Raw genomic sequence first — 139111 nt, forward strand, 5'->3', positions numbered from 1 at the left:
ACTTGCTGACTACAGAGGTGGAGTCCTCTAGGATTTTAGTACCTCAGATTAAGCCATCAATCATTCAGATTTTGAACCTCAACTTTTCTGGTTTAATAACATGGTCAAGTCAGTTACATGAATTAGTTAAACAAATCCATGAATTCTCATGCCAACCAATTTCTTGTGCAAATAATATGTAAACCAGAATGCTAATTTATTATTTTACAATGATAAATGTAACCAGAGAGCAGACTGTATATCTTATCAGCTGCTTGATATACTCTTTCTTGGTAGGAAAATATGGGAGGTCATATAGTTATAATCAGAAAGTTTTCTGGTAAACTGAAATCTGGAGCAAGAAGCGTTAGATGGGTAATCTTAAAGGCCAGGATTATCAAATTATTATAAGTGAATGTAACAATTTCAGTAGTAAGGACAGGTTTGCTAAGAGAGAGTTGCTTTTTCTCTACTGATATTTTCTTTTATGTGGATTGAGCTAGAACGGTGTAAGTCCTAGCTTCTCCCTATTCTTTTACCCATCCCAGAATAGAGAGAGTGACACCAGATTAGTAAATTCGGGAAGAACGACTTAGGCATGGTTGCCTAATTTCCTCTCTTCTCTCTTGAGAGTAAGACTGCTCAGAGAGTACATAGTTCTTCTAGGATTTAAGACTTACTTGGTCTAGTGTGTTGCCCAGGGCTAATTTCTCCATTAGGCACAGTGGGCCCAGTGTCTAGGGGTGAGGATACTTTCAGGGGCCCCGAAAATGTTTTGATTTAATTTAAAATGAGAAGGAAAAAAATTAACTTGTAGGCCAAAGAAAATGTTTTAATATATAGTATTAATATATTTTTATTTATATCAGTGTAGTCATAAAATATGTCTTTAAATTTTTTTTATGGAAGAAGGTACCCATAAAGGCAGAAGTGCCTATGGCCCTACGCAAGACCCAGTGTGGCCCTGTGCTGCCTATGGAACAGGGTGGGGAAGTGTACCTAATTGAGGGGTTCAGGTGACAGATCAGTTTGGTTTTCATAAGCTACAGCCTCCCGTTGGTCCTTATCAGTTCAAAGAGATACTTGATCCGTCATTTACCTTACACTTGCCATTCATTCTCAGTTTAGAGAGAGAAGAGCAATGCTATTTACTGGGCTCCCTGAAGACTCCAGCATAAATCACAGGAATATATATTTACTGGGAATTCCCTGGCAGTCCAATGGTTAGGACTCCACACTCTCAGTGCTTAGAGCGTGGGTTCAATCCCAGGTCGGGGAACTAAGATCCCAGAAACCCCGCTTGTGTTGCCAAAAAACCCCAATCAAACCAGACAAAAAAGGAATATATACGTACTGAATTAAACAGAAGGAGACTGGAGAACTTGTGTACGGGCAGGGCTACTCTGATCAATGCTGGTCAATCGCTGACAAATTATTGTTATTTAACTTTCCTTTCCTGTGTTCCATGCAGATCAAATTCTTCTATATTTTGGAATCAGGCAAAAGAAAATGAGAAAACTCATTGACATCATCCTACAAATCATCCTGATTTGGAACAGGTTTTTTCAGCAATCCATTAAAGCAGATAATGAGAAATTCCTATGCCCCACCATGAACAAATGTCCAATGTAGGACGTATTTTGAAATACATACATCTATATGGGACCCAAAGTGAAATCTGGAACTGTTTTACATATGAAAAAGTCACTTATGTTAGGTGATATTACATTCAGAGAGCATGTTGGAATGACAACTTTTTTCTAGGAATGATAACGTTTTTCTAGGAAAATAATGATATTTAATTTTTTTCCTTATCTAGTTTTCTTGATTAAAACTCTGGATATCCCTTTGAGTTTAAGTTGTAAAGCAATTAAAGTTTTGGTTCTCAAATTGATCGAAGTTTTTGCTAACAAATTTTTTTATTTTTAAAATTTTATTTATATTAAATTTGTTTTTCTTTTTTGTGGTTAAAATTTAAAAAAATGTTCATTGATTTATGCTAACTTCAGTTTAAAAATTACTGGTAATATAACAAGCATTATTATTATAAATGAATCAAAATGAGAAAAATATATAATCCTTTCGGTTCAGTTAAAGAATAAACTAATATTTATCAAGTACCTGATATATATTAAGCATTTACTTAGCTATTTTCATCCACATTGTCTCACTTAATTCTTACAATGTTCCTCTAAAGTTAACATTTATCCTCACTTTAACGATTGAGGAAACTGAGGCTGGGAGCAGTCAGTTACCTTTGCAGAGCTCACAAATTAATGATATAGCAGAACTAAAAATGGGAACCAACTTTAAAAGCCCATATTGCCAGTGGATGTTTACTGAGGGCCTTCCATGTGTCAGACCCTAGCGAGATGCTGGAGATGCCCTCTCTGAGTCATGCTGGGGATAAGATGGGGTGAAGAACTACAGAGGAACCAGGACGCCTGCAATCATGACCTTCCCTTCAATTCTTGTGGTTATTTCAACGGTAGATTTTCAAAGTTGGTCTTTAATAATAAAAAATAAAATAAAACCCCATATTTTCCACATTACCAGCCTATTCCTCTTAGTGAAAATAACGATGATGCTTTATATCTGTATGTCTTATCTCAGAAAAATTGCAACAAAACTCTTTAAGGACAGGGCGCATGTCTTATACTTTTACAATATCTCTAATAATAAATTCTCCAGAAATATTGGCTGAATGAAGAATAGCTCCTGGTATTTAAATTATGGTATTTAATTTTTCAATGGGATTTTAATAATAGAAATAAACTGTGCCCTTCTACACCTTATTATTTATATGCAATTATTCTGACATTTTACATCAGAGATAATTTCAACATCCTGTTTAAATTCATCTTATATAAAAGGTATATAAACATTTGTGGGGACTTCCTTGGTGGCGCAGTGGTTAAGAATCTGTCTGCCGATGCAGGGGACATGAGATTCAATTCCTGGTCTGAGAAGATCCCACATGCCACAGAGCAACTAAGCCTGGGAACCAGAACTACTGAGCCTGTGTGCCACAACTACTGAAGCGCATGTGCCTAAAGCCTGTGCTCCACAACAAGAGAAGCCACTGCAATGAGAAGCCCATGCACCACAACGAAGAGTAGCCTCCATCAACAAAGAACCAATGCAGCCAATAAATAAATAAATAAATAAATAAATAAATAAATAAATAAATAAATAAATAAATAAATTTTGTGAAGCTTCTATGTTGCAATCCTTGGAATGTGCATTATGATACCATGCTCATACAAACTATATTTAGCCTCATTTGCAAGCTGTTTAACTCTAGGACTTGCTCTACAAATGCCTTTCTGGGCCTTCCATGAATTTTCTGATGTATTTCCTCTTGTCTCAGTACTAGGAAGAATAATATAAAATATAGTAAAACGGTAATTCTATCTATAGATTTGAAAACATGAAAGGGTAAGCCTCAATGTGTTAACTAGCCCTAGGTCTTGGAAACTCATATTTGAATATGCTTAATTATCACCCACGATCTCGTTACCCTAGGATTGGTGCTCTTGCCCTGTACCCTAATGCCTTTCCTATCAAAATACAAACCAGCCTAAACCAAATCAATAAAAATGTCCCACAATCCTCAAACTCCATCCTAATTAGAAAAAGTCAAGAACTTAATTGAGAAGTCTTATTCTCAGGCAGGGAACTGGGAGGAAAGTCTAGCAGGTGGAATGTGTTACTTGGCTCCAGGCCTCGTTTATATTTTCCATCAGTAAACACCACCTTAGTTTAGGGTGAATGTCTTTCAGAATGCCCTTGAACTTGCTCACTTACCCTCTTTCAACTTGAGAGATTTTTAAAAAAGTATAACTTTTGAGAGCCTAAGTGGATTTCATTATAAAGGACTTCACATTTCATTTTAACAAGCATTTACAGAAAACCTAGTATATAATTAAACTCTTTTGGATGCCACAATCAGAAAACAACCCAAGTTAGCTTAGGCCAAAAAATGGAGAGATTTATGGGAATTCCCTGGAAGTCCAGTGGTTAGGACTCTGTGCTCTTACTGCTTAGGGCCTGGCTTTGATTCCTGGCTGGGGAACTAAAATCCCACAAGCTGCACAGTGTGGCTGGAAAAAAAAGAAAAAAAGAAAAGAAAAATAAATTTGGGCTTGTTTTTTTGTTTGTTTTTTTAAAGAGATTATTTATTATAAGAATATAGGGATATTTTTGCAAAGTTGGAGGTATTCCATTCCCTGACTTCAAACTATACAACAAAGCTACAGTAATCAAAACAGTATACAGGCACAAAAACAGACACATAGATCAATGGAACAGAAGAGAGCCCAGAAATGAGCCCACACTTAGATGATGAATTAATCTATGGCAAAGGAGGCAAGAATATATCATGGGGAAAAAGCCTCTTCAATAAATGGCATTGGGAAAACAGGACAGCTACATGCAAGAGAATCAAACTGGACTACTTTCTCACACCACATTAAAAAAAAAACTCAAAATGGATTAAATATTTAAATTTAACACCTGAAACCAGAAGAAAACATAAGCAGTATGTTCTTTGACATAGTTTTAGCAATATTTTTTTTTTGAATCTGTCTCCTCAGACAAGGGAAACAAAAGCAAAAATAAACAAACGGGATTATATCAAACTGAAAAGCCTTTGCACAGTGAAGGGAACTATTAACAAGATGAAAAGGTCGCCTACTGAATGGGAGAAGATAACGGCAAACAATATATCTCATAAAGGGTTATTATCCAAAATATTCAAAGAACTCTTACAACTTGACATCAAAAAACAAAACAACCTGATTAAAATATGGGCAGAGGACCTGAAGAGACATTTCCAAAGAATACATTCAGACAGCCAACAGGCACATGAAAAGATGTTCAACATCACTAATCATCAGGGAATTGCAATTCAAAACCACAATGAGGGACTTCTCTGGATGCAGTAGTTAAGAATCCACCTGCCAATGCAGGGGACATGGGTTCAATCTCTTATCTGGGAAGATCCCACATGCCATGGAGCAACTAAGCCAGTGTGCCACAGCTACTGAGCCTGACCTCTAGAGCCCTCAAGCCACAACTACTGAGCCCATGTGCCACTACTACTGAGGCCTGCGTGCCTAGAGCCTGTGCTCCACAACAAGAGAAGCCACCGCCATAAGAGTAGCCCCTGCTTGCCGCAACTAGAGAAAGCCCATGCACAGAAAAGAAGACCCAACACAGCCAATAAATAAATGAATAAATAAAAATTTTTAAAAACCCCACAATATCTCACCTCACATCTGTCAGAATGACTATTAGCAAAAAGAACAAATGACAATTTTTGGCAAGAATGTGAAGAAAAGGGTCAGTGGGAATGTAAATTGGTGCAGCCACTATGTAAAACAGAATGGAGGTTCCGCAAAAAATTAAACACAGAACTACCATATGACCTAGCAATTCTGCTTCTGAGTATTTTTCCAAAGAAAACAAAAACACTAATTCGAAAAGATATATGCATCCCTATGTTCATTGCAGCATTTTTATTCACAATAGCCGAGATAAGGAAGCAACCTAAGCACCCATAGATAGAAGACTGGATAAACAACATATGGTATATACATACAATGGAATATTACTCAGCCATGAAGAAAAGTGAAATCTTGTCATTTCCTACAACGTGGATGGACCTAGAGGGTATTATGCTAAGTTCAGTAAGTTGCACAGAAAAAGACAAATACCATACGACTTCACTTATATGTGGAATCTAAAAAACAAAACAAATGAACAGACACAATGCAACAGAAAAAGAGTCATAGATACAGAGAACCCCTCAGGTGGTTGCCTGAGGGGGTGAGGGTGGGGGAATGAGTGAAATAGGTGAGGGATACTAAGAGATACAAACTTCTAGGTACAAAATAAGTGTCAGGGGATAAAATGTAAGTGTGGGGAATACAGTCAATAACTGTAATATCTTTGCGTGGTGACAGGTGGTAACTAGACATTGTGGTGAGCATCTTGTAACGTAGAGAAATATCGTACCATCATGTTGTTCACCAGGAACTAACAGTGTTGTAAGTCAGTTATACTTCAACAACAAACAAACTCATAGAACAAGAGATCAGATTTGTGGCTACCAGAGGCAGAGGGTGGGGAAGGAAAGAATTGGATGAAGGTGGTCAAAAGGTACAAACCTCCAGTTGTAAGACAAATCCTAGGGATACGATGCACAACATGATTATTACAATTAACACTGGTGTATGTTACACATAAAAGTCGAGGGCAAATCCTGAATTCTCATCACAAGGAAAAAAAAATTTTTTTCCTTTCTTTTATATCTATATGAGATGATGAATGCTCATTAAACTTACTGTGGTAATCATTTCATGATGTAAGTCGTCATTATGCTGCACACCTTAAACTCACACAGTGTTATATGTCAATTATCTCTCAATAAAACTGGAAGAGAAAAAGAAAAGGATACAGGAATGTTTTAAAGAAACCAATGGGAGGGATGCAGCTGGCTCCAGGAAAGACTTAGAACCAAACTGTTGAGAGCCCAGACAATACTTTCTCTCCATCTCTCCAATCTCTCTTCTCTGCTTGTCCGCTTCAGTCTTCTCTCTAGGACAGTTTCCTTTGTTCCTCAGGCTCCCTGCAGAACGTAGTTGCCCCCAACTTGTGAGTTAATCCCACATAGGCTTAGTTGCACAAAGAAACTGAATCTCTCTAGAATTCCAAATATTTTACTCTTACTTAAATGATTTTTTTTTCTTAAATAGCAAAATGATTCTTTTGATTCAAAAGAGTTACAGTGAAAAGTTTCTCCAGCCTCTTTCCTCTGGCTTCTCAATTGCCTTTCTCAAGGGGAACCAATGGTACTAGTTTCTTCCATCTTCTTCCAGAGAAATTTTATGCATATGTCATAAAATCCATCCATCTATCTATCTATCTATCTATCTATCTATCTATCTATCTATCTATCATCTATCTACCTACCTATCTACCCATCGATTCTCCTCTTCCCATTTTTTACACTAATGGCAATATATCATATACACATTTTTTTCACTGAGCAATTTATCCTGGAGATTGGATAGTATCAGCACTCAGAGAGTGCCATCATTCTTTTAAATTATAGGATTCTGAATTTTGGAATTTAATGCTGCAATAAAAAAACCAGATGTGTGTTTATAATGTACATATAATACACAATACATATATGTGAAATAGATATATTTTTAAGTTTTCTTTATGCTCTGCCCATTTTTTTTTTTCTGTTAGACTGTTGATCTTTTTCTTATTGATTTCCAGGTATGTGTATATTAGAGGAACCAGTCCTTTGTCGCTGATATAAATTGCACTTTTTTTTTGCTTATTATTTGTCTTTTGATTTTACTAATGCTACTTTTGACCTTGTCCCAATTCTGATATTTCCCAGGAAGGGGGTAATTGTATTGAGATTGTATTGAGACACCTACCCTTGGTTAATTAACTGTGGCCAGGGAAGTGGAGTCATTTTTTAATACCCTAAAGTCTAGCTTATGGAATGGGGGTAAGTAAAACTAAAAGGGAAATTGTGAGCTAAGAGGTACCCTAAAAGGGTACCTCATACATTTCAGTGTATAGAGGATGTTTTCTAGTCACTGGGGATACATCTCCACACCTCGGGAAAAGAGTTCACAGTTTTGGTGAAGATACACACCAACAGATATCATTGTGACTGAATAAGAGAGAGACATACAAATTGTTGTGGTCACAGAGGAAGAAGCAGTTCATTATGTTTGGGGCATCTTGGAAAACTTTATAGGAGAAAGGACATTTGAACGGGTCTGTAAAGACAGATGAGTGAAAATGAATCAGTAGGTTAGCTAATGGCTCAACGTCATTGGAAGTAGGATGTATTGGGACACGTGTGATTGTCACAAATGGAAGAGTAATGTAACTGATAGAAAGATGTCAACAGGTATGATTATAAAATGTAACATTTCTTTACTGGCAAATGATATGAAATCTTACATAAAGCTGGAGCTACCACAAGAGGCTTCTGGACTGAAGTATGGCTTGCTGTAAAAATTACCCACAAAGACACAGCACTGTGGTTGCTATCACATTCACAAAAGGATAATCCCAGGCACAAGAAAGCTGTCTTTCTCATCCATTCTGTAGTTCTATAGCTCTAGTTCTCTTTGTTGTTGCTTTTTTTTTTAATACTCTATTTTGCCAATTCCATTTCTCCCTTTCCCTGTCAAGTTTGGAGACTGCCCCTCACTGGTCGTCTGGCCATTCATTTATGAAGAAACTGGGTAAAGCAAAGATAAAATTCTCAAGAGCATCTCTCAGTGGATCTAGGTTTGAGGTTTATTTGAAGTCCACTTCTGTAAGAGAGGCAGGATTTGGAAGCTACACTGAGGGATTTGGGGTTTTTTTTGGTTATTGTTGTTTTTTCAACAGTAGATTGACCTTTTTCCCCCTCATCCCCCTTCACCTTACACCTTGAGGTAATAGTATACTTGACAAAACTGTACATACTTAAAGTGCACAACATGATTTGTTACAGGTTTACATTGTGAAATGCTTATGACAATTAACACATCCCATCACGTCTCATAGTTAACGTGTGTGTGCGCGCGCGCGCGCGCGCGCGTGCGCACGCACTCAGCACACTTAAGATCTATTCTCTTAGCAAATTTCAATTCTTAAAAGTCATCTGCTCTTGGTAGATGTTCTTAGTATCCTATTCCTTTCTTCAACAGATTTGTTTCCTCCCTTTTTTTTTTTTTTTTTAAAAAGCAGCACTTTATGCCTGCCTTTTTACAAATAACTGCCCAAAGAAAATTACTTTTTCTTCATGATCGAATCCATAATATCTGCAATTAATAACTACCATCTATTGAGCCTTTGCTTTTACATGCTTTCATTATTTTAATTAATAATAAGCAGATATAATGGATGTATTTGAGAGATGAGAAAACAATAATTTTCCTAAGGCCACAGAGCTTGCACCTCCTCTTGAGTGTGGTAAAGAAATCTTTCATAAAGATAAGCCATTGATATTATTTACCTTCGATAACAGCAATGCAACTCACTATCCAGTTTCTACCAGATTTAAAGCTGAAAAACACAGGAGTTCCAGCATATGTTGATTCTTACTTCCTTTTAGTTAAGTTCTTGCAAAATGTTATTCTAACTGTAATTGGGAATGAAAACAAGTATTTATCAGCCATTATGTAAAAGAGGAAAAAAAATCCTGAGACAGATTTTCTTTTGATCTGCCAGATGCTGTGTCTTGGAGTAATGCTCATTCTTTTACTCATCCAATGTCCAAGGAGTGTTTTGTACAAGGGTCCGAGTTTGGTAATGAGGAATACAAGGCTCAATGGGAAACAGAACCTATCTTCAAGGAATTGATGATCTACTAAGGGAGATTATAAATATGTAAATAATTATAATTAAGCAGGATGCTCCAAGTCAAATTCAAGGGATTGAAATGCTAAGGTGGCAGATTATTTTTGACGGAGAGGAAATCATACTTATGTTCTGAACATAAACAAGCATGTTTAGAATTTAGCTGTTGAGACCAAAGATGCTTTAGGCAAATATCAAAGATTTGTTTGTAATAAATTACAAAATTTTATTTATTTACAAAAATTCAAGACATTTAAAAAAATGTAATTTTATTATTTCCTTAAAGGCGCATCTTTCATCTAAATAAATGGCAGGGTTCATCTTATTTAAAGTGTTAAGTGGTAGCATTTTGCCATTCTTCAGATTCATCTGGCATTTAGTGAATTAAATATTGTCACATAACCTACTGGAAGATTACAGAGACCAGAGTGTGATCAGAAGTTGCACCCTGGTATTTAAGATACATCAAGATACTCAATAATTCAAAGATTCTAAAATTTCTTCTTTAAAATTAAAAGATACACGATCTCAAACGAGAATGAGCATGATAATCAGTTTATCCAATGTTTTAACCCAATGTTTATGTCTCACCCTTTAAAAGATGTGTTGTACTTTTTCTATTGGCTTAGAATTTAAACCAATAAGGAAGGAGGAAATCATTATAAATATTCACAAAGAAGGCTGGCATTGTGAATGTTGAGTAAAGATTGCTTTGTTCTTCATTTGAGTCTGACTTTCAGAACTTTACGGTATTGGTGATTTTTCTTTTATTGATATAGTAAACACTTTCTTTTTTCTTAAATATTCAGCTTAGGTGATGTCTTGCTGGCTTGAAATATATTTTCCAATGTTAAGAATACTTTCTTTTTGTTCAGACCTAAGATGTGATGAATCCTTAACAATGTTCAAAGGGAAAATCAAGAATTTAAATGCCAGTTTTTATTACTATGCTGAACATACTCCATATGAACAAAATTAATATTAACTTGCTCGATTTGTTTGAAGTCTATAATTACTAGGATTCTTTCATTCCTAAAGTGGCAGGTATCACTGTTATTAGTCTCTTTTACTGTCTGTTCAGAGGCAGAGATAATGTTAGGGTCTCAGCAATAGTTACTTATATTTGAGATTCTGGGGCACTTTGTTAACATCTTTGCTGTTTCAAAATTAATAAAAGCATTAATAGAGGCGTTTGTATTGTAATTTCTTAACAGGGGCTCAAGGGACTTTTAAAAATACAAAAATCATACAAAAGAAAAAACCCCCCTTTTATCCCGTGTGGTTGGTTTCATTAGAAATTTTACCAACCTGAGGTCTCTGCTTACATACTTTGGGTTTCTAAAAAAACCACTAGAATGTTCTCGTGAGTTAGTGTTCCAATTAGATCTAAATGAAAATAAAAATTCACTTGAATTTTCCTCAGATTTCTACTCAGTTTAAAGCAATTACTGTAACAACACTGACAGTCTGTCTCTTCGATGCAAAGGAATACTTTGTCAGAGGGCGATTTCGTTTCTCTACGAAAAACACTGACGGTGGAACAAAAAGTAACTGCAAAGGAAGGGGAACAGCGGGAGGATAAAAACGAACAAGCATAATCAGCACCACCAGAAAGCAAGCGTGAAAAATTCGTGTACCTGAAAACACTGAACATTTCACTTCAGAACACAGGAGAAGCAAACCAAGGAAGGCGGAGTTTAGGAGCACAAAAAAATGGAGCAGGTTTGGGGGATGGTCTAATAACACAGTGATGGCGAACGTGAAGAAGACCTCGTTGCTTTTTCTTGGCTCCTGAAAACTTAAGTTCCAAGCGGGGCAAAGGCCAGCGCCTGCGCTTCTGCGTTGCAAACATGCTCTCGTTTCTGGTGCTTCCGCCAGCGTGTTCAGACCGCACGTCGGCGGCGCGGGTTGGGACCAGGCAGCCTGGGTCTCCGCCGCAACTGCGGCCGCCGCCGACCCCTTTGTCTCCCGGCTCCGAGGGGGCCGCGCCGCGTCCGACGCCCGAGCGCGCAGAGGGCCGGCGGGCCGCGCGCCCGGAAGCCTCCCGCGGGCAGCGCGGCGCGCGCGGGGGCGGGTTCGCGAGTCTGCCGCCGCCTTGGCCCGGCCTGCCCCGAGTCAACAGCCCAGTTAGGCCAGGCCGAGGCCGCCTGGCTCGGCCCCCGCGGTAGCTCCCAACTCGCCGCCGGGGCTGGCGGGCCCGCCCCGGCTCCCATGTCCAGCCCCGGCTCCCCTGTCCAGCCCCGCCTCGACCAGCGAGTACGACCTTGTGTTTCTCTTTTGCTTTTGGGGATTGGGAGAAAGTGAAGAGGCTTAGACACGGCTGTGTCTCATGTCGGCAGAAATTTCGGGCCCCTTATTGCTAAGTTCACCGGCTCAAAACGGCTCCCGCCTTCCCGGGAAACCCGACACATTAAAAAGGGTTTGCTCCTCCATGTGACCCCACTACCAGGGAAGGAGGAGACACGTCAGGCTTACGGGCGAGCTTTCTTCGGGGGTGGGGGGGAGAGGCTCCGATGCGGCAGAACCGGCCAGGCCTGGACCCTCTCTCCGGGGGGAGCGGGAGAGGCGGGAGCGCCCGCGGGCAGGGGTCGCCGGGGCCGGCCCTGCGGGGCGGGCCGACGCGCCCCAGCGGAGCTCGGGGACGGTCCCGAGGTCGTGGCCGGGAGCCAGCCGGGCTAGGGGAGGCGGAGAGCGGCGATTCACCTGGGCGACGTGGCAGCCATTCTCTCCTCCCCGAGAGACCCCTCCCCATTCGGCCGCCCACCCGCCCTCTCGCGGCTGGCTGCTGCGAGGCTGCTCTTCCCCGGCCGGTCGGAGAGCGGCAGTGTCTCTCCGCCGGGCGCCAGCCGCGCGTCTTTCCCCCCCTCTCTGCCCCCCGCGGCCGTCGCTGCTCGCCAGCCCTGCGCCGCGCCGGAGAGCGCAGTGGCGGCGGCGGGAAAGGGCTGCGGACCCGCGGCGCCGCGTCGCGTGCTCGACGACGCGGCCCCGGCCTCGACGCCTTCCGCCCGCTCCTGGAGCAGGTACAGGCGGCGGGTGGGAGGCGGGGCGGCGGGCCCTGGCCGAGGGCCCGGGAGGGAAGGGACCCGGGGTCCCCGAACCCGAGCGGAGGGCCTGAGGCAGCGGCGGGAGGCGCTGCGACCCAAATCCCAATTCCCAAACGTCGGGGTCCGGGGCGGGGGGGGGGGGGCGCCGGCGCGGGCCGCCTCCAGTCCGGCCCGCGGGCCCGGTCGCCCGGACGGAAGAGAAGTGAGGCGTCTGTGAGAGGCGGGCCCTGGCGCGCCGCCCGAGGTCGCGCGAAGGCGGGGGCCGCGGCCGCCTCGCCGGCCTCCCAGTCCCTGGCGGGCCTCCAGGCCCTTGACACACCCCTCTCGCCCCCTGTGGCTTCCCTGTAGTTCCCGCCCGGACTTGACCTCGCGGCCCTCCGAGCGCCTTCGGCGTTTCCCAGGTGGCGCCTTCTTGGAACTTCGGGCCACGCTCCCGAGCACGTAGTCCTAGCAGAGCCGTTTATTTACTCACTTCAGATCCCAACACAGCCTCTCCGCATGTTCGGATTTTTGATCCTGCGGGGAGGCGTTCCCAGTTCCTGGTATCTGTGCCCCTTTGATCGTCGTCCACGCCCCCCTCCCCCACGGCAACTTTGAGCCTCCCTGGGTCCCTCCTTGAGCCCTATGGTGATCAGGACCTTCTCTGAGAGGTACGTTTGGAAATCGGTCTTCGACAGAGTGAGTCACCCGACCCGGGGCAGTTTATTTCTTAAGCTCTTTTGGTTAAAACGTGTGTGTGTGTGTGTGTTTTCTCTCAGAAAGAGAGCTAGAGTAATTTAAAAAAAAAAAGTGCAAATGCCAGATCGCGCTCAGTGTTGGCTTTAAAGAATCTTCTTTTCAGCAACAGCCTTTAGAACTAGGATCTGATATTTGTGGCACGGACAGGTTTGTACACAATCTCGCCATGCAGTGGTTGTAATGTCTCCATAGCACAGTTCTGACTTGAAGACAGGATTGGCTGGTTTTCCTACTCGACATCTTTAAGCCAATCAAGAAGCGCCGCTTGCCTGGAGACTGGATAACTCAGAAAAGGTGGGGATTGGTTGAGCTCAGAGAAGAAAATCCTGGGGATGAACCTGGCTTCTCAGAAAACAATGACTGATTTGCAGCTGCCTCTCTTCCCCCACTTTAAAAAAAACTGTTGTCTTTTCATCTCAACAGCAGCCTTTTCATTCTGTTTTTATTATTTCCATTGTTTTTCTCTCAAACGCCCAGCTCTGTTTTGTAACTCATTTTAACCCTCATCCTTCAATTTTCGAAGAAAGAATCCTTAAACGCGTTAAGAAATGTAAACATCATGTGTTTGTGTTTTGATGATCAGCGTGATTCAGTTTTCTTACATTGTCCGTTTTTAAAAGTCAAAAAGTAAATCAACAATTTTTTGTTTCTGTGCCAGAGCCTTTATTATTCAAGTGGCTGTGTTAGGATGGGGGGGCTGTAGTGATGGAGATTGTGAAAAGGATAGGAAAGAAATGGCTGCTTTTGTACAAGGATGCTACACTTTAGTTCATGAAAAAAGACTAACATATAAAACAAACAAAACCCAGGACAAAACAGCATTTAGTACTTATGAATGTCAATTTGTGCACCTGTTGACTTTAGTTGCTTTGAAGGGGAGAGTAAAGAGGACGGAGTAGTGGACTTCGTAGGAAAAGTGGGCTTAAGTTATGGAATGTTTTTTCTTTATTAAAGTAGGCATAGTATCTGTACACAATAGAGGCTAAATAAATATCAGTGTAGGTGCATTTTTAAAATACTATCTGAGGATTTAAAGTCTCTGCTGCTTGATTATCCATGGTTATGCATGTCTTTTGATATGCACAGCAGTAACCATTAATTAGTCAATGTGAATTTTAGAAAAGAGCTACCATTTTTGCCTTCCTTCTGTTCAGCTTTTTATATGCAAATCACATTGTAAATCTTGAGAATAATCTTAGTTTGTCAGGTCAAACATTAAATCTCAGCAGATCACTTTATTAGTAGTTTTATTAGGAATTAAAGAAGAGGTTGGGTTTTTTAAAATATATTTACCATGCCAGGCAACGAGTAAGCCAGACATCATTAGGATTGTATCTGGACTCTTGACTTTATTTATTTATTTTTAAAATTTTATTTATTTTTGGCTGCGTTGGGTGCTTTCTCTTTTCGTGGCGAGCCGGGGCTACTCTTCGTTGTGGTGCTCAGGTTTCTCGTTGCGGTGGCTTCTCTTGTTGTGGAGCATGGGCTCTAGGCACGGTCTTCAGTAGTTGTGGCACACGGACTCAGTAGTTGTGGTTCGTGGGCTCAGTGTGCCACGGCACGGGTTTAGTTGCTCAGTGGCATGTGGGATCTTTCTGGACCAGGGCTTGAACCTATGTCCCCTGCATTGGCAGGTGGATTCTTAACCACTGCGCCACCAGGGAAGTCCTGGATTCTTGACTTTTAATAACAGTCCTTTCATCTTTTATTGGACCTTTGTAGCTGTACCATTTAATTTTATGTTACTTTCATAATATGATATAGTATTTAGTAGAATGAATTTCCCCCATGTGTTTTAAAATCTTTTTTTTAATACATCCTCTCTATTAAATTTAAGAATTAGTTTGGGAGACTGACATGAATAATATTTAATTTTTCTGTTCTGAAGCAGGCTATCTTTTAGAAAATTTTTTCTTTTGTCTTTGAATTTGTTTCTTCTGCCTGTAGTGTTGTTGGAGGGATTGGTAGAGGTAGGCAGGACACCGAGGCTTGTAATACAGGAAGCAATGTTTATTGTACCGGTACAGGCCCAGTGGATTCATATCCAAAGACTGAGCCCCGAACCAAAGAAAGTTTCTCCTTTTATAAACCAGTTCCTGTGCTTTTTGGGAGCCTATAGCTATGCTTATCTAGGCAGGAGCAAGGTACAGAAGCCAGAGTGCAGACGTTAGGTTTTCCCTTATCTCCTTGACTCAGATGTCTGCGCTGCCCCTGGCAGGATCTTTGTGAAAGAGGCCATAAGTTACTTATTCACTGAGGCTTGCATTCTCTATGTTTGGCTTGTCCTTTCCTGCTTTTGTTATTAACCTGCCTCAGTGTCTTCACTGTTCTCCCTGTTCTCCCCTGCTTCAAAATTTAGGTGGTATATGTTGTAAAGTCTTCTTCCCTTCCTTCTCCCAGCAGAGATAATCACGTACTCATTGTATTACCTCTGAACCTTTAATGTATTTCCATTATATACTTACTGCTATATTGAGCTACCTCCTCTCTATAGTAACTGTGAGTTTCACTGAATTTTACTCAATTTTTTTCCCCTAACACTAGTCCCAAAGCTATATCTGTGTAGGTATTAGATAAATATTGGCATGAATAAAGGAGATATTTTACTGTAAAAAATATTTCTCCCAGTTACTATCTGTATGCTGATAATTCTTATATCTCTAACCCAAAGCTCTTTCCTGATAACCGGATTCATATATCATCTACCTTCATGATATATTCATTTGTACGCTCCCACAGGTAACTCAGACTGAGCATATCCCAAACTGTAGTTATTATCAACCCAGCCTCAAACTAAAAATTTGAAACAAACTACCTCTTCTTTCTAGGGGAAGATTAAATGAGATAGTGCATGTGTGGTAAGAATTCAATAAATAGTAGGCACTGCTAATAATAACTTGGCAGAAACATGGGCTATTCCTTTTCCTTTCTTTTTCCATGTATATTCTGATTGATTACTGATCCCTGTTGGATTCTTCCTCCTTAGTATCTCTTGAATCTGTGCCTTTTCTCTGTTCCCAAGGCTATCATCCTGCTCCGTGGTTAGCATCATTGCTTACCTGGATTGCTGCAATAGTCTCCTAAGTGGTTATCCCTGCTTCTAGTCTTGCCTTCCAATCCACATTTCCCACTGTAACTGGAATAATCTAACACATTTAAATCTGTAACTCCCTTGCTAAACCTCCCCTCCCCCACCTTTGTTTTTTGGCTGTGCCATGCTGCTCAGCTCATGGGATCTTAGTTCCCCGACCAGGGATCAAACCTGTGCCCTCCTGCAGTGGAATCGCAGAGTCCTAATCACTGGACTGCCAGGGATGTGCCAAAGCCTTTTTTTTTTTTTTTTTTGGTGACTTCATTGCCTTCAGGATAAAATGTGAACTTCTTAACTTGGCTTTCAGGATCATGATCTGGCATCTGTTTACTTCTTCATCCTCTGTCACTTTTTTCCCTTTTGCCCTCAATGTGCTGCTAGTCATAAACAACTACTTGCATTTCGCCCTCAGGATGCCACATTTGTTAAATCTAGGCCTGCGTGCAGAAGCTTTCCTCTGTCTGGAAAGCCTCCCCTAGCCCCCTGCTTCCCTCCCCTTTGGTTTTGTTAGCTCCTACTTATGTCTCAGGTCTCCACAGAGGTGATACCTCTCTAGGGAAGCCGGCCCTCTACTTGTTTCCCTAGCATTCTACATTCCCATTTGTAACTGCCTATTGTCATCGCACCATGTACTAGTTAGGGTGTAACAGAATAAAGAGGTAAATTGACTTATCTTAAAAAATGATGTGAGGGACTTCCCTGGTGGTCCAGTGGTTAAAACTCCATGCTTCCACTACAGGAGGCATGGGTTCCATCCCTCATGGGGGATCTAAGATCCTGCATCCCTCTCCGTGCGACCACAAAAAAAGACGTGATTTGCATAGAATGTATTAAAAAGGGAATTACATAGTAATTTGGGGGTTTACCTAGTAGGGAAGTGGGAAGAGAAAGACGATATATCTGATAGATGAAAGTTTTCTAAGTAGGAATGGCATACTAGGTAGGTCCTTTTACACTTTCAATGAAATATATGTTTACATATAATTTCCATCTTATTCAGTTTTTCTGGTTATTAGTTAGGACTTTTTGGATTGCAAGTAACAGAGATACAGTTTGAAATCGCCTATGGATGGAAGACTTACTAGTTCAATAACCATATAACAGAAAGTGTATGGGTAGAGATGGCCAAGGAGCTAAGGTGGGAACGTGCCCATAGTTAGATCCTTCCTATACTTTTATTTTTTGGCTGCACTGAGCGGCATGTGGGATCTTAGTTCCCCAACCTGGGCCTCAGCAGTGAAAGCTCCGAGTCCTAATCACTGGATCACTAGGGAATTCCCAATCCCTCCTATACTTATAATCTATGACACTGGCATCGTCTCTCCTACTGCAAATATGCTTCTTCACAAGGTGGGACCTAGATCCTGGCGCACAGGCTTTTCTACTTAGAGACTCATGTCAGAGGCTTTATGTAGATTTGGTCACTTGCCTGTCCTTTGACCAATCCCTGCAACTGAGGGGATGAGGTACTATGCCTAGTTCAGCGTAGGTCATGTGATGTGCTTACTTATATGGCCAGCGGTCTCTTAGCAGGAATCAGGCCCCTGGTGGAGTAGGGGAGGAGAAGGAGTTTTGGGCAGACACAAAGAATGTCCATTCTGAATCTTAACCACCCTTCTGACTTTCAATTTATTTCCCTAGGTATTTTATTAATGGGAAAGAGATGCCCTGTATTATGGACCTGAGTATTCCAGGTACTGAAATGGTAAGCCCAATATTTTAAAGAACTAAATTGGTTTTTGGTTTGTGCTGGCATACAACAAATATTTATTAAGCTCTTGTTTGCTAAATAAAAACACATTGTGAGATGCTTATAGACTAGTAGTCTAAACAAATAAATATAAAGGTGCTAAGGCAGAGTTATATCTAGGGTGCAGTGGCAGCTCTGTGTAAATCAGACTTTGGGATAGTGGAAAACTTTCCTGAAAGGAAGTTAATTGAGCTAAGAAATATGGGTTGGTTGGGATGAGGGTGGAGGGACTTTTGAGTAGAACATGTGTGAGGAACAGAAATGTGAAATGATCTACTTTGGGAAACCAATAATTAGATACAGGAGGAGTAGAGAGTACCTGAGGAGGAGTAGAGGAAGAGGAGGGTGAGTATAGGTAAGGGGCCAGATCATAGAAATACTTGAATGCTTTACCAAGGAGTTGAATGCTTTACCAATGAGTTGGAACTTGATCTTGAAAGCTGTAGAGTCATTGAAGCATTTTAAGCTGGAACTCTCAGGCTTGAAGTGCCTGTGTAATATCCAAGTGGATGTCTGTTAGGCTGATCTCAGAGAGACAGCAGTGAGCAGTCCTTAGAAGAGATGTTAGTTCTCTGCACAGGAATCAAACCTGGGTAGCCTGGATGAAAACCAGGAATCCTAGCCACTAGACCACCAGGGGCTAGAGGCTAGAAGCAAAGTGGCCCTGGCTCTTGCCCCCGTTTGAAAGCAGAGATGTTTCAAGGAGGCAAAACTATAAAAACAGGTATAAATTTTATTATTAGAGACACAGCACAAGTAGGAGAGCACACAAAAACTGTTTATTTAAGACTGAAGCAAGGCAGAAATAATACACCTGGAGAGAAAGTGTATGGGCATCCTCTCTAATGAGTAAAGAGGTGATTTAAATCATGTGTATAGGAGAGTCCTTCCAGGTCTTTGTTTACTTTTGGCCAATTATCTTGTTTCTTTTTCACATCAGACCTGTCCTAGGACTGTCCCCAACATGTGTGTGCAACTTTTTGCTAAGATGGATTCCACCACAAAGGCCTGAGGGGGTATGTCCACACTTATTATGGAGTGGCTCCCATTTCCTTTTTTTAACCCCCAAGGAGCCTTCGTGAGCTTGTGCAGACAGGGAAGTTTTCCTTGACCTCAGGAGTGGTCATCTTATCTCTTTACTTCAACAAAGCTCAGCTCTTGCCAGTAACTTTGTCCTGAGTGTCTAGGGAAAACCAAGCTTCAATTTTACTCCACTTGACAAACACCAGCTGTCCAACCCAGGGGTCCATCTATCGCCTACCTTAAGGCAGTTAACTGTATTGGAGGTTGGGAGAGAATTCTTGGCTGCACTACAGGAAGGATGCTTTAACACCTCAAAAAGGAAGTTTTTGCAGTGTCAACAGTGTGGGCAGAAGTGTGCGGATGTGCATTCTCATGCAAGATCACAACGCCCTTGGATAGCAGTCCTCTGCATTTAATCTGAAGTTTAGGCTTCAGATCTTCAATAAGCATCTCACTGTACCGAGCACTGTTGATTGTTGAACGCTTTTCCTGATAATGTCCCAATACTGGACCTTGAGAATCCCAGAAAACAGTATAGCATCAATTTTCCAGCTGATGGTTGACTTTTTAAAAATTAATTAATTAACTTATTGGCTGCATTGGGTCTTTGTTGCTGCGCATGGGCTTTCTCTAGTTGTGGTGAGCAGGGGCTACTCTTTGTTGTGGTGCTTGGGCTTCTCATTGCAGTGGCTTCTCTTGTTGCGAAACATGGGCTCTAGGTGCGCGGGCTTCAGTAGTTCTGGCACGTGGGCTCAGAAGTTGTGGCTTGCGGGCTCTAGAGCACAGGCTCAGTAGTTGTGGTGCACGGGCTTAGTTGCTCTGTGGCATCTTCCCGGACCAGGGCTCGAACCTGTGTCCCCTGCATTGTCAGGTGCATTCTTAACCACTGTGCCATCAAGGAAGTCCCTATTTTTACTTTTTTGAAGAGCCTGTGTACCATTTTTCACAGTGGCTGCTCCGTTTCTACATCCCCATCAACAGTATACAATAACTAACTTTTTTTTTCCCCCTCAAGGTTATTTTGGCTATTTGGGTTCTTATCTTAATTTTTATCTTTTAAAAAATTTCCTTTCATTTTCTTCCTTCCCTTACCACATGATTGAATTTTTCTTTTTTTTAGGACACATATGTAACCAGATATAACCTTTAAAATATTGAGTGTGCCCTGCTTTATTAAAACTTGCTATATTTGAATTCAAAGTTTCAAATTAAGAGTTGGTATTTGAATTAAAAAAGGATTTTTTACTTTGTAGAGGTAAACAAACCAGTTTACTTGAAGCATGGTGCACTTTAAAAACTTTTATTAGCAAAATACATAGACATATAGAAAATAGAATAGTACATTGAACTCATGTATACCCACCTCCTAGAGTTAATGATTACTAATAATTTTGCTACATTTGCTTTGTATATATATATTTCTATGTATATATAAATTTCCTGAATGATTTAAAAGTAAATGGTGACAAATGAGTTTTTCTGGGTTTTGTTTTGTTTTTCTTCTTGTGTACCATACATTTGTGTTATAAATGTTATATATATTTTTAACTTTGATAAATTTCATTTAAGGGTTTAGCTTGAAATTCACTCTTTTAAAAGTTTATAAGATGGGACTTCCTGGGTTGCACAGTGCGCAGTGGTTGAGTCCAGTGCAGCCAATAAATAAATTAATTAATTACAAAAAAAAGTCTTCAAAAAAAACGTTTATAAGACATACTATCTTTGACATATCTTCCAGAAAAAGGATATTCTCCTGTATAACCACAAAACCATTATGATTCCTTGCAAAATTATCAATAATTCCCTAATATATAATACTCATACCATATTCAGATTTCTCTGATTGTTCCAAAAACATCTTTTATTGCCTTACAGGCATGTACTGTTTAGTTGTCCCACCATTTGGATGCTTGTTTGATCACCAGGTCAAGGTGATGACAACCAGGTCATTGTATTGTAAAATTATGTTTGTATTTTTATATCTAGCAAATAATCTGTGGCATGGTACTGTGGCACCAGGTGTATCTCTATCAACCTTTCATCTAATGATTTTAGCCTTCATTGATGATTGTGGTGATTCTTGATCAGCTGTTTAATTATGGTTTACAATATGGTAATTAGTTTTAGAGCCTATTATATAGTTGTCTTCAATAAGTAAGAGGTTTCTCATCAATTAGGGCTATTTTGTTACCTTGAAATGATGTTCTACTTAAAAGGCAGAATAAATGCTTAGGTCTTTCCCTTTATATAACCATTTCCCTTTATATAACTCCAATGGTGACAGATGAGGTTGGTCTTTTTTCTTTACTTTGTGGTTTTCTGTTTGGAATATGATATATATTTATGTGTTTATATTTTGGACTTCGATTTCATTTAGGATTATTGTTTGATATAAATTTGCTTTTGATACATATGTGTATAATATATCATCATTTACATTTTTTTTTTTTTATAGTAGTAAGAAGACATTATGTTGGATAACAGGAAGAACTATAGAGTTTGCAGGTGTCAACTGTGGCCTTAATAGACACATTGATAGCATCAATGCCAGACAGATGGTAAGTTTATTGAAGTCATAGAGTGTGTACATTTTACATATAGGTTTTCAAGCTTTTATTTACGTATTTTTGTGATTTAAAAAATCTCTCATAAGAAGGAAAATGTAATCACATATTTTGTTACTAGAATTTCTCAAAGAGCTTGTGGTTGCATAAAACATGTTGACCCAAGAAGTCTAAAGAACTGTATTATGGTTTCCCATTTAATGTGTGTTTTGGTGTCTTTGCTTCTAAAATGCCACTTCTTGCTCCTTCATATTGTATGTATTTTAGCCATCCACAAATATTTTTTGTACACCTGTTTTATGTATGGGACTATGACTAAATGCCAGATTGAAATAGTATATATCATAATCTGTGTTCTCAAGGAACATGGCTAATTGGGGAAATAAACACATACAGATGAAAATATGTCAGTAAAACCAACAATGTGAGACTCTAAAATATCTAAGCAAGATGAGTACTGGTAGTAAGTAATGAAGGAATAAAGAAAGTGGTGAAGAATTGTAGAGAAATACACTTTCCTGCCATTCTTTGGCCCAAAGCTGTATATCGTTCAGCAACTGGCTTTTTCCCTTAAGAATATATCTCAGAGATCTTTCTGGTTTTTACATTCTACCTTCAACTTTTTCATAGCTGCATTGTGTTCCAGAGCATGATTTTTGTCATAATTTATTTAACCATACTTTATCAATAGTTAGTAGGTCTTCAGTTATTACTTACAGTAGTTCTTATGACAGACAGATACATTTTAACATTATTGGTTACCTTAAGTTGGTTATATTTTCTGTAAATAATGTCTTTTTTAGTGATACACCCTTTGGTACCTTGATGAGATTTAGAATCTACCTTTAAGCAGTACACTTAAAATCATCTTGTAGGTAATTGAATCCCCAATAAAGATTGATTGTATTGGTTCTTGGTAGCAACTGTTTCCGAGAGAAATGCTTTCTGATCTTGCCTGGGATTGTACCATGTCTGTCTTCTAACTTCCATATATGTTCCTTATAGAGAGGTGGCTTTTTGTTTTTGTTCCTTTTGTGGTGGTTTTAAAGAGCTAAAATAGTATTAATATATTTGATTCTTAGTATCAGTTTTCTTAGGCCTATTCTTTCTAAATGGTTCATATTGAGTATTAAATAGAATATCTTTCTTGGTTGTTATAGAAATTTATTTCTGGATATTTTTCCATAAAGGTAAGTTCTTTAAAATTATTAGCCCTTATAATATATGCATGTAACAGATTTATTCATAAAATGATATAGAAAAATTTTTAAGTGTTAGGATTGTGCTCATGTGGTTTTTAGTAGGAAAGTTTTTTCCCCTGAAGTGGTATTTATTGGTGCATCCACTTTAATGGCAGTACTGACCATTGCCATACCACTGTTAGAGTTCATGTTCACTTTTGCTACTATTTATAGATTTCATATTCATACTGAATTTTTTTTAATGGTTAAAAGAATATATATCCTTATCTGTTAAAAAGAAAAGAAAAGAACTAGAGTTGATAAGACCTCTGCTTAACATGCTGAAATATTTTGATGATAATCTGTGAGCAAGTATGTATTGGTTAGGTTCTGTCAGTTTAAAATTTAATAATAGAAGTAGAAGAGCTTGGAAAATGTGTATATGAAATTTATATATTCATGGTATCACTATTAATAACAATTTATATTATTTGTTTTTAGGTTCTTCATTTGAGAACCAGCCCTTTCACATTTCTCCATAATATATCAAAACTTCTTACCCATCCTTATTTCCCATATCCTTTTAGAATACTTAGGTCAGGTATGTATGTGAAGAAGCTACACAAGCTTGTTAAAACTAGTGTATTAATAAGTCCTTCTTTATGGAAAAAGGAAGATATCAATATATAAGATAAGGTGATAAAAGTTAAATGTGAACATTACTTAAGTGAATAAATAGGATTGAAATAAACTGGATATCCTGAGCAATTGGGAGGAATGTCAGCTATGTATGTTTTTACATGAGAGTTTCTTCCCTATACTGAATACTGGTTGGATACTTAAACTGCCTGTATATTTAGATCCTTTTCCATATAGGTATACAGAATAAAAAAAAGGGATGGAAGGATATATAGTTTGCAAGCTGGAGGAAGTGTATAGGGAAGTCCAAGATTCAGCTTTAATTAATAATAGTGATTGTTTTTTCCCCTGATGATGAAAGAGTATATATATTATAGATTATTTGGAAACTGCAAAAGTAGTATATAAGAAGTAGATAAAAAAAGTAGTAGTGAAAAATAAAGTTACCATTACCCAGGATTTCCTTTCTAGTTAATATAGTCCAGTCCCATTTAGGTGTCTGTATAAATTATATTTTATTTTATGTCTTGCTTTCTTTTTTAACATAGTTTTTTAAAAAACTCTAGTTAATATTATCCAAAATATAGTCCTTAATGGCTGTATAAAATTCCATCTTATGAATCTACAGGGATATTATATCTAGTGGAGTCTAACAAACCTGGGTTCAGATCCCGGTTTTACTACTTAAGAGCCTTAAGCCTGATACTTACTTTTTCTAGTCCTTAGTTTTTTTATTTGTGAAATAGGCATATTATTACTTACTGTTTTAAGAATTAAGTAAAATCATGATCTTAACATTCTAGCTGACATATGTTAAGTATTTAATACATTATACTTACTATTTAGAAATTTTTTTATCATTCCTTTCTTACCAAATATTTAGTTGTTTTCCATTTTTCTTTGTTAAAAAAGTTACAGTATTTTGAACATCTCTATATAAATATTTATGTAAATCTGTGATTATTTTTTACGATGAATTTCTAGAAGTGGAATAAAAAAGTGGGTCAAAAAATATAAGTAACCTAAAATTTCTTGATATGTAGTGAATGCCATTTTGCTTTTCAGAAAGGTTATACCAGTTTATGCTTTTCACAGTGTATGAGAATTTTTATTTTACTCTAGCCTTGCCAACACTGGCTATTGTCATTTTAAAAATTATTTTCATTTGATAGGCAATATAAAAATGTTTTAAGTCAATTTTATCTCTTTTAATTTGGTTTTATTAATGGGGTTAAACTTTTTAATATTTATTGAGTATTTCTATTTCTTCTTAGAATTCTGTACCTATTGCTTTCTTGTTCTTCTTGATTCTTTTTCCCTGCCTTAATCCTTTATTCATACAGCAGAAATTTATCGAGTGCTTACTATATGCTAGACATTGTTTTAGTATTGGTATTTAATTTTGGTACTTATTGTTTAGTGATGGCAGTGCAGGAGTGAAGAGAATTGACAAAAACATTTGTTTTCAAAAAGCTTACTGTCTAGTGTCGGTATACAGGCATTAAACAAAATAAACATCTAAACTATAGAGTGATAACTGCTTTGAAGCAAAAAAATAATGAAAGGAAGATGGAGAGAACTCTGCATGTGTGCACAATTTTACACTGGGTGATTAGGGAAAGCCTCACTACAAAGGTGCCATGAATAAAGTCTTATAAAAAGTAAGTCAGATAGATATCTGGGTGGGGAAGCACATTTCAGGCTATGAATCAAGTGTAAGGGCAGAAAAGCAGGAGAATACTGGGTGAGTTTAAGAAAGAGCAAGAACACTCTATGACATAAACCATAGCAAGATCCTTTTTGACCCACCTCCCAGAATAATGGAAATAAAAACAAAAATCAACAAATGGGACCTAATGAAACTTAAAAGCTCTTGCACAGCAAAGGAAACCATAAACAAGATGAAAAGACCACCCTCAGAATGGGAGAAAATATTTGCCAACGAAGCAACTGACAAAGGATTAATCTCCAAAATTCACAAGCAGCTCATGCAGCTCAATATCAAAAAAACAAACAACCCAGTTCAAAAATGGGTGGAAGACCTAAATAGACATTTCTTCAAGGAAGACATACAGATTGCCAACAAACACATGAAAAGATGCTCAACATCACTAATCATTAGAGAAATGCAAATCAAAACCACGATGAGGTATCACCTCACACTGGTCAGAATGGCCATCACCAAAAATTTAGAAACAATAAATGCTGGAGGGGATGTGGAGAAAAGGGAACCCTCCTGCACTGTTGGTGGAAATGTAAATTGATACAGCCACTATGGAGAACTAAAAATAGAGCTACCATATAACCCAGCAATCCCACTACTGGGCATATACTCAGAGAAAACCATAATTCAAAAAGATACATGTACCACAATGTTCACTGCAGCACTATTTACAATACCCAGGACAAGGAAGCAACCTAAATGCCCATCAACAGATGAATAGATAAAAAAGATGTGGCACATATATACAATGGAATATTGCTCAGCCATGAAAAGGAATGAAATTGAGCTATTTGTAGTGAGGTGAATGGACGTAGAGTCTGTCATACAGAGTGAAGTAAATGAGAAGAGAAAAACAAATACCATATGCTAACGCATATATATGGAATCTAGAAAAATGGTACTGATGAACCTAGTGGCAGAGCAGGAAGAGATACGCAGATGTAGAGAACAGACTTGAGGACATGGCGGTGGGGAGGGGAAGCTGGGACGTAGTGAGAGAGTATCATTGACATATACACACTACCAAATGTAAAATAGATAGCTAATGGGAAGCTGCTACAGAGCACAGGGAGATCAGCTGGATGCTTTGTGAAGACCTAAGTAGGTGGGATAGGGAAGGTGGGAGGGAGGGGATATGGAGATATATGTATACATATAGCTGACTCACTTTGTTGTACAGCAGAAACTAACAATACTGTAAAGCAATTATACTCCAATAAAGATGGGGAAAAAAAAGAGCAAGAGGGAGAGTAGCAGGAAATGATTTGAGAGAATTATTAGGGAACCAGACTGTTTAGGACTGTAACTAGGTCATTTTAAGAACTTGGGCTTTTACTCTGTATGAGTTGCAGAGCTATTGGAGGTTTTGAAAGCAAAGGAGTGACCTGATTTGACTTATGATCTACTGATTCAGTGCAGTCCCTGTCAACATGCTATCTGACGTTGCAGAAATTGACAAGCTGACTCTAAATTTCACATGGAAAATGCAAGGGGCCCGGAATGTCAAAACAGTTTTGAAAAAGGAGAACAAAGTTGGAAGACTCATATTTCCTAATTTTAACACTTACTGCAAAGCACAGTAATCAAGACAATGTGATACTGGCATAAGAATAGACATATAGATGAATGAAATAGAATTGAGAGTCAAGCAGTAAACTCTTATTCTCATGGTCAGTTGATTTTCAGTAAGGGTCCCAAGACCATTCAATGGGAAAAGAATAGTCTTTTCAACCCATGGTGATGGGACAACTGGATATCCACATGAAAAAGAATGAACTTGGACCCCTATCTTACACCACATACAAAAAGTAACTCAAAATGGATTGAAGACCTAAATGTAAGAGCTAAAACTATAAAATTCTTAGGCGAAAACATGGCATATATCTTTGTGACCTTGGTTTAGGCAATGGTTTCTTTTTTTAATTTATGTTTTTTAAAGTGGGTATCATTTATTCCCTTTAGTTTTCTTAATTTAGCTAGAAAATGGCTGCACAATAAAATGGGGAATTTTTTGTTTTGTTTTTAAGAACTTTTATTTGGATATAATTGACATACAGTAAACTGCACATGGCAATGGTTTCTTAGATAGGACAGCAAAAGTGTAAATGACAAAAGAAAAAATAAATTAATCAAGATAAAAAAATATGCTTCAAAGGACACCATCCAGAAAGTGAGAAGACAACCCACAGAATGAGAGAAAATATTTTGTATTTGATAAAGGACTTGTATCCAGAAATATAAGGAACTCTTGCAGCTCAGTAACATAGACTAGTAACCCTTAAATTTAAAAATGGGCCAAGGTTCCAAATAGACATTTCTTCAGAGAAGATATATGAATGCCAGTAAGCTCATAAGTGATGGTCATTGCTAGTTATTAGGGAAATGCAAGTTAAAACTGCAATGAGATACCATTAGGATGGCCATAGTCAAAAAGAGGGACAATAACAGGTGTTGGTGAGGATGTAGAGAAATGGGAATCCCCATACAATTCTGGTAGAAACTTAAAATGGTGCAGCCACTTTGGAAAACAGTCTGGCAGTTCCTCAGAAGGTTAAACATAGAGCTACCATATGATCAGAATATACATTGAATTTAGAACTGGCAGGATTTGCTGGATGATTAGACATGAGGTGTGAGGGAAAGAGGAGGCAAAAATGACTCAGTTTTTTGGCCTCAGCAACTGGAAACTGCTGTTGCTGAGGTTGAGAGGTCTGCAGTGGAGGATCAGAAGATCACTTAGGCATGTTTGATTTGAGATGTCTATTAGATACACATAGTGGAGATGTTCAGTGGGTGGTTTGACATGGGTCTGGAGTCAGGGAAGAGGTGCAGATTCAAGGTGTAAATTAGTTAGCATTTTGTTAGTGTTTAAAGCCACGGAGAGAACACCAAAGGAGAGGGTAAGACTGGGAAGGCTCCACTGATTCCAAACTGAGTAATGAGAAAATCCTGAGTGGCACTGTCCTGAGAAGAAGATAATGTTGTTAGAATGTTCTTTGGAGGAGGGATTTATTAGCTGAGTAAATGCTCCTGACAGGTCTAGACCATTAGGTTTAATTTTATATTCTCAATGTTGGTGTTAAAGAGGAATACAATTCTGCAACCTACCTAAATTATCTGGGTAATCCAACAGGTAATCTGTAAATTCTTTTGGATTTATATGCACTCAGTTTTAGAATCTGTGAATGATGATGTTTCTGCTTTTTCCTTTCTAATCTTTAAAACTTTTATTTCCTTTTCAAGTCTTAATGCTCTGGCCATGACCTCTGGTACAATGTAGTTGACTATGTGACTTTTCTTCTTTATTTTGTTAATATCAGGAATTGCATTGGTTGACTTTCAAATATTTTGACAACCTTATATTCTTAAAATAAATTCAGATTAGCGATGCATTATTTTTATCAATCACTAATAATTTTTGTATTTTATGTAACATCACTCATAATTTATGTATTACTACTTTAATATTTTGTTTAGGAATTTTGCATCTATTTTCATAAATCAAATAGGCTTGTAATTTTTCTCTCTTTTAATATCCTCGCAAAGTTTTGTTATCAGGTTATATTGGCCTCATAAAATGAGTTGGGAAGTGCTTCTTTTTTCTCTGGTCTCTGGAAAAGTTTGTATAAGATTGATATTAGATTATTTAGTGGAATTTATTTATTTATTTATTTAAAAAAATTAAAATTTTTTTGACCTTGCCATGCGGCATGCAGGATCTTAGTTCCCCAACCAGGGATGGAACCCAAGCCCCCTGCAGTGGAAGAGTGGAGTCCTAACCACTGGACCACCAGAGAAGTCCCTTTAGTGGAATTTATTGATGAAGCTACATAGATCTAGAGTTTTCTTTGTGGGAAGGTTTTAAGTTACAGATTTCACTTCTTTAATAGGTATAGAGCTATCAGATCTTTTTTCTTATATCTGGTATGGTATGATGTTTGTTTATTAAAAAATAATATGTGCATTTCATTTAAAGTTTAAAATTTATGGGTGTTAAATTATGATATCTTCATCTCTTTTTTTAACAACAAAGAATTTATTCATTAATTTCAAACTTTAACAAGGTGAAAAGGAAGCAAATTTCTTCAATAAATTGTATATAGACATATACTGGACCCCTAGAGAGATGTATCAGAGTCTTAAGATAGTGAGAGTCTTGTAAGACAAGATTGATCTCCTTTTTTTAAATGTCAGTGGGCTTGAGAGTGATGTTTCCATTTTCATTTCTAATATTGGTTGTTTGTGCCTTTTCTCTCTTTTTTTGATCACTCTTGCCAGTGATTTATCTTGCATTTTTTTTGTTTTTTGTTTTTTAAAGAAAAACCATCTTTGACTTTTTTGATCCTCCATACAACTATAGTTTTCTATTTTCTCTTTGCTCTTTATTATTTCCTTCTTTCTAGTTTCTTTGGGTTTGATTTGCTGTTTTCTTCAACTGTTTGTTGGATGCTTAAATCATTGATTTTTTTTTAGCCCTTTTATTAAAATTAATCAATCAATTAATTAATTTTTGGCTGTGTTGGGTCTTTGTTGCTGCCAGCGGGCTTCCTCTAGTTGCAGCAAGGGGGGGCTACTCTTTGTTGTGGTGCACGGGCTTCTTATTCTCATTGTGGTGGCTTCTCTTGTTGTGGAGCACGGGGTCTGCGACGCGGGCCTCCGTAGTTGGGGCACATGGGCTCAGTATTTGTAGCTCTCAGGCTTAGTTGCTCTGCAGCATGTGGAATCTTCCTGGATCAGGGTTTGAACCTGTATCTCCTGCATTGGCAGGTGGATTCTTAACCACTGTGCCACCAGGGAAGTCTCTAGCCTTTCTTCTTTTCTAATGTATGCATTTGTATGCTCTTCTTCTGTGCATGACTTTAATTGTATCTCACAAGTATGGATTATAACATTTTTATTTGGTTAAAAATATTTTCTAATTAATATTAATACTTATTTTTAAAATTAATATTAATTTGTAATTAACATAATGATGTCTTTGATGTATAGACGTGTATTTCTTAATTTTCAAGTAATTGGGTTTTCTAATTATATTTTAGCCACTGATTTCTAGCATAATTCCTTGTGTACTTGAAAATAAAATGCATTGTGTTGTATAGATATTAAGTCAAATTATACTTACCGTGTGGCTTGAATCTTGTGTCCTTTCTGTTTTTTCCTCTTCCTTTTCCTCCTCCTCCTCTGTATGTCTGGGTGGGGGGTGGAGTGGGGACCTTCTTGTTCTAATAGTTACAGAGAGAGGGCTTTTACTAGTTGAATACAAATTTAGGATTGCTGTAACTTCCCAGTGGATTAAACCTTTTATCTTTGACTTTTATCATTGACATAGGTTACTGGTAATTTGGATATAAGCAGTTTTTAGTGTAGTGGTAGAAATGGTGGGGGCAAAATCCTGTTTAAGAAAGAATGGAAGGAGAGAAATTAGAAAGACTGCCATATGTTGTGCATATTTTCCCCTAAATGTTTTTTTGATATACAGGCATTTTACATTTAAATGTGGCTAGATGTGTTAGTACTTCTTTTTCTTTATGACCTTCAATTTGTACTTTTTGTATATAAGGCTTCTTAGCTTCCTAAAGTGGGATATTCACTTGCCCTATAGAATTTATATTCTAGAACAGTGCTGTCCAATATAACTTATGGAAAAGTTTACTGTGCAGTATGATAGTCATAAACTACATGTAGCTATTGAGCACTTGAAATGTGACTAGTATGACTGAGGAACTGATTTTTTAATTTTACATCCTTTTTTTCAAAATTAAACTTTTTGAGATTGTAGATTCATGTGCAGTTGTATAAATAATACAAAGAAATCTCCTGCGCTCATTACTTAGTTCCCCCAATGAAGAAACATGTTTACAAAGCTGTACTATGGCATCACAACCAGGATATTGACGTTAATACAGTCAAGATACAGAACATTTCCATCACCATAAAAATCCCTCAAATTACCCTTTTATAGCCACACCCACTACTCCCCTCTCCTTCCTCCTCCGTAACCTTTGGCAACCGCTAATCTGTTCTCTGTTTCTATGATTTTGTCGTTTCAAGAATGTTAAATAAGTGGGGATTATTCATTATATAGCCTTTTGGGATTGACTTTTTTCACTCAGTATAATTCTGTAATTCTCTGGAATTTCATGCAGGTCTTGTGTATCAATAGTATGTTTCTTTTTACTGCTGACTAGTACTTCATGGGATGGAAGTAACATAGTTTGTTTAACCATGTACCCATTGAAGGACATATGAATTGTTTTTTAGCTTTTGGTTATAATGAGTAAAGCTGCTACAAACATTTGTGTACAGGTTTTTGGGTGAACCTAATTTTTCATTCTTAGAGATAAATGCCCAGAAGTGCAATTGCTTAATTGTATGGTAGTTGCGGGTTTACTTTAAGAAACTGCCAAACTATTGTCTAGAGTGGCTTTACCATTTTACATTCCCATCAGCAGCATGGGAGCCATCCAGTTTCTCTGCATTCTTGCCAGGATTTGGTGTTGTCATTATTTTTTGTTAGCCAACTTAATAGATGTGTAAGTAATATCTCATTGTAGCTTTAAATTGCATTTACTTAATGGCTAAAGATGTTGAAATCTTTTATGTGCCTATTTGTCATCTGTATATCCTTTTGGTGTAATGTCCCCCCCCCCCATTTTCTAACTGAATTATTTTATTTTTTTTAATAAAGTATGAGACTTAGGTCGAAGTTTATTTTTTTTTCTGTGGATGTCTACTTGCTGCAGTTGCATTTATTGAAAAGGCTATATTTTTTCCATTGAATTGCTTTTGTACTTTTGTCAGAAGTCAGTTGAGCATATTCATGTTGGTCTGTTTTTGGGTTCTCTCTTCTGCTTCCAAGTCTATAATCTGTTGTCAGATCTGTATGTCTGTCCCTCCACTGATACCATAGAGTCTTGATAAGTGTAGCTTTATAACAGGTCTTAAAATTGAGTTTGACTGATTTCTCTCACTCTATTTCTCTTTCAAAATTGTTTTAACTATTCCAGTTCCTTTGTTTTTCCATTTAAATTTACAAATAATCTTGTCCATATCCACAAAAAGTCTTGCTGGGGGTTTGATAGGAATTGTGTTAAACTTGTATATCAATTTGGGGAGAATTGACATTTTTACTGTGTTGAGTCTAACAGCCCCATGAATCCATTCATTTACATTTTTGGTATTTTTCATCACGATTTTGTATTTTTAGCATACAAATCTTGTATATGTTTTGTTAGATTTATACCAGAGTATTTCATTTTTTTGAGCATTTGTGAGTGATTGTATTTTTAAATACAGTGTCCATGTATTCATTGGTAGAATATATAAGTATAGTTGCTTTTGTGTGTTCATCTTGTATCCTGCACTTTGCTGAACTCATATATTGGAGACTGTCGATTCCGTGGGATTTTCCACAGATAGCTATGTCATCTACAAAGAGAGACAGTTTTATTTTTTCCTTCTGAATCTGCATGTCTTTTGTTTCCTTCCCTTCCCTTACTTCACAGGCTAGAACTTCCAGCATTATTTTTAATGAGAGTGGTGAGAGTGGACAACCTTGCTTTGTTCTCAGTCTTAGGAGGAAAGCGTATAGTATTTTACTATTAAATAAAATGTTATCTGTAGGGTTTTTGTAGGTGTTCTTAATCAAGTTGAGGAAGTTTTCTTATATTCCTGTGTTTTGGGTAGTAGTTATTATGAATGGGTGTTGAATTTTGTCACTTTTTTTCTTCATTCATTGATATAATTGTGATTTTTCTTCATTAGCTTGTTTTTTTTCAATATATATTTATTTACTTATTTGTGCTGGGTCTTTTTAAAAAATTAGTTAATTTTTAGCTGTGTTGGGTCTTTGTTGCTGTGCACAGGCTTTCTCTAGGTGTGGGTAGCAGGGGCTACTCCTCTTTGCGATGTACAAGCTTCTCACATGCAGTGGCTTCTCTTGTTGCAGGTTGTGGAACATGGGCTCTAGGCATGCAGGCTTCAGTAGTTATGGCATGTGGGCTCCGTAGTTGTGGCTCATGGGCTCTAGAGCACAGGCTCAATAGTTGCGGTGCATGGGCTTAGTTGCTCCACAGCATGTGGGATCTTCCCAGGCTAGGGATCGAACCCATGTCCCCTGCATTGGCAGGTGGATTCTTTTTTTTTTTTTTAATTAATTAATTAATTAATTTATTTATTGGCTGTGTTGGGTCTTCGTTGCTGCACACGAGCTTTCTCTAGTTGTGGCGAGCAGGGGCTACTCTTCATGTGCGGCCTTCTCATTGCGGTGGCCTCTCTTGTTGCAGAGCCTTCTCATTGCGGTGGCCTCTCTTGTTGCAGAGCACGGGTCTAGGCGCGTGGGCTTCAGTAGTTGTTGCGCATGGACTTAGTTGCTCCGCGGCATGTGGTATCTTCCTGGAGCAGGGATGGAACTCGTGTCCCCTGCATTGGCAGGTGGATTCTTACCCACTGCGCCACCTAGGAAGTCTGGCAGGTGGATTCTTAACCACTGTGCCACCAGGGAATTCCTGTGCCAGGTCTTAGCTGCAGCATGTGGAATCTTTAGTTGTGGCATGCAGGCTCTTAATTGAAGCATGCGGGATCTAGTTCCCTGACCAGTGATCAAACTTGTGCCCCCTGCATTGGGAACACGGAGTCTTTACCGCTGGACCACTAGGGAAGTCCCTTCATTAGCCTGTTAATATGGTGGGTTATACTGATTTTTGAATATTGAACCAGCCTTGTGTTCCTGGAATAAACGTCACTTAATCGTGGTGTATAATTCTTCTGAAATAGTTTTATTGATCTTTGCTATTTTCTTTGTTTCTATTTCATTTATTTCTGCTCTGACCTTTATGATTTCTTTCCTTCTGCTAACTTTGGGTTTTGTTTGTTCTTCTTTCTCTAGTTTCTTTAGGTGCAAGATTAGATTGTTTATTTGGGATTTTTCTTGTTTCTTGAGGTAGGATTGTATTGCTATAGGCTTCCCTCTTAGAATTGGTTTTGCTGCATCCCACAGGTTTTGGATTGTTGTGTTTTCACTGTCATTTTTCTCTAGGTGTTTTTTGATTTCCACTTTGATTTCTTCAGTGATCTCTTAGTTCTTTAGTAGCCTCCATGTGTTCGTTTTTTACAGTCTTTTCCCCCTGTAATTGATTTCTAATCTCATAGCCTTGTGGTCAGAAAAGATGCTTGATACGATTTCAGTTTTCTTAAATTTGCCAATGCTTGATTTGTGACCCCAGATGTGATCTATCCTGGAGAATGTTCTATGTGCACTTGAGAAGAAAGTATAATCTGTTTTCAGATGGAATGCCCTATAAATATTAATTAAATCTATCGTGTCATTTAAAGCTGTGTTTCCTTATTAATTTTCTGTCTGGATGATCTGTCCATTGGTGTAAGTGGGGTGTTAAAGTCCCCCACTATTATTGTGTTACTGTTGATTTCCTCTTTTATAGTTGTTAGCATTTGCCTTATGTATTGAGGTGCTCCTATATTTGGTGCATATATATTTATAATTGTTATCTCTTCTTCTTGGATTGATCCCTTGATCTTTATGTAGTTTCCTTTCTTGTCTCATGCAACATTATTTTAAAGTCTGTTTTGTCTGATATGAATATTGCTACTCCAGCTTTCTTTTGATTTCCATTTGCATGGAATATCTTTTTCCATCCCCTCACTTTCAGTCTGTATGTGTCCCTAGGTCTGAAATGGGTCTCTTGTAGACAGCATATATATGGGTCTTGTTTTCATATCCATTCAGCCAGTCTTTTGGTTGGGGCATTTAGTCCATTTAAATTCAAGGTAATTATCGATATGTATGTTCCTATTACCATTTTCTTAATTGTTTTGGGTTTGTTTTTGTAGGTCCTTTTCTTCTCTTGTGTTTCCTACTTAAAGAAGTTCCTTTAACATTTGTTGTAGGGCTGGTTTGGTGGTGCTGAATTCTCGTAGCTTTTGCTTGTCTGTAAAGCTTTTGATTTCTCTGTCAAATCTGAGTGAGATCCTTGCTGGGTAGAGTATTCTTGGTTGTAGGTTCTTCCCTTTCATCACTTTCAATATATCATGCCACTCCCTTCTGGCTTGCAGAGTTTCTGCTGAGAAATCAGCTGTTAACCTTACGGGAATTTCCCTGTAAGTTATTTGTCGTTTTTTCCTTGTTGCTTTTAATAATTTTTCTTTGTCTTTAATTTTGTCAGTTTGATTACTATGTGTCTTGGCGTGTTTCTCCTTCGGTTTATCCTGCCTGGGACTCTCTGTGCTTTCTGGACTTGGGTAGCTATTTCCTTTCCCATGTTAGGGAAGTTTTCAACTATAATCTCTTCCAATATTTTCTTGGGTCCTTTCTTTCTCTCTTCTTCTGGGACCCCTATAATGCGAATGTTGATGTGTTTAATGTTTACCAGAGGTCTCTTAGGCTGTCTTCATTTCTTTTCCTTCTTTTGTCTTTATTCTTTCCATGCAGTGATTTCCACCATTCTGTCTTCCAGGTCACTTATCCTTTCTTCTGCCTCAGTTAATCTGCTATTGGTTCCTTCTAGTGTATTTTTCATTTCAGTTATTGTATTGCTTATCTCTGTTTGTTCTTTAATTCTTCTAGGTCTTTGTTAAGCTTTCCTTGCATCTTTTCGATCTTTGCATCTAGACTTTCAAAGTCCTGGATCATCTTCACTATCATTATTATGAATTCTTTTTCTAGAAAGTTGCCCGTTTCCACTTCATTTAGTTGTTTTTCTGGGATTTTATCTTGTTCCTTCATCTGGTACAAAGTCCTCTGCTTTTTCATTTTCTCTATCTTCCTGTGGCTGTGGTTTTCATTCGGCAGGCTGCAGGATTATAGTTCTTCTTGCTACTGCTGTCTGCCCTCTGGTGGATGAGGCTATCTGAGAGGCTTGTGCAAGCTTCCTGATGGGAGGGACTGATGGTGGGTAGAGCTGGGTGTTGCTCTGGTGGGCAGAGCTCAGTAAAACTTTAATCTGCTTGTCTGTCAAGGTGGGGCTGTGTTCCCACCCTGTTGGTTGTTTGGCCTGAGGCGACCTAGCACTGGAGCTTACAAGCTCTTTGGTGGGGCTAATGGTGGACTGCGGGAGAGCTCACACCAATGAGCGCTTCCCAGAATGCCCACCACCAGTGTCCCTGTCCCCACGGTGAGCTGCATCTGCCACCCACCTCTGCAGGCAACCCTCCAACACCAGCAGGTAGGTCTGGTTCAGTCTCCTTTGGGGTCACTGCTCCTTCTCCCTGGGTCCTGGTGTGCACACTACTTTTTGTGTGCCCTCCAAGAGTGGAGTCTTTGTTTCCCCCAGTCCTGTGGAAGTCCTGTAATCAAACCCTAGTGGCCTTCAAAGTCTGATTCTCTGGGGATTCTTCCTCCCATTGCCAGATCCCCAGGTTGGGAAACCTGATGTGGGGCTCAGAACCCTCACTCCAGTGGGTGGATTTATGTGGTATAACTGTTTTCCAGTTTGTGAGTCACCCACCCAGTGGTTATGGGATTTGATTTTATCACGATTGCGCCCCTTCTACCATCTCATTGTGGCTTCTCCTTTGTCTCTGGATGTGGGGTGTCTTTTTTGGTGAGTTCCATTGTCTTCCTGTCGATGACTGTTCAGCAGTTAGTTGTGATTCTGGTGCTCTTGCAAGAGGGAGTGAGCACATGTCCTCCTACTCTGCCATCTTGAACCAAATCCAATTCTTCTAAAATAAATTGCTGAATTCTATTTGTAATATTTTGCTAAGGATTTTTATGTCTGTGTTCAGGAAGGATATGGGTTTGTAGGGTCTTTTTCTTTTTTTTTATACTGGCTTTGTCTGATTTTGATATCAGGATAACAATACTGGCTTCATAAAATGAATTAAGAAGTGTTCCCTCTTCTATTTTTGGAAGAGATTGTATAGAGTTAGTTAATTCTTCTTAAAAATGTTTGGTAGACTTCTCCACTGAAGGTATTTGGACCTGGAATTTATTTTTTGGGAATTTGTAAATTGTGAATTAAATTTCACTAAAAATCATAGAGCTTTTATCTATTTCCTGTCAGGTGAGTTGTGATAATTTGTGGTTTTGGAGAAATAAGTCTATTTCGTAAAAGATGCCAAACTTTTGCATGTACATTTGTTCCTATATTAGTCTTTTGATGTCTGCAGGGTCTGTAGTGATTGTTTTTCTGTTTTCAGTTTTATTCATTTTTGCTCTGATTTTTATAATTACCTTTATTCTACTGGCTTGTGGTTTACTTTGCTCTTCTTTTTCTAGGGTCTTTTTCTAGAGGCTTAGATTGTTGATTTGAGACTTTTCCTTTTTTCTAATGTATGCATTTATTTATAAATTTGCTATAAATTTCTGCCATTGCTGCTTTAGCTGTGTCCTACAAATTTTGATATGGTATATTATCATTTTTATTCATTTCTGTGCATTTAAAAATTTTCCTTGAAACTTCCTCTTTGCTAAGGGATTATTTAGTATATTGCTTACGTTCCAAGTGTTTGGAGATTTTGCTGTTATATTCTTGTTATTGACTTCTAGTTTGATTCCATTGTGGTCAGAGAACATACTTTATATGATTTCATTTCTTTTAAGTTTGTTGAGGTTTGTTTTATAGCCTAGGATATGGTCTGTTTTGGTATATGTTCTTTGGACACTTGAAAAGGATATGTATTCTGCTGTTGTTGAATGGAGTCTTCTATAAATATTCAGTAGACCCTTAAATGATGGTGTTACTAAGTTCTTCTGTATCCTTGCTGATCTGTCTATTTACTCTTATTGAGAGAGGGGTATTGAACTTGTCTGTTTCACCTTTCAATTTTGTCAGTTTTTGCTTTACTTATTTAGTGGTTTTTTTGTTTGGTACATACATATTTAGGGTTGCTACGTATTCTTGGCCGACTGATACTTTATGATTATATAATGTCCTCTATTTCTGCTGATTTTTTTCCTTTGCTCTGAATTCTACTTTATCTGATATTAATATATAAAGTGTAATTTTATTTAATTTTAATTAATTTAAATAGGCACATGTGGCTGGTGGCTGTCATATTGACATTGCAGTCCTGGAAGATGGAGAGAGCTATGACACAATAAATTTAATTAAAAGGTAAATTTTATAGTATGTTAGAAGGTGTTAAGGGCAATGGGTGATTAGCAGGAAAGGGATATTGGGGCAGAGATAGTGGGGAATATGACTTTAAATTGGGTAATCAAGGAAGAAATCATTGAATGTGACACTTGAGCAAAGATTTGAAGAAGTGAGAGAATTAGCAATGCAAATATCTTGGGGAAAAGTATATTAAAGGACAAAAGGGAGGTGGGCCATAGTAAGAACTTTAGCTTTTACTCTGATAGACGTGGAGAGCCAGTTGAGAACTTAAAGCAGACGCTGATTCATCCTGACTTACGTTATATGAAGATCATTCTGGCTGGTGTGTTGAAAATGTACTGTAGGGGACAAAGAGTGGGAACAGGGAGACCTTTTAGGAGACAGGAATACAGGTGAAAGATGATAGTAGCCAGACCAAATGGTTAGAGCAGGTTTTTGAGAAAATATCAGACATTTGGTTTTAGATGTGTTACATTTGAATTGTTTATTAGGTAGATCTAAGGGGAGAAAGCAAGTGGATTGTCAGAGTTCTCCAGATCTATGAGTCCCTGCCCTTGTCGAGCTTGCACTTTACTGAATATGGGTAGTAAATACAATACATAAATAAAACAAATGGATAAACTATATACTATGTTAAAAGGTAAGTCTTACGGAGAAAATTTAGGTAAGGAAAGAGGGATAAGTGGTGTTGGGCGGCTGACTTCCTGAGAAGGTAACAGTTGAGTAATAGGAGTAATGATAGGAGAAAACACATCTTTTAGATACCTGATATAATATTAGTTTAGGTAGAAGGGACCAAATGTAAAGATTCTGAGAAGGGAGCATGGCTGGTGTTTGAAGAACAAGGAGGTGAAGTATGGCTGAAGTGACATGAGCAAGGGAAAGAGGATTAGGGATGACAGCATGGAAGTAAAAAGTGTCTGGGTTATATACCATTTTAAGGGCTCTGGCTTTTATCCTAAATGAGATGGGAAGCTAGTGGACAGTTTAGCAGAAAAGAGGCATGGTTTAACTGAGTCACTCTAGTTGTGACTGAAGGGGCAAGGGTGGAAGCAAGGAGATTAGTTAGGAGACTTTTACACTAATCTGCCTTGGTAGCCATGGAGATGGTGAGGAATGATCATATTCTGGATACATTTTGAGGGTTGCAATGACAAAATTGGCTTACTGATTGGATGTGGGACGGCAGGAGTCAAGAATTATTTCAAGATTTTTGACCTGAGCAGTTGGAAGGATAGAGTTGAGGGCATTAATTGAGATGGGAAAGACTAGGAAGAACAGGTGTGAAGTAGGCAATCAGGAGCTCAGTTTTGAACATGTTAAGTTTATGATGCCTATTGGACATCCAAATAGGTGTTCAGTAGGCATGCTTATTATGAATACTTTTTTCTTAATGAAATAATTGTCCTAAAACAATGTACTCACTAATCTGAAAATATATTGCATTTGTTAATATCTTAATTTTTAACATGTTTAATCCTGAAAAATTTTGAGTATTTTGGAGCGAGAGAGAAATTGTTTGACTGCTTTTTGGCTTTGCTGCTGCCAGAGTTGATGGTACTTTCTTAGAGTTAAATGAAGATATCATTCCAATTTTAGACATAGTCTGAGTGTTTCAACTTGCTTTCTATTTTAGGTCCTATTACTGCTGGATTGTGCAAGATATTTAACCCTATTTTCTTTGAGTTATGACTTAAATATCAAACATCTTAAATAAGAAAAGGGAAACATTTTAGTTTTGGAAGTCAGAATGCCGAGGAGAAGGAAAAATCTTGGGGGATGTCCTTTTCGGAAGATTGCAAACTCTAAGGAAGTTGTATCCAGTGTTGCTAGTCATGAGGAGCCAACCACTACTCTTCCTTCCATGTATGAGACAAAAGTTGATCAGGAAGAACTCTTCACCAGTATCTCAGAGATGTTTTCTGATCTGGATCCTGATGTAGTGTATTTGATGCTTTCTGAATGTGATTTCAAAGGTGAGAAAAAGTTTAGTTTGAACCCATTGCATCTTATAAGAAAATTTCATGTACTATGCCATGACCAGTAGTAATATAGAAAATGACCACCTTATTTCTATTTTGTTCATCATTTTTTGAATATTTGCTGTGGGCAAGGTACTAAGTTTGGTATTTCGAGGGATATGAAGAAGAATAAAGCATAGTTTCTTCTTTTAAGAAATGTACAGTTCTAGGTGTAAGATGTGTGTACAGATATCATATTCTATGTTTTATTTCCTTTTATCTTCCCTCTAGAACAGGTTGTCCCTATTGATGTTTTGGACCGGATAATTCTTTGTTGTCAGTGGCTTTTCTGTGCATTGTAGGATGTTCAGCAGCATCTCTGTCCTGTACCCACTAGATGCCAGTAGCACATTCCTCCCTACTACCTTAGTTGTGACAACTAAAAATGCCTCAGTATGTCGTCTTTTTGTCCCCTGGGGGGCAAAATCATCCCCAGTTGAGACCTACTAACCTAGAATGAAGCTCCATAAAAATAGGGATTTAAAAAACTGTTTTGTTTTACTGCTGTAACTCTGAGTCCCCAAATACCAGGTGACTCAGTAGGATATCAGTAAATATTGAGTGAAAAGGTAATTATAATTTTGGAAATGAGAGCTGATTAAGAGTTGAGGATAACAGAGTATTGTGGTTTCAAAAAATTGGCTTTGGAGTCAAGAAAACTAGGTTGGATTTCCAGCTCTGCCACTTAATAACCTTCCTGGGTCTCAGTTTTCTTATCAGTTAATAAGAAAAATAATAGGTATGTGTCTCATAGGACTTTTTCAGTGATGGCTGAGTTTTCGTTTTTTTCAGTTTGTTTTGATAACGTCTTCATTACAGTAAGTTATTAATGACTTGTAATAAATTGTTTAGATGTATGTTTGTGGACAGAGGGGAAACTATCAAATTTGACTGGATGACCAAATTAAAAATTGATGTTTAGTATTGCTGTTGGCCATGATTAAGATAAAATTATCCTAGGTTTGGGGAGGTTTGGTAATGTGATAAAGTTCCATTATTTTTACATTCCATGGTCTGTGATGTGAGCATATTTTACCTATCCTGTTATGATTTGTAGGCAGAAAACAAGTTTTCAGCAGTCCACATGATGCTCAGAAATGATTGTGTTTACAATTTAACTTGTGGCTTCAACATTTATTTCCTGATTTTGATGTGTTTAAAATTTATTTGTTGCACATACACTAACATAGCAATGAAGAATTACAAGGAAAAGATCCTTATATCCTAACAGAAAACATTTCTCTTTTCTAGGATCTTCTCTATACCTTGTTCATAAATACTGATTTTTGAGTTTTGAGTAATTTGAATAATATTGATAAAATTGTGTATTCTACTTTTTAAACTTAACCTAATGTAAGCATTTTTTTCAGTGTTGGCTGCAGTCTTTATATTTATTTTTAGTTGCTTTCTAATATTCCATTGTTGGAATGAAATGTTGCTGTGCTCTAATTTATTTAATTATAACTCAGTTTTACATGAATAATTAATATTGCAAAGAACATCTTGGTACAAATAACCTTTTCCGTCTTGTGGATTTTTTTCTCAGTCCCAAAGTTTTATTTTCTTCTATCACAGGGTAAGGACAGTTTTTGGCTCTTGGAAACATCCCGCTAAATTGCCTAATAAGGAGGTGTGCCATATGGTACCAGGATGGGGAGGGATAAAGTGGGAGATTGGGATCCACATATACACACTACTACATATAAAATAGGTAACTAATAAGGACCTACCATATAGCATAAGGAACTCTTTGCAATACTCTATAATGACTTACATGTATATGTATAACTGATTCACTTTGCTGTAAAGCAGGAACTAACACAATTGTAAATCAACTATACTTCAATAAAAATTAATTTAAAAAAGTAAATTTACCTTATTAAAAAAAAAGAGGCATGCCAATTTGTAATGACACCAGAACTGTATAAGTATATGGGTTTCATCACAGCCTTTTCAGTGTTGAGTGGTATTATTTTAGATTTTAGGAATAAGATTTTACCTTTTCTTAATGATTTATTTTTTTAGATAAAGAGAAATGTTGAACATTTTTGTATAAGATTGTTTATTAATTCTTGTATTGTGTAAATTGTGTTTTTCATTGTTTTATACCAGTTTTAATTTTTTTCAACACTCTAAGAACTTTTCTTTTGTGTTTTATATATATATAGTTTCATCTTTTACTTATTTTTACTTAACACTTTTTTTCATTATATACACATTAATTTTTTTTTGTTGATCTTTTCTGTTGTGATTTTCCTATCACATAGATATTTTTCTTAGAAATATCTCTTACATTTGTTTTTTTTTTCCCTTTTTTCTTTTTTCCATGTTTAGGGCTTCTAGCTTTTGTAGTATTGCTATAGTCTTCTAACTGGTCTCTCTGCCAGGCTTGCCCCCGCCAATCCCTCTTTGTTTTTCTTCTTAAGGGATCATAAATTGGGTGCTTACTAGGTGCCAGTCCTTGTGCACAGCCCTTTTTCATGGATTATCTCATTTAATCCTCACAACAACCCTATGAGGTAGGTACTTTTATTATCCACACATTGCAAATGAGAAAAATCAAGGCTTAGGAAAGTTAAGTGACTTGTTCAAAGTGTTACTGCCAGCAAGTAGGGATTTAAATGTCGTTCTGACGTCTGGCCAGAGCTTTTACCTACTGTGCTGTGCTGTGCTGTTTCCACATTTATCTTCCTTCAAATGAAACAAGATAAAACATGGAAATAATATAAAAAAGCCTCAAATTTCAGTTGCTTAACAATTTTAATGGCTCTGTATTTATGTTATAATGGAAAGAGCTCAGCATTGGAGTCAGACATACCGGTCCTGGCTCTGTCACTTCCTATCTGTGTAACTTGGGCTAAGTTAATGTACTTTCTGAACTTCATTTTCTTCATTTGTTTGCTAGGAATACTATATCTCATAGTATAATTTGAAGATTCAGTGAGATGACAAAGCATCTAGCCCAAATGCTGTGGCAGGTAGTTTCCCTTCAAGTTCCCTTAGAAAGTAAAATTGATACTTCTTACCGTGAAATACAGGACCCTTCCAAATTTCACTTAATTTCCCTTTCCAGTTTTATTTCCTCTGCTTACCCACCATACTATTGTGTACTCGCATTCCAACAAACTTCTCTGAATACCTTAAACATGCTTTGTGTTTTCAAGACTGGCCTTGCCTGTCCCTTCTGTGTCTGACAAGTTTCTTTTTGATCTTCAGTTCCCAGTTCACATATTACCTTATGTGAAGTCTTTCCTTACTCTCCTATAAGGCTGTAAAGGCATTTGTATATTATTAAAAGTGTGCATTATTTAATCTATATTATAGTGTAATTTCTTATAATGTAATTATCTTTAATTGCCTCCATTAGACTCCAAAAATCTTTGAGTGTAGCTAAAAACTGTCTTACTCATCTTTATACAAAGTATGTCTGCTATGTAGTACTTGCTCATACATATTTTTTGTATTAAGTGAAATTCATAGCACAGACCATACAAACAAATTAGATTTACTAGGAGAGTACTTAAAATACTTCATACTTAAAAGGACGTGCAGTAGGTAAGTAAGTATTTGTTGAGTAAATCAGCTGGTTTTAGGATCTTTGTAAACAACCCTAATGTATACAGTTAGATATTCTTATTTTTACACAGTAAATTCATCAGAGACTATCTACTTGATAGCAGTTCATTAGCCTAGTTTATTACTGTTTGTCTGAAAGTAACAACATTTCATGTCTCCATAATTGAAACCTTTCACTAATACAGTCTGATATATTAGTAAAATATTAATTTAAAAAATGACTTGAGTATTTATAAATTTCTCTATATTTCATTCAATGTGAATTCTAGTATAATTTTATGTTGGTTTTAATTAAATTATATTTTACTATTTTCAATACATATAGATATATTTTGCTGTTGTTATTGTTGTTCTTGTTGTTGTACAGTTGAAAATGCCATGGATTGTCTATTAGAATTATCAGCCACTGATGCTAAGATAGAAGAATCATCTTCAAAAAGCTTCATTGCCTCTGATACCCAAGTAAATGCAGTGGGATGTGAAATAATGGAAAAGTGTCCTCCTGAAGAAGAGAGTGAAGATTCAAAAATGGATTCATTTTTGGACATGCAGCTAACTGAAGACTTAGATTCCTTAATACAGAATGCTTTTGAGAAATTGAACTCTTCTCCTGATGACCAAGCATACTCATTTTTTCCTTTGCAAGATGTTAATAATTTTAGTGACCCGAGTGCATTTATACATTCAGAATCAAGTAGTACAACTCCCATTCTTTCTACCCAAAATATGGATTTGAGCAGTGAAAATGTGGAGAGTTCTGCCTCTACGTTAAGTTCAAATCCCTTAACTTCACGTTCAGTTTCAAATGAGTCCAAAAGTTTTACAAAGGATAACACATTGGCATTGAAAGATTCTCTTCTCAGTACTTCTTTAAATGTTACAAATGACACCATGGTGGATTGTAGCAACCAAGTTCAGAAAGAGCTTTTAGAATCTGAGGGTTTTGAGACTCAGTTCTCTCAAGCCCCTGTAGATTTGGATGCCAGTGAACTTCAGCCTCCTTTAAACCTTACTGTGCAAAATCCGGGGCTTGGTTTACTAGGTACAGGTGGTGATCAGAAGTCTGCTTCTGTCCCTGATGTTTTTGTACCTTCTGAAGAATTCAGTTTCCAGTCACACAGACATACTGAACTGCCACCAAAGGGGAAGGATATGAATTACTGCCCAGTACTTACCCCTCTCCCTCTACTGCTGCCTCCTCCTCCCCCTCCACCAATGTGGAATCCAATGATTCCTGCTTTTGACCTCTTTCAAGGAAATCATGGCTTTGTAGCTCCTGTTGTAACCACAACTGCACGCTGGAGACCTGTCAACTATACATTTCCACCCCCGGTTATTTCTCATACTTCCTCAACAAAGGCATGGAGAAATAAAGACGCAACCAGTGCTTATCAGGTACAAGAAACTCCAGTTTCTCAGGTTGTAAGAAAGAAGACATCATCTTATGTTGGACTAGTTCTTGTTCTTCTCAGAGGGCTTCCGGGATCAGGAAAATCTTTTTTAGCAAGGTATGAGGTTTAATTGAGTTTAAAGAAAGAGTGTAATGCATGAACTTAAATATTTATAACAACATGAATATGTGAAATGACTTTAGTTCATAGAGATGTTCACTAATTTTTTTTTAACTTTGTAGCTAATAGCACTGTTTTCTCCAGAAGTTTGTATTGAATTCTTTCATCTCAGAATATCATTTTGACAGACAGAATAGAGGAAAAAATTAATGATTCCAAGATTGTGAGCTTGTGAGATCAACAGAAAGAAGTTCATGTAGAAGTGAACTAATTTGAGTGGGAGAAAGATGAATTCAGCTTTGATTATAGAGATAAAGGGCCGTAATTGATTTTGAATTCAAGGAAGTCTTACACACAGGAATTCTACTGGTAGTTGGAAATTTGGCATTGTAGCATGTTGCTAAATAAGGTTTTAGAAATGTATGATTTGGAGGAAGAGAACATAGGAGGAATCACTGGTAGTAAGAGAACTTCAAACTTTCAATGATTTATTTCTTACAAAATGTACTCACCCCTCAGTTATTTTATCTCATCTGTCCATCTATATCCCTTTTGTAATCAAGGTATGTTGTAGATGCCATGGTCTGAGAGACTAGAGTCAGGGTTAGAGGCAGCTTTGTTGTGTTTTCAGTGGCACTTGTTAAAGAGTGTTATTTTCAGAGTTTTCTCCTACCCACCCCCCTCTTTAAATTCCAGAATATTTATATCTAATATATTTTATTTGCCAGTTTTTTCCTTTTCCTTCCAAATTGAAACTCTGCTCTCTTCTATTTTTAGCTGGGTCTTTTCTATTTGATCTTGGGTGTATCTAGTCTTAGTGAGTATGCATGTATACCTTGATGAACTCATTTTCAGTTGTTTTTTAATGTGCTTTCTTAGTCTGGATTTATCTTCCAATAAACTTCCACATATTCTACTCATACACTCATATAAGTATATTCTTCTGTAGACATAGGCTTTCTCATTGATTTAATGACTACAGGAATAAAAAACTTTAATTTATTATTATAGATATTACAGTCAGTTATGCATTTTGTGGAAGAGTGGAACAAAAGGTGGTACCTTAAAAAGTAATAGTGCTGTGACATAGGTTTGAAGAACTAGGTTTCAGAGGCCTTAGAGCCAGAGGCAGTTAGAGATCGGGAAGAGAAAGAAGTGCTTGTCACAAAGTTGGAGCTTACCAATAATTTTTTTTTTCTATACAAAGTGGAATTTTTTTAAATCTCTTTATTGGAATATAATTGCTTTATAGTGTTGTGCCAGTTTTTGCTGTACGACAAAGTGAATCAGCTGTATTTATACATATATCCCCATATCCCCTCCATCCTGCAACTCCCTCCCAACCTCCCTATGCCAGCCGTCTAAGTCATCATCCATCATCAAGTTGACCTCCCTGTGTTATGTGGCAGCTTCCCACTAGCTATCAGTTTTACATTTGGTGGTGTATATATATCAGTGCTGCTCTCTCACTTTGTCCCAGCTTCCCCTTCATCCACCTTCCCCCCGCACTTGCCGTGTCCTCAAGTCCATTCTCTACATCTGCATCTTTATTCTTGCCCTGTCACTGGGTTCATCAGTACCATTTTTTTTAGATTCCATATATATGAGTTAGCATACGGTATTTGGTTTTCTCTTTCTGGCCTACTTTGCTCTGTATGACAAGAGTCTAGGTCCATCCACCTCACTACAAATAACTCAATTTCATTCCTTTTTATGGCTGAGCAATATTCCATTGTATATATGTGCCACAACTTCTTTATCCATTCATCTGTTGATGGGCATTTAGGTTGCTTCCATGTCCTGGCTATTGTAAATATTGCTGCAGTGAACATTGTGGCACATGTTTCTTTTGGGATTATGGTTTTCTCAGGGTATATGCCCAGGAGTGGGATTGCTGGGTCATATGGTAGTTCTATTTTTAGTTTTTTAAGGAACCTCCATACTGTTTTCCATAGTGGCTGTACCAACTTACATTCCCACCAACAGTGCAGGAGAGTTCCCTTTTCTCCACACCCTCTCCAGCATTTATTGTTTCTGGATTTTTTTGATGATGGCCATTCTGACCGATGTGAGGTGATACCGCATTGTGGCTTTGACTTGCATTTCTCTAATGATTAGTGATGTTGAGCATCTTTTCATGCGTTTGTTAGCCACCTGCAGGTCTTCTTTGGAGAAATGTCTATTTACGTCTTCTGCCCATTTGTGGATTGGGTTATTTGGTTTTTTGGTATTACGCTGCATGAGCTGCTTGTATATTTTGGAGATTAATCCTTTGTCTGTTGCTTCGTTGGCAAGTATTTTCTCCCATTCTGAGGGTTGTCTTCTTGTCTTGTTTACGGTTTCTTTCGCTGTGCAAAAGCTTTTCAGTTTCGTTAGGTCCCATTTGTTTATTTTTGATTTTATTTCCATTATTGTAGGAGGTGGGTCAAAAAGGATCTTGCTTTGATGTATGTCATAGAGTGTTCTGCCTGTGTTTTCCTCTTAGAGTTTTATAGTGTCTGGCCTTACATTTAGGTCTTTAATCCATTTTGAGTTTATTTTTGTGTGTGGTGTTAGGAAGTGTTCTAGTTTCATTCTTTTACTTGTTGCTGTCCAGTTTTCCCAGCACCACTTATTGAAGAGGCTGTCTTTTTTCCATTGTATAATCTTGCCTCCTTTGTCAAAGATAAGGTGCCCGTATGTGTGTGGGTTTATCTCTAGGCTTTCTATGCTGTTCCATTGATCTATATTTCTGTTTTTGTGCCAGTACCATACTGTCTTGATCACTGTAGCCTTGTAGTATAGTGTGAACTCAGGGAGCCTGATTCCACCAGCTCCATCTTTCCTTCTCAAGATTACTTTGGCTCTTCAGGGTCTTTCGTATTTGCATACAAATCGTAAAATTTCTTGTTCTAGTTCTGTGAAAAATGCCATTGGTAATTTGATCGGGATTGCGTTGAATCTGTAAATTGCTTTGGGTAGTATAGTCATTTTCACTATGTTGATTCTTCCAATCCAAGAACATGGTATGTCCCTCCATCTGTTTGTATTGTCTTTGATTTCTTTCATCAGTGTCTTCTAGTTTTCTGCATACAGGTCTTTTGCCTCCGTAGGCAGGTTTATGCCTAGCTATTTTTTTCTTTTTATTGCAGTGGTAAATGGGAGTGTTTCCTTAATTTCTCTTTCTGATCTTTATTGTTAGTGTACAGGAATGCAAGAGATTTCTGTGTGTTAATTTTGTATCCTGCTACTTTACTAAATTCATTAGCTCTAGCAGTTTTCTGGTAGAATCTTTAGCGTTTTCTGTGTATAATATCATGTCATCTGCAAAGAGTGACAATTTTACTTCTTCTTTTCCGATTTGGATTCCTTTTATTTCTTTTTCTTCTCTGATTGTTATGGCTAAAACTTCCAAAACTATGTTGAATAATAGTGGTGAGAGTGGGCACCCTTGTCTTGTTCCTGTTCCTAGAGGGAATGCTTTCAGTTTTTCACCATTGAGAATGATGTTGTCTGTTGGTTTGTCATATATGGCTTTTATTATGTTGAGGTGATTTCCTTCTATGCCCATTTCCTGGAGAGTTTTTATCATAAATGGATGTTGAATTTTGTCAAAAGCTTTTTCTATATCTATTGAGATTATATTGTTTTTATCCTTCAATTTGTTAATATGATTTATCACATTGATTGATATGCATATATGGAAGAAACCAATAATTTTTGAATGAATAGAGAGAAATAACTGGAAAGTTCAGAGACATAGAAGCTGAGTTTTCTCAGAGAGAACGGTCCATAGTATTAAGCTAGTGTGCAAGCCCAAGGCAAATAAAAGATGAAAAATGGCTCTTGGATTTATTGGAAAGAAGGTCATGAATGGATATCTTGAAAAACAATTTTGTTGCACTGGGAAGGTGGAAGACCTTAAGACCTTAAAAAAGCATTTATGCTAAAGCAGTTAAGGGAAGGAGAGAAGTTGGGTAATAGTTGAAAATAGATCCTTAAAGTGTGCTTAAAATTTTAAAAGGTAGCTGGGATGTATACATGTTTAAAGAGAAAACAGGAAGTGAGGTGTCAGAGGGGAAAACTTATAGATAAAAGAGGATAAATGTAGAGTCTTAGAAAGTGGGATCAAGTGAGCATTCACTAGAATGTAAGCTCCATGAGTGTGAGAATGTTTGTTGTTTTTATTCACTGATATATGCTCAGTGCTTAAAACAGTGACTGGCACTTAGTAGATGCTAATAAAAATTAAATTCAAAAGGTATATTTTAATATGGTGAAAGAATCTGAAAAAGAGTGGATATATGTAAATGTATAACTGATTCACTTTGCTGTACAGCTGAAACTAACACAACATTGTAAATCAGCTATACTCCGATAAAAATTAATTTAAAAAAAAGGTACATTTTAGCTTTAGAAATATTTATACATGCTTCAGTAGAGAATAAATGGCGATATTTTACAAATGGTTAAGAGGGTAGAATTGTTATGTCTCTGTGAATTCTATTTGCTTAGTTTTTGCATGTATCTCAATTATACAGAAGATAAATTGCAGAGTCAAGAAAGAGAGATGGGGGACTCCCTGGTGGGCCAGTGGTTAACACTGCAGGGAATCCCTGGTTGGGGAACTAAGATTCTGTAAGCCGCGAGGCCAAAAGAGAGATGTCAGAAAAGCCCCACAAAACTACCTTAACTTTGTATAATTTAACAGATTAAATTAATAGCCTATTAAATAAACGTTATATTTTTGGATGTTTTTGCCATATTAAATTCATAGCAATATACAAAGAGTTTCATCTACATTTGAAGATCGGTTGAGTATCAGGGTACTCGCCTAATTGGAAGTGACCTTTGACTTACAGTGGGTGAGGTAGATCAGTGTGTATCAAGTGACCAGATGAGGGGATGCCTGTAGCATTTTCAGTTACCCAGTTTTCTTGATAATAAAAACATGTTAGTCTTCAAACCTTTATAGTAAGGACAAAGGACTTTATAGTATTTTTAAAAAGTTCCTGAAATAATAATTTACATAAAGCAAAGTAGACTTGCCTCAGGTCAGTTTTCCTTGGAGTCAAACTTCTGCTTAGAGGATTTCTAGTGTGATTTGTTTGAATAATAAAATATTTTCATTCTTTTAAATGATAATACTTGAATTTTTTAAGTTAATTAATTTATTTATTGGCTATGTTGGGTCTTCATTGTTGCAGCAAGTGGGGGCTACTCTTGATTGTGGTGTGTGGGCTCCTCATTGTGTTGGCTTCTCGTTGTGGAGCACGGACTCTAGAGTGCAGGCTCAATAGTTGTGGCACACAGGCTTAGTTGCTCTGCAGCATGTGGTATCTTCCTGGGGCAGGTATTGAACCCATGTCCCCTGTATTGGCAGGCGGATTCTTAACCACTGCACCACCTAGGAAGTCCCAATACTTGAATTTTTAATTTGGATTATGACCTTGTAAAAATTAGGAGAGAGAATTTAAATAGAAGAAGAATTAATGAAAATAATTACATTTATCATTCACAGGACTTTGCAAGAGGATAATCCGAGTGGAGTCATTCTTAGTACCGATGATTATTTTTACATAAATGGGCAATACCAGTTTGATGTAAAATACTTAGGAGAAGCACATGAATGGAACCAGAATCGTGGTAAGAATAGACATCAGATGATGGGTAATATTAAGAGCAGTATAAAGAAAACAATCCACTTAGTATTTATATTTTGAGTGACATATAACTTTTAAAAGTTATAATTAACTTTAATTCTAAATTATAACTATATATGAGATAAAATTATAGCTATAACAATTCTTATGTTACATAGTAAGTGAAACAGGTAGTTGCATAGAATTGTTATGAGGATTAAATGAGTTAATTTTTGTAGAATAGCTTAGAACATTGCATAACATGTTTAAGTTTATTTAGTCAGTGGGGATCTTGTCAGAAGTAAGTCAGATTTTCTACTTGGATAAGTAGCTCAAGATGGTTACAGTTGTCTGGCATGCTCTGGTTCCTGTTTCCTAAAAGAGAATTTGCATTGTTAATCACTAGTCTTCCCTAGGTTGGCTTAATTTTTATAGAGGATAGTGTGAGAGTAAAAATGACTCTCCTGGAACTGAATCTGCAGGGAGATCATAGGTAAACCTTAATTTCTTTATTAGTGCAACTGTCTATTCACTGAAGATGGTTTTTTTACAAAATGTTTAGTATGAATAGTTTGAGTTTTATGTGGGAAATTCTTATTAAGACATATAGACAGTATTTTACTTAGCCTTTCTTTTATGATAAATGCACTGTGAACGCTATTTTTGTTTGTCACCTTTTAGACATTGTTAAATTTTTTCTGTATTCTTTCTTGAACTAAATATTAAATAAATATTAAATGAAAACTCAGGAATATGAAAATACCAACACAATTAAAGGTAAAGGAAACAGTGTGATGTGAGGAAGAGCAGTCTTGGATTTGCCAGTTACTAGCTGTGCAATCTTGCACAAGTTATTTATACTCTCCAGGACCCAGTGTCTTCATCTGTAAAAAGGCTTAATAATACTAACCCCCCAGGATTCTTGTAAAGGTTAAGTGAGAATGAAAAGTGCTTAGCAGTAGTTCAACGTGCCCTTTTTATAACAACCACAGCAATAATAATAATATGAAATTAATTGGCAGAACTGTTTTTTTTTTAAAGCTTCGAGTGATGTAATCAAATAGTTTTTAGCATATTCAGTGTTGTACAACCATCATCACAATCAATTTTAGAACATTTTTATCACTCAAAGACCTCATAGCCATTAGCAGTCACTCCTCATTTCTCCCCAGCTCTTTCCCAGCCCCAAGTAACCACTACTTTACTTATTTCTATAGGTTTGTCTCTTCTGGACATTTCATACAAGTAAAATCATATAATATTGTGGTCTTTTGTGAATGGCTTTCTTTCATTTAGCATAATGTTTTCAAGGTTCATTGATGTTGTAGAAACTATCAGTACTTTATCCTTTTTTTATGGTTGAATAATATTCCATCAAATGGATAAGCCACATTTTATTTATCCATTCATTAGTTGATGAACATTTGGGTTGTTTCCATTTTTTGGCTATTATGAATAATGGTGCTATGAACATACCTGTCTATGTCTTATGTTTTTAGGGACTGCCAAGCTATTTTCCAAAGCAACAGCACCATTTTATATTCTCAGTAACAGTTTATGAGGGTTCCAACTTATCTGTATCTTTACCAACACTTGTTATTATCTATCTTTTTGATTATAGCTATCCTGGTGGGTGTGAAGTGGTATCTCGTTGTGGTTTTGATTTGCATTTGCCTGATGGCTAATGATGTTGAGCATCTTTTTGTGTGCTTGTTGGCTACTTGTTTATCTCCTTTGGAGAGCATTCTATTAAAATCTTTTGCCATTTTTAAATTGAATTACTTGTCTTTTTATTATTGAGTTATAAGAGAGTACACAGAACTTTTAAAACTTCCAGATATTTTCCTTGTAAGGCTTATTTATTGTGATTCATCATTAATTTCCCAAATGGTCTAATTCCTTGGGAAGAAAGGCAGTTTTATAAGAAAATCCCTTGCACAATGGCATATAATAATTTTTTCTTTATTTCAAATCACTACATTTTTTTTTATGTGTATGTGTGTTTGCCTATATTTTTTGTTTTTAAACTTTACTTTGGAATAATTTTAGATTTATGGAAGAGTTACAAAGGCAGTATTGAGTTTCTCTATACCCCTCACCTGTTTGGCCCTAATGTTAACATTTTATATAACTGTGGTACATTTGTCAAGACTAAGAAACTAACTTTGATACATTACTATCAACTAAACTCCAGACTTGACTTGGATTTTAGTTTTTCTACTAAAGTCCTTTTCTGTTCTAGAATCTTATCCAGGATACCATGATGCTTTATAGCATGATATTATTTTTAATGATAGCTTTTTCCCCCCATTTGTGCTGTTTATATATGTAACACACACATCAAACTAAGATCAGACAGTTTTTAATTTCTCTGACTATAATTTTAGTATTTATTTAGTATTTATTATTCAACGTTTCCCTATACTTTAATTTTTCATATACTCAAAAGTAGTATTTAGAAGTAGAGTTGTGAGTAAAATTAGCACGTAGCTATGATTTTCAAATTATGAAAATGATCAGATTTTTAAAATATAATCCTTAATATTGTTATTAAAAGTGATTTCTCATTTTCTGTTTGTTTTTCAGCAAAAGAAGCATTTGAGAAGAAGGTATCTCCTATAATAATAGATAATACAAACCTACAGGCGTGGGAAATGAAGCCATATGTTGCTTTGGTTTGTACCATGAATTGTCATAAGTCTTTAATAGTGGGTTTGAAATTATTGGGGGATATGAATTACACAAGTGAGTCTCAAACAAACAGTTCTTGGACTGTATTTGTAACTGAGCTTTCTCTAGTCTTTAGCAAAATGGGAAAAATACGAATAGTTTTTCCATAAAACTAAATTTATTCAGTTTTCAAATTTTGAGATTCAGTTTTTAAGTTCTGTGATTGTTATTGTTTTTTGATGTCTTTTATGAAAAGGTAGTTGTATTAAATTATAATTGTATGCTTCTGTGTATTTATATGTATGTATGTGTGTGTATATTCACACACAGCTTTTTTTCTTACTGCTTTTACTTGACAGAATCAAAATTTGGTGGTCCTTTCTTAGTCCCCAAATTTCTTTTGAGACTTTTTTGCTCAGCTTTGATGTCAGCTTTTTCAGGAAGTTAGCATTCATTCACTTACTAAAAAGCTGAATTGGGCACCTTTCTGCTTTCAATGGCACCCTGGCTTACTTCTGTCGTAGTGTTAAGCACACTGTTTTTATCAGTAGGCCATGGGTTGGCTACCCTTTTTCTAGAAAGCACCAGATAGTAAATATTTTAGGTTTTGTGGGCCACAGTCTCCGTAGCACATTCTTTTTCAACAGGCCTTTAAAGAGTAAAAAATGACAAACTATCCTTAGCTCCTAGGCTGTACAAATACTGGCTGATGGGCTGAATTTGGCTCTAAGCCATCTGTTTTCCTTGAGGGCCAGGACTATTATCTTATTCATTGAGTCTCCAGAGTATAGCACTGTGCTTGGCACGTAGTAAATATTCGTTGAGTAAATTGATGAGTGAAGCTTTTGTGAGTGTGGGTATTGTTTGCTTTATTCCCCCAAGGTTAGCATGTCTGGCACATTGAAGCTCAGTTTGTTTCTTTAGTTAATGAATGTTGTGCTTGCTGTTTTATGTCCTTAGCACATCCAGCTTATACCTGCATTGCTGTGCCTAGTGCACTTGTACTATTTTGAAGTACAAAGTGTGATTCTTTACTTTCTGAAGAAAATTATGTGTCCTTTGAAACCTAATGAGATTTACTTCTGTGCAGGGCAGTAGAGGGAACAAAGACTTGATTTTAGTGAATTGGGAGCTGAAATTTAGTTTGCTTTCTGGCCTTACAAGTGCCTAGTATGTAGACTAATATATTCACCATGGGCATCTGCTTCCCACTTAACCTTACTTGACTCCTTTGTAGGTTTTTCTTAGCTTTCTGCTGTCATCTTAGAAAGTTCTTTAACACTTTATTTTCCTATGTAGAAAATAAAGAACTTGTTGAATTATGTGTTTCTGATTTTCATTTAGGCTTCAGCCTTCTGTAATGTTTTCTTTTCCCTTTTTTATTATATAATAGTTGAAAATATAAAGCTATTTTTCCAGTATTGATTCCTTGCCTCTTCCCAACTCTGCTTAGAAGTATAAAGGACTCCTGCTTAACCATAGATGCCAAATGCTTTTGTCTTCATAAAGAAGTAGATGTAGGAATTACTGTAGATAGAGAAGAGGATCGCTTTTTGCTTCTTTTGATAGTAAGATAGTGAAAACTGTAGGGGAGTGGAGTAGATTGGAGAAAACAGTCTGTTAACATCTTGACTGTCATTTACAAAAGTAGCTAAAGTAGTAAGTTAGGGATAAATAGGGAGCAGTCAGGTTTGCTTGGTGGCATCTAGCAAAACGTGTGTGTGTGTGTGTGTGTATGGCAAAGTAACATCGTCCCTTGTGGGCTATGATAGAGGTTGACCTAAGTCAGAATCCTCTTAAGTAATGTAACATATTATTAAGATTTGCCTATTGATATGGGAGTTGAAAAAGTCCTTAAATTCATAGTCTCTCTTTTTCTCTTTGTGTATGTGTGCATTTAAAATTAATTTGATCCTAAGAGCAATATGATGCCCCTTTAGGCAATTGGAGACCTGAGCTACTGCCAGGCCTTGAATAAGTTGTATGAAATTTGGTGCTGAGGTGAGGAGATGGAAGTGAATAGGGTCATTACAGGGTATTATGTTACTACCTACCTTGGTGTCTGGGTTGATTTTTGAACTTTTCTGTCAGAATGACAGAAAATAGCAGTGACCACTATTGGCATCTTGTCATAAAGCTGAGGGGATCAGTAGTGGGAGGTGAAGTCAGATATGTACTGGTGGTTGGGGAGATGGTAGGGCAGATTATGTAAGGACTCACACATAGATAACCATGAGGGCTTTGGATTTTACCTTGAGATACATTAGTCTGCTCAGGTTGCCATAAAAAAATACCATAAACTGGTATTTTTAAACAAGAGGAAATTAATTTTCTCACAGTTCTGGAGGCTAGACGTCACAGATCAATGTTCAGCAGGGTCAGATTCTGTTGAGAGTTCTCTTCCTGCCTTGCAGATAACCATCGTCTTGCTGTGTTCTCATGTGGTGGAGAGGGCAAGTTGTCTGGTGTCTTTTCTTATAAGGACACTAATTTTACCAGATCAGGGCCCTAACCTTTTGACTTCATTTAACCCTAATTACTTCTGTAAAGGTCCACATGGTGGGATGGAGGTTTCCACCTATGGGATTGGAGGGGATACAATTGTTCACTTGATAGCAGGGTTTTGAGCAGAGTAGTGATATGATTTGACTATTAAAAGGATTACTGTAGTTCAGTGTTCAGAACAGACTTGGGAGTGGGGAAGAATGGAAGCAGGGAGACTAGTTAGAGGGCTATAGTGGTAATTAAAAGATCACATGACTCAGACCAACATGGTAGCAGTGAAGGTGATGGAGAGTAGAGATTAGATTCTGGATATATTTTTAAAGTAGAGCCAACTGAATTTTTTGTTGAATTGATATGGAGTGAAAGAAAGGCAGGCTTTTTGACATCAAGATTGGTTTTTGGCTGGTGTAAATGGAGGTTGTCATCAGTTGAGATGGAGAGGGTTCAGGTAGAATAGTTTTTTGTTTGTTTGTTTTTTGTTTTTTGGCTGCGCTGCGCAGTTGGGATCTTAGTTCCCTAAGGATCAAACCGTGGAGTCTTAACCACTGGACTGCCAGGGAAGTCCTCAGGTAGAATAGTTTTGTGATGGGTGTGAGGTAATAGATTGCAAAAGTTTAGGTTTGACTATGTTAAGTTTGTTTAATAGGTAGTTGGCTCTATGAGTTTGGAGTTCAGGAGCGAATTCTGGGCTAACAATATATATATATTTGAGAGTCATTACCTAATGGATGATGTTTAAAGCCAAGGAATAGGATGGTATTACCAAGGAAGTGAGTGTGGGTCAAGAGTAAAAGACCAAGGACTAAGTCTGGACCATTCCATTTTGAGAAGAGGTCTGGGTGAAAGGGAAGGACTAGCAAAAAAGACTGAGAACACCCCACCCAATGGAGGAGAAGGCAAAGCAATAGTGTGTAATGAAAAACATGTAAGAAGAGAGTGATGAACTGTGACAGATGTTGCTAAGAGGCAAGAGTGAGAGTTAACCATAGTATTTTTCAACGTGGAAGTAATTCATGGTCTCCATGCCCAGTTTCAATGGAGTAGACAATTGGAGTGGCTTCGAGAGGCTAGAAGGAGAGGAATTGGAGACAAAATATAGTTATTATTTGAGCATTTTCCTGCAAAGAGAGTAGGAAAATGAGGAGATAGCTGGCAGAGGACAAGGGGTTGCAGTAAGATGGGAGAAATAACTGAATGTGATGAGATTGATTCAGCAGGGAGGGAAAATTAATCATGCCTTAGAGGGGAAGAGTTGCTGAACCCAGTTATCCTTGAGATGGAGAAGGTGAATCTGGTGTACAAATGTAGGGCCTGGCTTTTAGATTACAGCCATATTAAAGAGTTTTGAAAAGTAGAATGAGCTGCCATTTAAAATAGTTTTAAAATTATAAAAGTCACACATATATATGATAGATATTCGAACCATAAAAAAGAATGCCTAAAGTCCTCTTCCCTTGAGGTAGATGCTTTTCATAGTATTTTTGAGGATCTTTCCAGAAGTTTTCTATACACATACAAATGTATGACTGATTCCTTTTTATTCAGGTGAAAATTCTGTATCTTACTGTATTAACAATTGATATTAAGAACATTTTCTCAACACATATAGAATTTTTAAAACCATTGTATATATTTTTGTCACATGGCTGTATCTTCATTTATTTAGCCAGTTCCATGTTAACAGATACTGAGTTGTTTGTATACTTTTGCTATTACAAATAATGGTGAACTGGATATCCTGTTGAATATGTATTTTTGCACTCTGATAAAAGTTTTTATCAGTAGCATAAATTTCTGGAAGTTCATTGCTGGATCAAAGAGAGTGTGCATTTTTCCAGGTAACACACTCATCAAGATTAGATAATCTTTTAGGTTCTTTCAGTTTTAACATGCTGTGAATTTGGAAACAATGAATTAAATTTCATGAAAGTAATTATTTTAAAATGCGTTTGTCTTTTTTATGTGTAGTCTCAAAAACATAAATATAAAGTCCTTTTCCGGGAACCGGATACATGGTGGAAATTCAAACCAAAGGAACTTGCAAGGTAAAACTTGGAGCTTATCTAACATGTTTTTATTTTATTTTATTTATTTTAAAATTTTATTTATTTATTTATTTATTTATTTGCTGTGTTGGGTCTTCCGTTGCTGCCCGCAGGCTTTCTCTAGTTGTGAGTGGGGGCTATTCTTTGTTCTTCTCATTGTGGTGGTTTCTCTTGTTGAGGATCACAGGCTCTAGGCTCACGGGCTTCAGTAGTTGTGGCATGTGGGCTCAATAGTTGTGGCTCACAGGCTCTAGAGCACAGGCTCAGTAGTTGTGGTGTACAGGCTTAGTTATTCCATGGCATGTGGGATCTTCCTGGCCCAGGGATCCAACCCATGTCCCCTGCAATGGCAGGTGGATTCTTAACCACTGCGCCACCAGGGAAGTCCCTAACATTTTTAATTTCATGAGAGTGATAAACAGTACATCTGGATTTTTTCCTTTTGTAAATAACGAACGAAACAAAATGCATTAGATTGCAGCTTTGCCACTTAAAAATTGATAACAAGTTTTGTATTGCCTATAGGCTTTCTTTTTCAGTTTGTGAATAATTTTTATCTTTTTGTTTCTAAAATTGTTAATTAACAGTCATAAAAATTCCAATTGTTTTATATAGTCAGTACTTTATTAATTATTAATAATATAATGTCAATATCTGAAACTAGAATAGACTCTAGGCTTTGGCAAACTTGAACCATGTGCTACTGGGAGAAACAAATTGTGGTAGCTGCCTAGTGACTTGTAATGCCGGAAGGAAGTGAGGAGGTATAAATGGAAAAGGTTTTTCACTACCCGATCTGCTTTTCCCCTCAAGGTTATGCTTTTTTTCTTTGATTGCTTGACTTGGATAAAAATGTTACTCAGGACATGGACATACAGTGTGTTTTGTTTTGTGCTCAGTAGTCCCTTAGAGATAGCCCTAAATTAATTTTGGTCGGGGTATTTTCTTCTTGGTAATTTAAACTAATTTCAGTACTAACTAAAGGACAACCTGACTTTAGGATATTCACAATGTTGTGCAGCCACCACCACTATCTAATTAACAAATGTTTTCATAACCTCAGAAAGAAACCCTGTACCTGCTGTTAGTCATTCCCAATTCCCCTTTCCTTTTGGCAACCACTAATCTGCTTTTCTGTCTCTATCAATTTGCCTATTCCAGACATTTCATAATAAATGGAACCATACAATATGTGAACTTTTGTGTCTGGCATCTTCACTTAGCAGAATGTTTTCAAGGTTCACCCATGTTGTAGCATGTATCAGTACTTCATTCCTTTTTATTATCCTTTTGATACATTACTTAAATACATTACTAGATTTGATTTTCTATTATTTCATTTAGGATTTTTGCATCTGTATGAGTAAGTGAGATTGCTTGCGTTTTTTTCTTCTTTGCCCTGTCTTGCCTGGTTTTGGTATCATGGTTTTAGGTTGATAAAATTATTTGGGAAATATTTCTTCTTTTTCTCTTTTCTGAGTTTATGTAAGTTGGAATGTTTGATAGAATTTACTTATGAAACTGTCTGCATCCTGTGTTTTCTTTGTGAGACGTTTCCATTGGAATTTGTCTATTATACCAAAGTTTTCAAATTTATTAAAACTTTTTATTAAAACAGTTGTAGTATTCTCTTACCATTTACATCTCTGCTGCATCTATACTTAAGTTCCCCTTTTCAATCCTAATATGTTTCTGTGTATCTTCTTTATTTTTTTCTTGATTATTCTTATCAGAGATCAGATTTTTTATTAGCCTTTTCAAATATACATCTCTCTGCTTTGATGTTTCTATTATGTTTGTTTTATGTTTCATTCATTTCTGCTTTTCTTTTATTCTACTTTCTTTGCTTAAAAAAAAAATCGATTTTGCTTTGTTTATTCTGTTGTTTTTAAAAGGCTTTACCTGAAAGTTTAGGTCATTTTCTAATACGAGCATTTAATGCTACTAAATTTCCCTAAGTACCATGTTAACCGCTCCTAGAATTTTAATATGTAATATCTTCTTTTTATAATTTGTTTTCTAGTTTGCATTACTATTACTTTTATTCTTTAACCCTTGGGTTATCTAGGACTATGTTTTAAATTTTTGAACAGATGGTTTTAAAATTTATCTTTTCAAAAAGAATTGGTTTTCAACTTTACTGCAGTAGGTAAGATTTTTGCGGTTTGTATGATACTAATTCTCTGGTATTTTTAAAGATGCGTTTTACTAGTTCATTGTCAATTTTTTATAAATGTTCATATTTGCTTGATGAGAATATATAATGGTTATAGTGTATTAATATACCATTAAATCATGCTTGTTCTTTTGCTCACATCTATAGCTTTACTTTTTAGAAAATTTTGCTTGATGGATTAATGTTTAAGAGAAGGATGAGAAAATGTACTATGAGAGACGTGTTGAAATCTCCCTCTATTATGTTGATTATATCAGTTTTTCCTTATAATTCTGCCTATTTTTTCTTTAAATATACTGGATATTTTGTGAAGTGCATATAAGCTTAAGATTTTTATATACTCTGAAACTTTTATCCTTGTCTAGTGATTTTCTTTTATTAATATTTTTGTTGTAAAATCTAATTTGTGTAATATAAATAGAACTCTACCAGCTTCTTTTAGTTAGTATTTGAGTGTTATTTCTTTTTCTGTACTTTTCTTTCAGCCTTTTAGTATCTTTGTGTTTAGGTGTATTCTTGTAACCAGTGTGGCTGGGTTTTAAAAAATTCACTCTGTTTATCTTTGGCTGTTAACTAATTATCTTAGTTCTTTTACAATTACTTTGGTTATTCATATACTTTGTCTTGTTTCTTACTGTCTCATTCTCTGTACTTTTTATTTATCTCACTTTTTCTGTGATCGTTTTTTCTCCTATCACAGAAAATTATATATTTGATTATTTTGGATTTTTTTAACTGAACGCAAATTTTCTTACTCATTTTTTCCTTCTCTACTAATTTGGAGATTATATACACTTTTTAAAGTCTTTTAGTGGTTACATTAAAAGTTTTATTATGCAGACTTTAAAATTAAACCATTTTCTTAGACTTCCTCCTCACAAATAGAAGGACTTTCAAACATGTTAACTCTGATACTTATCTCCCTTTCCAGCTTACATGCTGTGATTGTCCGGAATGTACAGATAGTGTTTGTTTTCACTCATGTAGTTATTGCTTTGTGCTTAATTTTTCTTTCATCATAGGCCTTTCGTCTGAGAATTTCCTTCTGCCTGACATTTATCTTTAGGATTTTCTTTGCAGTGTAGGCCTGCTTCATGTAAAACTCTTTTTTTTTTTAAATCAGAAAATCCTTTTATTGTCCTCATTCTTATAAGATACTTTTGCTGAGTGTATATATTCTAGATTGACAGTTTCTGTTATTGATGATAATACTTAACTGTCTTCTGACTTCCATTATTATTGTTGTTAGGTGTAATTCTAATAGTTGGTTCCTTTGTAGATGATTGGTTTTTTTAAATTTCTAGTTGCTTTTAATATCATCTCTGTCTTTGGTGAATGACAATTTCAGTATTGTGTTTCTAGTTGTGGATTTCTAATTTATCTTGCTTGGGATTTGTTGTATTTGTGAGATCAGGAGATTGATGTCTTTCATCAGTTCTAAAAAATTCTCAGCAGTTTTTCTTTAAATTGCTTCTGTCCCACGTACACTCTCTTCTCTTTCTGGGACTTGAATTAGATGTATACTAGACCTTTTTGCTCTGTCCTCTATGTCTATGTTCTCTTAACCTCTCTTTCATATTTTCTATCTCTTTGCTCCTCTGTGATCTGAAACCAGACAAGATCGAGGTATGTAAATATGAAAGCCAGATTTCCCCAGGTAGCAAATACTAATATTAGCCCCAAGATCCAGACACTAAACCTTGGATCCAGCCTGAGATAGGAGAGTTACAACTGAGGTGTTTTCATGAAGACGAGTCCCTTGAGGGACTAAAGCATACCATCTTGCCTCCTGGCAGGTGCAAATGCAGATGCTGTATGAATGAAAGCACCTCCAGTTCAAGGCCGAAAGATTCCCATATATTAGATTCAACTAAGTATTAGCTCGTAAACAAAAACAATCAGCTACCATGAGTGAAAACACAAATATAACAAACTTCATATTTGGACATCCAGAGACTTCAAATACTAGGAATTTTTTCTTTTCTTTGCTTGAACTTAAAGTGTATTAAAGTGTATGGGAGCCAGTTTCACTGTAGTGGGAGGGTCCTTTGGGACATGTGGTCTCCTGTACCGGCATAAATGGAAGCCTCTGTAGTGGAATTCTTTTTAGGTGCTAGTTAATAATTAATTAATTGAAATGATGGTATGAGATTTTTTTGCAGAGCTTGAGAATAACTTCTTTTAAAGTTATTAAGATCTGCTGGTTTTTTCCAAGTTGATAAAGGGTGTTTGGAAAAGACTGTATGGCATGATTAAGAAAATGGTAATTTAGGACATCCTGAATAAAATCAAATCGTTTATATTGCGTCATAATAAACCAGTTTTGATATTTTTATGTATTAGAAATATATCATTGTTTTTCTTAACATTATATGAGCCGACTTCTAAAAAACTTAATTACTGATGTTCCTTCTACCCTTTTTCCCCCTGGAATTTTTAGGCGTAATATTCATGGGGTAAGCAAAGAAAAAATAACAAGAATGTTGGAACACTATCAACGTTTTGTTTCAGTGCCAATAATCATGAGTTCTTCAGTTCCAGAGAAAATTGAACGTATTGAGTTATGTGCATATTCTTGTGACAGAAGTACTAGGTAAGTTGAAGTCTCTATGTACAAAAATTCAATTTAAAAACTTAATCTAAAAAAATGTGATAATTTTGAAACTTCTAAAATCACTGCCAAATAACTTTGAAAATAAGGTAGGTGTTTGTTGTACATAGGGTTTAGGTAGAGTCTTACCTGGAGCAGGATATATATGGTTAGCGAAAGAAGTAACAGTTTATATGAGTGATGACATGCATGGGAGTTTCATTGTCTTCTGGTTTACATAGGTCCATGTTTACACTATGAATACTCCTGCCATGTTTATTTAACTTGCTGCTATTCCAGTATTTATCTGTTACCTTATCTACCCTCTATTGTTATTTTGTATACAGTTGTATTACTTCTTAATTTTCTTAGGTATTAATAAAAATACTCTTTCAAGCTAGTATCGTAAAAATGTTTCATTCATGGTATACTTTTACTGAGTAATACAAGTCATAGCCTTTTGAAAGTTTGCAATTCAGGATAGTACTGATTCTGTTAAAAACATTTAGGACACATAAACAGTTGAATAAATAACTGAGTAAAGAAGAGCCTTAAATATATATAGAGGTCTGAATTGCTCACATTTTTTGATAATAAGGGATGAAAGGCTCTTTTTAAAAGAGTTAGGAAAAGAAAATTCATAAATGCTTTTATTGAGGAGCAGTGCTGCAAAGTGGTTAAGAATATGGGCTCCTTAACTGTGTTTCCTGGCTTCAAATCCCAAAGTTTTGTAATCTTTGACAAATTATAAAATCTCTCTATACTTCAGCTCTTCATTTGCAAAAGGCAGTAACACTTTGCTTATAAGGATCTAATAGGATTATGAATTAATACTTGTAGAGGACTTATAGAAAACTGAATGTTAGGTGTGATTTCACTTAGGAAGGCTTCATGGGAGAGTTGGGACTTTAAGAACTCCTGCAATAAAGAAAGAAAGGAAGATGAGTTGACAAATAAGGAAAATGCACTGAAGTTGAAAGTATAATGATTAGGCAGAAGTGCTCTGAATCTGAAATTAAAATCAAGGATGGTTTTAAAAACTTAGCAAGTGACATCTCAAATGAAAGCTGTCCTCCCTTTCTCTCATTTCACTTAATTGTGCAAATCATGTTGATGACTCTTTGTGACTTTGTAAATCAATCTTAAGCATTTTCCTCTGTAGCAAATGACAGGTGGTATAGAGGCAGACCTAGTTTCACGTATATTAAGCTTAAATAGGTTGGTAAGGAACCAGGGAGGTGTCCTCTTCTGGGAACAAATTTAGAACCTTAACTTTAATATTTAATGCATAATAAACACCTTAACTGAATATGTCATGTTAATCAATTCGAAAAAAGTTTGAGTGCTTCTTGTATGTCAAGCATTGTACTAGGTGTTGGGATTACAGTAAAGGGATGTGTTCATAGTATATTAGGGAAAGATCAAGTGTCTTGTCTTTCAGTTGAACGATTCTTTAATTTAAATCATAATATTAATGGTAACATTAAGAGATTTCCTTATAATACTTAAAAAAAATCTTACAGCCCAAGAGACAATGAAGATATTACCTCTGAAAAAGAAGAAAATGTTTTATCCTCATCTTTGAAGCATCCAGAGTTAATTGCAGAGAAGAAACATGACACGACCAAAGAAAATTTGTTACCTGAGAATGCTACATATCTCCCTAATGCAGATTTAAACAACGGAAAAAAAGAAATAAGTGGTATGAATCCTAACATTCAGAATGTGTTCGTTCAGGAAGCTGCGGACACTTACTTTTCTGATTCCGAAAGCAGAGTACAGGTAACAGACAAAAGTGAAAAAGAAGAACCAGTAGAAATGGCTCCTGAAAAAGAGTGTAGTGAAACCATTGCAGATAGTTTTGTAGAGAGAATATCACCAAATATTTGCTATGGTGAAAATAATCAAGAAGACTGTGGTATTTCAAATACTGTACCACTTCAAAATGAGAAATCTTCACCTAGTGAAATGTTGGAAGACAGAGCAGTAGTAAAGAAAAAAGCCTTTGGAAAACCAAAAAGCAAATCAACTTCGGAAAAGTTCCCAAGACAGGAGCTGTCTTTTGTTGGTGACTGGCCAGTTGATAAGACTATTGGTCAGAGGACAAAAAGGAACCGAAAAACTGAAAAAGCTTCATCTATACAAAGTGACAAAAAGTATAATTGCCCCCAGTCACATAAAGTATTAGATGATAGCTTATCTGTGAGTATAGATTGTATCCAGCCACAAAGACCTCCACTTGAAACCATAGTGGATGACAAGTTGCAGTGTGCTGATGCCTCAGAATCTTTCAGTAGCTGTGAACATGACGCTTCTAAAAGTACCGAAAAAGACTCATTCCACATCGCGGGCGACCGGCCCTCATCTGATTCTTTAGCTCAGAGAGAGCACAGATCAAGAATGCCAAAGGCTAGCTCAAATGAACCCAGCCTAGAATTTGGAACTAACAACAGTATGAATGAAATATCTTTGTACACAGCATGTGAGGCCTACTGGGGCACAAGCCCTGAAGAACTAAAAATGTTGGGTAGTTCTACTCGAGGAAGTTCTGAAATGCTGCCCAGTGAAGTGACCTGTGAGAAGACTTGTCCAAGTGAAAAGATTCATAGGCAACACACAATGTCTCTTCCTTTTACTAATAGTGTGCCAGCTGTTCCTGGAGGAGCAAGACCACAGGCTTCAGCTGAATTTCGAGAAGAAAAGACTAAAGAAGTCCCTGGAATAGAAGTAGGAGTGTGTACCCAGACTGAACCACAGGATTTTGCTCTCTTATGGAAAATAGAAAAGAACAAAATTAGTGTTTCAGATTCTCTGAGAGTATTAACAGGAAGATTAGATGGATTTAAACCAAAAGCTTTCAGTGTTAACACAAAATTAGATGTTCAGGAAACAATTCCATATAGGGTGATGTATGACAAAAGCACGTATGTTGAAGAAAGTGAGCTTACCAGTGCTGATGAATCTGAAAATCTTAATATTCTTTGTAAATTATTTGGATCTTTTTCATTAGAAGCCCTAAAAGACTTATATGAGAGGTGTAACAAAGATATTATTTGGGCCACAAGCCTTTTATTGGATTCTGAAACCAAATTATGTGAGGATACTGAATTTGAGAATATAAAAAAGTCCTATGATGAAGCACAAATTGGGCCATTTTCTCTGGGACTGAATTTGAAGGAAATTATTAGCCAAAGAGGGAGCTTAGAGGATTCTAATTCTTCTGTGCCAGAGTTTAGCCATGGAATCGGTATCAGTAACACTAATGTACAGTCTACCTGTAATTCAGAAAAGGAAAACTTAGAGCAGGCAGAAATAAGAGCTATAACTACTGAAAAACCTGGATTAATAACGAGTATATTTCCTAATGTAGATGTACAGAATAGTAATGGAGTATTTCCTAATAGTCAGGCAGAACTTTCAGGTTTATATAATGTTAAGCAGTTTTTTCCAGGTACTCTAAAAGCTACTGCCACTAAAAATGTGAGTGAAGCGGAGAAGAATCCAGAAGTCACTGAAATTGGAGACAGTATACATTCTTCTGTGAATTTGGCTGATATTTTAAACTCTGTATCGGGCACTTCAAATCTTGAATTATACGAAGAAACTTATTTTACTGACTCTTTTGAAATAAATAAAAGTGAAAATCTTCCAAAGGATTATGTGAAATTTCCAAAGACAGAAGAATTTATGAATGAAGATGAACAGGAAATGGAAAAAATTCTAATGGCAGGGAGTACTTTGTCAGCTGGAGTTACTGAAGAAGATAAAACTGAGACTTTGAATTCCACACCAGTGATGGCCAAATCTCTGACCATAGACTGTCTGGAATTGGCATTACCCCCTGAACTGGCTTTTCAGCTCAATGAATTATTTGGCCCTGTTGGTATTGATTCAGGTAAGGAAAAAGTAAATTACCTATGTGTGTATCTTTGTGTGAATAGAATATAGATAGTCTAGTTCAATTTTAAAATTATTTTATATGTTAACGGAAGTGTAAAAGTAATTTGTGTTACCTACCTTTATTATTTTTGACACAATGTGTTTGTAGAAGAGTTTTAAGTATATAATTCGAAGAAATAGTATTTATATGGAGTTTATGTTTATCCCATGTATGTATTGAAAGTTTTCTCTGGCATTTACCTCATACTTATTTGCACAGATACATCTTTTTGAACCCTTTGGTGCTACTCCAGACACACTTAAGGCAAGATAATTCCTTAGAATACACTTAACTGGAAAGTCTTGACTAATGGAAATGAATATATTAAATATATTTAGTCTAATGGACATGAATAACTTAAATATATGAAATATATAATTACACCTGCCAAGTAGTGTGAAAACAATGGCATATTATATAAAAATATTCCAAGAGATTTAGAACTAGCGACATATGTTAGTAATTAAAAATACAAATTAGTTTTATGAGATGTAAGGCAGTTGAGTATGTTTTCTGCAAATGTATAATGAGTAATGATTATGTTTTCTTTTCTTTTTTTCCCTCCCTCCCAAGGGTCCCTAACAGTTGAAGATTGTGTGGTTCATATAGATCTGAATCTGGCTAAAGTGATTCATGAAAAATGGAAAGAATCTGTAATGGTTGGTAGGCTTCTTTTTATAAAGAGCTTCTTTTGTGTCCATTTTGTCACCTTTGCTCTTCAATAAAATCTTTTATGTTATATGAAAGATTCTGTTGAATTTTGACTTTGAGAGAGAATGAATTTACCAGTTAGCAGATTACTGATATTTTATCTTCTCTTTCCAGTATTTTGGATTATTTCCAGACTGGCCAAATTATATAATTAATGATGCTCAATATGATTGTTGATTTTTGTTTTTAGGGAAAAAAATAATAAATAGTTTTTTACTCCCTAAATTAGAGTTGTGGTACTAGTTGTTTCATAAATAATTTTAAAAAAATATAGCATAAAAGCTCTAGAAGGGAAAAATATATAAATGCAATTATAATTTATAATTATATTTAGTTTTATTAGATTTAGCAAGAATGATTGATGGTTTTACAAGGAGAAATGATTACTAAAGAAAAATAATATAAGCTTGTTTTCTAATGCACCCTCCTTTGCCAATCCCCTGTTCTGCCTTTGTATCTAGGAGCGACAAAGACAGGAAGAGGTTTCCTGTGGCAAATTAATGCAAGGTAAAGCATATATTTTCACTTCTAATGTTTTTGTCTTGATGTTGAAACTTGGTGTGTGTGTGTATGAATTTTAACTCATTTTAAATATACTTCCACTAAATATGTTACCTGAGAATTTTGATTTGCAAATAAAACTTAAAATTTTTAAACTTTTAATATTGATATAAAACTTAAAGAAGAAAAAAGCCCTTATAATATTATTTAACTTTCAGGTTGCATCTGAAAACTAACACAACATTATAAATTAACTATATTTCAATTAAAAAAAACCCAAAAAACTTTTAGGAGTGCTGTGGAACACCCAAGGTGTGCTCTAATACACATGGTTAGGGTGTTTCCTGTTTATGATTTTGCTCCGAATGAAAGAAAACTCTTCTGGTTTGAGAGCAATAAAATATTCCTGTGTTTGAGAGCATCATTGAAATATTACTTGGTTATTCAAAATTTTTACTGATATTAATATGATTAGAGCCTAAAAGTCAGCCTGCTTTTTGGGTACATCTGCCAAATTGAAAATATTTGATTTTGGAAGATTTCTTAGATAGCGTTGTCCTAAGTGGTTAGTGCAGGGTGACAGACCTGTTGTAGGGTCCTCCTTTTGTGCCTGAGTTCCTCCAGATGCCTCTCTTGTCCACTTCATACTAAGACTCCAGGTTGAAGATTGTTAGAGTAAAGATTCTTAACTTTAGTTTAGACCTGTGTTGTAGCTTCAAGAGCTAAAGCTATTTGAGAGCTAGAGGCTCCCAAATAGCATCAGAGTTATTCAGATGACAGTATCTGCTATGTCTTCACTCTCCAGGAAAGCAAAGGAGTATATCAGGATGTGTTGCTCTTAGAAAAGCTGAAATATTATACATTGTCTTGTTGTTATAAACTTCTTAGAATGTTTAGTTCCTTTCTTATGTTGAATATCATTTGTTCAGTATTTATTGTAGGCCTCCAGTGGGTTACAGATTTGCAAAAATATTGATCCTTTCGTTCTTGGAGTGGCCAAGCAGAGCTGACCGGAGCTGCTCTAGCTGGTCACTTCTGGCTGGCTGCAGCTTCCTCTGTTTACCAGTATATATGTGTTACTGTTTTCTCTGTGTTGATGTGATATGGAAAAGAGAAGAGTGGGAAGCATTGAGTTGATTTATAATAATACCCAGGTCATTGCTCATTTGAAATATTCCTACCTTTATACATATTTCTTAATTGCAATTGTGAAGATATATTTTGAAACTTTGAAATATGACTTGGAATATTATATTTATAAGCAAAGAGTGAAAAATCATGTCTTCGGGGTCTCTCGGAGGTAGATGTAACAAAATGAGTAATGTCTAATTTGTACGTTTATTTTTGTTGATCTGACACTACTGATAACTGCTTTTGTAGATCCTTCCCTGGTTGGGCATGTTGGTCTTGATTGTCCAGAACAAAAATCGTCTCAGAGAACAGGCAAAAAATTACTGAAGACTTTAGCGGCACCTGAAATGCTACCCTTATTGGATCATTGGAACACTCAAACTAAAAAAGTATCACTCAGAGAAATAATGTCAGAAGAAATTGCCTTACAGGAAAAGCATGATTTGGTATGAATTAGTATAAATATTAAGCCTTTGTCTTTGACTCTAGTTTGAGCATAGGTTTACTTTTTGATTTTCATTTGATTCTACTTTTCCTAGTCTGGAATCTGTATTTTAACCTGTTTGAAGTTAATGTTAAAATTGAAAAATGTTTTAAATGTAGTTTGAAGTTGGAGGTTTTTGCTTCTGGAAAATTAGTTGATATTCTATAACAGTAAGCCCATTTATGTTAAATCTGTTGTTTTAGATTTAATTTTGCAGGTGTGTATTTCTTGTCTTTGACATCTACTTCTGTAATTTTTTAATTCTAGAAAAACATGAAATATTTCCTTTGAATATGATCTCATTTATAAGTTAGTATTAAGAAATGATTGTCTTGCTATTAAAGAAGTATCCATCTTAGAAACAAATTTTTTTTAAAGAAAAATTTTAGAAACTTATGAATCTGAAATTAAGTACTTTTCCTAACTTTTCAATTAAACAAGCTCAAACAGATACTTCACTTTGCTTTGAACTTAATTTTTGTTCTTTATTCAACATATCTAATTATATGAAGCCATAAGAGAATTTGGTTTCTTTTGCGTTTCTTTTTCGTAGCCTTTTTTGGAATTCTGAAAATTAGTGTTAGAGAATTTCAGAATCAAAAGGGAAAAGACCTTAGAGGTTATTTAGTCCAATTCTCAAGGAAAAAAAAATTCTTAGTTGGTGATCTTAAAACATTTTACCCTTTTTTAAACTCATTTGACTGCTCAAAGGAACACCTTTATATTGGCTGAAATGGGGTATAGAAAGAATGATGGGATTATTCCACCTTCACGTTTATTTCCCCCAGTTATCTTAACTAAATTGGAAATGTGCTCCCATTACCATCTTTGCATGTTTGCATAATCCAAAGAACAATCTCTTCAGTAGGATCTTATAATTCAATATTGTTTCAAATGTCCTCTTCAATTTACATATGTAATAAATTGGAGAAATAGATTTTCTTAATAAGGAAAGCCTAGAACTTATGCTCAAATGGTGTGACACTTTTTGTTGAAATGCCATTTTCTGCTACTGAAACTTATCTTTATGGTTCTAACCTGTCTTTTAATCTCTTAGTATAATAATGAACAAATAAGTTTCTTTGACTCTCCAACTTAATTTTTTTTTTCTATCAGTGATTTTTGGTAATAGAAGCTGTACTCTTTTGATCCTAAGGGTATTCCCCTTAGGTAGAGCCTCAGTAAGAGAATTTCCCAAAGGAGAAATACCATTTAAATTCTTTTTAAGCAAAGAATATAAAATAAACATTAGGCGTAATGTATGAATAGGATAATTAATTGTAAGATGATTAAGGTTATGAGTTTTCAGTTTATTGATGAGAGCTTAGAATTTGTAGTTTAGAAACTCTGTGACCTAGCAGATTGCTGGTAAATTGGATCAGATTGCTAGTAAATGAATTTTTTAGTAAGGTCGGATTATAATGTATATCTTAAGACGTGAATATTTAAAATTCTTGAGATGGCTTGCTTTCATCACTCTTGTGATGTCTGATATGTTCAGCATTACCAGTTCCTTTTACTGGTCAGATTGTCACCTATTGTGGGTTTTTTTTTAAATTATTGTTTGGTGTTATAAATGGCCTAAATATGGTTAGGCTTCAAAACCAATAACTATTCTAGGATTTTCCTAAATTATGATAATTTTTATATTTTCAGAAACACCTTTGAAATTTTATAGGAAGTTATTTTTCAGACATTAGGATTTTTGGAAAAACAAAACTGTTACGTACTTAAATCACAGTGTCAATAAATTGTCTTAGAGTTAGAAATCACTTTAAGAATGATTACCATAATCCTTAGACTTAAAATAGCACATTTTAGGAAAGCTCTTTTGGTTTGGCAGTTTAAACAATCCAAATATTACTTTGAAAAAATAACAGTTAGTAATAGTTCTCATACAATTACTTTGGAGTAAATATGTTTGTGAAAAAATTTTTTTAATGTGAATTTTAAGATTTTCTGTCAACCTGAATTTGCAACTTATTTGTACATTGTAGTTTCTGCCCATTGAGGAGAATATGTTTTTGAGGACGTTGTTCACAGCATCACACAGTGTCCCTTTTATGAGGACCCATGGGAGAAATTTCTCTCAGGTCTCAGTACCAGAAAAAGCTGTACTTCTCCTGAGCAACTGGTTTGTTTTTATTTTATGGACACTGAGAATCTTTGTTTCCCCCTTTGCTTTGGCCACTAAGAAGCTCAGAACTGAATTTGTGGCCCACATTTAGCAACTGTACAGGATTTTTTGGCATGCATTTATATACTAATTTTACTTGCTAGCTTTATCCTATATTCTTACCTTTATTTTCTCTACTGTCTGACTTCTTCATTTATTTATATCCTATTTATATATACATATATCTTCATCCTTTTTTTATATAATATGACTGAACATGTTGGGTGTGTGTATATGAGAGAATATATACACATGTACATACATATATATGTATATGTGTGATTGTGTGTGTTAATGAGCAGCTTCAAATTCTTAGCAAAAAATGGGATATAAATAAATAGTGCAAGAATACTTATATTACTAATTTTAGCCTTTAATCAGTGAAGAAAGTCTGTGATTGCTTTTAAATTATTAGTCTTTTTGCAATAAAATAACCATGCTTTTGGATCAGCATAACTAGTGTTGTAAATTCCATCATAAAGATGGTTTTTGTCTTTTTTTGTTGTTTTAGAAAAGGGAGCCGCTTATGTTTGAAAAAGATTGTGCCACTAAACTGAAGGAGAAGCAGCTCTTTAAGATATTTCCAGCCATTAACCAAAATTTTCTGGTGGACATTTTCAAGGACCACAAGTGAGTGCTAGAAAGATTCTCTGTAGTTTCTGGTGAGATGTCATTAAAAGCACGTCATACATTTTAATCTCTTATTTTTATTTTTCTGGTAAGAAAAATAATACAGGTATATTATAAACTATTTGAATGCAATAATGTAGAAAGTGAGGAGTTTCTGTCAATTGGTTCATATTCCTCTTCAATTTTTTCTTATATACATACATTAATGTATATGTGTACATGTACCTATTTGCTTGTGTGTCTATATATAAATATATTTTGCACCAAAAATAGGCTGCGTTTTATGTACTATTTTGTAGTTTTACTGTTATTTATTTTTTCTGCCCATACTTTGTGATGTACTCTTTTTCTTTTTAAAGTCTACAGAGTATTCCATTAACTGATTTCTTAAAGTACCATACTTTAAACTTGACTGTTTATGGGCTTTTTGACTGTAGGATAACCATGGAAACCACGTTGCACGGAGCACCCTTGAACATGCGTTTTTGTGTGCATGGGTGAATGTTATTGTAGGCTAGTTCCTAAAAGTGAAATTGCTGGTTCAGAGTGTGTACATTAAATTTTTTTACAGCTAATGCCAAATTTCCTTTTAAAAGGGCTTTCCATGTTAGTTACATGCACTGATAGTGTAACCTGCCTGGGATATTAAGAATCTTTAAATTTTTTGCCGATTTGGTGGGAAAAATATTTTATTGTTGTCTAAATTTTTATTTTCCTTGTTACTAGTGAGGTTGAGCTTTTCTTATGTTAATTTCTTTTTCTGTTAATTGCTTACATTTTGCCTGTCTTCCTATTGGCTGTTTGTATTTCTTTCTAGATCTGTGAGAGCTCTTTATATATCACGTGTAGTTATATTTGTTAATATAGGTTATAATAATTTTTTCCTGATATAGTCTCTTTGGTCATACACATATTTTAACTCATGTTTTATCAGAAAATCTTTTCCCTTATTGGTTCTGAGTTTTCTCTCTTTTTTAAGAAAATCTGTCCTACCTCAATATTATGAAAACATTTTCTTCAGTATTTTTAATAGTTAAATTTTAAAACTTTATCTAGTATTTTTATGTGTATTGTGTGAAGTAGAGTTTAACTTAATTGTTTTTTTCAAATGATGCTGGATGAATGGGTCTTTACCCACTGATATAAAATATAGCCACTAATATTTACTACATTCTCAAATCCACATGTTCTTTTATAGACTCTTTGATTCCATTGAGCTATTTGGTCCTAAGATTCCACCATCTTGTTTTAATAATTGTAGTGCTGTAGTGTGTTTTGATGTTTGGTGTGTTAGGTATGCTTCTGTTTTGAGTAATACATGCTTTCAATCTTGATATATTCCTTAAATTCCTATTTTAGCAAGAGTTGTTTTAAATAGATGCCTTTTTAGAATCTTTGGAGAATCCAATATAGATTTTTTTTCTTTAGTTTGTTAGTATATTTCATGTCAATCACAGTAATTTCTGGGATTAAAAAATCTTTCAGGTTTTGTTTTTTTCCTTCAATGCAGTGTTGGAATTGATTTCAGGATTTTTGCAACAGCAGTTAAATGAGATTAATCTGATATTCTGTTCCCATGTTATCTTTGTCAGATTTTGGTTTTAGGGTTTTATTTGGTGTTTGGCTTGATAAAAGAACGTGGCAAGACAGCCATTTTTCTCTGTGCTCTGGAAAGTTTAAATAAATTAGTACCTTGAAAGGGGTTGTGCCTTTTTTAGGGAGAAAGTCTTTTCACTATCTTTTTAAAGGTATTGCATTATTCAGATGTTTGCTTTTTTTCCATGGGTCTTTTCTGATAGTTTCTCTTCTAGAAAATCATCAGTTTTATCTTGGCTTTCAGGTTTATTATTGTTAAGTTGTATATAATATTCTGTGATAATTAAAAACATTATTTTGTATTTGAGCATATCCTTTTTTCCTTTTCTAATATTTTTTTCGATTTTCTTTGTTTTTACTGTTCATCAGATTGGCCCTTTTAAAAACAAGCTCTTGGTTTATTGATCAAAGTCTGTCTTATATTCTGTAATCATTTATTTTTGCTTTTATTTTTGGTGATTCCTTGCTATTTTTTGATGATTCCTTTCTCTTTAAATCTATATTTTCAATTCTTTGGTTAGTTTGTTTCCTTTCAGTCTTCGATAATAAATATATTTAAGGATATGAATTTTTCTCTGTACAGTGTTTTTGATATATATGTAATGCTTTGATTTTGATAGTAGTATTTTCATTTTATTTCTGAATAATCTCTAAGTCAGTTTGATTTTCTCATTTATCCAAGAGTTTTTAACTTTCTAAATGGCTTGATAGTTTGGTGGTGGTAGAGGGGGATTATTGTTTGTTTTGTTGTGTGGGGTATAAGAATGCAGCCTGAAAGAGTCCTGCTTTTTGGAATTTGAGTTTTCTTTTGTGGTTTAATACATGATCAGTTATTATAAATATTATATGAAAGTGCTTTTGAAAAAATATTCTCTGCTGAGTATGCAGAGTTCTAAATATATCACTTGAATCAAGTTTTTCATGGTATTATTTCAAACCACAGTTTTTCTATTTATTTTTGCTACCTAACCAGCTGCTTTCTTAGAGTTATGTGTTAAAATATCCCAAGGCACTGGGGGTTAGGAGGGTGACACTGGCATATGGCAGCTCTCTTCTATGGGGACCAAAGGCATTAAGGCCTGATATGAAACTACCCAGAGTTGTGGTTCCCCAGGCAAGGTAAGGAGACTGAGTGAGATGAGTCCTTCCTCTCGATGCTCAGAGTGATTAATTAGTCGTGCCCCTTAGAGTAGGTATTATGGTATTAAATGATGACCTCCATTTGTCTGCCAACAGGTGGATAATTGTCTCAGTTAGCAGTAGCTTCAGCTTCATCTTGGTAAGAAGGGTAGGTTTGTTCAGTTACTGCAGTATATCTTCCAGCATACCACTAACAACACCTGTGGTGGACACTGGCCTCTAGTCCTAGGAGTGGGCAAGTCAGGTGATTTTGAGGACTAGTTAGGATGTGGATAATTTCTGGTAGCTTCTAGTGCCTAGAAACCTCTATTTGTTGAGCGTATGAGAGTGCTCAAGTGGAATTGGAGTCCCAAATGTTTCCCCTTTAAGGGTTGTCTTTAATAAATTGAAGAATAGCAAAATATCACAGTATTTTGAGGAACTATTTATGACATTTCAAAAATCATCCTTTGTGGTCAGCTCTTCACTATCTGGCCATTGGAAAAGATCAGAGGCATAAATAGGCTAAAATAATGAGCAGTATAAAATCATTTATAATTTGCTTTGGAATGAGTTTCTTTGGATATGAGAACATGTTTTGTTTCAGGTGTTTGTTAATTTTTGTAGAATTTCATATTCCACATAATATAGTATCACCATGAAAAAAATGTCTAATGTATGGGTGGGAGGTAGGATAGTTTTTTACTTTCTCCTTTCTTTATCCCTGCTTAGAATTCCTTTGACTAGAACACCATGGTATAAGTAAAATGTGAAATTTGACAGACTAAAAATGTCAGTTTAAAGATCTATTGTCTGTTTTTGATGTTTGAAGGAAACTGAAACCACGTGTAAAATCCAGCAAGGGACTCAAGTATAGGTGATAAGATGAAAGAAAGATTTGTGGAAAATCTACCTGGAATAAAAGATAAGAAATGAATTAATTATCAGTATGTTTCTGTTTGGTATTCATTTAAAATATTAGTTTTTGAGAGCCTCTGACTTGACACTTTCTCTCTGTTCATTCTTAAGTCTTGAGATACACAATGAGCATTTAATTTTGATGTTTAAAACTTAGAAGTGAGCCAGTTTTTCATATTCTTCTAAGATGTTTGAAAGATTGCTTATGTTAATGTTTCCACAGAACTTTTATTTTCATTTACTGACCTCATACTTTTACTTCAACCCTACAGCTATTCATTAGAACACACAGTGCAATTTCTAAATTGTGTTCTTGAAGGAGACCCTGTAAAAACAGTGGTAGCACAAGAGTTTGTTCACCAAAATGAGAATGTCACTTCTCATACTGCACAGAAGTCTAAGGAGAAAAAGGTATAGAGCTACTTAATTTTTTACAATAATGGTAAATAATTGTATGTGAAAATATAATTGGTTTGTTAGATAATTTAGTGATTATTTCTCACCATTTTTCATAACTGGAAATTTAACCATTGATAGCATATTTGGTTTAGAATATCTGCTCAAAATAGTGAATTTATAGCTGATTATATTTTTTCTTCAATGTCTTTGGCACAACAAGCATTGGAATTTCTGTAACTTTTTATGTGTAGACTACACAGTAGAGTATGAGGCTTAATTGAATAGGAGCAGGGTGTGATATGGTGGGTCTTAGGGTATAAATATGTGGGTGGAAATGTTTAGCCATTTTGAGAAACTGCCAAGCATTTTCCGAAAAGGGCTACGTTGTTTTATGTTTCCATCAGTGGTGTATGAGGGCTACAGTTTCTCCACATCCTCTCTGACACTGGTTATCATCTGTCTTTTTGATTATAGCCGTCCTAGTGGGTGTGAAGTTGTTTTATGCGTACCTGGAATTTGTTTTAATCAGGTATGGTGAGACACCCAGACATGGAAATGTCATGAAGGAAGAAGTTTATTATACTCACAGATCCCTAGAGATAGGAGGCATGGCGCAGAGCTGCATGAGGAAGCACGAAAGTCAAGGAGGCAAAGGGAGTAGGGGTGAAGTGTGGGCAAGAGCCTTTTTTGTGGTTTCTTTGGGAAGGACAGGGCAAGGCAGGGTAATAAGCAGCTTTAGGATTGGCTAATTTGAATAATTTCAGCAGGCTCTGGAGCATAGGAATTGTCCCTAGTTTTCTGGTACCTGGCTTCAGTGATAAAGGTATGTAGATGGTAGCCAAAGAGAGAGCCCCATAAAGGAGGTGGTTGGGGGTTATGGGCTCTAGATTGGATGGTTTGCATATATAAAATGTGCTAGCAAGTGAATTGTTGCCTATCTCTGGGAATTGGCTATAGCTAACCCCAAGGTGGGGGGTGCTGTGTCTCCAAGGGTTAGCAAGGCCCCAGATGTCAATGCCTCAGAATACAGGAAATAAAGATATGGTTAATACCAAGGTGGTATCTTGTGATTTTGATTTGTATTTCTCTGTGACTGGTGATGCTGAGCATATTTTCATGTGCTTATTGGTCATTTGTATATCTTCTTTGAAGAAATTTTATTAACATCCATTTCCCATTACAATTTAAAAAATTCTTTAATTGCATGTTTTTATATAGTCTACATACAAGTCCCTTAACAGACATATGACTTGCAGAATTTTTCCCATTCCAAGGGTTGTCTTTTCCCTTTTTTTTTTTTGGCTACATTGGGTCTTCGTTGTGGTGTGGTGGCTTCTCTTGTTGCGAAGCATGGGCTCTAGGCACGTGGACTTCAGTAGTTGCAGCATGTGGGCTCAATAGTTGTGGCACTCGGGCTTAGTTGCTCTGCAGCATGTGGGATCTTCCAAGCCCAGGGATCTAACCCATGTCCCCTGTATTGGCAGGCAGATTCCTAACCACTGTGCAACCAGGGAAGCCCTCTTTTTTTCACTTTTTTGATGATGTCCTTTGAAGCACAAAAGTTTTAAAAATTGATCATGTGCAACTCATCTTTTTTCTTTTGTTGGATGTACTTTCAGTGTCATGTCTAAGAAACTCTTGCCTAACCCAAGGTCATGAGGATTTACACCTAAGTTTTCTTCTAAGAGTTTTATAGTTTTAGTGCTTACATTTAGATCTTTGATCTATTTTGGGTTAACTTTTGTATATGGTATGAGATAGGGGTCCAAGTTCATTGTTTTACATATGGATATCCAGTTGTCACAGCACCACTTGTTGCAAAGACTGTTTTTCCCCATTGAATTTTCTTAGCACCCTAGTTGAAAATGAATTGACTATAAGTTTATCACTAGGGCTTCCCTGGTGGCACAGTGGTTAAGAATCCGCCTGCCAATGCAGGGGACACGGATTTGATCCCTGGACGGGGAAGATTGCACATACCGCAGAGCAACTAAGCCTATGTGCCACAATTACTGAGCCTGTGTTCTAGAGCCCAAAAGTCACAACTATTGAGCCCACATGTCAACTACTGAAGCCCGCCCGCCTAAAGCCTGTGCTCTGCAACGAGAAAAGCCACTGCAGTGAGAAACCCATGCACCACAATGAAGAGTAGCCCCTGCTACAAGAGAAAGCCCGTGTGCAGCAGCAAAGACCCAATGCAGCCGATAAATAAATAAATATTAAAAAAAAATTGTCACTAGACTCTCAGTTTCATTCTATTGATCTGTAATAGACATTCCATAATGTCTATCATTATGGCAGTACCATAGTCTTGATTACTGTAGCTTTGAAATTGGGAAGTGTGAGTTTTCAACAATTTTCAAGATTATTTTGGCTATTCTGGTACCCTTGCATTCCCACGCGAATTTTAGGATGAGCTTGTCAATTTCTGCAAAGAAGTCAGTTGGAATTTTCATGGGGATTGTGTTGAGTTTATAGATTGATTTGAGGTGTATTGCCATCTTAACAATATTGTCTTCCAATTCGTGAATCTGGAGTACCTTTTGATTTATTTAGGTCCTCTTAATTTCATTCAACAGTGTGTTGTAGTTTTGAGTGTGTTTTCAATGCCTTTTGTTAAATTTATTTCTAAGTAATTTATTTTTTTGATGCTATTGTAAATGAAATTTTCTTAATTTTATTTTTTAAAAATTATTTTCTTTATTTTTTCATTTTTGGCTGTGTTGGGTCTTTGTTGCTGTGCATGGGCTTTCTCTAGTTGTGGCGAGCAGGGGTTATTCTTCATCGAGGTGCGAGGGCTTCTCATTGTGGTGGCTTCTCTTGTTGTGGATCGTGGGCTTCAGTACTTGTTGCCCGTGGGCTCAGTTGCTTCACAGCATATGGGATCGTCCTGGACGAGTGATTAAACGCATGTCCCCTGCACTGACAGGCAGATTCTTAACCACTGCACTACCAGGGAAGTCCCTTAATTTTATTTTTGGATTGTACATTGAAAATACATAGAAATACAATTTTGTATCTTAGTCTTGTATTAGTTGTAGACTTTCTTTCTTTTCTTTTCTTTTTTAAAACAGTCCTCAATCATCCTGCTATACTTAGTAATAAGACTACTCAGGGATAGTGGAGCACCACTCATGTGCTCCCTCTTTTCTTTGAATATTTCCCCATCACTTATCTGATATATAAGACTTAGGTACTTTTAGTATTCATGTGATTTGTTAGTGTGCACACAGAGCAGGAACCAAGTGATACCACAGATGCCTGTGTCCATCATGGAGGAGGCAGCATAAGATTCAGAGAGTGCGCAAGATGATGATGAGACCTTTAGTGCCAAACTGGGAATGAAGATTACTTTTTTACCTGATAATATAGCAAAGAAAGTACTCTTGGTCATTATGGCAATAGAGGAAGTGGTGGAGAGAAAGTGTGCTTGCTCAACGTGGGAAATGGTTAGAAAATGCTGGAATCAGAAAAGGAGATTTTGTGAGCTGTATAAACATCGGCCAGAATGTAAATTTGGGTAAGTTATACTGGAGATTATTCTTAGCCTTTCTCAAAAAAATGTAGGCAGGTGTCATAACACTGATAAAAATCTTTTAAGATTTGTGAGCAGAATAGTCTGTTTTTGATATCGCAGGACCCTAAGGGATCAGAGATACTAAAGGGGAGTATCGTGATACCAGTAACATTTTGGTTTATCTGCTTTGTTCGAAAAACTAACATTTATTTAAAACTGTGTTGGGACTTCCCTGGTGGTGCAGTGGTTAAGAATTCGCCTGCCAATGCAGGGGACACGGGTTCGATCCCTGGTCTGGGAAGATCCCACATGCCACGGAGCGACTAAGCCTGTGTGCCACAACTACTGAGCCTGCGCTCTAGAGCCTGCGAGCCACATCTACTGAGCCCATGCTCCACAACTACTGAAGCCCATGTGCCTAGAGCCTGTGCTTCACAGCAAGAGAAGCTACTGCAATGAGAAGCCCAAGCACCGCAACGAAGAGTAGCCCCCACTTACCACAACTGGAGAAAACCCATGTGCAGAAACGAAGACCCAACACAGCCAAAACTAAATAAATAAATAATAAATCTTAAAAAAAAAAACCCCAAACTGTGTTTTTATTAATACTACTGCTTTTTCCCTTTAGCCTTTCATAAAATTTGCAGGTTTGTTACCATTGGAAATAGTTTTTGTATTATATCATGCTTTCAAGAGAATGAGAGACTAATTACGTGAATTCTTAGGAAGGATGCATTTCATTTGGCCCTTGTTAATGAAGTTATAGTAAACTACATCACTATGAAAGGGATTAAAAATAAATTTTGGTTTTATTTTAAAAGAGAGTAGCTATTTGATAAAGTATCTCTCATCATGTACCATTTTTTTGTTTTTTTTTTCTTTTTGTTTTGGTTCCCGCCATGCAGCTTGCAAGCAGCTTGCAGGATCTCAGTTCCCCCACTAGGGATTGAACCCAGGCCTCTGGCAGTGAACAAGTCCTAACCACTGGTCTGACAGGGAATTTCCTGTTTTTTCTTTCTTTCTTTTTTTTTTTTTTAATTTATCTATTTATTTATTTTATTGGCTGTGTTGGGTCTTTTTTGCTGTGTGCGGGCTTTCTTTTAGTTGTGGTGAGTGGGGGCTGCTCTTCATTGTGGTGCGCGGGCTCCTCATTGCTGTGGCTTCTCTTGTTGCGGAGCACGGGCTCTAGGCGCATGGGCTTCAGTAGTTGCAGTACGTGGGCTCAGTAGTTGTGGCTCACGGGCTCTAAAGCACAGGCTCAATAGTTGTGGCACACGGTCTTAGTTGCTCCGCGGCATGTGGGATCTTCCTGGAGCAGGGATGGAACCCGTGTCCCTTGCATTGGCAGGCGGATTCTTAACCACTGCGCCACCTAGGAAGCGCCTGTTTTTTCTTTTTTAAAAATAAGAAGTGAAGGGTCTCTTCCCAGAGAACGAAATGTAATTTGCATTTTTTTAGTATTAACACCAACAGAGAGAGACTTTGAGGCTATAAAATATTTGTTTGTAGTGTTAAGCACTGTGGGCTTTTCAGAGGTCATAGAAAGCATTTTTATTATCCCCTCCCTGCAAAATCTTTGATTTTATAAGGGATGCAAGCCATATACTCATAGAATATATAAACATTAATATGAAAGAAGTTTGTGATTATTTACTAGTGAGTGTGACATAAGGATGTAGGTCCTATGAATATTCTTAGGTAAAGGAGAGCCTTAGGTATTCGTTGCAAAAATAAATCAACTGCATATTTACAGATTTTTGACTGTGGTAATGAGAGGATTATGGTGATGCATTTATTTTATTTTCTATTTGGTGGAGAGTGTTGAGGCAAATTTGCATAATTATTATTTTCATTACCTTGTGTTTTACATTAGAGTCAATTTAGTTTCTTTAATTTAAGATTGCATATGGGTAACAACTACTTGGTAATATTTCAGAAAACTCAAACAGTCAACACTACCATAGTGGCTAGTTGTTAGTCAGCTGATTGAAACCTGCCCTATAAACCTCTTTATGATTTTTACCTGCTATTAGGCATGGTCACTCTGTATGCCTTTCTGTTTTAAAAAGAATATTATTCAATTACTTTATTGATTTTTTTTTTTATTTTTACCTCAGTCTGAATGCTTTAATAAGCAAATTTGAGCTCCATGAACATGTGTTACATTAGGTTGATTTTTTTTTCATTTATTATTTTTTTTTTTGACATACAGTAAACTGCATATATTTAAAGTGTACAGTTTGATTTTTTTTCCTATTAAATTGAAATATGCCGTTAGTTCCTTCAGTGATTGGACTGATCCTTTGAATGGGTTTACAAACTAAAATTTGGAAAATACTGCATTAGATTAAAGAGTGTTATTCCTTGAATATCTTACATTCTCTCTTTTGGCTAGATTTTTTTTTTTAATTTTCATAATTTTAGAGAACTTTTTAACATCTTCTAAGATAAGAATGGTTAAAGAAGGAGTACCCTTAGGGCATGAAAAAGTTAACAGTAGTTACTAAGTGCACGACTTACTACTAGATAGACAGTAGGGAAGGTCTGTCTTTTTTTTTTTTTTTGGCTGTGTTGGGTGTTTTTTGCTGTGCGTGGGCTTTCTTTTTAGTTGCAGTGAGTGAGGGCTACTCTTCGTTGTGGTGCACGGGCTCCTCATTGCCGTGGCTTCTCTTGTTGCGGAGCATGGGCTCTAGGTGCATGGGCTTCAGTAGTTGCAGCACATGGGCTCAATAGTTGTGGCTTATGGGCTCTAAAGCACAGGCTCAATGGTTGTGGCACATGGGCTTAGTTGCTCCACGGCATGTGGGATCTTCCTGGAGCAGGGATCGAACCCGTGTCCCCTGCGTTGGCAGGCGGATTCTCAACCACTGCGCCACCTAAGAAGCCTGTTCTGTCTGTTTTTAAAGAAGAAAGATAGAAATTAGTAGAGCCCAGTTTTCATGTACATTGTTTGAAGACAAAGTTTGTGTTTTCTGCTTTCTTTTGTATCTTATTTATTGTGTAACACCTTACAGGCAAAGAAGTTGAAAGAAACTGACGATATACCAAGTGAACCATCTTTCCAGGATTTTGAGTACCCAGAGTATGATGACTACAGGGCAGAGGCTTTCCTGCACCAGCAGAAGAGGATAGAATGCTATAGCAAGGCAAAAGAAGCTTATCGGATGGGGAAGAAAAACGTTGCCACGTTTTATGCCCAGCAAGTAAAGAGGAAAACTGATTATTTTTTTCTTTGTTACTATGACGTCTGAATAATCTTGAAGCGGATAATACTCATACTGACTTGATTAAGTTATTCTGGGGAATGTACATTGTATAAGTGATATAAAGTATTCTAATATGTAAGAAATACATCGTTCTGAGAATTCTGACAGTCTATATTTTCTTTAGGTTGGATTCTCTCATTCAGTACTACTTCTAAACAGATACGAATTTTCTGGAGGAAAGGCAGCAGAATGTTAATGTTGGCCCTCCCAGGGTGGGATTACTGAGGCCTTGTGCTTTCTATCATGGTTGAATTCTTAGTTATGTATCACTATCATAGTCGGAAAAAGAAAATTACGTTACTATCTTTCTGGGAAGTAAAATTTCTACCTGGGGTCATTCGGCATGGTATTGCAAAAAACCTGATTGATTTACTTTTTGTTTTATGTGGTTCCATATAGCTTACTTTTTTACGATTGAGCAGAGAAAAGTGTCAGATTGGTATGACCTTGTGAGCAATAATAGCAAACCTTGAAGGGTGACTTCAGGCTTAAAACAAGGTATTAAAAGAGTTGAGACTTGGGATTATCAGAAGATAAACCGGTGGATTCCTTCTTGAGATGTGTGTTTATTTAATTGTGGATCAGAGAATGTGTTAGAAATGATGATTTTGTAGTTTAAGTACTATATTGTTCTAAATTTTGGTGCATTCTTGCATATTAGCCTATTGCATTATTTAAAATTTCAGACTTGTTCCCTTTTTTGTTCTTCCTTTTATTTGGGGCATTATTTGTTTCCTCATTGCCTACTAAGTAGCAGATATCAAAAGTGATTACTGATGGTATGTTTGTAATTAAAGGGTAGTCTCCATGAACAGAAGATGAAAGAAGCCAATCACCTTGCTGCCGTGGAGATCTTTGAGAAAGTCAATGCCTCTCTGCTGCCACAGAATGTTTTAGACCTCCATGGGCTGCATGTGGATGAGGCTATAGAACATTTGACGACAGTTTTACAGCAGAAAACTGAAGGTAGGACTGTAGTCATGACACATTTTTCAGTAGAAAATATATCTTTGCTTATATTGGTAAAACTTACAAATTCAAAGGAGTCTGAATGTGCAGGCTAAGGATATCTGTGTCACATTTATAGATGTTTATATTAGACTCATTCTCCAGGAAAACCTTGGGGAAGAATTCTGCTATGTCCATTAACATTTTTATTTTCCTGTTTCAGTTACGTTTGTATTCCTTTGTTATATTTGTCAAAGGGAGGGCATGATGTAATCTGAGAATCCTCTGGACCATTCAGGAATATTATATATCTTTGTTCAATAGACATTTATTAAAGCTAATAGGCACTTATTAGATGTCAGTTGCTCAACAGTCATTGAATAAAGTATGGAAGTAAACTGATAGGATTTTTATAGAATTATCACAAAGGCAGGATTTCTGTGTGTTTGCATTATGGTGGTATTCCCTTCTCCCTTTCTGCTTGTATTTTGTCTTTGTGAGTCAATAGGTGAGCTACTGCTTGCGTCTTACAACATCATGTACTTTATATATCTTTGTAAGATGTTACAGAAAAACCCAAAGGAACTTTCTCGCTCATCCCAGTACATTAAAGTATCTTGTTGGTTTATCATCTTATTTCCTTTTCATCACCAGATGGTAGCACTTAGGAATATTCAATCTGTTGTAGTACCCCAGACTCTAATTCTAGGGAGTCATGTCCTTTTATCACTACTAGGATATTTTTGAATTCTCAACTTGGCTTTCTCTTTCTTTTTTATTGTATTGTGGAGACATAGAATCCATGCCTCAGTTAGTACCTCATGGTTCCATAATACTGCTTTGTCATTGATAGCTCTATTGTTCTGTTTAATTAATTTATATATATTTTAGAAAGTTTTATGTTTTACATTATATTGGTTTATCAATTCAACACATATCAGTTGTAATTAAATACTTAAATATAATTGATATAAAAGGTTTATCATGAAAACCATGTTGAAAAGGTTGCAGAGTAAAATATTGAACATCTCTGTACCCATGAATGTAAATAACAAGTAATAACATTTTACCATATGTGCTTCATTTTTTTTTAATTTAAGCTCTTTATTGGAATATAATTGCTTCTATTTTTTTTCTTTTTCCTCCTCCCTTTGTATTCTCCCCAATCCTTTTCTCTTTCTTTTCTCCCTTTCTGATGGAAATCAACATCCCTCAGTTTGGTCTACATCATCCTGGCCAATTTTGAAAATACCTTTACTACATGTACGTTCATCCATAATTGGTCTATAGTATTCTTTCTCTGAGTTTTAAAAAATGAACATGCGTGGTGTCACACTGTGTTGTCAGCCAAGCCACTTATTTTATTTTCACCCAATATGGTTTTCAAGATCTACTCATCTTGATGGATTGGGTTTTTTAAGTTTTTAAAAATTTTAACTGCTGTATAATATTGTGTGACCTTATCATAATGTATCCATCCCGCTATTGATGGACATTTAGTTATAATGTTGCAGTGAGCTTTATTTTGCATATCAGCATGTGTACTCTTAACACTATCCTTTTTCCTAGCTTTCTATATTGAAAAATTAAAAATCTACAGAGAAGTTGAAAGAATTGTGCAAAATACATATTGTACAAATTTTGTACACTATACAAATTGTATATATGTCCTTTACCTAGATCCAACAGTTGTCAACATTTGGCCACATTTATTTATCTCTTTAGAATTGCTTTCCGCTGAACCATCTGAGAACAAGTTGTTAAACATTGTATTGCTTTACTTTTGAATACCTCAGCATGTTTATCTCTTGAGGACAAATTCATTCTACATAATCATAATACATTATCACTTTTAAGATATTTAACATTGTTATAATAATGTTGTCTAATATACAAGCCATATTCAGATTTTTTTCCAGTTGTATGGAAATGTCTTATGTGTGTGCCATTTTCCACCCCAGTCCAGGATCCAGTCACACATCATATGTTCCAGTTGATTGTCCCAAGTCTGTAGCTTCCTGTAATATAGAATAGTTCCTCAGTCTATTTTTTGTTTTCCATATTATAGACATTTTTGAAGACTCCAAGCCAGTTGTTTGATGGATTTTCGTGCAATTTTAATTTGATTGTTTCTTCATGATTAGATTTAGTTTAAAATTTTCTTGGTAAAAATACTCTGTAGGTGATGTTAGGTCATCCTTGGTCAACTCATTGAGACATATTTGGTCATTTTGCCCTAGTATTGGTGGTGTTAAATTTGATTTCTTAGCTTAAATTGGGACTCTTTCATATCAGATTTTGCTTTGTAAATGTATCTTTTCTCCCTTTGTAGTCAATCAGTAAATTTTGGTGATTAATACATTGTGGCTGTGTGAATAACTGTTCTCATACAACTGTTCTCATTTTGCCTAATGATTTTAGCATCCACTGATGATCCTTGTCTAAATAGTTTATTATATTGGTGATTGCATAATGGTGTTTTATAATTTGTGTTCCTTCCGTGTTTATTAGCAGACATTCTTTGATAAAGTAGAGGATCCCCCTCCCCCAGTTGTTTTTTAAATAGAGTTTTGAAAATCTTGGAGAAAAACTAGAAAACAACAATAGAATTAAGAAAAGAGAAAATTTAAGAGCAGTTTAAATAAGTTATTTAATCTGGAGAAAAGAAAAACTCCTATATAGAAGTATTATAAGGGAATATTTTGTCTATAGAGGATGAATAAGTCATTTACTCAATAAAATTTCGTTATATTCTATACTCTAGACTTCAAGGATAAAACAGTGAAAAAGACACACAATCCCTGTCTTTATGGAATTGCCATCTGGTAGGATAGATGGCAGTGAATAAAGAGTTACGTAAATAGTTAGAATTGTGATAAGAAAGTACAGGTTGCCATGTTTCATTCAGCATAAATTCCCAGATCCCTACATAATTGTTCCTTGCCTCCCTCTGCATTCTCATCTTGCTATACTTCTCCTCCTTTTCTTTATGTTTATCTACATTATCATTTGTTGACTTCCAGACTAAATTAGGCTCCTTATTAAAAGTCTCTCATTAGTACGCCTATGTGTCACAGTACTTAAAAAGCTTATTGTATAATTGATTATTAAGTGTCCATCTTTTTGGCCAAGAATTGAGTCAGTGATGATTATTGAATCATTATATTGTATAATATATTGGAGCCTTTCATTCAGCATTTTAAAAAAACTTTTGAATAAATGCCTGAATAAAGGGTAGGTATTCCTCTCATTTTTTAGATAAGGAAACTGATGAGTTAAAAAGTGGAAAATAATAAGTGTTGGTATGGATGTAGAGAATTGGAACCCTCATATATTACTGGTGAGAATGTTAAATGGTGCAGCCACTGTGGAGAAGGTTGACAGTCCTTGAAGGGTTAAACATGGAGTTACCATATGACCCAGCAGTTTTGCTCCTAGGTTTGTAGGCAAGAGAACTGAAAACACAGTTCGTCCACACAAAAACTTGTACATGAATGTTCATAATATCCAAAGATGGGAACAACCCAAATGTCTATCAACTGGTGAATGGACAAAATGTGGTATACCTATACAATGGAATATAATTCATCTGTAAAAAGTAATGAAGTGTTGATACATGCTGCAATGTGGATAAACCTTGTAAACGTTATGCAATGTGAAAGAAACAGTATACAAAGGACCACATATTATATGATTTCCATTTATATGAAATGTCTACAATAGGCAGACCAATAGAAACAGAAGTACATTAATGTTTGCTGGGACTGGAAAGGTGGGGGTGCAGATTGACTGCTAACAGGCATAGAATTTCTTTTAGAGATGATGGAATGTTCTGGAATTAGATCGTGTTGATGGTTGTACGACATTGAAATGTACTAAAAACCACTGAATTGTACATTTTAAAATCATGAATTTTATGTTAGGTGAATTTTATCTCAGTGGAAAAAATTATGAGAATAAAAGAGTTAAATAATTTGTGTAAGGTGATACTTGGTCAGACGGAAGATAAAAACCCTTTCTGGAGGCCAAAGCCCATCTTTTTCATGCTACCTGTAGTATCCTGTAGTTACTGATGGTCACCACCAGATGGTAGTATTGTTGAACAGAAATATGTCCAGGGGAAAAATCTGTGGCTCTGCCCCACATTGTTTTAGTCATAAAAGATGATTGTCAAAATTGGGGATGAATTAAAAAAAAAAAAAAGATATCCGACCCTTGTGGTAGAAGTATACATCACTACTACCCATGAAGCTTTTTCTTTTTGCCCCCAAATAACCAGAAGCAGATGAAGCCTTTAGGTCTAACTACTACTTTATACAGATTTATAGGGAACAGAGGAACATGTTAAATGACACCATGGGATACAGTCAGCAAAATCCAGACTGTGAATATCTAGGATAAATGATCTAATTTTTTCAACAAATTAAAAAAAGAAAAAGAAAAGAAACACACACACACACACACACACACACACACACACACACACACACACACACACACACGTGGGAAGGAGAACCTTTAGATTAAAAGTTAAGAGATATATCAACCAAATACAATGTGTGGGCTTGTTTCAACTCTGATTCAAGAAAATCACAGTAAAAACTTTTTTTGAGACTCTTGGACATTTTTAGCCATTGTTAGAGACATATTGAACTATTTTTAACTTTGTAAGATATGATAGTGACATGGTGGTTATGTTTTTTAAAAAAGTCCTTATCTTTCTGAAATACATACTGAAATATTTACAGTTGATAAGAAATCTTAGATATGCTTAAAAATGAGTTTAAAAAGGTGATAAACAGGATTAACCTGAAATTTGGGAACCTAAGCATATTACATTAATTCATTCAATAAACATCATTTGATCACCTACTTTGAGGATGTGATTCAATTAGAGAACATTTTCAGAGAAGTAAATAAACTATTGAAAGGGAGATGCTATAAATAACTGACTTAACTGCTGAAAGGAGCAGTAGTGAAGGAGTGATGAGAGCTGAATTACGTAACCATGCAAGAGATTTGTTTTTTAAAGTAAACATTTATTTGTAATATCACATCCATAAAGAACAATGCACGGATAATTATTGTATGGCATAAAGACTTTTTACAAAGTGAATACTCTTGTATAGCCATCACCCAGAGAGAGCTGAATTTTGAACAAAATATTGCTTGAAGTTATGGAGGTGGACTAGGGTAGAAATGGAGATCTTAAGCAAAGAAGGTATTATAAATGCAAGATCAACAGATCCACTAAAATTCCAGGTTAAATATTGCTCTGGAGATATGAGACTTGAAAAACAATCTGTTTGTGGGTCTGCTGGAGTCTTAGCGCAGCTTAGTGAGCAGAATATGGAATGTTTATGTATATATGTATTTTAAGCTAAAGGTCAAAACTTCTGCTATTTATAACTGAGGAACAAGTATATTGAACTATTAAATTAACTCTTATGATTAACAGTTTTTTTTTTTAAATTTTATTGTACCTATTATTGACTTTCAGGTTTTATATACTTGATTATCACAAGGTCATTTCCAAAGCAGGAGCTGTGGTCTTTTAAGAGGCTCAGGTTCATTCGATATTTCAAAATCATCTGTTTAGAAGAGTTTCTTAAGTTAATAATTGATTATCTTTAACAGTAAGACTATAGTCCAGGCTGTAATCAGTGGATTTGCTAATGGCTATCCTGAGGGTGATATTCTGTAAAACGGTTGCCTTATACCCCATTTTACTGATAAGGAAGTAGGCAGATATAGGCTAGGTAATTGTCCATAGTCCTATCACACAGTGATTTAGTGGCAGAGCTGGCTGGCTTCAGAGTATTCATTTATTTATTTATTTATTTTTAATTTTTTTTGATACCATTTTTTTTTTAAACAGACAATAAACTGCATATATTTAGGGTGTACGTTTTGGTATCCCAATCTCCCAATTCATTTCCCCCCAACCCTCCCCGCTTTCCCCACTTGGTGTCCATGAGTTTGTTCTCTACATCTGTGTCTCTATTTCTGCCTTGCAAACTGGTTGATTTGTACCATTTTTTTATATTCTGCATATATGTGTTAATATGGGATATTTATTTTTCTCTTTCTGACTCACTTCACTCTGTATGACAGTCTCTAGGGCCATCCATGTCTCTAAAAATATCCCAGTTTTATTGCTTTTTACAGCTGAGTAATATTCCATTGTATGTATGTACCACATCTTTTTTATCCATTCATCTGTTGATGGACATTTAGGTTGCTTCCATGTCCTGGCTATTGTAAAGAGTGCTGCAATGAACATTGGAGTGCATGTATCTTTTTGGCACATGGGCTTTTTTTTTTTTTTTTTTTGGCACACGGGCTTAGTTGCTCCGCGGCATGTGGGATCTTCCTGGAGCTGGGATCGAACCCGTGACCTCTGCATTGGCAGGCGGATTCTTAACCACTGCGCCACCTAGGAAGCCCCAGCATGTGTCTTTTTGAATTATGGTTTTCTCTGGGTATATGCCCAACACTGGGATTGCTGGGTCATATGGTAACTCTATTTTTAGTTTTGCAAGGAACCTCCATACTGTTCTCCATAGTGGCTGTATCAATTGACATTGCCACCAGCAGTGCAAGAGGATTCCCTTTTCTCCACACCCTCTCCAGCATTTACTGTTTGTCGATTTTCTGATGATGCCCATTCTAACTGGTGTGAGGTGATACCTCATTGTAGTTTTGATGTGCATTTCTCTAATAATTAGTGCTGTTGAGCAGCTTTTCATGTGCCTCTTATATGTCTTCTTTGGGGATATGCCTATTTAGGCCTTTGCCCATTTTTTGATTGGGTTGCTTGTTTTTTCGATATTGAGCTGGATGAACTGTTTATATATTTTGGAGATTAATCCTTTGTTGATTCGTTTGCAAATAATTTCTCCCATTCTGAGGGTTGTCTTTTCGTCTTGCTTATAGTGTCCTTTGCTGTGCAGAAGCTTTGAAGTTTCCTTAGGTCCCACTTACTTATTTTTGTTTTTATTTCCATTACTCTAGGGGGTGGATCAGAAAAGATCTTGCTGTTATTTACATCGAAGAGTGTTCTTCCTATGTTTTCCTCTAGGAGTTCTATATTGTCTGGCCTTACATTTAGGTCTTTAATCCATTTGGAGTTTATTTTTGTGTATGGTGTTAAGGCATGTTCTAATTTCATTCTTTTCCATGTAACTGTCCAGTTTTCCCAGCACCACTTATTGAAGAGGCTGCCTTTTCTCCATTGTGTATCTTTGGCTCCTTTGTCGTAGATTAGTTGACCATAGTGTATCTCTGGGCTTTCTATCCTGTTCCATTGATCTATATTTCTGTGTTTGTGCCAGTACCATACTGTCTTGATCAGTGTAGCCTTGTAGTATAGCCTGAAGTCAGGAAGCCTGATTCCACCAACTCTGTCTTCTCAAGATCGCTTTGGCTATTTGGGGTCTTTTGCGTTTCCATACAAATTGTAAAATTTCTTGTTCTAGTTCTGTGAAAAATGCCATTGGTAATTTGATCGGGATTGCATTGAATCTGTAGATTGCTTTGGGTAGTATAGTCATTTTCACAATGTTGATTCTTCCAATCCAAGAACATGGTATGTTCCTCTATCTGTTTGTGTCATCTTTGATTTCTTTCATTAGTGTCTTATAGTTTTCTGAGTACAGGTCTTTTACTTCCTTGGTTAGGTTTATCCCTAGGTATTTTATTCTTTTTGTTGCAATGGTGAATGGGATTGTTTCCTTAATTTCTCTTTCTGATCTTTCATTGTTGGTGTATAGAAATGCAAGAGATTTCTGTGTGTTAATTTTGTATCCTGCAACTTTACCAAATTCATTGATTAGCTCAAGTAGTTTTCTGGTGGCATCTTTAGGATTTTCTATGTATAGTTATCATGTCATCTGCGAACAGTGACAGTTTTACTTCTTTTCCAATTTGGATTCCTTTTCTTTCTTTTTCTTCTCTGATTGCTGTGGCAGGGACTTCCAAAACTATGTTGAATAGTAGTGGTGAGAGTGGACATCCTTGTCTTGTTCCTGTTCTTAGAGGGAATGCTTGCAGTTTTTCACCATTGAGAATGATGTTTGCTGTGGGTTTGTCGTATATGGCCTTTATTATGTTGAGGTAGGTTCCCTCTACACCCACCTTCTGGAGAGTTTTATCATAAATGGGTGTTGCATTTTGTCAAAAGCTTTTTCTGCATCTATTGAGATGGTCATGTGGTTTTTATCCTTCAATTTGTTAATATGGTGTATCACATTGATTGATTTGCATATATTGAAGAATCCTTGCATTCCAGGGATAAACCCCACTTGATCATGGTGGATGATCCTTTTAATGTGTTAACTATTTTGTTGAGGATTTTTGCATCTAAATTCATCAGTGATATTGGTCTGTGATTTTCCGATTTTGTAGTATCTTTGTCTGGTTTTGGTATCAGGGTGACGGTGGCCTCATAAAATGAGTTTGGGAGTGTTCTTTCCTCTGCAATTTTTTGGGAGAGCTTGAGAAGGATGGGTGTTAGCTCTTCTCTAAATGTTTGATAAAATTCACCTGTGAATCCATCTGGTCCTGGACTTTTGTTTGATGGGAGATTTTTTTTTTAAATAAATAAATTTATTTATTTATTTTCTTGGCTGTCTTGGGTCTTTTTTGCTGTGCGCGGGCTTTCTTTAGTTGCAGTGAGTGGGGGCTACTCTTCGTTGTGATGTGTAGGCTCCTCATTGCTGTGGCTTCTCTTGTTGCAGAGCACAGGTTCTAGGCACATGGGCTTCAGTAGTTGCAGCACATGAGCTCAATAGTTGTGGCTCATGGGCTGTAAAGCGCAGGCTGAATAGTTGTGGTGCATGGGCTTAGTTGCTCTGCGGCATGTGGGATCTTCCTGGAGCAGGGATTGAACCTGTGTCCCCTGCATTGGCAGGCAGATTCTTAACCACTGCGCCACCTAGGAAGCCCTGTTGGGAGATTTTTTAATCACAGTTTCAGTTTCATTACTTGTGATTGGTCTGTTCATATTTTCTATTTCTTCCTGATTCAGTCTTGGAAGTTTATACCTTTCTAAGAATCTGTCCATTTCATCCAGGTTGTCCATTTTATTGGCATATAGTTGCTTGTAGTAGTCTCTTTTGGTGCTTTTTATTTCTGTGGTGTCTGTTGTAACTTTTCTGTTTCATTTCTAATTTTATTAATTTGAGGCTTCTCCCTGTTTTTCTTGATGAGTCTTGCTAGAGGTTTATCAATTTTATTTATCTTCTCAAAGAACCAGCTTTTAGTTTTAATGACTTTTGCTATTGTTTTCTTTGTTTCTATTTCATTTATTTCTGCTCTGATCTTTATGATTTCTCTCCATCTGCTAACTTTGGGTTTTGTTTGCTCTTCTTTCTCTAGTTTCTTTAGATGTAAGATTAGATTGTTTATTTGGGATTGTTCTTATTTCTTGAGGTAGGATTGAATTGCTATAAACTTCCCTCTTAGAACTGCCTTTGGTGCATCCCATAGGTTTTGGATCGTTGTGTTTTCATTGTCATTTATCTCTAGGTATTTTTTGATTTCCTCTTTGATTTCTTCAGTGATCTGTTGGTTATTTAGTAGCATATTGTTTAGTCTCCATGTGTTTGTGTTTTTTACAGTTTTTGTCCTGTAATTGATTTCTAATCTCATAGCGTTGTGGTCGGAAAAGATACTTGATACGATTTCAATTTTCTTGAATTTACCAAGGCTTGATTTATGACCCAAAATGTGATCTATCCTGGAGAATGTTCCATGTGCCCTTGAGAAGAATGTGTAATCTGCTGTTTTTGGATGTAATGTCCTATAGATATCTATTAAATCCAGCTGATTTATTGTGTCATTTAAAGCTTGTGTTTCCTTATTAATTTTCTGTGTGGATGTTCTGTCCATTGGTGTAAGTGGGGTGTTAAAGTCCCCCACTATGACTGTGTTCCTGTCGATTTCCTCTTTCATAGTTGTTAGCATTTGCCTTATGTATAGAGGTGCTCCTATATTGGGTGCATAGATATTTATAATTGTTATCTCTTCTTCTTGGATTGATCCCTCAATCTTTATGTAGTGTCCTTTCTTGTCTCTTGTAACATTTTTTATTTTAAAGTCTATTTTATCTGATATGACTATTGCTACTCCAGCTTTCTTTTGGCTTCCATTTGCATGGAATATCTTTTTCCATCCCCTCGCTTTCGGTCTGTATGTGTCCCTAGGTGTGAAGTGGGTCTCTTGGAGACAGCATATATATGGGTCTTGTTTTTGTATCCATTCAGCCAGTCTTTGTCTTTTGGTTGGTGCGTTTAGTCCATTTACATTGAAGGTAATTATCAATATGTATGTTCCTATTACCATTTTCTTAATTGTTTTGTTTTTGTTTCCGTAGGTCCTTTTCTTCTCTTATGTTTCCTGCTTAGAGAAGTTCCTTTAGCATTTGTTGTAGGGCTGGTTTGGTGGTGCTGAATTCTCTTAGCTGTTGCTTGTCTATCAAAGAAAGCCTTTGATTTCTCCGTCGAATCTGAACGAGATACTTGCTGGGTAGAGTGTTCTTGGTTGTAGGTTCTTCCCTTTCATAACTTTAAATAAATTGTGCCACTCTCTTCTGGCTTGCAGAGTTTCTGCTGAGAAATCAGCAAGGAGTTCCCTTGCATGTTTTTTGTCGTTTTCCCCTTGTTGCTTTTAATAACTTTTCTCTGTGTTTAATTTTATTTATTTATTTATGTATGTATTTATTTATTTATTTAATTGGTTGTGTTGGGTCTTATTTTTCTGTGTGCGGGCTTTCTTTTAGTTGCAGTGAGTGGGGGCTACTCTTCGTTGTGGTGCGCGAGCTCCTCATTGCTGTGGCTTCTCTTGTTGCGGAGCACGGGCTCTAGGCATGTGGGCTTCCGTAGTTGCAGCACATGGGCTCAGTAGTTGTGGCTCACGGGCTCTAAAGCACAGGCTCAATAGTTGTGGCACACGGTCTTAGTTGCTCTGCGGCATGTGGGATCTTCCTGGAGCAGGGATGGAACTCGTGTCCCCTGCATTGGCAGGCGGATTCTTAACCACTGTGCCATCTAGGAAGCCCTTCTGTTTTTAATTTTTGTCAGTTTGACTACTATATGTCTTGGCGTGTTTCTCCTTGGGTTTATCCTGCCTGGGACTCTCTGTGCTTCCTGCACTTGGGTAGCTATTTCCTTTCCCATGTTAGGGAAGTTTTCAAGTATAATCTCTTCCAATATTTTCTCAGGTCCTTTCTCTCTCTCTCTTCTCCTTCTGGGACCCCTATAATGCAAATGTTGGTGTGTTTAACATTATCCCAGAGGTCTCTTAGGCTGTCTTCAGTTCATTTCATTCTTCTTTCTTTATTCTTTTCCTCATCAGTGATTATCACCGTTTTGTCTTCCAGGTCACTTATCCTTTCTTCTGCCTCAGTTAACCTGCTATTGGTTCCTTCTAGTGTATTTTTCATTTCAGTTATTGTGTTGCATATCTCTGTTTGCTCTTTAATTCTTCTAGGTCTTTGGTAAACTTTTTTTGCAACTTTTTGATCTTTACATCCAGTCTTTTTTCAAAGTCCTGGATCATCTTCACCATCATTATTCTGAATTCTTTTTCTGGAATGGTGCCTATCTCCTCTTCATTTAGTTGTTTTCCTGGGGTTTTAGCTTGTCCCTTCATCTGGTACAAAGTCTTTTGCCTTTTCGTTCTCTCTTTCTGTGGCTGTGGTTTTCATTTCCACAAGACGAAATACTGCTGATACTGCTAGATACTGCTGTCTGCCCTCTTGTGGAGGAAGCTATCTAGGAGGCTCGTGCTTCCTGATGGGAGGGACTGATGGTGGGTAGGGCTGGGTGGGCGGAGCTCAGTAAGACTTTAATCTGCTTGTCTGCCAATGGGTGGGGCTGTGTTCCCACCTTGTTGGTTGTTTGGCCTGAGGCTACTTAGCACTGGAGCTTACAGGCTCTTTGGTGGGGCTAATGGTGGACTCTGGGAGGGCTCACGCCAATGAGGGCTCACTGTGATGCCAGTGCCCCTGTCTCCTCGGTGAGCAACAGCTGCCCCCTACCTCTGCAGGCAACCCTCCAACAGCAGCAGGTAGGTCTGGTTCAGTCTCCTGTGGGGTCACTGCTCCTTCCCCCTGGGTCCCGGTGAGCACACTTTTTTGTGTGCCCTCCAAGAGTGGAGTCTCTTTCCCCCAGTCCTGTGGAGGTCCTGCAATCAAATCCTGCTGGCTTTCAAAGTCTTATTCTGTGGCGATTCCTCCTCCCATTGCTGGACTCCCAGGTTGGGAAGCTTGACGTGGTGCTCAGAACCCTCACTTTAGTGGGTGGACTTCTGTGGTATAACTGTTCTCCATCTTGTGAGTCACCCACCCAGCATTTATGGGATTTGATTTTAATGCGATTGCACCCCTTGTACTGTGTCATTGCGGCTTCTCCTTTGTCTCTGGATGTGGGGTGTCTTTTTTGGTGAGTTCCAGTGTCTTTCTTTTGATGATTGCTCAGCGGTTAGTTGTAATTCCAGCGCTCTTGCAAGAGGGAGTGAGTGCACGTCTTCCTACTCCGCCATCTTCATCCGAATTTCTTCTTTGATACCCCACTGGATGGAGCCTCTTGGTTTCCAAATGTTGATTTCTTACTCCAGCTGCCAAGGGCTGGCGCAGCTGGTGCCGCTTCAGGGAACTTTGAAGAGATGATCCTCAGGACAAGTGGTCCTAGCAGCTTCTAGGGCTTTATTCCCAAATTCCCCAACTGGGGCCAGCTGGCCACGAGCAGCAAGGCTCCTGGATGGCTCATCACAATTTGTTCCAAGTTTGTAGTGCTTGCCACACAACAGGCCAGTAAATCGAGAAATGAGTTGCTGGGGCAAGGAATACCGACTTTATTTGGAAAGCCAGTAAACCGAGAAGATGGTGGACTCGTGCCAAATTTATTTATGTGTCTATTTATTTATTGGCTGCATTGGGTCTTCATTGCTGCACGCAGGCTTTCTCTAGTTGTGGCAAGTGGGGTCTACTCTTCCTTGTGATGCACTGGCTTCTTATTGCGGTGGCTTCTTTTGTCGTGGAGCACAGGCTCTAGGCGCACAGGCTTCAGTAGTTGTGGCACTCAGGCTCAGTAGTTGTGGCCCATGGGCTTAGTTGCTGCTTGGCCTCTGGGATCTTTCTGGACCAGGGCTTGAACCCGTGTCCCCTGCATTGGCAGGTGGATTCTTAACCACTGCCCCACCAGGGAAGTCCCCAGAGTATTTAATACAGTTGTAAAGATTCTTAGTTAATAAATATCAGTCACCTAAAGCAATGCCTGACTCCATGTATGTAATAATTGTTCAGTATCATTAATATTATTGTTGTTGTCATTGTTTCAGAGAGATTCTGGAAGCACATGGAAATCTCTCTCCCCATAGGAGAAGTCCCACTTAAGTCTTTAGGTGGATGAGTTTCTGAGAAGCTTCCATGTTTAAAGTGTAGATGAAATATACTACATTTAAAAACATTAATTTGGGGCTTTTTGAAGCAATAAATTTCTAAACTCATGAAAATTATATTTGTTTGAGTGAAGGTTTGTTTTCTATTGAGAATGCAAGGAGAATTGATTTTAACTGTTCCCATTCCTGTTGTAACAGAATTTAAGCAAAGTGGTGGTAAGCCCTATCTCTCTGTGATTACGGGGAGAGGAAACCACAGCCAGGGAGGAGTTGCTCGCATCAAACCAGCTGTCATTAAATACCTCACAAGCCATAGCTTCAGGTGAGTATAGATTTCTGTTATTAATAATGGTAGTTGCCCATATGCAGATAGTAAACACTAATAATATGCTCAGAACAATTTGTTACAATAGTTATCTAAATTTAACCATCTGATTTTAGCCACAGATTCATGACTAAATTATGATATATAACATTTCCTTCTGGATTTATGATGTTCAGTAATGAAAGAAAAATGCGTTTGTTATTGAAGTAATCATTTGACAAAACTATTTGTATCATACATTTAAAATCTGAAAGAAAATAAGTATATGGTGTTTTTTTGATAACGTATTATTCGAGGTAGTTAGATTATGCATATCATAGTTTAAGGTTGCTGTTTAATTAATTCCTTTGAAAAGAAATACGTGTTTGTGGATTTTAGAAGGAATTGGAGCTTCTGCTAAAATGTGGTTATAATTTGGATGTATTTAAATGTTAGTGGAAATCACCAGTCAATTATAAATTTATACATCTTCATAAATTAAGTGCCATTATTGATCTTAGCTAACAAACATGAAATGCCCTTTTTCATTAAGTCATTATTATTCAATAGCAACAAATGACAGGAAAAGTCCAAGAATAAAGATTTGTTAATGGATAGATTCCCTGAGGAATCTAAGCACCCACTTTCCCTTACTTCTCATTTCAATGAGTGTGGCATATTTTATGTCATGTAATAAAATGTTGGCTATATTATGGAAAATGGTAGCATTAATTCTGAGCATGAAAACAGATGACATTTTAGAGTTAATTTTACAAAAGGAGTATAGTTAGATGAGAACATTATCATGTTGGGGTTAATGATCTATTTTAAAGACTAGTGTTTCTTTAAATTTCACACTGAAGGAGTTGAAAGCATTTCATGGCCTGATGAATCAGACTTACCTATTAGAGATTCTTCTTGGTACTATTATAATAGAAATAATGTAATGCAAACATCTTCTTATCCTTCATACAGTATGCAGTTCTTCATGAAGGTCAAATTCAGGCTTGAAAATTTTTAAAAATCTTAAATTGTAATAACTACTAAATTAGGGGTAACCCCCAGCCTTAGTCATGTATTTATTTTGTCAATAGATTAAAAAGAACATAAGCATGGATATTAGTCCTGGATTTAACTTAAAGGAGAGTATTTTGATAGTGAATATTATAGCACTTGAATTGATTACAAGATATGTTTCTTAATCAGTTTGAAATTTTTGTCTTTAAAATAACTCTGTTTTCATTTCTGCAGGTTCTCTGAAATTAAACCAGGGTGCTTGAAAGTCATGCTAAAGTAAAATAAACATCTTTGACTTAAAAGTGTGAAGGCTTATAGGTTAAAATTAGTTTTATTTGCAGTAATTTAGTCAATTTTACTGTAAATGTGTGTATAATGTATTTATTAGAAGTAATGTCCAGTTATAAAACAGAAAAACATCATGATGATGTTTTACAAAATTCAAGAGAAGTTTAATTTTTTTTACTGAATCAAATGCCAAATATGTTGTCTATTAAAAGTATTAAAGTGAATTTTTATTGATTACAAGATGTCTAAGAAAATTATTAGCTGCAGTTTTAAAGATCGAAATGCTCTAATTCTTTCTCAGACAGAAAATGTTACCTTTATATTAATTGTTGTTTGACATTTAGTAAATGAGAGGTATTTAAAGTGCTTTGAGACCTGGTTCATGCCCTCTGAAGGCCTGTATTTAAAAAAGAAGTACTACTAGTAATGGAAGAAAGGAGATCTAACAAAAATGCTTGAGTGCTTTTGGATTTCAAAACAATACAAAAATATCATTTTGCTGTATCCTGTAGGAAGGAAGACATGCTGTTGCACTTTCTTCTGCTTTGTATGTGATCGTGATCTCTTATCTCTTGTTCCTTTGTTCTATGTATGTACATTTTCTATGAGTAAAGTTGGGGTCTGAGATTATATTGCAGTTTTATAGCTTCCATAGGCAGACAAATTTTCAGAGGAGAAATGGTTAGATATCTACCAAGTGCTGCTGTCTTCTAGAACTGCTTCTAGTCTTACAGAACTGTCTGTGTAAGTAGTATTGAAGACAGTACTAAAGAGCTGTATTTTATATTTGAGGCATGTAATTTCTAAACTGCAGTAAGTCAAAATCCTATTAAAACAGGTATAGAAAACATTTTTGATACAATCATAAAAGAAATTCTTACAGTTTAAAAGTTTTTTACCTTTATTTTTAAAAAGAACCAACTTTCTGAAAGGAAACTTTCATTGACTTCTGTTTTTTGGGGAGCTAAAAAGTCCTGTTAGTATGTCAGTTATAATTTCCTTTACACAAGTTTAGTGTGGTGAAGTGTAATTTTCCAATATGAGACACTGGCTTAAATAAATTTGACTTTGGATATGAAGAATATTTTCAACATGTAATTTTAGCAAACAATTGTATTGCATTTTGATAAGCTTAAAAAATTATTTGGATGAGGAATGATATGATTGAGCTATTACTGAAAGAATCCTGAATTTTCAGAATAGTTTCCCAAAAGAACAGACATTTTAATGAAAATAAAATTCAGAAACATGTTTTTATATATCACGAAAGCATGCTTGTAAAAAAGAGCCATATCATTGAATTTATGTCCACGAAAAGAAAAATATATGTTTATTACTTAGAAATAGTGACTGGTATTGAAGTATTCACATTGTTATGTTTATGGTAATTTGTTAAAAAAAAGAAAAAAATGCCAACACTTTGGCATATGTTTTTTGTGATGTCTAGAAGAGTTGTATACATTAAAAATAAAACAATTCCTTTCAACAATTTATTATGAAACTACAACTGTTAGTGAAATAAAATCTTTCTATGTATAAATTGATACGATTTAAGAAATGTGAATAACAGTACTAAAACCAAGAATTATTTGAGTATATGCAGCTGAATACTCATTTTCTGTGTTTTTACATTTCCTCACCGAGTTTTAAAAAAACATCGCTTTTGAACACTTCAGCTAGACTTATTTCAATATTATTTGTTATAATTATGATTAATGTGGGAGCAGTCAAAATAACAAGAGGTGAGGTATTTTGTGGGCAGAAACCAAATGAAAGAATCTATGTTTTGTACTGTATCAACTCTAATTTTATGTTTATTTTGGTAAATCTAGGGTATTCTTTTTTTTTAGTGAATTATGCTTTCCCCTGAAAATTTTTTAATCACCTTTTTCAAGATACAGTTTACATACACAATAAAATTCACTAATGTTAAGTTCATGGTTAGATGAGTTGAAAAATGCATACACTTGTATAACCACTACCAAAATCAACCTAGAGAACATTTACATCACCCCAAAACATTCTCTCCTGTACCTTTTCACTCATACGTCTACTTTCAGCTCTAGGCAACCACTATATCTAATCACCATAGATTAACTTTACCTTTTTTAGAATTCCCTTTAAGTGGAAGCATAGGATGCACAGTCTTTTGTGTCCAGCTTCTTTTACTTGGCCTATTTTTGAGATGCATCCATATATGAATCAGTAGCTTCTTCCTGTTTATTGTTAGGTAGTACTCAATTTTATGGATATACCAAAATATGTTTACCTATTCACTTATTAATAGATATTTGGGGTACTTCAAGTTTACCATTGCAATTAAACCCTCTGTGAACATGCATGTATAGTTCTTCATGTGGGTACAAGGTTTCGTTTGTCTTGAGTGAATACCTAGTAGTGGAATTGCTGTATCATCTGTTTAATTTTGTGAAAAACTGCCAAATTATTTTCTTAAGTAGTTGTACCATTTCATGCTTCCAGAAATGTGTGAGAGTTCCAGATGCTCCACATCCTTCATGATTATCAACATTTTTTTTCCTCTGATCTTTATTGGAATATAATTATTTTACAGTGTTGTGCTGTTTCCACTGTACAACAAAGTGAATCAGCTCTATTTACACATATATCCCCATATACCCTCCCTCTTGTGCCTCCCTCCCCTCCTCCCTATCCCACCCCTCTAGGTCATCACCAAGCATTGAGTTGATCTCCCTGTGTTATGCAGCTGCTTCCCACTAGCTATTTATTTTATATTTGGTAGTATATATATGTCTATGCTACTCTCTCACTTTGTCCTGGCACCCCCCCCCCCGCCCTCAGAAAAAAAAAAACAAACATTGTCTACATCTGCGTCTTTATTCTTGTCCTGCTAGGGTATTTCTTCTTAATCACCGTTCATAAATATATAGGCAAATTTTGAGCATCATAAATGTTTTTATGAAGTTGTTTAGTACCAAACTGCCTCTTACCCCACTATCTAGCATAATTTAAGCAACACATACTTATGAAAGAAAATTTGCCCCATCTTGTCTATTTCTAAATCCTATATGCCAGAGATATACAGAGTTTGAGGATTATATTTTTCTCTTTTGCCCATTTCTAAATCCTGTGTGTCAAAACTAACGATAATGTGGGGATTATCAAAGTTTTCATGTATGTGTTGGTATATTTGTGCTAATAAATGACTTATTAGAATGGATTTTTGCAAAGCTATTAATATTTTAGAAGTGTAACACTTCTGTAATTTGGAAGAGTTTAGTAACAGTTATATTCTTTCAATAGTCTCTTACCAGTATCTACCAGGGAAAAAAGAGAACTAATGTGGAAACCACAGGGAAAGTAGACTTGGACTGAGGGGACTCTTAATAGTATTTTCAACTATTCATTTCCTTCCTTCAACATGGAGAAATGGAAGCATTGTTGTGTTACATTTATTGGCTGTTCATATAGCTCTATATTATTTTCAAGTTAAGGTTTCTTCAATTTATTAATGCTTTAATACTGCTTGCAATCCTCTGGCCTTTAAATGTAGGACATATTGTAAAGTAAAATCCTGACTTTTAAAGTGTCTGTGTATTATAACACATTTTGAGAAGAAAAGCTAAATAATTCTGTTGGATTGTTGCCAATCTTTTATTTTGGTCTTTTTCTTTTTAAATTCAAGTGTTTTGTATGCTTAGAAAAAGGACATGTATAATAGCAAGATTGGTTATTTGGTTATTTCTGAGATGGAAATTAGAAACTTTGAAACTCAGGAAATTGCTCTGACAATGTTTTAACTGCTCTCAATTTAAGAAAATGACAAAATGTATAAAAAAGACACAGAAACAATGTGTGCTGTTTTTTCCAAGTGTTTTTTCCAAGTGCTTTTCCATTGTGCAATAGAGGTGAAGTTTGATAATTTTTCTGTGTAGTGGTTAAATATTGCTTATTTTTATTTACATGGTAAAGAAAACAGATTTAAGTGTTTGTGTGGCCAAAAAAAATTGTCATTTAAAAGATAAAGTAAGTTTATGTAGAATGTATGTTAATGGTGCTTATTTTTAAAATGTAATTCAAGTTTACAGTGTTACTTAATGTCTCTTGGCAGAATTTATTAGAGAAATAAGGCTAGAATACATCTACATCCCGAAGAGCTTTTGATAACTTCACATTATATGATGACAAATTTTATTTTCTTTAAAGTTGAGCAATTGACTTTTATGGTCCAAATGATGAACCCGTTATTAACAAATGACTGAATTAACCATTCTCATTACAATATAATATTGCAGCTGTCACTTGGTGAATATATTATACAATTTTCAGACAGTATGTCAGAAAAAAAATGCTTTTATTTGTACTATAAAGAAAATGTAATTTTGCTGTTAACTCTGTACTTTTTTATTGAAAATGTTTTATAACTTTGCTTTTAAAATTTCTTATGAAACCATTTGCAAATTGCATACTTAATTTAATAAAATACTTTAACCACTGTCCAGTATGAGGATATCCTTCATTTGATGTGGTAGGGTTAGTGGTTTAAATATTAAAATATATTTTTATATGTAACTTTGTAATTTCAAGGGAAAAGGATAAAAAAATTTTCATTTTTGTACCATAAATTTTATTCTAGTTTAAATTATTTTGCTGTAGCAAATAAGGATCTACTTATTTATTTATTTATTTATTTATTTATTTATTTATTTATTGGCTGCATTGGGTCTTTGTTATGGTACGCAAGCTTCTCATTGTGGGGGTGGGGGTGTTGGCGGCGGGGATGGCTACACACGAGCTTCAGTAGTTGCAGTATGTGGGCTCAGTAGTTGTGACACATAGGCTTAGTTGCTCCTCGGCATGTGGGATCTTCCCTGACCAGGGATTGAACCCGTGTCCCCTGCACTGGCAGGTGGATTCTTAACCACTGCACCACCAGGGAAGTCCAGGATCTACTTTTGAACCAGATAAATAGATTAGCTAGGTTTATCTTTTCATACCCTTATATCTTTTGACTGTTATGTCAAAATTAAGAATTGTGTCTCTAAAGGATTCAAGTAATACTTGAATTAATAATGAAGACCTTTGAACTTTATTCAACTCCAGAGCAAAATAATTTAGTTATTTAGCAAGGACTTAAAAATATTTATTCAACAAATATTTATTGAGCATTTGTTACTTGGAATACAAAGTGAGACAGAACTTCTGCCCACAGGTATCTTATAATTTCATCAACTATTTTGTTTATAGTAATTTGTACTGTGGAACACTTATAGGTATTTTACAAAAGCTTAGACTGATTTGCCTAGTTAGTGACAGAGGTAAGATTTCAACTGAGGTTCTCTGTCTTCTAGTATAGAGCAACAGCATCTGTCATAAGAGTAAGAATAATTACTGAAAAAGAGATAATAAATATCCTGTTTTCCCCAACTGAGAGAGGTGTGGCTCCACAGTATATGTTTATGAAAGTCTGTCATTTATAAATGTATTCCTCCTTTATCCAAGGAAAGCTGGTAAGTGGCAAAGATAAAAGTTCATTTTTCTCTTAATTTAAAATTCCAGAGATACAGAGAGTCCAGGACTGATGGGCATGCTCTTTTCCACAGAGTTTTTGGGGACCTAGGATCCTTTTAGCTCACCACTCTACCATATCCAAGATGCGGCTCTGATTTTCCTAAAGCATTGTGGGTGGCTTCAGCTCTAATCATCACATCTACATTCTTTTGGAGGAAAGACAGGGAAGGGGGCAATGGGCAAGTGCCAATGATCTTTTATGGAAGAAGAATTATGGAAGCTGCCACGGGACACTTCCACTTAAATTTTATTGGCCAGAACTCAGTCATGTGGTCACATCTAGCCACAAGAAAGGCTGGGAAATTGTCTTTATTTCAGACTGCCATATGTTCAGCTAAAATTTGGGCATTCTCTTGGAGGAAAGAGTATATTAGGGGAATGAAGAGCAGTCTCTGCCACATCATTTTTGATCATTGAATGCAAATAATGTGAAAATTAGTTCTTGTATTTTTTTTCAGCAGATTTTTGTTGATGACTACTATGTGGTAGGAATAATAAAAAGGAAATCACAGTTGTTTGTCTTTAAATTTAAATATGCAGATAGTAACCAACATGGCTGATGGGTTTTCAGTTGATGAATTAACTAATGGGAACAGTTTTAATCTAATAACTCAGCTGTGGCAACTAGAGTAAGTATGTAAATTATTTCTAGTGATACTGCTTAGTCAATATATTTGCATAGTGACTTGTATTTTCTTAAACATTCATTAATCACATCCATGTGTACCTATGCAGTACTTGGTACAAGTGATGTAAAGTAAACTGGGGTAGTGAGATGTAAATATGTAAATGTCCTAAGAACTAGAAGCTGTATACATAGAATTGTGGAAACACTGGGGGGAATAAGTAATTATTTTTGGAGGTGGTAAACTTGAACTTTGCTCCCTTGATTGAATTTTTAAATGACTTCTTGTTGGGAAAAGGTTAAACACTGCAAATTTATGGCTTTTGTGCCTTTCATAGGTTCTAGAGTGCTTCTCTGGGTAATTTCAATTTAATTTTGTGACTGGTGTAAGATAGGGGTCCAATTTCATTCTTTTGCATGTGGATAGCCAGGTTTCCCAACACCATTTATTGGAGAATATCCTTTTCCCCTTGAGTATTCTTGGATCCCTTGTCAAACATTAGTGGTTTATTTCTGGGCTCTCTGGTTTGTTCCATTGGTCTGTGTCTGTTTTGATAATTGCTTATAGCTTTGTAATATAGTTTTAAATCAGGAATTGTGATGCCTTCAGTGTGTTGTTTCTCAAGATTGCTTTGGCTATTCCGGATCTTTTGTGGTTCCATACAAATTTTAGGATCGTTCTGTTTCTATGAAAAATGCCACTGGAATTTTGATAGAGATTGCATTGAATCTATAGATGGTTTTTAATGTATGGAGATTTTAATGTTAACTCTTCTAATTCATGAGCATGAGATAATCTTTCCATTTATTTGTGTCTTCAGTTTTTTTCATCAGCCTCTTAAAGTTTTCAGTGTACGTATCTTTCACTTCCTTGGTTAAATTTATTTCTAAGTATTTTATTGTTTTCGATGCCATTGTAAATAGAGTTGTTTTCTTTATTTCTTTGTCAGATAGTTCATTGTTAGTGTATAGAAGAAACATAACTGCTTTTTCTGTGTTGATTTTGTATCTTGCAACTTTACTGAATTCGTTTATTTTAACAGTTTTTGTTGGAGTCTTTAGGCTTTTCTGTGTGTAAGATTATATCATCTGCAAACAGACAATTTAATTTCTTTCAGATTTGGTTGCTTTTTATTTCTTTTTCTTGCATAATTGCTCTGGCTAAGACTTCAGTAGTGTGTTGAGTAGGAATGGTGAGAGTAGGCACTGTTGTCTTGTTCTTGATTGTAGAGGAAAAGCTTTCAACCTTTTGCCTTCGAGCATGATGTTAGCTGTTGGTTTGTCATATGCAGCCTTTATTATATTGAGGTATGTGCCTTCTATACCCATTTTGTTGAGTGTTCTCATCATGAAAGACTGTTGGATTTTATCTAATGCTACATCTGTTGAGATGATCAGAAGATTTTTGTTTTTATGCTGTTAATTTGGTTTGTTAAATTTATTGATTTGTGTATGTTGAATCATTCTTGCATCCCAGGGATAAATCCCACTTGATCATAGTGTATGGTTTTTAATGTACTGTTGAATTCAGTTTGCTAATATTTTGTTGGGAATTTTTCATCTATATTCATCAGGGATATTGGCCTGTAGTCGTTGTTGTAATTTTTTTTTCCCCTTGTAGTATTCTTTTCTGGCTTTGGTATCAGAGTTATGAGTTTGGGAGTTACCACCTCTTCAGTTTTCTGGAAGAGTTTGAGAAGAATTGATATTAATTCTTTAAATGTTTGATAGAATTCACCCTTGAAGCCATCTGGTCTGGGCTTTTCTTTGTCAGGAGGTTTCTGGTTACTGATTCAACCTCTTTATTTGTTATTGGTCTGTTTAGATTTTCTGTTTCTTCATGATTCAGGCTTGGTAGGTTGTATGTTTCTAGGAATTTATCCATTTCTTTCAGGTTGCAGTTTTTCCATTTCTTCTGTTTGTTGGCATAGAATCATTCATAGTAGTCTCTTGTGATCCTTTGTCTTTCTGTGGTATTGGTTATAATGTCTTCTCTTTCATTGATAACGTTGAGACCTGTCTCTTTTTTTTCCTTGGTGAGGCTAGCTAAAGGTTTGTAAATTTTACATTTTCAAAAAAACCCAACTTTTAGTGTTGTTGATCTTTTCTGCTGTTTTTCTATTCTCTATTTCCTTTATTTCTGCATTGGTCTTTGTTATCGCCTTCCTTCTGCTAACTTTGGGCTTAATTTGTTCTTTTTAGTTCCTTTAGGTATAAAGTTGGGTTAAGATCTTTTTTCTTTTTAAAATATAGGCATTTTTGCTATATACTTTCCCCTTACCACTGCTTTTGCTGCGTCCCTTTTTTGTTATATTGTGTTTCCATTTTCATTTGTTTTTTATTTCATCTTTGACCCATTGGTTGTTCAGGAGTGTGTTGTTCAAGTTTTACATATTGTGAATTTTCTAGTTTTTCTCCCATACTGGCAACTATTTATGTAGCACTTACATTTATGTTGTAAATGTATTATGCAGTATTGTATTAGGTATTATAAGTAATCTAGAGATGACAAAGTATATGGGAAGATCTGCATAGATTATGTGCAAATACTGTGCCCTTTTATATATAAAGGACTTAAGCATCTGCAGATTTTGGTGTCTGTGGGGGATCTTGGAACCAATCCCTTTTGGATACTAAGGGATAATTGTACTGAATATGGGTTTAAAGGCATCAGGTGAAAGCATTCTGTTAAACAGAAAACTGTGAAAATATGTATAAATAACCTTTGATTTTAGCATTGTATTTTCAGTATTTAGATTGTGTTTTATTATACCAGTGGTAAAATAAATGAGGTTCCATTAAAAATTAGGTTTCTAGAATGTTGTCTTGACTGAAATTTTGAGAAATCTGGGGTAATGTCTAAGGAAAACAAAAAGCATTAGTAACATCAGTTTAACCATTGAACTTGGGATAAGTCATACCTGCAGCATGCTGGACAGGAGGGGAAGATAGGAAATTTATTTCGGGAGGGCTTGATGTGTACTCTTCAAGACTTAAGCTTTGTTAGTGCTTATGAAGGAAGTGCATTAGTCAAAGCATGTTTCTGGCATCACTACATTAGCCTGCCCTACATGATATAGGATATATGTATCGTGTGTGTGTGTGTGTGTGTGTGTGTGTGTGTGTGTGTGTGTGTATTGCAGTTAGATATTCACAGTGCTCTCCCACTGAGAGCATGGGGCAGACTAAAAATTCTGAATGAAAATATTGAAAACATTCTAAAAGTGTTGCATAGTTAATAGGATAGTAGGGGTGTAGGCCAAAAATCTAAGTGAAAGCACTAGAGGCACTTTTGCAAAAGGTGCCTCTGATTCTGACTCACATTGGCTTCAGTTTTCAAAGTCTTATTGGGGAGCAGTGAGAAAAGACAATGGCCAGCAAGCCTGGAGACTGATAAGAGACACCCCATAAACATAGCACCTGAAAGGGCTTCACCCTTAGGGGGGATGAATCAGAAGTAATTTTTCCCTTCTCCTCCTTCCCACTGCCAAAAGAGTGCAAGCAATGTTGCCATTGAGCAGAACAAGAGACCAAAAAAAAAAAAAAAAAAAATCATAAAAACTTAGAACTACTACTGGCCCTCACAGATGAGCAGCCCAAAATCACATGACCTATGTAGTCTTAAAAATTTGAATGAATGGAGTTTGAAGAGGTCTCAGCCTGATAATGCCACCATCAGCTGCCTGGCAGAGGCAAATGCAAATCTCAGGGAGATTACACCTTCATCTTGAAGGATTAAAAAAAAAAATCCCACAAATTATTTCCAAGGAAAACAAGTAGTTCACGATAAAAAATAACCAAGCATACAAGGAACAAATTCACCAAGAGTGATAACTAGTAGAGATAAGAGAGCAGAAACAGACTTGTAATAACTGTCTTCATTGTCACCAACAGATTAAAATATAATCATAAAAGATATATCCTATGTTCTTAGATGGACTTCCCTGGTGGCGCAGTGGTTGAGACTCTGCCTGCCAATGCAGGGGCCATGGGTTCAATCCCTGGGCTGGGAAGATCCCACATGCCGTGGAGCAACTAAGCCCACGTGCTACAACTACTGAGCCTGCGCTCTAGAGGCTGGGAGCCACAACTATTGAGCCCACATGCCACAACTACTGGAGCCCACATGCCACAACTACTGAAGCCCACACATCTAGAGCCCATGCTCCACAACAAGAGAAGCCACCCCAATAAGAAGCCCGTGCACTGCAACGAAGAGTAACCCCCGCTCTCTGCAACTAGAGAATGCCCGCATAGCAACAGAGACTCAACACAGCCAGTAAATAAATTTATAAAAAAAAAGATATATCCTGTTCTTAATGACCATTATGTAGAAATCCTAACAAAATATTAGAAAAACATCCAGTGATATATATAAAGGATAATATATCACAAGTGTGTTTTCAGGAATACAAGGATATAATTTACTACTGTAACAGAAGGGGAGAAAAAAGGAAAAAAATCATGATTAATTTGCTAGATACGGAAATAGTATTTGATAAAATTCAACACCTATCATGGTAAAATATTTCAAATAAGAATAGAATAGAATTACTTTAGTCTGATAAAGAGTATTTATTTAAAAAGCACAAATGTACTTAAAGGTAAAATACTGAAATCTTGCCTCCTGAAATCAGGAAACTGGATGTATATCAATTACAATCAAACTGGGTTCCTACTTAGCAATATACATTGGTGGGCTCCAGAAGGAAATGATTCAGTTCTGACAAGTGAAGCTATAATAATTGTGTGTCATCAATTTTAAGAATCACAATTTATTATTTCCAAAAATGGGATGAGATTTACCACAGATTTTTTACATATTGCTATTAGCCATTTTCCCCCATAATTAAACATCTCTGAAATCAGTATGCATCTTCATATATTGGATCTGAGATTTCATTAAATATGAAAAACAGTTTTGGAAAACATCTCTGTGATGTTTGGATGGGGAGGAATTTAAAAATCCCAGAAACAAAAGCCATAAGGCAAAACTGTGATGCGTTTGATGACAAAATTAAGGTTTTCTGCCCAATGAAGAACATCATGAGTGACAATATAAAATATTTGCAATATCTGAGTGACAAGGAGCTAGTTTCTAAATATGAGTAACTCATATTTAAAGTAAATCTAATAGGAAAAAAAAAGAATATTGTAAGGCCGTTTATAGAAGGGGAACTCTAAAAGCCAATGAGCCACTAAACAGATGCTCAAATTTATTCCTAATAAGAGAAATACAACTAAAATAAAAATGAGATATTTCTCATACTTATTAGTCTGGCAAAATGGAAACCTGGATAATGCTACATGTTACTCTCATGCAGTACTGTTGGGAGACCTGGAGAGCATTCCAGTCGTGCTTTGTTGGGTTAAAGTGTTTATATATCCTATGGCACAGCAATCATACTGCTGGGTGTATCCCAAAGGAATTTCTACATAGCTTCACAAGGATGCAGGAAATCGGAGGTAATGTAGGTCTTCGTCACTGGGGGAATGTGAAGGTGATGGATAATACACTATTGAGTACCGTGAAGGAGTTAGAATGGGCAATAATGTACAGCAATGTGGGTAAATCTGTGTGAAAAAAAAAGAGATACATAGCACAGTACTGTTTATGTAAATTAAGACTACATATACACCAAACAACAATGCATGTTTTACAACAACAGATAACAGTGATACACATGAAAATACAGTTTGCCTGAGGGTGAGAAAAGGATATGGAAATAAGGAAGGCAGCAGAAAAGGAAGAAATCAATAAAATGTAGGGTTCTTACATAGACCTAAGGTGACAGTGTGCCATGAGCTAGGGAGAATGACTTACTCAACCCTCTGCTATGAAATCCACTAGATAAATAACTTGGTGGGCCGGAGATGGAGGTAGGCCAAAGTCTGCTTGTTTCTAGAAACTGACGCTTAGACATGATTTGGTTAGGTTTGGATTGTCTTTGCCCAACTTCTGCTAATGTTAAAACTGCATGGTGGAGCGAATGGTTATAGTAATTGAGATCTCTTTTTGAAAAAATACCTGGAATTGTTCTTGCTCTGAACTGAACCCTGACTAATAATACAGTGAGGCTGCTAAAATTTCTTAGCAGGGTTAGTAAAATGAAATAAAATAGAGATTATCCTGGATCTTAAGCTATTTAAATCTTATTGGAAACGTCAAGCTTCCCAGAAACAATGAAAACAGTAAAGTGTATCTCTCGGGAGACCTGTGCTTAGCTGTAGCAGTCAGCAATGAAAACAGATTTTTGGATATAGTTACACATGTTGTAATTTTGAGCAAACAGTTATGGAAGCCATTATTCAAATGGCCTTTGGGAGGTCTCTGACTCAGCTTTATATAAGCTAAAATCAACAGTCTAGGAAGTCAGGAAGCTCAAACTTAACAGTTTATCAAGAGAAAAGGAAGACATATTTTACCTGGATTGTCATAATAAGCTAATGAATTGGCTTCTCTTTAGGTGGGTCTTGACAATTGTACTCTTTAGAGTACAATTAATTAAAAGATCAATTGGACAATACTGTTAGGAAAGATTTCCTTCTTTTGATGTCCAAATCATGGGTCAATTTGTTTATCCCCATTAACTCCATAGTTGTGGTCCCATCTGATTGAATGCAGAATATTGTGTTTTTGTTTTGGGGTTTTTTGGTGGCTTCTACTATGCCAGAAAGATATCTAATACATAGAATCTGGTGCTCAAAAATCAGTGGAAACCACCATATATTGCCAAAAACAAAACCAAAGGAACCTAAATCTGACCAAGTCTGTAGATCCAACACCCAATTTATAGAAATTATAGAGGACAGAGGAATATGTTAACACCATGGGATGCAACCACCAAAATACAGACTGTGGGAAATTCTAATAACACAGTTTCTTCGAAAATTACAAAGAAAAGAAAAAACACGAATGCAAAGGGAACCTATATATTGAGACTTGAGAGTCATATTAGCCAATTGTAATTTGTAGCCCTTATTTGGGTGCTGGTTCAGAAAAAAAAAAAAAAAAACTATAAAAATTGACATGATAATAACAAGACAATTGGCAATATGAAGATTGATTGGATACTTAATTATATTAAAGAAATTTTTTTTTCCTTTTTTTAGGAATGATGATACTGTGGTGCGTTAGGAAAACCCAGTCTTTTCTCCTTCTATGTCTTTCTCTCCTGTCTAGGGAAAACCTAGTCTTTCTTCCTGGGTGTTTCTTTTCTGTGTATCTCCTTTACTATTCACATAGAACACTTCACTTCTGGTCACCAAATGTGTGGAGTTTTTTCCCACACAAAGCAATTGTCTGTGACACCGGCAGGTGTTCTACAATTCAACTCAGTTTGACACTGTCTATCCAGAGATAGCATCAGATTCCATAGGTTAAGGACCCAGTCTCACAAGACCCCCCCCCATCCCCACTCAGCCCCTCTTCAGATGACAATCACAAGTAGTAACTAGATCCCCAGGTTACCCACAATTTCTGTCTGACCTGGCTACAAATTGGAGGTTCTCATGATCTCCTCCTCAGTTTCAATTAATTTGCTGGAGTGGCTCACTTACTCAGGGAAACACTTCCTTATGTTTACCAGGCTATTAAAGAATATGATAAAGGATACAGATGAACAGCGAGATGAAGAAATACAAAGTGCAAGGTCTGGGAGGGTCCTGAGCTCAGGAGCTTCTGTCCCTGTGGAGTTGGGGTGCATCATCCTCCTGGTGTGGATGTGTTCACCCACCTAGAAGCTCTCCAAACCCCATACTATTAGAATTTTATAGAGGCTTCCTCACATAGGCATGATCAGTTATTGACTCCATTTCTATCCCCTCTCTCCTCTCTGGAGAATAAGGGATGGGACTGAAAATTCCAAGATTCTAATCATGCCTTGGTCTTTCTGATGACCAGTCCCCATCCAGGACCCTATCCAGAGTCACCTCAGTAGAATAAAAGATGTTCCTAGTGCTTTTATCACTTAGTAATTCATAGAGGCTTTAGGCACCCTGTGTCAGGGACAAGGTCAAAGACAAATATTAGAATAAGAGATGCTCCTTTTTTTTTTTTAATTTTTAGATTTTATGTATTTTATTTATTTATTTGGTTGTGCTAGGTCTTAGTTGTGGCCAATGGGCTCCTTAGTTGCAGCATTTGAATTGTTAATTGTGGCAGGCATGTGGGATCTAGTTCCCTGACCAGGGATCGAACACAGGCCCCCTGCATTGAGAGCATGGAGTATTAACCACTGTGCTACCAGGGAAGTCTGTCATGTTCTTATCACTTAGGAAATTACATGGGTTTCAAGAGCTCTGTGCCAGGAACCAGTGGCAAAGACCAATATATATTTTCTAATCTTACAGTGGTTGTATTTTTTGAGTCTTTGCTTTTTGAAAAAGTGATATTCATATAAAATGATATGATGTCTGGAATTTACTTGAAAATAAGATGAAATGGGTGGGGATACTTATGAAATAAGATTGGCCTAGATGCTCAAGCTGGGGGTTCATTATTCTATAATGCCCACTTTTGAATGTATTTAAAACTCTATAACAAAAAATATATTTTTCTAAAATTTGGTAGAAGATCTGGAGAAGTGGATTCTAGACTTCGCTCTGAGAATGACTTCCAGAGTACTGCAGAATTAACCTGCCATAGTAGCTGCCACCTCTGCCATTATTAAAAGGTGAGCAATCAGGAGGGCACCACAACTTACTCTCAACATACCCAGAGCTTGTGACTAGACACCTGAAAAATGTTGCAGAAAACCCTGACATCTCCATAATTTGCCTTTTTAGCAGAATGAACAATAGCAGTAGATAGACGGCCTCCAACTTATTTCTGCCTTCCAAATCTCATAAGAGTATATCTAACTAGTGGAAACTATTTATTTTTAACTTATTTGTTATTTTTATTTTTTGGCCATGCAGCATGTGGGATCTTAGTTAGCCAACCAGGGATCTAACCTGCGCCCCCTGCACTGGAAGCTCGGAGTCTTAACCATTGGGCCACCAGGGAATTCCCAATGGAAACTATTTTATGTCCAGATTTTTACCTGCAACAGGGGTCAAGGAAATGTAGTTTTAAACTTACTAGCCTCTGCAATATAAAAAGTCTCATTAGAAGAAAGTGGAGCTGGAGGATGAATTATCAAATGTCCGTATTTACAACACTGATGGTTCTTGCCAAATCAGGCACTACTAGAAATAAAGTAGGTTGATGTATTTATCACAAAAGCCTTGCATGTCAACTAAGGTATGTAGAGGAATGCCAGGGGTTACCACAAGCCCAGGATACACTTAGCATATCTTTCAGGAACATTAATTTTACTCAATGGCAAATAATGCATATTACTGTTTAATGTACCTTATTTGTATATTAAGACAACAATGGATAAGTTGTGGAGAAGAATGGAAAACTTTGCCTTAATTTTAAAAAATATAACAGTAGGGATCAAAGAAATTAATCTTTAGGCTATTTACCTGGAGTCTCTTTCCCCAAAGTAGCTTCTGAAACTTTAGCATATGCAATAATCATCCACAAAATGCTTAGTTAAAATACAGATTTTTGCCTTCTTTCAGATTTCCTGAATCCATTTCAGGAGGTTGGGCTCTGAACTTTAAATAAGTACCACCGATGATTCTAATGCAGCTGGGCTCCACCTTAGAAATGCTTCCCTAGAGTGATAGCCCCCAGGAACACTGTATTCTTTTCTTAGTTACTCAAGGTAGTGTTTCTTGGCTTCTACCCCAATCCTGATTTGCAGCTTCTCAACCATAATTAACTCTGCCATGGGACACATAAAGAAATATATATTCTTTTAAGTTTACATGCAATAACTTATTCTATTCTCATAACAATCCAATGAAGGAAATTGAGGAGCAAAGAGGTTAAGCGACTTGAAGATTACACAGACAAGAGGTGATGGGACCAGCATTCAAACTAAGGCAGTCAGGTTCCAAAGCTTGTGCGTTTAACTATGACGCCCATTACCTCCCAGCAATGGTCTAAGAAGCTCAGACTTCAAATTTATCAAGGAGAAAACCAAGATGCATTTTACTTGGACTGTCATAGTGAACTGATGAACCTCCCTTCCTTCCCTGGCAGTCTCCTCACAGCCCACCAGCCTTCGCTAAGTCTCATCAAGGCCCTTTACGTTTTTGCTAATTTTCTCTTCAAGTTTCTTCCAGCTTCTTCCAAATGCCAAACTCCAAAGCTACTCTCACATTTTAGGTTTTGTTACAACAGAACCCTCTTTTGGTACCAAAATCTCTATTAGTTGTTTATTGCTGTCTAAGAAATTATTCCAAGACTTCGTGGCTTAAAACAACAACAAACATTTATTGTCCTTAGAGTTTCCCGGGATTCTGGAGCTGCCTACCTGGGGGATTCTAAGTTAGAGTCTTTCATGAGGTTGTAGGCAACATGTCAACTGGGGCATCAATCATTTGAAGGCTTGTCTGGGGCTTGGAAATCCACTTCCAAGGTGGTGGTTCATTCATATGGATTGTAAGTTGGTGCTGGTTGTTGGTGAGAATCCCCAATGTGAGTTTCTCCACAGGCTGCTTGAGTGTCCTTACAACATGGCAGCTCCCTCCAGAGTGAGCAATCCATGTGAGCAAAACAGAAGCTGCAATGCCTTTTATGACATAGTATTGGAAGTCTCACACCATTGCTTTTTCTTTTCTGTTTTGGTTACAGGATATTGAATACAGTTCCCTGTGCTATACAATAGGATCTTTTTTTTTTAATCCATTCTATATGTAATAGTTTGCATCTGCTTATCCCCAAATCCCAATCCATCCCTCCCCCACCCCCTCTTGGCAACCACAAGTCTGATCTCTATGTGAATTTCACACCATTATTTTTGCCAAATTCTATTTGTTAAAAACAAGTCACTAAGAATAGTCTGCATTCAAAGGTAGGGGAATAAGCTCTACCTTTTGAAGGAAAGAGTGTCAAAGAATTGGTGGACGTCTTTAAAACACATCACGTCTACCATGTGCTCAGCACCACTAGGTACTTTGCACATGTATCCAACATAATCTTTTTAACCACCCTCAGGGTAGGTATCATTACCCACATGGCAGAAGTTGTCAGCCTACCCAACAGCTATTCTTCTTTCTTATTATCCCAACTCTTTTTTTGGAGGTATCTGGTGGCAATGTGCTCAGGAAAGATTGACTCCTCTCTAGACCCAGAGGGTGAATTATGATTGGTTGAAAAGGCAATCATGGCACTCCCATTTCTCTTTGTCAGTGACTGGTTAGAGGGTGGATATATGAGCAAGCCAAAGGGACTTGAGGATTCTACTAGGAGGGTTCTAGGAAAGGTTTTCCTCACTAATATAGAAAGGCACACAGGAGGAAGTGCACTCTTCTTCAGCAAGACTTTGTGTCTATTTGTGATGCCTGGAATTGCAGTCTCCAATGTTGTAACCACAAAGAGACACACTCAAGGCCCAACTCCATGAGATAAGGATGGTAGAGCATAAAGAAGAAAGAACCTTTTTTCTTGATGACATCGCTGAGCCATTGAATCAACTCTGGAACCAATCTTAACAACCTTGTTATGGGAGACAACATAGGTTGATTGGGTTTTCTGTTACAGCTGAAAGCATCCTAATGGACATACCCCATTTTACAAGTTAGAAAACAGATATTCACAGAGGTTATGCCACTTGCCCAAACTTTCCCAGCTTATAAGTAGCAGAACCAGGTTTCAGACTGAGATTTATATATGTTAAAAACTTGGTATTTGTGTAATGTATCAATTAAGTGATTTTTCTCCAGCAATTCTTAGGAGTCAGAGAGAAGAAACAGAGACATCAGTTGGGTTAAGTAGAGTCAGTGATTGGCAAACATATATGGTAGAGGGTCAATGTGGGAAGAAAGGGAGAAGGAATTTAGGGTGCTATATATGTAAAGCTGAAACAGCTGACTGTGAGATACAGACTGGGTAAGGAGTCAAGTGGCACCCAGAGGGGGCTGGTAGACTGGGGAAATGGAGGTGAATAGCGAAGCTAAAGAACAGACTCAGAACATGTGAGGGAAAGTAGGAAGGCAGTTGTAGGTAGGGAGAGAATTTCCCAGTACAAGACATTAGGGATGTGAATATTTGTTCCCAACAGAGTTTTTGTGGCTGAGGATGGAGATGATGGTTATGAGAGTGGAGAAGGTCACAGAACTGATATCAAATTTCTGGATCATTCATTTAATGTAAATATTGTCCAAGAAGGTGGCAGGCAATGGAGTGCAGGGGAAGACTGAAAGCCAGTCTGCTGAAAATATGGATGGATTGAAAATGTTTTCTTTGTTTGCATGGTCCCCATCCTTCACACTGATAGGATCTGACTTAACACAGTCTCACGCCGAGGAAAGATTTAAAAGGATTATTCTGCTTTAATCTGCTGTTTTGCACCGAGTAGAGATGAGATGGATGGGGTTATCGGGAGGAGCTGAGAGGACTGTGGGAAATGATCAGTTTCTCAGGTCTTTCTGAAATAGTTCTTGACGGATTTCACTGTTATGTTTGAAGTCGCTCTTTCCTATTCATTTATCCATCTGAATATATGAAAACCAAGGAAATATACTTTAAAAATCAGCCACTATTTTGAATTATCTCAGTTTCCCTGTTCGTATAAACAATTGAGAATTAATGGCACTCTCTTGAATCTCTTTGTTAAGACTCTGAAGCAGAGGGAGCTGTATAATAAGAAGTGTTCACTGTCTTTTTAAGGTCTTGGCTAAGCTTTCCTTTTCATTGTTCTGTTTTAGGTAAAATTAATTTCTTCCCTTTAAAAATAATGTCTGCGACTTCTTAGGTGGTGCAGTGGTTAAGAATCTGCCTGCCAATGCAGGGGACACAGGTTTGAGCCCTGGGCCAGGAAGATCCCACATGCCGTGGAGCAACTAAGCCCATGTGCCACAACTATTGAGCCTGCACTCTAGAGCCCAAGAGCCACCACTATTGAGCCCGTGTGCCACAACTACTGAAGCCCATATGCCTAGAGCCTGTGCTCCGCAACAAGAGAAGCCACGGCAATGAGGAGCCCGCCATCACAACGAAGAGTAGCCACCGCTCGCCACAACTAGAGAGAAAGCCCGTGTGCAGCAAAGAAGACCCAACGCAGCCAATAAATAAGTAAATAAATAAATAAATAAATTTATAAAAAAATAAAAAAATAATGTCTGGCATTTTGTTACTTAGGAATCTGTTTTTAAAGCACCTTACTAATTTTTTATTACACTCGTGAAATGAAATCATTCTAGAATTTCTGAATATACTTTCTCCATTGGCCCTTATATTTCTTGGTTCCTGTCCTTGGAGTCATGTTAACAGTTTTAGGTCCTATGCCTATGATTTTACCATAAACTAACTCAAATCTTTTTAGAAAGCAGGCAGGATATAAACAAATACATCTATATGTTTAAGGGAAAAGAAGCAAGGTGCAAAAGGGTACTTAACAGTATGATTCCATTTGTGTTTTTTGAAAAGGATTTATGTAGATAAATCCACTTATATACTGTACACCTCTTTCTATGTACACACACACACACACACACACACACACACACGAATGCAAACTCACACACAGAATGAACAGAATAGATCCTGGGTCTTTAATGACAGCCTTAGAGGGTGTTGTGTTCAGAAGAAAGTGCTATTACCCCTCCTTCTTTCTTTGCTTTTCCTTTTTTTTTCTCCATATGGTGAATAGGCCTGGACTTTTTAAATGTAAATCTCCTACCTCACCTTTTTTGGTTTTTCACATATAAGCCCCCACCAGTTGTTCTATCTGCATGATTAGGCAGTGGGGGGTAGAAATGTAGGAGGTAGGAACCGATCAGGAAGAAAAATGTTAAAATTTTTGTTAGTAGGTAGGAGGATGGAAAGAAGCTATGAATACTCCCACAGTAATAATTTTGTCCCTATTACACATGAAGGATTTCTGAAAGGTTCGCTAAGAAACTGTGAAGAGCAGGTTACCTTAGGGATGGGCCTGGGGAGTCAAAGGTAGGAGAGAGAGATTTTACTTTCATTGTCTGAACAGATTTTTAAATAAACAGTATGTCTTGCTTTTAGAGTATGCATTTTTTAAAAAAGACAAATTACAGATGCATATTTTAAAATACAGTGAAACTGTCATACTTGATAGAGTGAATTATCTATGTTGTCTACAAAAAGCACACTTTATATAATAAAGAATTATTTTAAAATAAAGAGATTGGAAAAGCACATAATGCAAAAAAACAAAATAAAACTAGGAGAGGAAATACTAATATCAGACAAAGTGAAACTATTAATAAACAGGAAGAAGAGGAACATCGCTTATAAAAAATGTGATGTGTGAAGATGCATTAAACAATACAGTAGCTGAATATTGTGAGGACATATCTGTATGGACAGCTAAGTACATGTAAGGACAACTTCATAAAAATAAAATTAGAGTAGATTTTTATTATTCTTTTTTCAGAACTAGACAGATCTAGTAGACAAAAAAATTAAGACCATACAAAGACTAATATAATCAACATGTACATTATTCAATATGTACAGAATCTTACATTCTTCAGAGAATACACATATATTTCCAAATGGCCATTGACTATATATGAAAACTGACCATAAACTTTGCCACAAAAAAAAAAAAGGAAAATTTAAAAGTAGAGATCTTTACAGGTCACATTATCTGATGAAATTAGAAGTAATTTAATGAAATTAGAAATAAATTTTTAAAAGATAATTTAATCAATTGTTTGAAATTTAAGACTACCATCCTGTGTTCATTTCACAATATACAGGTCAAATCATTGTGTTGTACCCCTGAAACTAATGTAAAGTTGTATGTCAATTATACCTCAATAAACAATATTAAAGTGGAAAAAAATCTATCAAAAAAAAGGCTACCCTCCTAAATAATCTTTGCATCAGATTAGAAACTAAAATTGAAATTGTAAATTCTCTAAAGCAAGAAAAGGAAATCCAAGAAAACTAAACCTGCAAGATCCAACGAAAGCTGTATGCAAAGATAAGAAACGCAAGAACTCAGTATTCATTTTTTTTTTTTTTTGTGGGCTCTCCACCGTTTATTATTTTTCTTTTCCTGATTACTAGTAAGGAGGTTGAATCATAATCAAAAATTTCCCAACAAACAAAAGGTCCAGGACTAGATGGCTTCACAGGTGAATTCTAACAAACATTTTTTTTTATCATGGTAAAATTGGTATATAATATTATGTCACAGATGTACAACATAGTAATTCCATATTTGTGTACACTGCAAAATTGATAGACCATGATAAGTCTATTTACTATTATTACCATACAATTACCCTCCTTCACTCATTTCACCCACCCCCCACCTCTTCACCTCTGGCAACCATTTATTTTGTATTAAGACATGGCCCATCTAAAAGCAATGAGGCTGGTGTGTCCGAACCAGGTTTCTTCCTCTTCCCCACTGCAAGTAATTGTTTCATAATTTTCTTGTTCCTCTTAGCCCATTCAGGGCATAACATGTTACCTTCTAGGTCTGGGGATGGGAAAGTGCAGGCAGGTAACATGAAGAGAGAGATCATCCTCCTGGGGGTGTCAGGCACCCAGGTCTGACCTGCATGGAAGTGCAGGCGAACCCAGCCTTCTGTGTCTGGCAAGAGTGGTCTGCCATGGACCACACACCACCGCACACCAGAGGCTTGGGGCAGAAAGGACCCAACAGAGGTAGGAAGGGGCAGTGAATTCACAGCCTTAGGTTGAACAGCTCTTGCAGCAGTTCTTGACCATGCTGCCAAAATGGCTTCGTGAGCTGAAGTTATCACTTCAACCATGTTAGTCTTTTCCTTGCTCTCACTCATCTTCCTTTTCCGAACGCTTGCTCCCTTGCGTTTCCTTGAACATGACTGCAATCTGGCCTCCTGTGATGATTCAGGAATATACTGATCTTTTTCAGGATAAGCATGTTTCTGGAGTCTTAGATAAACATCTATTTTCTGACCATCGGTACTCAAATTAAGTTGCTGGCACCATTTCCGCAAAGTGTTCCGGCTCACATTGTTAACTGGAGGCAACATGGTCGGCAAGGGATAAATTGGTTTACTACAACTGGATTTTCGGCAAGCTTTGAATTGTTCATTTGTTTGAGGAGTATGAACGTGATCATTTGGACTTAGGGGCTCCGCTTTGACTTCTGAAGTTGAAGAAACACCTGGTTCCATTTGATGGTCTTCAACAATTTCCTCATTAACTGGAACCAATGTAAGAATCACATCTTCTTCATCTAAAGGCTCTTCAAAGAAATTTTTCTCATAACTCGGGTGTGCCATTTCTAGGAATTCTCAGAGAAAGGCAGAGCCGGCAATGTTAAAGATAGCTGCAGTTTAATCTTCTGTACCTTCAGTATTCATTTTTAAAAAATTAGAAAAAGAATCAAGAAGGCAGTAGAAGAAGGAATTAATAAAAGAAAAGGCTTAGTTTGATGAAATGTAGAAAACAGTAGAAAACAAATAAATCGAAAGCACTTCCCCATACCCCTTGCCCAAAGATAAACCCCTTATGAACCAGAGTGTTAAAAACAAAACAAAAAAAAACCCCCCAAAACCTAGAAAAACTAAAATACACACTTAACCTAGCAATTCTACTCTATGATTCTCATGGAAATAAGAACATAAATCTCAAGATATATTATATATTCAAGGATATTTATTTAGTAATGGTCGTAACGACAAAAACTGAAAACAAAGTGCCCTTGCAAAGGTAATGCTTGAACAAGCTGTGTTATAGCCATGCTGTAGAAACATATAGAGCCATAGAAATGATGAGTCAGTCCTTTCCCAGTTATCCATTGCTATGTAGCAAAGTTCCCCAAAACTCTTAACTGATATAAAACTACAATTTTATTATGCTCATGGATTCGGTGGGATTTGGACAAGGCACAGCAGAGATTACAAGCACAATTGAGATGGTTTGTGCTCTGTGGTGTCTGAGGCCTCATTCAGAAGACAAGAAAGCTGAGGGTGACTTGATGGAAGGGATCTGGAATTTTCTGAAGGCTCCTTCACTCACTCGTCTGGCAGTTTGGCTGTTGGCTGAGACTTCAGCTAGAACAGTCTGCAAGGACATTTTTTAAAAAATATTTATTTATTTATTGGCTGCACTGGGTCTTCGTTGCTGCACACAGGCTTTCTCTATTTGTGGTGAGTGGGGGCTATTCTTCGTTGTGGTGTGCGGGCTTCTCATTTCCGTGGCTTCTCTTGTTGCAGAGCATGGGCTCTAGGTGTGTGGGCTTCAGTAGTTGTGGCACGTGGGCTCAATAGTTGTGGCTCTTGGGCTCTAGAGTGCAGGCTCTATAGTTGTGGCGCATGGGCTTAGTTGCTCCGCGGCATGTGGGATCTTCCTGGCCCAGGGCTCAAACCTGTGTCCCCAGCATTGGGAGGCAGATTCTTTACCACTGCACCACCAGGGAAGCCCTCGGTGAGGACTTCTACACAGGCTCCCTGTGTAGCCTGGGTTTCCTCACAACATGTTGCTGGTTGAGAGACAGAGAGACAGGGAAACAGAGAGACAAGGAGAGAAAGAAAAAGAAGAAGAAAGAGAGGGAAATAGGTGGAAGACATGTCATCTTTTCCAACCTAGTCTTAGAAGTCACACAGCATTACTTCTGCCACATTCTATTTGTCAAGACTGTCACAGGCACAGCTGGTTCAAGAGGAGGGGACATTTTAATGGGACAGTGGCAAGGTCCTGGAAGAGCATGTGGAACAGGACATATTGTTGTGGCTATTTTTAGAAAATACAATCTTCTACAGATCCTTGCCAGTTAGGGCATCCCATGATGTATTGTTAAGCAAACAAACAACAAAATCGGAAAAGGGTATATAATTCCATTTTTGTGAAACAGCTAATGGCAACTCCGATATGTGTATATTTATGACTATATTAATAGGAAGAAGGCTACCTAAAGATAAACATTGGCAGTTAACTTTGGCTGAGGGGCTAGGTAGAAGGCAGTGGTAAACAAGAAGAAAAAAGGACACTCATATTTACCGACATATACAAATATAAGAAAGTGCCAGTAGGAGAGATAAAAATTTGGTGCGTGGGCTTGGCAGTGTTGGATATGCATGTGGGTTCTGAAGAAAAAATTTAGAACAGTGGAAAGGGCTGTGATAAGGACCAGATGTTGTGAGCTTCACAAACAGCATTGTTTCTATGAAGCTCTTATAATTAAGATTGGGGAATTTCCAATTTTATTGCCTATGTTAACAGAAATAGACTTGAGTCAAAGTGATCATCCTATTATCATCAGTGAAGATAGCTTTGATTTTCTTGAAAAAGAAGTTTTTTCTCAAATTTTATGTTTGCTCTGCTATTATTTTAATAAGGGTATTGTGTTAGTGTAATCTTTGACCTCTGGGGTCAATATCTGAAGAGTTACATCCACTTTATGGTTTCAAAAATTGTAAGTGTAACTATTTATAAATGATAGTGGAAGGATTACTTTCTGATATCTAAATGTTACATTCCCCTTAGAGTATCAGTATTGCTTTCTGTCTTGGGATACACTTGATTATTTGTGATTGTGATATGTCCGCACTTGTTAGCCCTAACATGGTCATTGCTTGTCCATACCTTTCTTTCCTTCCTTTGCTTGCTTGTTTTTGGGTTTTCTCCTGATCACTAGTACTCTGAAGGGGCTGGGGAGAGGAAAAGAATCTGAACATAAACAATGGACTGTTGCTTTGTCTGGAGCTCTTGGCTAAGGCTTGGTTGCATGAGGCTGAAATCAGCGTTGAAGTGTAAGTCAGCCAAGGAGTTTGCTAACATTCCAGAATCACCTAGAGTCAAAGAGACCAGTGACCACCAAGATTGTGGGTGACTGTCTTCCTCTTCATCGTTTTGGAGATGGAGTCTCTCCCCAGTGGTAACAATAATTCAGAATTGAGTACGATATATTTGAGGACCTTATTACAACTTTACCACCAGGGGTCAGAAATTAGCCCATGATTCCCGAACAGTTTCATCAAGAGCATTCTGGCTGATAATACTTTATGTATTTTTCCTTTGTTTCCTACTTATGATGAGTCTCAGAACACTAATCAGATAGCTTTGAGGTTTAAAGGAAACTCCTGTAACTTTTTTACACCAAATTTTAGCAACTGCATTACTTGGAGTCTTCACTCTAATCCACCCTCAATCATTAACCTTAAAAAAATTTTTTTTTGGCCTACTCACTATACACACTTACCATCCTAACATAAGAGTTCATTGTGGAATATAAAGATTGCAAATAAAATAAAAAGTGGGGACTTCCCTGGTGGTGTAGCAGTAAAGAATACACCTGCCAATGTAGGGGACATGGGTTCAATCCCTGGGCTGGGAAGATCCCACATGCTACAGAGCAACTAAGCCCATGTGCTACAACTACTGAGCCCACGTGCTGCAACTACTGAAGCCTGCGTGCCTAGATCTGGTGCTCCACAACAAGAGAAGCCACAGCAATGAGAAGCCCATGCACTGCAACGAAGAGTATCCCCTGCTTTCCGAAACTAGAGAAAGCCCTTGCTTGCCCCAACGAAGACCCAACACAGCCAAAAAAGAAAGAAAAAAAAAGAACTAGGTAGATTTCTAATAAGGAGCTCAGCACACCTCATCCATTTTTGTGCTCTAACTGGAAATTGTTGACTACATATATTTTTTCAGCTGTTATCTTTTTGGCCAGATGCTACCAAATGAGATCATTTCCTGTTCAATAGCTATGTCGAGTTATGCATTAACTTAAATGATTGAGTTAATGTGTCATGGATCATTTAAGACAGTGTAACTGAATTTCAAATATCCTCCTCTTGTTCAATGATGTCTTTCCTACTTTGGTTTCTCTTTGGTGTTTGGAAAAGGTTTGAAACTAGGAAACAAGTGATGTGAAACATATATTTTACACGTTTACAGTTGAGAGATTTGTTTTTCAGAACTTGTTTGAGAGTTCGGTTTTCATATATCAGTGAACTCAGATTGGCATGTTTTATTTAGGGGTGTCTAGTTTAATGAGTTTATCAGTTATGTTGGGATTTAGTAGAGGCATTTAGATGTGTTTGGCCAATCTTGCTGGGGTGCGTATTTAAAGGACTGGTCCACTTTTCTCAGTCTGTCTTCTGCCCTTGACAAAGCCCTCCAAAATGAAGTGCCAGAACATGTTATCATCATCCTTGTTTGTTGTGGGCCTCTCCCTGCTGCCAGGAACTAGGTAAGAAACTAGGATTTAAGCTGCAGGAGAAGGCTGCCAGCCCCCTTGGCGGGATGAGATTGCCGTCTTGTACCTCACCTATTGCTGCTGTGATTGGTGTCCTTGCTACCTTTGCTCCCAGGGATAATTCTGGGTGCTAGGCCCTATGCAACATGGCCAGAGAAGCACTTCAAGGCTGTCTGATGATGTTGGGGTTTCGCTGTGGATTATCACCTAAGAGGTAGCAGGGTATTATGGGTTGAACTGTATTCTCCCCAAATCCATATGCTGAAGTTCTAACCCCCAGTATCTCACAATGTGATCACTGAGTTAAAATGGGGTCCTTTGGGTGGTCCCTAATCCAGTACACCGTGTCCTTATAAAAAGGGAACGTTGGACACAAAGATATGCATAGAGGGAATATAAAGTAAAGAAACAAAGGGAGTAGAGGGCCATCTACAACCTAGAAGAGAGGGGCCTGGAACAGACCCCTTCCTCACAGCCTCAGAGGAAATCAACCCTGCTGACACCTTCATCTTGGACTTCTAGCCTTCAGACCTCTGAGACAATAAATTTCTGTTGTTTAAGCCACCCAGTCTTTGGTCCTTTGTTGTGGCAGCCCTCACAAAACAATACAGTGGGTTTAGATCAATTCAACTCAGCTGTGTTTAAGTCTCTGAGACTTTCACTACACATTCACTTTCACTTCACATTTCACTACAACCTTCCCAACGATATATATTATAGTCTCCCGACATCCAGCACAGGGCCTGTGTTAATGTTCGATGACTAAATGAACAAATGATTATATTGAATCTATGATGTTTCAAAGCTAAGAACTTTTTTATCTTTCTGCAAAAGCACCACCCAGTTTTCCCTATAGGTATCTCTGGGAGTAGGTCCAGTTGGCGCTACCCTGATGCTGTCTATTTGCTTCCCCAACTCCCCATCCCAGTCACCACCTACATCTAGTTCTGCTCTCACCATCAGTAGAGGGCATTCCTTGCAATCTGGCCAACTTTCCTTTGAGCCCCTCATCTCCTCAGAGGGCCTGGTTTAGGAAACCTGTCTGTTATCCCACCTCAGTAAATTGCTCAGATCCTAGATTTGTGAGCAAATCCACAACCTAAAGTTGCAAAAGGAAGTTGATGTCCTAATTCCTGGACCTCTCTGGAAGGTACCCTATGACAACAAAGAGTCCTTGCTTAGAATACAGCTGGATGAGGACTCGATGTGATCTCTGCCATGTTAGGTACTGTGGGGATATGGAATAGGAGGAAAGGCAATAGGACACACAATTGCTATACTACAAGGCAGCATTATGATACATACTATAGGGAAACATAAAGAAGTTTAATTTCTAGGACAGCCTGGAAAGGGCTCATGGAAGATGGAGCACGTAAGCAGGGTTTTGCGGATGGAGATGGAGGTAAATGTGCCCTGTGCAAGGAGAAAATGTACACAAAGGCTCAAAGTGATGGTCAGGATATTCCCAACAACATCTTCCCTTGTAAAGTGAGCCTGAAAACAGGCTGACATTCAGTGGGAATACATCAGTGTGAGTGGACCGTTAGTTACAGTCAAATTGTGTTCTCACTGCGTGGTGACTGGGCCAGAAGACTCCTGTTAAATACTTTGAGTATCATTCCTACTAGTAAACAACAATATTTCCTTTTCTCTGTGTTGTAACTTCTTCCTCTCCTCTCCTCTCCTCCTTTCCCCTACCCTCATCTTTCTTTTCTTTTCTTCTTTCTTTTCTTCCCCCAGAACTGATTTTAAGAAATAGAAGGTACAGATCTGAAGTTTTCACCCGTAAACCTTCCTTGATTTATTTATGATATTAAAAGCAATAAAGCTTGTGAGAAAAACACTAAAAAAAAAAAGGAAAAGATTTTGAAACTCTATTAATCCTATTCAACACAAAAAACCTGCTAGCATTTTGGTGATTTTCCTCTTCCAACTTTCTGCTTTGTATATACACTAAATATTTAAATAGTTGAGATCATACTTTGCGTACATTTTTGTATCCTGTGTTTTACAATGAAGGTTAAACCATGCATCTTTTCTTATGTTATTAAAAGTCATGATAGTAGTTATAAACATACTCCATAATATGGATTACTGTAACATAATTTATTTTCCTGTTGTTGGACATTCATGCTGATCAAAGTTTTCATCCTTAGTAATGTACGTAGATGAACATCTGTCTCCATGTCTGATTATTTCCAAAACTAGATTGCTTTGAATCTTTTGTTATTTCCTCTCTTCTTTGATTAGATCATTGTTTATCATTCCAGGAGTGGAGAGTATATAATTTTAACAACAAAGAAACCTCTCAAGGTGATTCTGATAGGCATACCCAACCCCTCCCCCAGCTCTAGTTAAGAACTGCAGGATTAAGGCAATGAAATCACTCCATGGTGTCTGAGAGAAAATAGGATGACAGGAACCATAATAAAGACCCTAATAACTGTGACATGTCTTTTTTCACGGAGTTAACCTTAATTATTCAAGCTCCCTGTGTTTGCATCTAGACTTTGAAGTCAAAGCAGATGTCACAAACAGCCAGCCGCATTCTGCCTTCTAGAATTTTTCTCCAGGAGGGGAGGAGGAGGCCTGGGGCAGTGCCCCACTGAAGCTCAACTTTGAAAACAGAATTTGCACAGTATTTTGAACTTGAAGTGTTTATTAAAGGAAATGGTTAACTAGGTTCTTTGTGGGATTTTAGGTGATCTGGTATCATGCAGAGAGAAGGAAGGGAAAGAGGTAGTTCTTCCTTCCTTTGCTTTTTAAGATTTCTTGCTCAACTAGAGCACAGACTAAGTGTGACGCTATCTGACTTTTTAATGGCTGACAGATTATCTCATTATCTGTCATCTGAGCCTTCATTTGTGTGGTGTAGGATTTTGACTCTCCTTAAGGCTGCCTCCAGTTCTATTATTTTGTTCCACTGTCATCTGGCACACAGGCCTTTTTTTGTGAGAGCAGGTTTTACTTTTATAAATCATATGTAGCCTAGATGTCTGTTGGGGTCACTCTGTCTTTTGAAATTCAAATAAAATTGCCACAACTAAGTGTTTTTATTATGAAATGAGAGTAACTGAAAAGAGGATAAGCATCTAAGTTAAGCAACTTAAGAAACCAAAGAACAAAATAAAGTAACAGGAGAGTAAATTGCTTACTCAGAAATGAGTACAAGCGGAAAACAGTCTACCTTTCTGTTGCCTGTCAGTGTCAATACAAATAAAATAGAGAAAATCAGAAATGAATGAATTAGAAAATAAAAATATAGCAGGAGTTGGTAAGTAAAACCAAAAGCTGTTCCTCAAGATATATAGATGTTATAGAGAAAACTCTGGCAAGACTCACCAAGAAAAAGAAGAAAAAATAATTCACATTTAAGGACAAAAAAGATAATCACAGGTATGGAAGAGATAAAGGAATTACAAGAAAAACTAATGGTACCTGGTACTCGGGCAGCATGTGCCTTTTAGTTAGATTTCAGTGATTAGTAGCAAAACACGGGTACTCTTTATCATTGAGAAATAATGAACAAACTTGATCTTTAGCTACAATTCATAACAAGGACAATGATCAAGCTCTCCAGATAAAATAAAGTTGCCCAAGGCTAAAGAAAGTTTTGAAAGGTTTGCACACAGCATCATCCCTGATACTTGTTCAATGTATAAACTAAATGTAGAGGAAACAAGCTTCCTTTGAATGCTAACGGTACATTTGCCTCAGATGGGGTAAGACAGGTTTGTGCAACTGCTGTTTGAGAGCCTGGCCTGTCAGGGCAAGACCCATAGTTGAAACATATAATTCCTACCTTAGCCTCTTCTGCTTGCTTCTAACTTGTTGAGTTTTTGCAGCTGGTACTTCTATTTGATCTGTGTGCGGCACTCTGCCTTTCTCATTTGCAGTCTTCAGCTTTCTGTCTGTCTTCATTTGCAGAGTTTCATTTTACTGATCTAGGCAGGTGGCAGAAAGGTTAAGACCATTTATAAGGATTGGATGCATTCTGGAGCATTTATTTAGTACCAGATCTTAAAACATTTTGGAAAACTCCTTTCATTAAGATGCAGCAAAATAATAATAGCTAATGTTTATTGAAACTTTCTATGTTGCAAGGAAAGTTCCAAGCACCTGGTATGTACTAACTCATTTAATCCTCACAAAGCCCTGTGAAGTATAGATGCTAGTACTATCCCTATTTAATAGTCAAGGTAACCAAGGCACATAGAAGTTAAATAACTTTCCTGAGGTTACACAGCACAATCAGAATTTGAACTCAAGCAGGTTGGTACAAATGATTGTACTCTTAACTGTTACATTATTGCCATGTAATTTTGAAAGAATGATAAATCATAATTAGAGGAAAACATTGGTTACATTTTGGAGTGGTAAATAGCCTAATCAATCTCGGAAATTAAATACTTGGGTACAGCAAAAACCACCATAAACAAAATTAAAAGACAATTAATAGACCTAGAGATATTGTTGTAAAATACATACAGACAAATTATTGATATCTTTAATATATAAACAATTTTTCTATATCAATATAAAACAATAAATAATTCAATAGAGAAAAATGGGCAGAGGGTATAAATATGCATTTCGGAAAAGAAATAGAAATGACCAGTAAATATGTGAAAAGATGTTGAATCTCACTAATTAATCATCATAATATTTTTCAGTTGACAGAAACAAAAAAGATTTATAATACCTAGTGATGAGAGCATAAGCAAATAGGTGCTCTCATTCATCATTGGCGGAATTCTCTGGAATGTAATTTGATAATATCTGCTTAAATAAAAAACATATCTATTCGGGAACCCTGCAAACTCTCTTCCTGTCATTTATTCCACAGGAATACCTAATTGCTCATGCAGCATTGCATTCAAGTGTTATATTGTTTTGTACAAGTATAGCACTGTTTGCAATAGCAAAAAAAGTCAATTTACATCAACATGGACTAGTTAAATTAGTTACGGTACTTCCATATGATGGAATACTATGCTGTTATTAAAGGATGAGGTTAGTCTATCTGAAAAGATGTCCATGGCATATTGATTGGTTAAAGCAAAGCAAAACAAAATAAAAATAGGTTGCAAAACAATATGTCTAGCATGACTATTTCTGGTATAAATAAAAAGATGTGCAAAATATATGTAAACGTCATTAAAACATGTTAATATATGCAAAATATTGGCTTTAAAAATCATTCCATATTGAATGGGAAATATAGCATTTATACCTATTTTTCTGGCAATTTGAGGAAGCTTATGCTTATTCTAAGCTCTAATTTCCAGCTTCCACTGAATGAACAGCCTTTTAGTGTTTCATTCTATCTTGACCCCTTTCCCTTGATTTTCCAAAAAACCTGCTCGCACCAGGCTATTATGTATACCAGATTTTTACTGAGAATTTTGTGGTAACATTAGGGAATTACATTGTAGCAGAATATACTAGGTGACTTAATATTTAATACTAGTCATCTTTATTCTTAAAACTTCTTTAGCCAATTTTTTACCCACAAACAGTCACTGGTGGCCCTAGCTTCTCACCCTATTGCTAGTCCTGCCTCACTGCACCCCCGCCCGTCTTCAGCCTTCTGTCTTCCTTTGCACGCCAGCCCCAAACTTCCAGCTTTCTGTTCCTGTCTTCTGGATAGTCATTCAATGATATCGTTGTCACCCCTCTTCTAAAAGCATTTTATCAGCAGCTTATCTCATAAATTAATATATCAATTAGGATTAGGTTAGGGTGTGCATAACAGAAAACTCAAAAACAGTAGTGGAATATGCAAGATAGGAGTCCATTTCTCTCTCCTGTGGAGATGAAACCCAGGGGTAGGTGCTCCAGGGCTGGTGTGTCAGTAACAGGATCATAGGGACCCAGCCTTCTTGCTCCTCCAAGCTCAACTCACAGCTTTCATTTATTTCATGGTCCACGTTGGCTGCTCAAACTTAAGCATTTAAGAAGGAGGCGACAAAGAGAGCACCTCTTCCTACATGTCCTAGTCTTCCTTTCAGCTGGAGGTTGCCCACACCTCAGTAGCCAGAACAAAGCCACATAACTATGTCCAGCTGAAAGAAAGGCTAGGACATATAGCCTTTTTCTTGGGCTGTAGTGTGCTCAGTTGAAAATTATTTTCTATTATTGAAGGAAGGGATTTAGGGGAATAACCAGCAGTCTCAGCCACATCTGGTAATGTTTATCTTACACAAAAGGAAAGGCTTTTCAGGCACAAAAGAGTGTTTACTGTGGCTGGGACAGAACGTGTAGTGGGGGTAGGGGCCAGAAAAGTAGGCAGGGGCCATGTTAGGGAGGGCTTTGAAACTTTGGGAAGTTCAAGTTTGGCAATAGAGAGCCAAACACATACTTATACTTAATAGAAATTCTTCCAGGGATTTATACTGCCATACCTCATTTTAACGTACTTCATTTTATTGTGCTTCACAGATACTGCAACTTTTTTTACAAATTGACGGTTTGTGGCAACCCCCTGCATCAAGCTACTCTGTCGATGTCATTTTTCCAGCACCATCTGCTTACTTCGTGTGTCTGTGTCACATTTTGGTAATTCTCAAAATATTTCAAACTTTTTGTCATTATTATATTTGTTATGGTGAGCTGTGATCTTTGATGTCACTACTATGACTTGCTGAAGGCTCAGATGATGGTTAGAATTTTTTAGCAAAAAAGTACTTTTAAATTAAGGTATGTACATTGTTTTTTTAGACATAATGCTGTTGCATACTTAATAGACTACAGTAGAGTGTAAACATAACTTTTATATGCACTGGGAAACCAAAAAATGTGTGCGACTCGCTTTATTGAGACATTTGCTTTATTGCGGAGGTCTGGAAAAAAACCTGCAATATCTCCAAGGTATTCCTGTTTGTATGAGCATTTTATTTTATATTTTTTAATGTAAAGATTGTAACCTATGAGGCCCAGTATTTAGAAAATAGGGGAATGGATAAAAACAATCAATTGGTAATTGGTAATTCTATCCTCCCAAGACAATTCCTGTTAGTGGTTTCGGTTTGTTTCTTCACAGTCTTTGAAAACATTGTAATCAGCGTGCATATACGATCCCAAGTGCTGTTTTTCTTTTTTCTTTTTTTTCCCCACATAATCTTACATCATGTGACACATGATCTTCCTACATATTATTTTTAAGTAACTGTATAATATCCCAGTAAAATAATCCACCTAACCATTTCTTTTTTTTAATGGTTTATTTACTTAATTTTATTTTTGGCTGCATTGAGCCTTCATTGCTGTGCGTGGGCTTTCTCTAGTTGCAGTGAGCGGGGGCTACTCCTTGTTGCGGTGTGTGGGCTTTTCATTGGGGTGGCTTCTCTTGTTGCAGAGGATGGGCTCTAGAGCACAGGCTCAGAAGTTGTGGCCCACAGACTTAGTTGCTCCATGGCATGTGGGATCTTCCCAGCCCAAGGATTGAACCCATGTCCCCTGCATTGACAGGCAGATTCTTAACTACTATGCCATCAGGGAAGTCCCTAACCATTTCTTTTTATTTTCCAGATTTATTGAGACATATATGACAAATAATATGTTTATTGAGACATATATGACAAATAATCTTGTGTGTACCTAACCATATCTCTATAACATTCTACACTGTTGGCCTTTTAGGTTGCGTATTGGCTAATTTTTTTTGTGTGCTAAATATTTCAATTTCAAATTTTTTTGTTTCAATTCAATTCAATATTTTTCAGTTTCAAACTTTTGTTTTATGTTACTACACCATTAGAAGACATTCAGTTGCAAGTATTAGAATAACAAACTGTGGCTTAGATAATACCTGCATTTAATTATCTCACATAATAAAAACTAAGAGGTGGTGAGTGGGTCAATAGTGTTCTGGCTCTGTGTCTCTGCAGGTTTCTGGGCTTTCCCGCTTGTCCTGAGATGACCACTTTAGCCCTCAGAACATCGCATTCTCATATGACAACAAAGCATGAAAGGAGGGCAGGTGTTTTTTGATGTTTCTCACTGATCTAACTGATGAAGAATACCTTTCCCAGGAACACCCAAGAAGACTTTCCTGAATATTTCACTGAGTAGAACTGGGTCACTTAGCTACCCAAAGCTGCAAGGGAATCTGGGAAGCTCGGAACCAGAAGAGTCTCTTTCACTGCCTTAGACTGGACATCATGATTCATCCCCTGATTCGGGACACTTTGGCCAACATCAAATAGAGATTCTTTTTAGCAAGGAAGAAGAAATGACTATTGGGAAGTTAGACATCCCAAGTTAAACATTGGGACTTAACTGCAGACACAAAGAAAACCACAGAAGTGGTTTTTCAGGTTAAGTTCTCAAAAAACTGCCCTATATTGCTACATGGGCTAGAAGAGACAAACAGATCTTCAGAATGTGGCACTGTGATTTCACATTCCTTTTTTTAAAAAAATTGAAACCACATATGCCTTTTTTTTTAAATAGAAAATTCCCAGCAAACCAAAAAACTGAAGTGAAACCACATACATTAGAGACTCACGGACGAGAATAAACTGTATGTTTAAAGCACTTTATTAAAAATAGCTGGTAATGTTTGTTTGACTGATTATAGAGTTAATTCTTACTGATAGCTCAAAATCTGCAGAATACAAAAAATTAGAGAAAAATAAATGAAAAATTATCTCCAATTTTACCATTCAGAGATAATCACAATTACTGTTTGATACAATTACTTTTAGTCTTTCAGACATATGAATAAATTTTTTTCATATAGAATTAGGATTTTATTATACAGATACTTTATTTTTGTATCTTATTCTTTATACTAATAAGTCTATGACCATTTAAAAATAACAGATTTTCTGAATTTTTTGCATGTCTCTCTTCAATGTGTATCTCTTATGGTGTTTTAATGAATCAACTGGGAAAAGTAATTTTCTTCTGCAGGGAAAATGCTCTAGAAGTAAACTGATGCAGAGAGTCCTCTCACTGACTGGCTGTGTGGCCTTACATAAGTCGCTTAACCTTTTAAAGTTTCAGTTTCTCATTTATAAAATGTGGTTGCTGAGAATAATAATTTAATAGTGGTTTTGTTATTTTACAGTGATCTTGTGAGGAGCAAATACACTAATATACATAAAAGTACTTTGTAAGTTGTAAATTGAATCTGAAAGACAAAAATTCAAAATTAAAAGAAAACTTAGTAATTTAATATTTTTCTTCCAAAGCATAAAAAAATCCCTCATTATTTTATATTTAGAAGATTCCTTTAAAAGCCAGGAATTATAGACAGCAAAACAATCTTATTTTATGTTTGAATAATAAATATGCCATAAAGGTAGCTTTGTCCAAAATTATAAAAACCATTTTGTTTCTGATAAATATTTAAGAACTTAAACTTTTTATTTGGAAAAAAATGTTTTAATAGAAACTTTGCCGTTTTAAAGATTTATGTGGTTAAAAAAAGTAAAAGGAATAGACATTTGTTTATGACTAACCTTGAAATTTTATGTATAATTTTAAATGTCAAACAGAAAACAGTCATTAAGGAAAATTTACAAAAATACTCCCTTTTCTCCTAAATGATTAAAAAATGCACAACTATAATAATTTAGGTAATAGTAATCATAAGAAAACAGCAGATTTCGTTTGAAACCAAATCTTGCAATCGTTGACTGCCCTTGTCACAAACATGTTTACCTCTAATAAGCACCAAGCATTTCCCACTACCTCTTTCTTTTTGAGCTCACACACTGAATAAATTTCCCGGAAACCTCACTTTTATTTCTGAGTACTCCTTTATCTTTCCCATAAGAAGATAAAGCTACTAGATAGCCTAGGATCTTTCCAGCTATGATTTCCATTTTAAGGGAAATTTAAGATTGGAATTCTAAGAGGTTTAACGCAAAAGCCTCTGGAATCTCTCGTTTTTGAAGTCTGTGTGGAAGTGGAATTTGCATCTGGTTGGAATCATCTAAATGTGACCCAGTATAGCCTGAACGATGAGGAAGATGACTTTGCAAGGTTCAGCTACGGTTCAGTGATTCTCCTCTGAGAATCAACTGCTATAGAATCCTTGGTTATTACGCAAAACATATTGCAACTGAAGCAGTAACAAGGGTTCATGGAAGAAACAGGTAGACTTGCTCAATGCAGTTAAAAAAAAAAACCCAATAATTTTCTATCTGGCCTATATAGGTGTTAATATAGAAAATTTGGAAAATACAGAAAAGGAAAAAGGAAAATGTAAAAATTACTGGTGTCCTAGAGGTTACCTCTATTAACACTTGCATATGTGTATATGACAACAAGTTGAATTCAAATTCAGGTTCGGTCCTGCTTTTTTTTTTTTACTTAACGATATATTGTGCGCACATTTCCATGTCATTAAGTTTTCTGGGATTTATAGTGAGCTGAAACTGCCTACTTCTTAGGACTGAGTCACCATCAGCAAAGAGATGAAATCAGTGCCTTCTAGAAGAAAGTAGTTACCTCTACTGCCTATGCCTGCCTCTCTTTCATTGCACCCATACTATTTTTCTACTAAGCAATGCCACCTGGTGTCAAGTCTCAGCTGGATGACATGCTGTTTTGTTTTGTTTTTATCTATGGACCAAGTTGCAATTTATAAATACCCTTAAGTATAGACTTTCTCACAGATGTTTCAAGCTAGTTCTCTCCACGAAGGTTGCATCAGTAATAAAATGAATGGAATTCATAATATTACTTAGTAGACCCAACATTTATCATTTAAGCAAGCGGGTATTTCCAACGCAGGAAGTTAATTGGTAAGGACGAAGGACTATGCTCTTCTGAATCTGGCTTCCCAAAGCTCAGGCCGCATTATTCCAGATTTGCCAACAGGTCAAATATAAATTTTCTATTGAAGTAAACTTTCTGGTGAACTAAAAAAAATACGGAGCTTATTTTCTTAACCATTTTTAATACCGTAAACAGAACATTAAAAAACAAACAAACAAAAAGCAAATACATTCATCCAAGGCCAAAACGCTACACCATTCCTGGCATCTTTGCAAAACATTTTAAAACTGCTGTATGTAAAACTGCTGGTCATTTTATTTTCGGCTCAGAACATACTGACTTCCTTGTGTTGGTTATATGTTCCTACAAGATACATTTTATTCACTTAAGAGAACTACCTGTTCAGATTATGAACTGTCATATAAATTCTAGTTTCATGTGATTTGCAGAAGATAGTGCCTCGCCTCTTCTATAAATCACTACGTGTCTATAATAGCTTCCAGAACTTTATTCAAGGAGAGTGTATGAAAGAAATTCCTACACATGTTCTTTACATTGTCAGCACAACTATTCAGCAATGGGTGAAATTCCTCTCGCTTATTGGTATAGTGGCAATAGCTAACAAAAAGAGCATCTAAAAACAAAAGTGTCTGAACTCCCTGGTGGTCCAGTGGTTAGGACTCGGCACGTCCACTGCAGAGGGCACAGGGTCAATCCCTGCTCAGGGAACTAAGATCCTGCATGTCACGCAGCATGGCCAAAAAGACAAAAACAAAGCACAAAACCTAAAAGTGTCTAAAATTCATGCCTATACATTGAGTCATCCTAGGAAAAAAAAGACAAAAAAGGGGCAAAGAACTATTCTTAAAAGTGCAAAGAAAAAACAAGATTTTTTTGGATGAAAGTAATGACAGCTTTTGAAGTTTAAAATCAATCTTTGTCAATAAGCCACGTACAATTCAGGATCAGGCAAACAGGCTGGGGAGGTTGGTGCACCCACGTGGTGTGAGAGACCCAATAACTAATATTTAAGTGATATAGTGGTATCCTGTACCAAAGATATTGGCAAAATTACAACAAGCTACCTTCATAAAGAAATGCAGACGGAGTATGGAATCCAGGTGTGCCGTTTACGGCTTTGAGATCTGGAGCAAGGTAGGTCACCCCTCTCTGCCTCGGTTTCCCCCTCTGCAAACGAAGATAATAATGGTACTTATCTCATAATTGTTGGGATGATTAAGCAAATGCATATAAAGTGCTTAACTGGCACATGTTAAATGTGCAATAAATGGCAGGCTAGTGTGACTTATTATTGTTATTATGACTTGGTTAAAAAGATCAAGGGAGCAGAGAATAGCAAGCTGAAGAACAAGGCAGCACTGTGCCACCATGTCTTAAAAAGCTCTTACTACCCTGGAATTTCCCACTAGGTACTCAGCTCTGTTCATACATCTCTGGAGATGTCAGCAGTCCGTCATGAAAATGGCTTCCAAGGATTCAGAGAAGAGACTCAGAAAGGACCAGAAAGAAGAGGAAGTGAGTGCTTCAGGGGAAGCCTGGGGCTGACAGGTGAGCACGTACAAGTTCCCTTTCCAGTCGGGGTAGGAGGGGGGCTGCCCCACGGAGCTGGGTGGTCAGCTCCTCTCTCCCAAGTCTGCGGAGAAGAGGAAGCCAGCCTTGCATCAGTGGGAAGACAAATGATCGTCAGATGTAGGGATGTATGCGGATGTTAAGGACCATTACACGGTAAAGTGGTTATTGGATGTTTAAAGAAAGGCCTTATCTCCCTCCTCTTCTCACTCAAGGTTTTCCTGACCATCCTATTTAAATATGCACCCCACCCAAGCTTCCTGTCCTTCTTCCCTGCTTCATTTTCCTTTTTAGTAATTAGCACTCAGTAACAGATTGTATTACTAAATTATTTGCTCCCCAGTAGATGTAAACACAGGAGAGCAGACTGTTTTATTTTTGTGGTTGTTATTGTTCACTGCTGTCTCCCTAGTGCCTGGCACAGTGCTCAATAAATATTACGGCAAGTGTTCAATGAATATTTGTTGAATGAGAAAGGAAAGGATAAATTCTCGTTTATCCTAAGATGTTTGCAGTGTGGTGAGCAGGTGACTTCAGAAGGCATTTCTGAAGGTTCTGTGATTATTCAGATGGTGCAAAAGGGAGAAATTACCATTAACAATTTGATTTAAAATTTTCTAGGCTTGTTAAAACTGTTGAGAAAATCAACATATGACTTAGAATCCTATGCATGATGTGCTTGTATGACTTTATTCAACCAGAATGTGGCACTTGTAAAGTTTCTCAAGTTCTGAAATTCAGCAGTTGTTATTTAAGGGTGGGGGAGGGGGGTAGGAATGGAGGGAAAAAACCCCAGAAGGCAAAAGTCCGAAACAGGAGTGGCTATTAATAGATATCATGTATTGAGTGTCTACTATATTCCAAGGACTATACAGCTGTTTTACAAAACCCTTCCTAGGTAGATGTAATTATACCTATTTCCCAGATGGGAAGATCAAGGCCTCATCCTTGCTCACAAGTGGAGCTGGGATTCAAATCTTGCTTTGTCTGAATCCAAATTTATAATTCTCCAAAATTTCAGATTGCCTTTGGGTACAAGCTTCAACCTGTTCCCTCCAGAATTGTGTGGGAGATTTGTTATTTTGAAAAGATGGCAAGTTAGTACTCACTGGGCCCTGCCTTTTA

General features: G+C 36.6%; 2 protein-coding genes across 8 annotated transcripts; one reads left to right on the forward strand and one right to left on the reverse strand.

Moving 5' to 3' along the window:
• Positions 1–13384: 13384 nt before the first annotated feature.
• N4BP2 (NEDD4 binding protein 2) lies at positions 13385–103844 on the forward strand. 7 transcript variants are annotated; one of them, XM_057726123.1, is made up of 22 exons: positions 13396–13439; positions 17878–17941; positions 21465–21567; positions 22734–22763; positions 23256–23355; positions 38107–38189; positions 39829–40168; positions 44157–45297; positions 50801–50925; positions 53508–53596; positions 58065–58141; positions 62758–62910; positions 64431–66802; positions 67421–67506; positions 68020–68065; positions 69440–69636; positions 72362–72480; positions 76386–76524; positions 83044–83232; positions 84093–84261; positions 97843–97966; positions 99200–103844. In XM_057726123.1, exons 7-22 carry the CDS (start codon positions 39943–39945, stop codon positions 99243–99245), a joined length of 5298 nt encoding a protein of 1765 aa, XP_057582106.1. In that variant the 5' UTR covers positions 13396–13439; positions 17878–17941; positions 21465–21567; positions 22734–22763; positions 23256–23355; positions 38107–38189; positions 39829–39942; the 3' UTR covers positions 99246–103844. The 7 variants fall into 7 exon arrangements, 6 of the variants coding, with proteins under 6 accessions (XP_057582109.1, XP_057582106.1, XP_057582104.1 ...); XM_057726121.1 differs by lacking the exon at positions 22734–22763; XM_057726122.1 differs by lacking the exons at positions 22734–22763; positions 23256–23355.
• Positions 103845–120803: 16959 nt separating this feature from the next.
• On the reverse strand, positions 120804–121742 carry LOC130847920 (developmental pluripotency-associated protein 2-like). The gene has a single exon (XM_057725648.1). It carries the CDS (start codon positions 121740–121742, stop codon positions 120804–120806), a length of 939 nt encoding a protein of 312 aa, XP_057581631.1.
• Positions 121743–139111: the final 17369 nt, after the last annotated feature.

This window comes from Hippopotamus amphibius, chromosome 3 (assembly GCF_030028045.1).
Source record: "Hippopotamus amphibius kiboko isolate mHipAmp2 chromosome 3, mHipAmp2.hap2, whole genome shotgun sequence".
Taxonomy (NCBI): domain Eukaryota; kingdom Metazoa; phylum Chordata; class Mammalia; order Artiodactyla; family Hippopotamidae; genus Hippopotamus; species Hippopotamus amphibius.

Bases quoted from the DNA above. Each gene is read 5' to 3' on its own strand.
- N4BP2 (XM_057726123.1), top strand. From the start codon at position 39,943: ATGCCGAGGAGAAGGAAAAATCTTGGGGGATGTCCTTTTCGGAAGATT. The intron at 66,803-67,420 runs GTAAGGAAAAAG...CTCCCTCCCAAG, and splicing joins CCCTGTTGGTATTGATTCAG to GGTCCCTAACAGTTGAAGAT. The intron at 76,525-83,043 runs GTATAGAGCTAC...AACACCTTACAG, and splicing joins AGAAGTCTAAGGAGAAAAAG to GCAAAGAAGTTGAAAGAAAC.
- LOC130847920 (XM_057725648.1), bottom strand. From the start codon at position 121,742: ATGGCACACCCGAGTTATGAGAAAAATTTCTTTGAAGAGCCTTTAGAT.